At 37.1% G+C, this 144,179-nt stretch overlaps 3 protein-coding genes and 1 long non-coding RNA gene across 4 annotated transcripts; 1 reads left to right on the top strand and 3 right to left on the bottom strand.

Annotated features, from left to right (window-relative positions):
- Positions 1-32,909: 32,909 nt before the first annotated feature.
- On the bottom strand, positions 32,910-48,664 carry LOC126649784 (dolichyl-phosphate beta-glucosyltransferase-like). Its single transcript, XM_050334203.1, has 10 exons — positions 48,545-48,664; positions 47,330-47,501; positions 46,449-46,495; positions 45,709-45,777; positions 44,397-44,489; positions 42,740-42,853; positions 41,397-41,456; positions 39,000-39,151; positions 35,658-35,743; positions 32,910-34,186 (listed from the first exon to the last, which is right to left on the bottom strand). The coding sequence occupies exons 1-10, from the start codon at positions 48,644-48,646 to the stop codon at positions 34,074-34,076; spliced, it is 1,008 nt and encodes a 335-aa protein (XP_050190160.1). The 5' UTR covers positions 48,647-48,664; the 3' UTR covers positions 32,910-34,073.
- A 1,241-nt stretch (positions 48,665-49,905) lies between these two features.
- LOC126649786 (uncharacterized) lies at positions 49,906-51,973 on the top strand. The gene is made up of 3 exons (XR_007631171.1): positions 49,906-50,418; positions 51,291-51,397; positions 51,758-51,973. It is a non-coding gene; the product is annotated as an uncharacterized LOC126649786 (long non-coding RNA).
- A 282-nt stretch (positions 51,974-52,255) lies between these two features.
- On the bottom strand, positions 52,256-82,355 carry LOC126649785 (transcription factor SPT20 homolog). The gene is given in 25 exon segments (XM_050334204.1): positions 52,256-52,424; positions 54,161-54,266; positions 56,344-56,441; positions 57,590-57,605; positions 57,780-57,835; positions 60,015-60,141; positions 60,143-60,170; positions 61,154-61,466; positions 63,178-63,336; positions 63,558-63,666; positions 65,964-66,081; positions 67,641-67,673; positions 69,683-69,840; positions 70,792-70,863; positions 71,829-71,885; positions 71,972-72,128; positions 73,332-73,468; positions 74,360-74,416; positions 74,552-74,668; positions 75,168-75,271; positions 75,912-76,038; positions 79,263-79,329; positions 79,413-79,471; positions 80,609-80,644; positions 81,277-82,355. Coding segments are annotated over 25 exon segments (2,415 nt in total). The 5' UTR covers positions 81,280-82,355; the 3' UTR covers positions 52,256-52,323.
- Positions 82,356-82,385: 30 nt separating this feature from the next.
- On the bottom strand, positions 82,386-89,018 carry LOC126648737 (uncharacterized). The gene is made up of 4 exons (XM_050332166.1): positions 88,648-89,018; positions 88,198-88,295; positions 82,621-82,742; positions 82,386-82,543 (listed from the first exon to the last, which is right to left on the bottom strand). The coding sequence occupies exons 1-4, from the start codon at positions 89,016-89,018 to the stop codon at positions 82,493-82,495; spliced, it is 642 nt and encodes a 213-aa protein (XP_050188123.1). The 3' UTR covers positions 82,386-82,492.
- Positions 89,019-144,179: the final 55,161 nt, after the last annotated feature.

Consider the following 144,179-nt stretch of genomic DNA (forward strand, 5'->3'; position numbering starts at 1 on the left):
GTGTTTGTTGATGAAATAGTTAAGAGAAACATAATCTAATAAAATACAAGCACATAAGTTGATTTTATTAATAACCTTTACACTAAGGCTGTACATCACTGACTACATATTAATATTGTAATATGCTGAGCATGATGCCATATGGTATGGAATATCCCTTCAGCCATCCGGGGTCAGCTGTCCTGTCTGTGTTCCCTTTCAACTTCTTGTGCACTCCCAGCTTGCTTGATGGTGGTGTGGGGTGTCAAGCAAAACATGCCTCGACTCTGTGTAAGCACTGTTTAACAGTAACAAAACCATCCCTTTGTTATCAACACTGTTTCCAGCAGAAAACCAAAACATAGCCCCATACCAGCTACTACGAGGAGAATTAACCCAGTCAAAATCGGCACAGCACTTAAACCGTGTTGTAGCTGAGCTGGGTCCTACAGTCTTAACAGTGTATTTAAACCACATTCCTACCAACTTATTTCTTCTGGTCCTGCCTGATCACCTCTCTAGGCACGCAGAGCTGTTTCCCATCCCCAGTTCGACAGGGTGCTCTTCTCCATACGTTCTGTTACTGATGTGGTGTCCTTCTCTCTGCCCGGCACAGCAGGCTCTGCCCTGCACGGCTCTGTCCTGTGTCTCTGCCGGGGATGCGTGGTACCGCAGTGCCACCCAGGGGAAAGGAGACAGGCTGGCATCGCGCAGTGCGTGCTTGTGTTCAATCCGAGGCAAGGTCTGGCAGCAGAAAGCACATTGCTCTCACCAGAAATGGCAGGGTAATGACTGAGCGACAGCTCCTTTGGAGGATTTGGGAGCTGCCTGAAAATACAGCTGTGCCTGTTAGAAAAGGCAGGTGTAATAAATTTCAGATAAAAGGCATTACCTGTGAACTTCGTGTTGAAATGATGCTTGCCTGTCACCAAGTTTTTCTAAACTGTAGCAGGATTAATTTTTGGGGGGAGTGACTATATTTCATATGGGCTTTTTGTTGGCTTTTTGTTTGTTTGTTTGTTTGCTTGTTTGATTGGGGGCTTTTAAGAATAAAAATTCATACTTAAAATTACATACTTAATTGTTTCTCAGAAAAATTTGAAAACTTTAAGAAGCACTTACCTTGCTACCTCTTCTCATTTCATCTCAATGTGTCTGATATGGTGGCCCTTCTTTTCAGTCCCCAAAGCCTCTACTCAAAATAGCCAAAACAAAATGATTTGTACAGAAAAAAAGAAAATCTTTGTTAGGAATATTGGGGGGGGGGGGGGGGGAATCAAAACAAAAGCAGAAAAACAAACACCTAAAAAACCCAAATCAAAACAAAAAACCCAACCCCAAACTAACAAAACTGAAACCAAAACACAAAACAAAACAAAAATATTTTCAACTCTCTAAACCTTCTTCAGCATTTTTTCTTTCCCTCTGAATTAATCCACCTAACTTTTAAGTTCTTTTTGTTCATTATCAGGTTTGGTACACTTCCACGAGTCTTTCTGCAGGAATGTGCGATGACAGCCTACTTCTTGCTTATAAACTTAGTGCCTAGTCATGCTACTAAGGGCCTCAATTTGCACAGCAAATATTGTGAAGGGAAATTCATTACTGTCTATATTTTAAAGCACAGCACACGAGCTAGTTTCTATTCTTGGGCTCACTCATGGTGCGGCTTGGCTGCCATTCTGTGGAGCTTGTCTCTGCTCTACTTTGCCCATTTTTCTAGTCTATTCAATGGAAATAGCTCCTGGACTGGACTTTTCATACCTTAGTGGTATCTAGGACGTTGCCACTGTACACTCTGTCAGTGAGAAGTTCAAGAGTTTCAACAAGCACATCTGGGCATATGTCTAGTGACTCCCTCTTGAGAAGGAATGTGACATACGGAAACATCTGGCAGCCTGACCAACTTGATCACTTTCTACAACAAAGTAGGATTTTCTGTGAATATGGGGTGTCGCTGTTTTCCAGTATTTAAAGGGTGGCTACAGAGAGGACAGTTTCTGTGTTTTAAGGATTCACACAACAAGGATAAGAAGCAATGGATGAAAGTTAGACCAGGAGAAGTTTCAGAAAAATCAGTCACTGGAACAATCTCCCCAGGGACGTGGCGGGGTCTCAATCCCTAGAGCTTTTCAAAACAAGACCGGACATTGTGTTAAATAACCTCATTTAAGTTCCCATTTCCATAAAATTTTTGGACCAGATGACCTTTCAAGGTCCCATCCAGCCTGGGCTGTTCTATGATTCCATGATTCTGGGATCTGAAGGATTATACCCTACCTTGGAATGCAAGAGAGGATGCTCCAGAGGAGATGATAAGACTTCAGGGTATAAAAAGGGGAACACTAGAGAAGTTACTGGAGGGGATAGAGTCTGCACCTCAAGAAGAGACTGTGTGACCAGTGGGGGACAGAGAGGATGCAACAAATTGTCTGGCCATGAGGAGAGTAAGGAGGAACATCCCAGATACTGAAAGCAACAAACCTCAGATTGCTACAAGAGAAACACCATTAACTAAACCAAAACCAGATCAAACAAAACCAAAAAGCAAAACCCAAAAGACCATGTTGACAGAAACTGAGACTGTAAATAAAGAGGTCATAGAGGAGAGAGGGAGAGTTGATGGTTACTTCCTTAACTTAATCATAAGCAATCCCACTAAGCTTTCTCTACAAAGGGGGAAAAGAAACCCCAAACCTCTCATTGTTACACTGTAAAAAATTGTAAATTGTAAAACATATGTTTCTGATACTTCATGTCTCTCTGTGTCTGGTGGTTCTTTTTGAGGCACGTACATGCACATACAGACTGAAATGCATGACAGCTGCTGGGATTTCCAGATTGCTGGTTATGTCCATTCTGTTTCATATCTGACCCCAGCCAATGGCTCAGCAGGAAAGATTGTGAAGCAAAGAGCAAAGTCCTCTGGGTGGATTTGGTTTATAATGTTCCTTTTGGCCCTGTTCAGAGGAAAAATGTACCATTTTGAAGTATGACAGTTACTGTATTCATTGTAAATAAAACACCAAATGGATTAGAACATGTGTCTAACAATATGTGAGACATGCATTAATCCAGTCTCCGGGGGAGAAGAGGGAGGGGGAAGAAAATAATAAATAAGTCTAAAGTTCTCTGGGCAAGTAGAAGAAGCTCAAGAGGTGCTATGAAAAGCATTATCTCCTCGTGACTAGTAAAAGTTTGTACAAAATCTCTCATGAGACAGCTAAGATAAAGTGTATGTCCATAGGGGGTTTTTGCTGCTTGTAAATGAGAGGCTATCTTGGTTTGGTCCAGAAATAAAAATTGTACATCAAGTTTTATTATCACGACTTAGAAATAGAAAAATAGTAAATAAACGTCTATGAAATATCAACTATTCCATATTAACTTCTATAGTTACTAATTTATGTTCCTGATTTGTATGTTCCAGTGCCAGTGAATTTGAACAATACTCCTTTTGCCTGTACTGAATTAATTTACTTTGTAATATCAGTAAACTCTCTAATTTTTCTATGCCATGAAATAAAACAGGTATCTATATTCCATATATGATTTATAATTTTGTATGTCTTTCTTCTCATTTGTTTTCACAAATACTTTTGTTCAGTAAAATGCAATTTAAATTTCTGGTGAAATTTATTTATAATCTAGTTATTAGCATTCTACTTTCACTCTGGTTTTCTTTTCCTTATTCTCATATGGACAAACTGGTATTAACCAGAAATGAAGAGATGATGGTGAACAATTCACACGAAAATACTAATGAGAAAATGCAATGGCTATTCTTCAAACATCTATATGCTTGATTTTCTATTTAAACCACACAGCTGGCAGAAATAGTTATGAAATTGATTATGGTGATAAAACTTTTTTTAAATTGTTAATTAATTAAAGAATAATCATAATATTCTTCTGCTCAGCAGAAAATTAATTATTTTTCATCTTTCTCATATTTCAGCTAGACTGCAATCTCTACTATTCACCTTTCACTATATGATTTAGCTTTAAGGGATCTTTTCATTGGGTTACTCTATCTATAATTTTTTGAAAGTCTTATGCTATTCATTTCTCTTTTATCTATGGCTTTATTGTGAAGTGAATATAAAAGGTATGCTAAAAAAATTCTAAGATATTAGCAGGCTACAATCTCCTTTTGAAATGCTGTTGGTGCATGTATAATCCTACTGTTTTACCAGTTTGAAATTTCAACTGTTTTTCCAATTCACACATAAACCCCAGTTTACCTTATATGTAACCTTTTATTGTTTTACCTCTTAATTCTCTAGTGTAATAACTATGTTTGGAGAAGAGAGCAAATCTTTGATAACATCTCATTTGAAAAGTTTTCAGAATTGTATGGTGGTCAGCCAAGAATTATAAAAATGGTTTTTTATATGAAGGCCACTTTGAGACATTTAAGTTCCACTGTAATTCTGTGCCACAAAGTTCCATAAAGAATTTCTAGTAAAACCCAGTCTCTTTAGATTTGTACTGACTTTTGGATTTATCATACAAGTTGAGTTCACCAGGCTGGTACATACATGACTAAACCTCATTTAAAAAGCAAAAATTTGACACTCAGAAATGCTGTGTTATAGCATCAGAAGTAGCACTTCTGCGTAAAAATCGCTGGAGCTGCACGAAAAGTATCTGAATTGAAAGTAAAAACTAATGACTACACTTATTTCAGTAAATTAAGTAGTTCTTCAACACTTTCCTTAGAACAAGTAACTAATTTATTTCACAGTCCCTGTCATGGCTTCATTCTGAGGCAACTGGCCCCTTTTGAAGACTATCTGAGAACAGCTGAGGAGTCAGTATGAGCAAAACAAGGTTCCCTTAAGTCTTTTTGGAGACACCTATTCTGGGATTGTTTCTCTACCACAATTGTACAGACAGAACTTGTGGATTATTTGCTTATGTGAATGCATTTCTTCTTCAAAAGTTAGATTTAGGAAACAGGTATATAAAGAATAAAATCATATTACTAAGTGAAAACAATATTTAAAAAAAAACCCTTACAAAACCCCCAGGTTTTATGCATGCATTGGATAAATCATATGTGTTTTCTTCTTCAAAATAGCAGTGCATCTAATAGCAGATTTTATCACAGACTAATAAATAATATATTTACAGGCTATAGGAATTTCAGTAAATAATTAAAAAATGCCAAAGTTATCCTAGAGGAGGGCAATTAAACAGGTTGGTTTGTCTGTTTTCTTGCTGAATTATCCATTTTAAAATCCTCTATAAGCTTATATAAAAACTCTTCACACCCAAAGGTCAGAAATTTGAAAAAAAACAAACCTTATACAGAATAAGCACGCTAGAGAGAATTTATAGAAAAATATTTTCATCTGATTTCTCCAAACTCTAGTTTTCTAAGAGCTGCACTGAAAAGCTCATAAAAAACCCAGTAAGTTTCCAAAAGAGAGTTGAACATCTACTGCAAAAGTCAAATGTTGCCTGACAATGAAAAATATTATGAAGGAAAACTAAAACCAGCAGTAGAAGTTACAAGGATTCATAGGGATTTTCACAATTTAAGATACCTTTTATCCTCCTAAGTGCAAGTTTTCAGAGATTTGCCTTTTGCAAAATTACTCAATCACAGAATTGTTGAGGCTGGCAGATACCTCTGGAGAACATCTGGTCCAAAACCCCTGCACGAGGAGGGTGCTCGGATTTGGGTTCCTCAGGACCATGTCCAGACAGCTTTTGAGTATCTCCAAAGACAGAGACTCCACAACCTCTCTGGGCAATGTGTGCCAATGTTCAGTCACCCACAGAATAAAAAAGTTTATCCTCCTACTATTAAGAGCATGATTATGTTGTTCCAAGTTGTAGTCATGAAATTTTATGATGAAGTGGAAGGAGTTAATTGATACGAAAACCACTGAATTAAACGAAAAAGAATATTTTCCTGTTGTCAGTTTTCCAGTGAGCAAAATTTTGTTTGTAAAACACAGAAGTAAATATTACCTTATTGTTTTAGATTTATAAATCTCAGAATCTGAAAATTTTATTTAGTATAGACTTTGATAAATAGGAAACATGGATATACTCTTTAGCTATATGACACAGAATACCTGGAGTTTAACAAAGTAACGACACACATAAGATTTTAAATCCAAATAATTATCTTTTTTTTTCTTCCTTTCCCATCTCCCTCACAAAATTACAGAAAGAAGTTAGAATTACTTCCCCTTATTACTGTGAGAAAAGTTTGACAGTTCCTGCGTTATCTGCTCTATATCTGCCAAGCACAAATAAGAATGTTTTCTTATATAATTTGATAAATCAGAGAGAATTAATGAAGTTCTATCAGCATCTGCTTTAAGGAACAGTGTATTGCTATCTTTAAAAATACTCTTGTTGGCTTATGGTACAGCCAGAGAACACAGTTTGCTACCGTTGGGTTTTTTTGTTTGTTTCTTTAATTCTTATTTCTTTGTATTATAAAAATAACCTTGATTATATTTGTAATTTATTTTTAATAAAGTTAATTATAGTGTTATGTGTTGTCCAATTAACCACCAAGTGGAGCTCTAACCTAGAAAAAGAATGAATCATTTTATAACCAGTGCAGATATCAGCAGTGTTTGTTCATTAAATAAGCTGAATTAAAAAAAAAAAAAAAAAAAAAATGTCAGCTGCACCCTGTGCCAATTACACCTGTGCCAATTCATGTCTTTAGGATCTGTTTTGTCTGTATTTCACAGTTCCAGTCAAGTGGTGTAAAAATAAAACTCTTTGTGGGCAAAGCAGGACAGTGATTCAAATTAAAGTGGAATTATACTGCAATAGACTGAAGATTTTACTTCAAAGAAATTACAGTTAATGAAAATGATGCTCAATCCCTCAAGTGCTCTGTGTTCAAGGGTCCAAGTTACAGATAAAAGAAACTGACTTATAAATTGTACAATGATTAGAAGAACTGAATAAACCCTTAGTAATACACATTTAATTGCCCTGATTACATTGAGAGAATTCTACTTACATTTGAAAGTTGAATGACCTATTTAGAAGACCATCTAATGTTTAAATAAATGAGGCCGAATAATAATGATTGACATTTATATAAAAAATTGTTTTGTGTCAATTAGTTGGTTGACTGTCTTTATAATATAGACTTGTGATTATTTAAAATTGTATTTGGAACAGAATTCCTGACAATGCAATACAGTAGATTGCATTTGAATTGCTGTTGTTTTTTGGATTCTTCATATGCTCTTTTTCCAGAAAAGTTATGCTTATTTACCTGATTTCTTTTACTTTATATTCTTTTAGTTATATTCTTTCTGTTAGTTATATTCTTTTAGTTCTACTCTGTTGCACTTGTTCTATACACAAGTGAGGAGAAGACTCAGGAGAGCTTTGGAATTCCAATGTCAATTTGAGTAATTTCTGACAACATGTGTGTACATTCACTCCCATCTCTTCCTCTTACCTTCTGCTAACATACTGACTACTCTCTGAAGGCAGTCCTGAACTCATGTCTCACAGAAAGCCATGGTTCTACAGGTATCCCAATGTGTACAGGTGGGAGACTGTGACTGAGGACATTGAACAGAACAAACCTGTTTTGCAGGGTGTGTGCATATTGCACAGGTCCATATGGATATGCATGTGTGTGATTCCTAGAGACCATTCACCCAGACTTCTCTGCAAACAGCCTGGGAGGAAGGCATCAAGGAGGTTGTAAGTCTGTGCCAGATACTTGTGTGTGACCGGAGTGTCTACAAATCACCTATTGAAGGGACCAGAAGATCCAAGTATTGTGGAGCTTGGGGGGTCGACTGAGAGACCCATCTGCATGTGCTGTCTGTGTGTAAAGCAGCCAGAGCTGAGAGGTTCCAAGGGCCAGCTGCTGAATGGATTGAATGTCTAAGTATGTGTGTGTGTGTTCAAGAAGGTCGAAACACCTGCAGCAGCAGAGGGGCTGTGGTCCCCAAATACTCATCCCCCAGGTGCCAGCAACGGGGGAAACCAGGCAACCAGGGCCAGCTGCCAGATACAAACACTGAGAATATTTTGAGCAATTCTTTTTGTATTCTGAACCCATTATCTTACAACAAATAGGAACAAAGCTGTTCCCAATTTAACTTTGCTGATTTCAGTGGCTTCATACATATGAATGATTTATTATAAGCTTTTATATATCTTGTAACATATTGCTCCCAAGTAAATTCAAGTGCTTAATATTCACCATGGCAAATCTGTTAAACGAACTCAATAACAACTAACTGTTGCATTAGGAATCATCTAAGAAGCAACAAAACTAAGACTCCTCCCTCTCCGTAGTCTGAATATCAACCTGAGCAAGGTCTGAGTACTTTATACCAATTAAACAGAGAAATTACATTGTAACATTAATTTTTAAAATGTTGCTTCTACCTAAATTGACTTTATAGAAGACAACAAATAGCTGAACTTCTCCTTCCATGTGCTCTAAGGTGGAGACAAGCCCTGCACATCCAAACATGATGGCCTGCTTTAGTTCACAGCTTTGAAAACTGACATTAGATAGATGGTGTGAGATACAAAGACAGAATAAATGGAAGCAATTTTATTAATCAAAGTTTTAGCTCAGACTACACCTTATCCTAGGAAGAGTATAAATTGTAAAATGTTTTGATGATTATGCTAATAACCTTCACTTAACGGTATGTTCTCTTGGACTATTGTCAGAGATTTTTGGAACACTGCTTTCAGTTTCCTAATGACTTCTGGGAAAATACTTCAAGCAAGATATTATAGTCTTTGGGAAGCAACACTTTTTATTAAAATTCTCTTTCATCATGTTTCTCCAAATAGCTGTATTTGGTAGATCTTCACTTTCTCTCTGTCCTCCATCAGGATATTATTTCCAATCACTTTTGATGGGTAGATTGAAATCAGATTTTTTTTTTTAAAATCTCTGGGTTAGCTTTTTAGTCCTGTATGGACTCATAGGCACTTATATGTATCGTAGCTAAAGGCAGTTTAAATTAACTGATGCCATCACAAACAGAGACAATTTCAATGGCACAAAGTCCTATTACTTTCCTATTTTGTTTAGCCTGAAAAAGGCAATGGCTGAGACTGGTGGTTATGAAGCTCTGTTACAGATCCCAGATAGATGTAAAGGTAGGAGATGACACTTCAAAGAGATTTCAAGGAAGTGAGGGAATTTTTGAAGGATGTCCTGAACCAATTTATATCCAGGAGATGCTGCAAACATCAGATTATATTATAATACTACAAGCCAGATTGTGCCATGCATCATCACATCAAGTAATACTCCCTGATGTCTTTGCCTCTAAATTGCTGTGTAATCATGCATTTTTCAGAAGAAATTATCAGCATAAGTTCTAAATAGCTCCTATAAATACTAAAATTATTCTATTCTGTGACTGAGTGCAAATGATGTTACTGTGTATTGCCATCAGCACTCATGAAATGTTACTCCATGGGCTATAAAGGGATAGACAGGAGTTCTGTGTGACAGACTCAACGTACCTGCATCTTTCCAATGATATTGCGTTTCAAAGTGATTTCCAAATTTTTATCTTCCAGAGGTGCAGCAGCTCAATGGTTTCATGGCTGTTACTTCTCCTTCTGCAGAACACATGACCTCCCCAAAATAAATCAATAGAATTTGTATGTTGCTAATTTAAAATTAAATGACTACACATTGCAAATTAACCTACGAGGAAAAGGACTGATTAAAAAAAACAAACTTTCCCCATTAAATATTAGATCCTCTTAAAAAAAAAAAAAGGCAATTACTTTTAAGCAAATATGTTCAAATAATTGATGGTATTGGAACACAGAGAAAATAACCTTGGAGTTAACTTTCTTTCTCTGCAGCCTAGTTCCTATTATGGATCTATTAACTCCAAATCAGTGTTAGTGTTATTCTTTATACCTTTTTTCTTCCGAGTTTTAACTTTGGTGTCTTTTAATATCTTTCTGCCAATCTATGGTCTAGCACCAATTATTCCCCTACTCATACTATTTCCATTTGAAACCACAATATTTGCTCAAAGCTTTACAAAATGTGTTAAGGCCTACAACAGCTCCATTAAGTACAACAGAGAATGGGAAGTGGAAAATCTTCTTTCAAAGTTTCACTAGCATTGAAAAATAGTATGTTATTCAGATTTTGGAAGTAATGCAGTATTCACATCTGTCTGTACTTTTTTCAGTTCTCAATCAAAGCTTCAAGCCTTTCTTTTCTTGGAAAATTTGTAATCAGGATTTCAATCTACTTTATTGTTGTCAAGGTGTAGTAGGAAGCTATGATAAAATGCTAAAGTATTAAATACTCTGAAATATGGCACCTTAATCCTTTCACTAGAGACCAGCCTGTTTAATCACTTGAACTCTTCTCTTAGACACTATATACTATTCCTAGTAGATTCCATAGATCTACTGTAGATCTATTATTCTAGTAGATATGGCCCTGAGCAAGGACATGCTTTGTAAACTCACTCAGCTGTAGAAATACTGTGAGAGACATTTTATCTGACTGTGCTGTGTTTGACTGCCCTTGAGAGCAGATTCAGTGCTTGTCCAGTCAGCAAGCCAGCAGGTACAGATGAAGGTCATTCCTAAAATAGGTGGGGTTCTATATGCCTTGGTGTTTTTACCATGTTCACAAACCATGTTCACTTTGCAGGCATGTGCTAGGAGAGTGTCCACAAGGCTGCTCACAAAGTCATGGGTCCTCATGAATAGTATTGACAAAACAATTTTGTCGTCTTCCTCCCTTGCATCTTGCAAGGTTACGCATTAGTGCTAATGCTTTTCTCTGCTGCCTCTCCTCATTACCCTCTGCTACTTTACTTTCTCTGGCAAGTGTAGAAGTGTGTGTAGAAGGCAGATTCATAGGGACTTTTTATTTCTAGAGACGAGTTATTTCAGAGAATAAAGTAACTCTGTTTATGGGGTTACATACCCCATATTTATACCTGAAATTTACTTAACTTCATAATGATGCTTTATCAGTGAGGAGAGAGGCACTTCAAGCTACTACATTCCTTCCTTCATAACAAAAAAAAAAAAAAAAAAAACCAAGACAACTTTTATGATCCAGTCATTAAAATTATTAGAAATGCCTCTGCCTGAACTAGGGTACCAGCAAGACCAAATGCCAAAGCCAAGAGTATGAGTTTTATTTTACGGTAAATGTGAGACAGAGAAAGAGAGAAAGAAAAAGGGAAAAGAGAGCAGGTGGGGTGTAGAAGAAAAAGTGACAGAGAGAGATTAATATGAAAAAGTATCACCACTCCATGTAACCTGGCAGCATCCCATCAGTCCAGTTCTTCTGGTCTTCTTAGTGGTAATAGTTTCCCAAAAACACAGAGTCCAATGGATTAATATACGTTCAGGAGGAAATGCCTGGCACCTCCCATTGGGAGGGGGAAACTTTGCAGTCTCTTGTAACAGGTTTGTTGCCTCACTTAGATCATGTTCAGTCCTTTGGTGGCAGAAGGCCTCAGAAATGAGTGGTGGGGGAGGCGCTTTGGGTGTTTTGGTGGTTTATGAACTCTTCTCAGCTGCCTCTTACGTGAATGTCCTGTATGTATGTGGTCTTCCCAGAGAAGGGGGAAGACTTTCTTCAGTTTGGTGTGGAGAAATTTCACTATCACATACCCAAAACTCTTCTTCCCTACCTCTCCCTGAGCCCAGCTAGGGCTGATTCTTAACACAGATACATTCTTTCCTGAGCCTTGTTACTTCTCCTCAGATTTGAGGTGATTAGACAATAAATAATCTTATCTCAAGTCCCCATCCACAGTCCAAACTCCAGTCAGAGACACTGAGAGGAGGGGGGTGCTTTTGTGGCCACAGACTGTTGCTTCCTTGTGGTTTGACAAATGATTTTGACAATGTTTAAGACATTACCGATGTTTCTGTGCATCAAAACAATAAATGACCACTGAAACCTCCCTCCCCCAAATATGACCTCAATCTTGGACTGCATGTTAAGCCACCACAGCAAGAACTTGAGATAAGATAAAGGTAGTACTACTGTACAGGTGTTATCTCAGACCTGGGGGGAGTTTAACAGAGTTTGGGATAAGAATGTATCACTGATAGTGGACACAAAGAATGCAGAATGTATGGGCCACAAGGAAAGCCAACTCAGCAATTGTGCAGAAATCAGCTCTATCTGGGTAAAAGGGAATTCCGGCAGGGAGAGGTGCATTTGATAAATGGACCACACAGTGGATAAAGAGTTGGCTGGATGGCTGCACTCAAAGAATTGTAGTCAATTGTTCAATGTCAATGTGGAAAGCAGTGACAAGTGGCATTCCTCAAGGGTTGGTACTGGGACCAGGACCTTTTAACACTTTTTTAAGAAATATGGACAGTGAGATTGTGTGCACCTTCACTGAGTTTGCTGGCAACACCAAGCTCTTGGTGCGGTCAACACACTGGAGGGAAGGAATGGCATCCAGAGAAGCCTTGAAACACTGCAGAGGTGGGTGGGCCTCTGCAAATTCAACAAGGCCAAGTGCAAGGTCCTGCACCTGGATTTGGATAATCCCAAACTCATACAGACTGGGAGAGAATGGACTGAGGCTAGCCCTGGAAAGAAAGACTTGGGAGAGTTTTGGGACAAAAAGCTCAACGTGACTCAGCAATGTGCGCTTGCAGCTAAGAAGGCCAACCCCATTCTGGACTGCGTCAAAAGAGGCAGTGACCTTCCCTGGAGTACTGCATCCAGCTCCTGGGGTCCCCAGCACAAGAAAGTGTGGACCTGCTGGATTGAGTCCAGAGGAGACCCACTAAGTTGATCACAAGCTGGAGCACCTCTCCTATGAAGACAGGCTGTGAAAGTTGGAGCTGCTCAGCCTGGAGAAGAGAAGGCTTCATGAAGACTTTACAGCAGCCTTCCAGTACATAAAGGGCCTACAAGAAGGCTGGAGAAGAGCTTGTAGGAATAGGACAAGGGGTAATGGCCTTAAAATGAAGGAGATTAGGTTTAGATTAGAAATTGGGAAGAAATTCTTTACTGTGAGAATGGTGAGGCACTGGAACAGGTTTCCCAGAAAAGTTGTGGATGTCCCATCCCTGGAGGTTTTCAAGATCAGGTTGGATGTGGCTCTGAGTAATCTGGTGTAGTGGAATGTTCCCTGCCCATGGCAGAGGGCTTGGAGCTAGGTGATCTTTAAGGTCCCTTCCAACCACAATCATTCCACAACTCTATATCAGCATGTTATAAACTCTGCAAATTACAAGAGATGTTGTTTATTTTCAAATAGGTATTCTAGCCTCTGAATGCCATATGGTTTCATTTGAAAGTGTAGTGTGAAGTATGGATAGGTGTGTATAAGTAATCCATTACGTTAATAATAAGACCTTCTGAAGTCCTCAAAAGTGCCAGAAATGTATTTGAAATACACTGCAGCTTTTTAAGGAAAGTAGCAGTGAATTATATAGAAAGAAAGTATATTTCTTTAAAATTATAATATACGCACACAGAAACTTTAAAACTGCTTATTAAATTGAAGAAAAAATAATAGTGAAAGGCATGTAATGAATTGCTGTTGTTGTTCTGCAAGCTTTCTCTTAAATAATAAAAACACCATTACATAATCTGTATCTCTTTTGTCCTGGGTAATTGGTAACATGTTTAAATTAAAACTTAAGAGAAATAGTGACAAAAAACGAAGCCCCTCCGGAGCAACTGAAAGCCCTGTTTTCATTTCATTCTTTAAAACAGTAAGACTAACTGTCAAGACCTGTTTTAAATATTAAAAGTGCTGAGTGGTGCAGACTGAGCTCATGCTTTCATCTGAGGGAAAAAAAAGGACGTATTCTTCAGGGCTTTTCACTCTTTTTCACCTTTCATGCATGATTAATGTTATCTCCAAATAAAATACGTAGTCTTACTGAAAGATGCTAAATTAATGGCAATAAAAAAGAAACTGATCATAACACACTTGAATCATGTAATTCTTTCTCATTCCTTCTTTCCTATATTTTTGTTTGCTTGCAAAGTATTTTTATGAGAACAGTTATATCCTATACAGGATATACCAAAGATAATTAAACACTGTTTTGCTTTCTAGAATAAAACTTTAAACAACCATTTTTTCGTAACTAGTTCCCTTCAGAAGTCGAAATAAAATTTCTGTGTGTGCTACAAGAACTGTTGTACAGTGTTTATTTGGCAGTGATGTTAAACTTTGGTGCAAAACTGGAGAGTTGAAATTCCAGAGTTAATCAGAACATGCGAAACTACTTAGTGAAGAGACAATAATGCTTTACCACAAAATATGATGTCTGACTAGATAGGTTCATAAACATTTTATGAACCTATGAATTTTAGAGGATACTATTCTGAAAATCATCAACTTTCCCAAGAAGACAAAGAAATAAGTCCTCGGCATTTACTTTCACTTAATGAAGTGACAATGCTGTCAAAAATACAGGCTAAATTTAAAACCTACATCTTCAATAGCATTACCTGTTCTTAGGATTAGCACTGCTGTGGGATTAGAAGTTTGTAAATATATTAGCAAACAGGAAGAAAGCATTTTGTGTCAGTGATCCTTTTCAAGTCTTCCTTTCATCTTGGTAAAATGCGGAGGGCGACAAGTCAAGGGTCTACTTTCTGTCTGCGGGATCTAGGATTTAAAATTTGTTTCAGCCCTCCAAACTTAACTTTTTATTAACACATAATGTTGAAAGTCTGTTTCAGGATGCTTCCTTTCTGAGGGAAAGGAGTTGTCTGAATGGCAAACAGCTGCACAGGTTTTACCACCTCTGTGTCATAAGAAAATTTTCAAAAGTACTGCAAACTCACTATCGACTGCCAAATAGGACTTAAGTAGTTCCCTGTGAGGGAAAGAAATCAGCTATAAGAGCTGTAGAAGTGCAAACAATTTCCCACTCAACCAGTTCATTTGTATTTGACTTTGTCTGAAAAATAGCTTTCTTGGAAACTATGTAAATAAATGCATTTTTTATATTTTTATTGAGTTTATTAAGTCACTTCTATTAATGTAAAAAGGCATATGCCTAGGCAAATGTAACTAGAATAAGGTCATTAAGAAATCCTCCTGAATACTCTTCCAGCATCCAAAAATGTCATGCCTGAAAAATACCTAAAGAAGAACTTGCATTTATGTATTGAACTCTAAAGTACTAGTTTCTTTTGAACTCTGTATTTTGTTTGGGCTTGCGTGGCAAGATTTTGGTAGTGGAGAAGGAGCCACAGGGGTACCAGAAGCTTCACCTACGTCCGACAGAGGCAATGCCAGACAGCTCCCAAACGGATCTGCCACTGCAGACACCCAGATCAGGGAAGAAGGAGGGGGAGGTGGTGCTCCAGGCACTGGAGCAGAGATTCCCCAGTAGCTGTGGAGAGGACCACAGTGAGGCAGCCTGTTCTGCAGCCTGTGGAGGTGCACAGTTGAGCAGAGAGACACCTGCAGCCCATCTCACCCAAGAGCAGGTGGATGCCCAAAAGGGGCTGTGACTCCTATGGGATGTCTGCACTGGAGCAGACTTCTGGCAGGACTGGTGACCCCATGGAAGGTACCCACACTGGAGCAGTTCATGAAGAACTGTAGCTCATAGGAAGGATTCACAGTGGAGAAGTTAATGGAGGACTGTCTTCCATGGGAGGGAGCTGATGCTGGAGCAGGGGAAGAGCATGAGGAATCATTCCCCAGAGATGGAAGAAGCAGAAGAGATGAGTGACAAACTGACCACAACCCCCATTCTCTGCCCCACTGTGCCACTGGGGGAAGGAGGTGGAGAAAATTGAGAGTGAAATTGAACCCAGGAGGAAGGAATGGGTAGAGAGAAGGTGTTCTAAGATTTAGCTTCATTTCTCATTATCCTGCTCTGAATTGATTTGAAATAAATTAAACTGGTTTCCCCAAGCTGAGTCTGTTTTGCCCTCGACAAAAACAGTGTTGATGAGACACAATGTTTTAGAACTTGTCCAACAGTGTTCATACAACATCAAGGCCTATTCTGTTTCTCATGCTGCTCTCCCTCCCACCAAAGGAAAGTAGACTTGGGTTGCTCAAGAGAGTGGGAGGGGACAGTGTCAGGACTGACCCCAGCCGACCAAAGGGATATCCCATACCATATGCTCAGCAGTAAAAGCTGGGCTACAGTTTTCCCATAGGTACAATTTTTCAGAAAGTAACTAGGCATGAGTTTGCTGGTGGTGAACTACTGCATTTGCATTACTTTCTTAAATTGTTTTTATCTTCCCCATCTTGGTGTGTGGCTTAGCTCATATCTCAATTAATTCATAGTAGTGAATCACTTATTTCCATTACCTTTAATCTGTCATTTTGTTGAACTTTATCAGCACTAAGTCTAAATATAATCTATTTAAACCTGATCCAAGAATGCCAGACTGTGTATTGAGAGTTTAACTAATAATTATCATTTATGCTTCTTTGCAATTAATTATTTTCTTAGAGACATTATAACTATTCTCAAATCTCTTAGATTTTTATCTAAGCTTTGCTTCCAGTAGAAAAAAACCTAAAATTTCAGATATCCTTCTTCACGGCAAACTTACCTTTATGTCATTACTGATAAATGAGTCCACTACATAGACAAAAGCACTCGGTGTACACAATGAAGGTCTGTGGTATCACTGCAGCACTGTCTTGAACACTTTGACCAATTTTGTACCTGAATACACAAAAACTTCTGGTTATGAAGTCACGTGTTGAAAGAAGTTTTGATTAATTTGCTTTTCTTTAGTATTACAACAGCTCTGCCTCCAGAGTTTTGCTTAAAAGAGATATAGATTCTTCAATCCCATTCACAAGCACCATTAAACAAACACAAAAGTCTCTAACTTTTTTCCCTGGTAGAAAAAAATCATCAAAGCATCACTAGTTAAAAAAAAGGTGATTTTGAAAATTCTCACAAAAGATAGATTTTGGCTGGGAATTTATCTGGAAACAATAGAAACATTTACAAAGAATCAGGGAATGTAGGAAGAAATGCAGGAAGAATGTAGGAAGAAATGCAGGAAATAATTTATTTGTTCTCTTTATTCAAGTCACAAGTGGACTTGAAAGTGAAATATTCACTTATTTTCTATGTGGTAGAATCATGGAATAGTTCGATTTGGAAGGGGCACTGAAGATCATTGAGTTCATGGACAGAGACATCTTGAACTAGACAAGGTTATTTGGGACACCATCCAACTTGGCCTTGAACGCTTCCAGAGATGGGGCATTTATCACCTCTCTGGACAATCTGTTGCAGTATCTCACCACCCTCATCCGAAGAAATGTCTTCCTTATATTCAATATACATCTATCCTCTTTCAGTTTCAAACTGCCTCCTTTATATACTGAAAGGTCACAATCAGGTTTCCCCAGAACCTTCTTCTTCAGGCTGAAAAAACCCTACTCTCTCAGCCTGTCTTCATATCCAACTTTTTATGCAGTCCAGGGTATGATTTTGTTTTACAGACCCCAATAAAAGCATATACAACAACAATTGCTGGGATATTTTAAAGTGAAAACTGGATCAAAAGTCAGAATATGGTGACTTGGAAGCTGAAGTCATTAATTCCATGAATTAATTCATGAGAAGATAAATGGATATCAGCTCTATTGACCTGAATCTGGACAGGTCTTTCATACTACCTTTGTCAGTGCTTCTGACGTATAAAACAAAGATTTGGGATGAGCCTTAGGAATCCTATATCCAAGATTGATGGATACTGCCAAACACCTCTTTTGCAGCTTGGTCAGTAGACAGTCTACCTTTTGGCAGTGGCAGAATACACAGAATCACAAAATATCCTGGAAAGATTAATTGATTAACTTTCAGTACCTCCTAACCTTTCCGTTGCTCTTTACTCAGCTGTAAGGCACCTGACTCCTCCATTTGCCCTGTAAAACAGAAATGCTTCCTCCATTCCAATACATCTCCTCTTTTCCTTCCCCTTGGTAAAAGCTTAACAGGACTTGAACTCAGCAAGTTGGTAATTAATTAAATAAATTAAAAGCATAACCCCTGAGGTTTGACCTGAGAGCGGAAATTGCTCTGGCCGCTCAGTGACACGGAATGTGATTGCTGAAAGATTAACAATGGGAAAGACAGCTGAAGAAACCACCTGAATAGATAGTCACAAGATGCCTTTCCACTCTGTTAGACCAGGAGCCATGCAGCTGGACCTTAACAGATGGCCTCAGTCTCTTGTAAAATATTTAAGTATGCCTTAATTCTAAGGTTTCTAGTCTTAGGATTTCTACAGAAGAAAGAGCCTCAATTTATTGTATTTTTACTGCTGACAGCAATAGTCCATTGAAGTGGCAGTGAAAGCACAGGGAGACACTGGGGCTACTCTGTCCTTCTGGCTGGCTGCCCACAGAGGCAAGGAAGTCCCTACTATTGTAATGCAGATGACAGAAAACAAAGCACACACTGCAGCTGAATTAATTGAAAGAAATCAACTGCACAGCAAAACATAATTTAAGTATTAAAAATAAATCATGGCATAATCATTAGCATCACATATTTCATGAAACATCCTCACTCAACTGAATTATTAAGTTGTCCAGAACAGAAGTGAAGTGTTTTAAAACAATCAGAAAGAATTTTATGCAATAGGCAATTTGGAAAACATAGGGGTTTGCGTTTTTTTTTGTTTTGGTTTAATTTGGGGGGTTTTTTGTTGTTTTGTTTTGGTTTTTATTGTGAGGGGGGAGGTGAGAAGGAAGGGGGAGGTTAGAAGGAGTAAATAAGGAAATATCAATCACCTTTGCATTTTCTCAGCTCTAGTTCCAAACAGCACTGTGTGACCAAAGGACTTCCCAAAATAAATGGACTACAATGATTTAGATATGAAATCCACTTAATGACATGACCTGAGACTCTTAACTGCATGAACTTTATGGAAAATAAGCTTACTGACTTCAGAGGAAATATTCTTTTTTTGCATCAGCTTAACAGAAAACAGAATTGCACCAAAATTATGCTAAAATAAGAATATAGAGTTTTGAAAAATGAACTGTTTTCAGCCCTTAGACTATTTTCTCATGATATTCTAATATCTCTTTGTAAAAAAAAAAAGGTTTATTTAAGAAAAGTACAAGTAAAATTGTTATAGGAAAAGCATAGACAATCTATTTCATTCCCACACAACTAGCTTTGTCATCTTTTAAACACTGAAGCTCTTTAATCTTGGACAGTGGACTACTGGACACAGTGACTTCAATCTGTATCTGTGTTTTGGTGACAAATACTATTAAATTCCTTTTTTTTTTTTTCTCTGTAAGGCACATAATGCCTCCTAGTGTCCTTTTGTCACTCTCGCTTCCATTATTAATAAAACCCTGAGGGACTTCAGGGACACGAGGAGCTCACAGATGCATGTTGGTTGCAAAGATTCATTTCAGCATATACACTGGTGAAAAAAGTGAATAGAGAGGTCTGTAGTTCAGAAATATGTATCTATATTAAGAAAACTGTTACACTTAAGGTAACTCCCACCTGCATTTTGAATAGAATTTTGGGAGTCTGCATTTTCTGATGTAAACTGTGATGACATCCGTTATATTTCTCCATCGAATGACATGTCGTGGTATTACAAAGATTTAAGGCATTAAATACAATAGGGAAATTTATGCAATGATCTGTCTTTCACTGAAAAGGATCAAACAAAAAATAAAATAGAAATTAGCCTTCCACATCAAATAAAAAGAATAAATATGGTGCACCACACCTGAAGTTTGCAGTCAGAATTTGAACTGCAGTTGTTCATCCACAGCTGGCTAGAAGCAAGAGATTACAAGACTGTTGTTATACTTGGATGTTTCCTCCTGAGGGAGGAAATGCTAGTGTACAGAGAATGAGTTTTTCAGTTGGTTACTTGATAATCTGGAGTTTGCCACAAACTCAGTAATCACAGGATAGGTTGTAAAGGACCTCTGGAGATCACCTGGAGTAACATCCTATTCAAAGCAGGGCCAAATAGAGAAGGGTTATTCAGGTCATGTTGAGCTGAGCCCTGATGATCTCTAGGGATGGAGACTCCACAGCCTTTCTGGGAAACCTCTTCTTCCCATGTTAGACCTCCCTCACAGTTGTTCTAATGTCTAATTCAAATGTCCAGCTTTTCTAACTTGTGCCTCACTTCTTATCCTTCCTCTATCCATGACCCTGTAACAGAAAGGTGATGTGGAGCAAGGGCAGTCAAAGGCAAGTCAAGGATAGAGAGACAAGTGCTGAGGGTTAGGGCAAGGCAGACTCACCAAGAGTGAGAGCAGGGCTGGGATGGGGATGATGAGTGGGGTCAGCTGTGAGACCACCAATATCCAGGCAAATCCAGAGTAACCAGGAAAGTCTGAGGCCAAGCTGGCAAGTCAAGGCTGACACCAACAAAGCAGATGTGCACATCCAGCAAGCTTGGCATGCAGCTCAGGTAGAGACCAGATAGGAGTGCTTGTGCTCAAACACAGGTCCCAAGGTGAGTGGTGCCCTGGTGAGCCTACCAGCTCTTCCTTACTCTGCTCCTCACCTGGTCAGCTATTCTCACCCTACCTGTGCTGGCCTGGGGGCACTAAAGTTGAACTTGAAGGTGGGTGTTCTGCAGAGCCCATCAGCACTCACAGCCTTTACAGACAGCTTCTGTGGCATCCATGAGCTTCTAGTGGGCAACGTGTATGCTTTATGTGGGAAAAGTGTGGAATGTGTACTTTTTCATTCTGAGTAATAGGACACTACAGAGAGAAATGCAGTACCAAATTAAATATTACCTAAATTATGTTACTACATGGGAGGTCTGTCAAACCTATCTTATATTTCCTAATCATAACTCATGTTTTAAATACAAGTTTTTCTCCTTCTGATATTTTTGTGTTTAATATGCCTGGTTTTTTTTCCTAATTCTTCAGTCGTGTATATGATAATATTGCTAATAAGGAGTGTAGAGCAAATTTTTCACTGTACAAGACTCCTTGTCATTAGAAATGATTTAAATACTACCTGAGACTTAAAAGGTCTCTTATTATAGTTAAAATATTTACACATAGGGAATAGGAAAAACCTACCTCTAAATGGAGATTTAGATTTTGCAATCTTAAGACTTCTTCAGCCTCTGAATATCAAGATCAAATCTTTGTCCAATGAATGAATGATTAATGGCATCATCCTACATTGACTTTTCAGGTGAAGGCCTTGATCCAAAAGAAAAAAGGCGAAAGAAATTTGCTTTTTTTTTTTTTCTAAACAACCTTCTTTATGGAATAACTTTCCACAGGAGTCGATACACTAGTTTCTACTTCAAATCCTTCCCTGGCTTCCCCTTTTTCTTGGCATCACCATAGATAAACAATGTTTCAGAGGGAGTCAGTATAAATTATTTTATTTTATAATTATTTTGTGAACAATATTCACATATTTAAAAAAAAAATCTCAGAACCTTCAGCTGTATACCACTTCAGTTTATCTAATAAAATGATTTCTGCTACTATTTTTTTTTGCCATTTTTACTTACTTTAATTCAAATTTGACTGTAGACTTCTCAGGGCAGTTCTGTTCCATTGTGAAACTGCTAATCACAGGTATTATCATACTTCACATTCTATTAGGTGAATTTTATTTACAGTTCTTCTGAAGGTTTGTAACAATAAATAAAGAACATCTTATTGTATATTATGAATAAAGCTGGTAAAGAAGGTTTGGTGCAAGCATGAAAAGAATTTATCTCATCTGGTTTTGGAAATAAAGAACAGGAAAAACTAATAAAACAGATAAAGTATTTGTGCCAAAAACCTACACTTAAATGCTGGTGAAATAAACCATCAGAAATTCCCATTACATTAATTCTGTCTTGCTCTCCTTTGAATTCCAGTCTCATTCTGCTGGTGAATACTGCAACTACCAGCGCATAAGCTTTGCAATTTTGAAAGCCTGTTGATCATATTAAGACTCCACAGATAACACCACATACATAATTATTATCTTCCCTTACCTATTCAGCAGAAAAATCTGTTCATCACTGTGAGAATTAAAAACCATATCACAATCATATCAAAACTCATTACCCTCTCAAAATTCTGATTCTGTTCTTCAATCTAAACTCATAAAACCTTGTGCACTGACATAAAGAAAGCACACCTTTCCATCTCCACCCTTTCAATAATTAAAAGAGACTATAAGGAGAACATAAGGAAGAATTTTTTTACAGTGAGGATGGTGAGACACTGGAACAGGTTTCCCAGGGAAGCTGTGGCTGCCCATCCCTGGAGGTGTTCAAAACCAGGTTGGATGGGGCTTTGAGCAATCTGGCCTAGTGGAAGGTGTCCCTGCCTGCAAGCAGGGGACTTGGAATTGGATGAATTTTAAAGGTACTTTCCAAAAAAACCATTTTATCCTTCTATGATTGTCATTGCCTCATTGAAAAATAGAAGAAGAAAAAAAGAATAAAATAAAAAAGCATAAATGTATGAAAATTGTGACCTATATGATTTATTGTATTTGTAAACCCCATTTATTTTATTATTGTGAAAGGCTCAATACAAAATGACGAATTTCAATCAATATCACCTAAAAGCTTGTATTCACAAATAATGGCTATTTGTGAAAATGAAGAGAATGTATATTATATGAAAATTATATTGAAGAAAACATAAAATAATCTATGAAATTCTGTGAATTCTGTGACAATGACAGTGAATAACTAAAAGTTTCTTTGATATATGTTTTCATTAAATATTTGTCTCATGCTATTTGGCTTTTTCTTTTTCTTCTTTACACAAAATTGAATGCCTTACTAGTCATTTGCAAACAAAATCGACCAAAACCATTAAGAAACTATATTCTTTAATGCTGCCAATGTTTGGATGATCTACAGTGACATACTTCTTCAAAGTTATGAGCTTTTGAGAACAGCCCAGGAAAAAGAAAAGCTTTGTAAAATTATGTAAACATAATTGAATGGAAGCACATTGATGCTATAGCCAACAATCTATTTACAGTTATGTTCCTCTGTAATGTTTGTCTATGGATCCTCTGCTCAACCGTTGATCCAAATCAGCTCCCTGATCATGTCATTTTCTTAATGAATTATTAAAACAAACTGAATTAAAAGTTTTAAAAATCTCTACAACATTAACTTTTAAAAAATTCAATTAAAAAAAAGTATACCCCCAAATGAATATTAAATACTCAACTGATTTCCAGGAATTTATTCTAGTTGATAGTTGTAGCCACTTGTATCTTTCAGGTAAAATTTATATAATCATAACAAACAATTTTCTTGGGGGAGGAAAAACTTGGATATTAAATGTCAGAATTTTATTTCTAGAAAAGCATTTCTCACGTTTTGCCAGCAGATGGCAGCAAATATCCAGTGAACAGCAGACTTTTCCACAGTATACATTAAATTGCATGTTACTACATCATACCTATGGGAAGATCAAGGTAACTATCATAAATTTTTCTAATAAAATCATTAAAATATTTAGATAATACTAAAATATGCATCCTAAAGTATTAATTGAATGAGTTTAATGTGTTTGTCTGAGTCCAATAAGTAGACATCCTATGTAAGATGGAGTTCCATAGCTATGGAGTTTCAAGTAGTAAAATAGGTAGGATTTGACTTGAAGTAAGAAATTGAAAATGCAGCACTTAAGGTTATCAACTGATTAAATTTCTTGTTCTGGGAAAATCTGAGTGTTTGGGTTCAAGGGTTTGTTCAGTTTGTTTCTTCTTCTAGTGGTCTATTATCACTTGTGAAAGCATTGATGTATTCAGATGGTCAAAAACCTTTTATCAACTGTATAAGCATTTATGACTTTATATTACATGCCTCCTGAAATGCGTGAAGCAGAAAGCTTACAAATCTACCGACACTTTTTGGAAAAGATTAGGGATGGGATTCCTCCTCTCTCGTCCTTCAGAAGATGATACCTAATACTAGAAAGAGATATGTACTTTTACTTGGTCAGTTGTCTTCATGCCAGAAGCTTTAAACTATCTGTAAAGTGATGAAGGAGCAACAGGAAATGTTTAACCAGATCCTATCACACACTCTCCAAATAAATGTAATTCTGTTTTTGAGACTAATGTTGCCAACTAGACACAAATACTCACAACTAGATTTCATAATCATGACAAGTAAACTGTAATTGAAGTGCACAAGGAAGATGGAATTTCTGGGTAGTTTTCTTTTCTTCTTTTTCTCAGAAGGATGCTCCTTCTGGCCATTACTGTTTGGTATAGCAATGTATACATAAGCAGTGAAGTTGATGCTTGAAGAACACATTAGACCTTCCCAAAACAAGACTTAGATGGAGGAACATATGCCATAAATCAATATGTTCTGTGTGCCTTGGACCTCCTATACTGAGCACAAAGACCATGCCTTGTACGACATATGGATCCCAACAAGACTAATTAATCTCAGCAGACCAAATTGCTACTGGTATCAAAAAATGCTTCAATATATTCTGACCAAATATTATTAAAAGTGGTGCTAGCACTTCTCTCCTTGACTAAAAAGCTGCATCTGCTGCTCCAGCAGTTATTTACTCTGAACCAGATGAGATCAGCTTTTCAGTTCCATCTTCTAACTGTGCCTTCTAACCCAATTTAACTTACATTAACCAGTGTTTACTCTTAAAAAATAGAAAGACATCTCAAAAGCATTGGTGAGATAGCATAAATAATATATGCATGAAGTTTTGAAAATGCTGCAGTTGAAAAGCACGTCAAACTTAATTGAATACAAACACAAGAAATTAAGATGCTGTCAGAAAACAAACAAACAAAATTCCCCTTCATGTTGAAAAGGAGAGTAGAAACAAAAGGGATAATGCATGGACTGAATCTATTTGAAATGGAAGAAAGAAGTCCACAAAGCTCTTGAAGAATGTGAAGGTTGGCAAATATTATTCAAGGTTGTTGACAATAGAAATGTCATTCCTCTATGACAAGCTTATCAGGGTGACAGTACAGAATAAATAAGAATTAATAAATAATATATAACTAATATTCATATGTCCTATTCTACAATTATAGTGAGAAGATTTCTTTTCCTAAAACTTAAACATTATAATATAAAAAGAATCTCATAAACTTATATTTGCTTCAAGCAATATAGTCAAGCAATGCATCATTTTACCACCGGTTTGCTTTAAAACAAGTTGGGTACTGACTGAATATTTTGGTTAGGAGTTCCAAGAAGGAGACCATTACACTCCAATCCACTTCTTGCAAATATATTAACAGCAGTTGTCTTGGAGATCATGAAGTTATTACTGCTCCATATGACTAGTAGCAAAGGGAGATGCATTTGGTAATTTATAGCCTGATTTAAATTTGACTGCAGTTCATAGGAAGTAGCACCATTTTCATTAAGTTAAAGATCAAGCAGTTATTAAGTAAGGATTGTAAGGCCAAGCATGTGATAAATTCACTCCCCTAGGAATCACCTGGCAACAAATACCAGGCTTCAAATTTAATCAAGTTATCAGTGAAACTGAGACACATGAAGATCTGTTTTACTGAATATCTGTTCAAATCATTAGCGTCCAAAATGTAGAAATCTTAATATTTTTATACTTACAAACATCTTTAAACCACTCGGTGCCTAGGATGAAATACTTTGAGATAGTGCATTAGTCTTATAGTCTTCTAGTCTTATCATAAAAAAAACCAAAACCAAACCAAAACAGAAAAAGGGCGAGAAGAAGCTATTTCTTATGGAGAAAAATAGACAAACATTTAAAGATATGCCACTAAAACATACCTGTAGGTATATCACTATATAAATTTCAGGTAGGAAAGTATTTATTCCTTAAGTCATAAAGCAGCTACTTATTTTCTAGTCTTATCACATTTGCATTGCAGAGATATACAGCGATATACTGTTGCCTTTTCATGCCTCTTCATCTTTTTCCACCCTCCAGACCCTATTTCAGAAAGATTTCCTCATTCCTTCCACAGAGACATCTGCCCAACTGTTAAATGGACCTTTTTTGTTGTTTTGTGCCTTCCAAAATTTTACTTCCCTCCATCACAAGACTTAAAGGCACCATATTCTACAATCAAACACGTTTAGATTCAGTGAAACTCTATGTTGCTGTATACTAATGTAATAATGAGAAATGGAATTAAAGTCACTACTTTAAAAAGAACTTAATTAGTAAATAATTAGAAAGCACAGATGCTGAATAAACCCATCATTTAGCTATAGACTTCAGCAGAGCAATTACTGTATGAAAAAATCAAAAGACTCAAAAGAAAAATAAAACTAGGTTGGTGGCAAGTATTTAAACTGTGTATAGAAGTACCACAATTCTGCACAAATTATTAGGTTTTCTTCATAAAGGGCAAGAAACTACTCTGAGTCATCGCTCCATATTTTGTACACAAATAAGACTGGATGGCAATTGAAAGCCTCAGAGAAGTCAGTCCCTGGCAACAGGATGAGAGAGTTTCAGCAAACTGGCCCTTGGCACTTTGTGTCTCAAACTGGGACATTAAACTAAATAATTAGTTAAATAATTAAACATAAACCAGTCTCTTCCATAGGAGGCACTAACAAGCACAGGAAAATAAAGAAGAAAATGAGTGATTTCTTTTTTTCTGCTTAAGGCTTGCAAAAGCTGGAGCACAATATTACTTGTTTATTCCAAAGACTTAAACACTCAGTGCAAGGGTTCATGTTTTCACAGTCCAGGTGGAAATGACTCAGTACGATAAAAAGAAAAAAAAAAGGGCAGGCTGTCCTGTTATAATTCACATAATTAAAATATTTTGCCTACATGCGTTACATCTCCCCACACACATCAAAGGCTTGTGTTTCTTCAAACTCTCCATTTACATTTAGGGAAGCCAGAGTTCTTAAGCTCTTACGAGAGAGAAAATAAGATGTGGTCTGGGCATCTCTGCCTTGGTGTGGATAACAAATCACAACATTGTGTAAAATACCAGGTCCCAGGTAAAGATGCCTTGTATTTAATATATACTGCAACACCATCACTGCTCTGTTACCCTTTGCTGCATTAATGGCTGTATGTCTAATTCAGTTTGTACATCAGCTTGTACTGATGTGCCTGCATTAGGGCCTCTAATGATGCTCCAGTAGCCCAGGTGTGTAGGAAAACTGGGTTGCAGGTGTTAAAAGAATCGGCTGGAATTTATGTCCTAGCTGGTATGTTTTTCAAAGATTTTTTTGGGGATGAATGATTTTTGGTTTACTTGTTTTTGAAGGTTTTGTGGGGATGTTCAAGGAAGTAGAGGGTTGCCTAGAAGAGTGGCAGTACTAATGTGAATGGGGCAAGGGCCTGCTGTGCTGTGTATTTCAATTGGCATTTAGATGGGGCTGCCCTTTTCTTCTGTGTCTTCAGATAAAAATGATGAAGCTTTTTTTCACCAGACTGTGTGAGATATTTGCTGTCTTGCCTGGTAGACTCCAGGTGATGGAGAATGAAGATTGAGAGGCTGCATTCTTTAGGGAAATAAGGACTCAGAGATGTGGGAAGAGCAGCAGCAGCCTTAGCTGTGTGCTTTGGGCCAGTAATAAGAGTGACAGTCATTGCAGAGGTCTACTGAAAGCAATGAGGAGCCAGTAGTAATTCTTGTCCGGGCTGCTTGCACTGTGAATAACCAGTACTGGGGCGAGTGCAGCCTTGTGGGGCTTTTCTGGGAAGAGAGATGGACAGGGAAGATGAGGGACAGCCATTTAGTGCTTATTGTACCCTCTCATATCACATCCAGGAGGCCAAATGATATGAGCAGGAATGACTAAAAGCTTTAGAAGAAAAGGTGGATGTTATTTTCCCTTTATTGCCCAACTGAGCCTACAACTGAGATAGTATCAAGTCAAGGATGCTAAGAACATGAAAAGAGTGAGGGTAGGGGTCAAGGTGTGGCGGTGTTACCTCCTCCCCGCCATCTCTAGATGTCAGGTTGAATCTTTGCCTTGCGTTAGGGGGCTGTGTTCTGGCTGACCAAGTGATGGACTGTGTCAGGACTCTGCTGATGGGGGCAGCCACTCCACCTGAGAAGTCATTGAATGAAATGCCTGCGCAGCACTGGAAACAAGATGGAGGACCCCTTTCCCAAGAGGCTATTTAAACTTTTACATTGGAAAAGATTTAAACTTGCCATTGGATATATTTTGTCAGCAATGATTTTATTACTCGGTGGCTGTTAATCATGTGCCTTACTGTGGGCATTTGTATTTCAAGCCATTATCCTTTTATTTTCTGACAAATATGTAGTAGATCTTTAAGAGTGACTGTTCCCTGCTGTTGAGAAAGCCATGGCATCATAAAACTTGAGAAGTCTTGCACTAATGTATTAAATTTATTAATGACAGCTATATTTGAAATATTGTGTGCATGTATAATTCCTCACAATAGAAAATAAAACACTCGTAGCACTACTTCTGTTCTGGCTCTAATCCAGCATTTGCTGAGTTTTTTGTATGAAACTACTTCTATGCTGCAAACCCTTTTACTTGAAGGGCTGTTCCCTCAGACTTAGTGGCACTTACCAAACACAAATGGTGAGTAGCCACATAATATTTTGATGTCAGGTTTGCATTCTTAGCAAAATGCCAGCTACATTTTTTTTTTTAAATTACGTTATCTCTCTGATATGAAAGGTTTGCCCCTGACTTTACCTCTGGTAAATGCTTCCCTTAAACTTTTTTGCTGTGTTAAGCAAAGCCCTGGGAAATGTAAGCCCATTTATTTTGAAGTTCTTTAGTGTGGTATTGACTACAAAGGCAACAGCCATCTTAGGTGCACTGTTCACTTTAGCCTATCCTCTTCTTCGAGAATGAAGAATTTATCTCTAAAGTCCCATCTAGAAGGACTGTATGGGATTCAACCCTGAGTGAATATAAATGCAGATTAAACTGGGGGCAAAATGTTGACAACTCTGCAGCAGAAACATGGAAAGAATAAACCTTTCGCAGAGCTGGAATGTGAGTTTCCTAAGAAAGTTTTAGAGTCCTCATAAATTACTACCTAGACACAGCTGAGAATAGCAGTCTACGTTCCAGCTGAATTTTCCTAGTTCTTAAATATCTGAAGTGAGTGCAGTAGAGGTTTTACAAATGACCATTCTGCAAATGGTTTCCCCAAACATTTTGATTGATGGGAAAATAAAAGCTCTTGCATGTTGCTCAAACTTGTACAGGGATATTATGCATTACATCTGCACTTAGTAGCAAACATGGTATTCTCCCCAAAGTAATCACTGTGCATAATAAAGCTTCTTTAAAGCAGGGAATGTAATTGCTTGGTGTTAACTGCACACCTACAAAACCATAATGCTTACTGCTTACACTAACAGAAAACGTCTTAGGAGGAGAGAAGCTAAACACCAGGATTTTTAGTGCAGCCTGCACACAGGATAACTGGGGTCCCAGGTAATCAACAACATTATGTCATATCCCCTGAGAATGTTTGCTGTTCATAGTGAGGAGCTTCTATTCTAACATGTTAAAATCTTTTGTCTTACCACTGGAAAATTCAGTAGAGGTTTTTGAGAGTTAATAAATTATCATGTCCATCTTCCAGATTAGGACTAGAATGATGTACTATATAATCTAGAGTCAGGAGTATACAGGAATAGAAAGAATGCTTATTTTACAACCCAGAGAAATCATTACATGTGAAATTAGATTCCTGTAACCATGCAGGTCTCTTCAAGCCACTCCAGAAATTCCTTCATGATGGTGGAAGGGACACAGCAAGATAATATTCCCTTGCTACTTTCTCCAAAACCTTTCCATATGGGAGATAGAGCATCCATGGTTTCAGGGAATGGAGTGGGCCTTACATTGAATTTTTCTTCTTCAGTCTTCTCAGCATAAGATGCAACCACATTCTCTCTCCTTTAAATGACTGTTCAGGTGTAACTAATTTCTGAGGTACCTGAGCAGTGATCCTGTTTTGGGGACTGTACAATGATTCTCTTCTATTTTCTGGGGAAGGTAATGTCCAGGATATGAAGTTAGCTCTTCCTTGGTTATCATGAGGCTTAGGAAGGCAATGGTAAGTATGTGAAAGACAAACATCACACATGTAGACAAAATGGCAAGTAACATCTCCATTCTGCATTCTGGAGAATCTGACAAATCACAGCATTCCTTATTCTTTGCTTAATACTCACAAATGAATGGGCCTATTAAGTTGTCTAGCTGCATTTACTCATTTCAGTAAACAGACTTTTCCATTATTTAACTAATTTTATAAGTGAACTGAAAAGGTCCAGATTTCTTCTGCCACAGGGTCACTATATGCAGGTCTGAGTGTGAGTGTAAGAATTTCAGAGGTATCATGGAAGTGGAGGCAATGTATGAAAACATGAATAAAGCATGCAGCAGTTACTTAAAACTAACATATTTTTGTGCAGTCAACCACTAGTTTTTTTCAGCATTATGACTGTGAACTCAAGGAACACTTGGACAATAGATACTAAATAATTATGGAAAGGTGTACAGAGTCTTAAACATTAGCAGAGAATTCAAGTTAAATACTGTCTGGGACTATTTAATGGTTTGGAAATGTTGCTGTGCTTATACATATTGATATAATTTAATTTCCCATGGTGAAAAAACTAACCTGGACATTGGCAGTGGTGGAATGGACTGCACAGACGATTTGAGAGTTGCAAATTGATGTATTACTGAACACAATTCTGCAGAATTGGAGAACTGGAGCCATCTACATTTGTCTGCTTAGACTTCACAACAGTGACCTCTGAGAACTCTACATAGATTAAAACTGATTAAAGCTGTTTATTACTCATTTAAGAGTTACCCTGCCTTGTGATAATGCTGCAGTGTTGCTGAAACCTGTTCGAGATATTAACTGCTAGAGTTGTCACAGAAAACATACTGTACATCTGCAGACATGCCTGAGAGTAAAAAGAGAGATTTTTACTGTTTTTCCAATCAATATTTAAACTATGAGTTAAAAAAATAGCTTGTAAGGATAAGAGCTAAGTGTGTATCAACAGATATTGCATTGCTATTACTTTGGGTTGTGATAAAAAATTATAACAGTGAAGAAAACTTGTGTAAACTCCTGAAGCTTCTTCAGTAACTTGCTTTTTCTGCATGCGTTTTTCAAAGACTACTGTTTGGATATGAAGTCACCTCTCGAAAAAGTCTCCTATGAAGTATTAGTCAAAGGGTGTAGAAAAGGTTTGTACACAGAGATACAAAAATACTTTTTAAAAACCTGAAATCTGTATTTATGAATGTACTAACTATGCAGACACTGATGCTGGGAAGAATGTTGCAAAATTATCATGTAGATTTTCTCTGTTTGTTTTTATTTCCTTTTCAAAGTCTGTGAGAACATTTTGATGTGTCTTTGGAGGGCTGGGTCATGCAGGACAGTAACACAGAAGACTTCCACCTCCCTGGGTCATCCCTGCCAACGCAAGGGTAGGAAGAAATAGTAAAGGTTAAGAGTCCACTGAATACTGAGTCTAAACTTCTGTTAGAGCATGTGCTTGGTGGTGTCCTGGTCACCTGAGGCAGTCCATGTGTCTTGTATATCATAATCTGCAAATACTAGGTAGGACCTGGGTATGTTACCCAGAAGACTTCTCATCAGTCAGTACATGAGTGACAGAAGGTGAAGCCAACCATCCTCTTCTCAGGTGAAGTAAGTCTTTCATGTCACTCTCCTCCTTTCAATCTTAGCCTCCTTTTCTACTTCTCCCCATTCCCCTTCTGTCCCAATTTACTCCTTTTTAAATTTCAGCTCAGCTTTTATCCCCACTGCAGTGGAATGCGTCAGGCCACACCTATAGAAGCAAACCACACTGTAGCAGGTATCCCACAGCTGTCTATCTCTGCTCCCAAAGTACTTCTAGGAACAGTGAGGCAGTCAGTGCAGGTCAAGGACTACCCCTGGCAGTTTAGAAGCAGCAAGCCAGCTTTGAATGGCAGCTGAGAAGAGACATGTAGGCATACAAATGTGACCAGTGCCATGTCTGTCCACCTCAGAGTCAGAGAGCAGACTCTACAGACTATGGAGACACGTAGTGACCTTTATCCATGGCTCAAATCCACTGAAAGAATAAGAGAATTCCCTGCCAACAAGTTCTACCATCAAACTCCACAAAGCTCGTAGACTGTAAATACGGCCTTACTTCTACATCTCTAAGGTGGAAGGAATCAAGTAATTTGTTGGTGAGATATATGCACAGTTGCTAAAGGAGACTGCTCAATGAGAAGAGAGTTTATCTACAAAATGTTGAAAATGTTTGAAAAATGTGCGTAAAATATGTACAAATGGCCATAAAATAAACACAAGAAGTTCTACCTCAACATGTGGAAGAACTTCTTTACACTGAGGGTGGCAGAGCACTGGAACAGGCTGCCCAGGGAGGCCACCCAGTCTCTGGAGACATTCAAAAACCACCTGGACGCATTCCTGTATAATATGCTGTAGCTAACCCTGCACTGGCAGGGTCATTGGACCAGATGATCTCCAGAGGTTCCTTCCCGAGGTCCCTATCCTGTGATTCTGTGAAATTAATTTAAAAAATATAATAAATTTAGAACCCTCCTTCCAACCTCTGGCATACAATTCAAAAGCAGAATTTCTTTAGAGAGATCACCAGATGTTTACTTATCGTGCAAAAAATAATGCATGGCCTAAGCCTCATAATTTGAAAGAGGTGAGCTACTTTCATTAAAATTTTAAACATGTTCAATTCTAAGGTGAGATGTAAGGAAAATTTTGGGAATCTGCTTCTGAAAACTGGTGGGCAACTTCAATTATGAGCAGAGCTACTACTGTTCAGGCTTTGATCACAGAAATTCACTTTACAAAAACTGAGAAGTTCTTATTTTATTCTAGTAATGGCACTGAGGAGTTGTGATTGATTCTGCAGAAGTGACAGAGACGTATCTGGACAAGGCAAGAGAATAAAGCCTGCAAAATCAAACTAGATATAGTTGTTGAGAATTTATTCCAGCACTTCATAGAAAACTGAGGTAACCCTAACAGGAGCAAAACTCAAGTTCAATATTACAGAAAGAGTAAGAAAAATCACCAGTGAATTTATATGTGAAAGTACAACCATATACCATTCATTCGTTACCTCTGTTCAAATTTGAACATGTTTCTGAAAGACAGATTGGCTTAGATTGTTGGCAATCCACAAGTATTTTGAAAGCACAAATGAAACTATGTTACAGTACTGTAACACAGTATGACATTGCTATGAAAGACTCAAGGCCCCTCCCTCCCTCTCTGATCTCATTTGAAGCGTGAAAACATCAGATTGGCACTGGTAACACACAGCCCCCTCATGTATACTGGGTCTCATTTTAGCATGCTCTGGACTAGCTTTCCACACCCTCTTTACTTCAGACCTGTAGATGTTATGGACCCCTAGCCTTGAGCAGGCAGGAATAATGAGTACACACGAACAAAACACATTTATAAAAGACAACATTTTAAAACTAAATGTGCTTGCTCTTGGACCTTCTACAGTCTGTACATGATCTGTAAGTTTGATCTCAGGAAAACTATTTCAGCTTCAGACAAAAACATTTGGAATGTCAAGAGACTACTGAAGTCCTGAGAACAACCTTACGAACATCATTGCTGTAACTCAGTAAAATCCATTAATGTTTCCCGTAACACTGAATCTAAACATGCATTAGCACAAACCATGAATGATAATTCCAAATTGCAATATGGCCTAAAATTTCCAGATATCACAGAAACAAATGGGTGTGGTCATTCACAACACAACATTGCACAATGTACAATAGAGTGCCTGTTTTTAATATGTATATGGAAATTCCAAAAGTGTGATGAGACAAAAGCAGATATATTTATTTGAATTAATTTATAAGACATGTCAAAGTTACTATCTAATAAAATAAAAACCTGATTACCAGGTAAGAATATCTTTTCTTAAATGCTTTCTCTTTTCAAAATGTACAAATTCCCTGCTGGCAATTTTACAAAATACATATATGCTGCAAAAATGAAATACAGGAGGAGCAATGAAGAATTACCTCAGCTTTCATCACCACTTCACTTGATTGACACTGTTCTCATGTTCCATTAAGTATAATAATATATTTGGAAAATGTAAATAACCTAATTACATTTTCTTCTTTCAAGCTGCCAGGCACCAGTCATATATCGCAGTCGTATAAAAAGAAGATCCCTGCCCATCTGCAGCCAGCTCCAAAAGGGAACTAACTTAGAACCTGTGATTAATGAAGAAGAAAATCAGAAGGACATTGTTAGAAAAAAAATGAGCATTGACAAGACACACACTTAAGCAGTCTTGAAACTCTACATTCTCAGCACACTCAGCAATAACATTATTGCTTTATAATAATTTCACTATTCCATAGGTGGGAGACTAGTTTGCAAGCAGCACAGTAATTCCATTTTTGTGACAAGACGCACAGTATTCTCCATGGCAAGGCTTTATTCAAGTAAAGAGGAACCTGAACACCAATAATTAGGTAAATGATATTCTAGAAAAGAAAACCACCACCTTGTCTTACAGCAGTAATATGAACGTGCCAATTGTCAGGCAAGTAAGGAACCCACACCATGAAACCAAGCCTTCTTCCATATTTGCCAACATCTGAGATAGTGCAATGCACAAGTGGAACTGCACTAAAAGGAAGCATTTCTTTTCTAGCAAAGCTGGCTCAGGATGTTCTCTACTTGCACCCTTCATCATCACTGCAGTTCATTGTACTATCTGTTCTTCAGGAGTTGTGTTGAGGGGAAGAGATTCAATTAAGAATAGACAAAAACATGAGAAGGGTAAAAAAAAATGGAGGAACTGCCTTTGATGGGAGGGAAGTGAGCTGGAGCAAGCAGTACCTCTTAAGCTGGCTCTGCTATGATGAAATATGCATGGAGCTATACTTTCCAGTATACCCAGTGCCAGAGATCTCCCTACAGGTCTGAAAGAACATCACATCTTAACAAGAGATGGTGCCTTAGAGGAGGCCTAAATAGTAGAGAATTTTGGAAGGCAAGACACAGTGAAATGGAGTTGAATCAATAAGCGATGATGGTCAGACTTCCTGCACAGTGTTTTGTGGTGGAGCCCAGCTGGTTCTGGGCTCTCTGTGAGCTGAGCTAATGAAGATGGAACTCCTACACCTGGTAGAGGGTCAGTTACGGACAATAAGGACTGTAACACAGAATGGGTATCCTGTCAGGAATGCTGACCTATCTTGTTCGGACATGTGTGGCTATGTCCAATCATAAGTTGTTATGTTAGTGGTAAACCAATAGTGCATGTACATGTGTCACCTAGAACGGTATAAAATAACTACACTGTTGTAATAAAGTGAGCTGGTATCCTGAAGCCATGTCATGTACCACCCCAACACATACAGTGTTTTATAATTGCTCTATTTTTAATTAACACATTACAGCAAGAGGACATGCCAAAGTAGTGTTTTGTCCTAGCAGTATAACTACCTACTTTTGCCTCCAGTGGGAGTGCAGAGTTTCTCTCTCTTGTTACCCCTTCGCCTACTCTTCCTGTACCAAGCCACAGAGAAGGCTGGCAAAGAGGGGAAATTCAAAATATGTGTGGAAAAAAGGCTGTGTATTATCAAAACTGAGTAAAATACAGGCAGACCCTTGGATACTTCATTCTGGATTGACATGTAAGGAACCTTACAAGAATATAAACAATTTGCCTACCTTCTATTTCAGTCCAGTTGACAGCAACTTCTGCTATAGGTATTTTCAAGCGCTGGGCTATATAAAGAAGTTCCACATCAAACGCCCTGAAGAAGAACAGGTAATAGAAAATACAGTCACACTTATTTCCAGAAGAAAGACAGTGGCAATGTTAATGAAATCCCTTGCCTGATTTAATTGGTATCAAGTGCATAACTGAACTAATTTTTCAGTTATGCAGTTGATACCAGTGCTCTACAGATCAGATGCACATGGAAGGGAAATTTATATCCCTGACTGAACATCTCAGAACACAGACAATATACAATATTACAACAGTAACAACAACCCTTCACTGCATCCTGTTTTTGAAGTATAAGGTCATGCTGTGTTCAGACCACTGCTTGCTTTTCATTCTGGCCACTATCATGACTTAAACATTTTTAAAAAACATGAAGACCAAGCAGTCAAACATACAGCATCACTCCACATCTCTAGGAGTTTCATCAAAGGGGACAACAACCCGCTGCGGCTTTACACTTATCTGATGGTTTCTCCTTGTACTTTCTAAGTCAAGAAACTCAAGGCAGCGGCACAGAAGTGAGAAATGATCTAAGTTACTGTGCATAACAGAACCTGAACAACAGTTTTACTTTATCCAGTGACCATTTAAAGAACAACACAGAAATTGTGCCATTCGCTGGCACAATTTTTTGCAGGTTGTGCAGCAAAATGAACTGGGGAAGTGATCCTGCTCTGAGTCAGCTACCCTTTTCTGCTCACTTTGTCCAAAATATATACTCAATCTGTAATGCGCAGTTCTCTGCACAGAGGATTGTCTTGAGCATTTCATTCTTGAAACCGCATGCTCAAATGGGCCTTGTGGCCCTGAAGCTTTTAATGTTAGACAAGTAGTTTGGCAGCTTGTAATGCTCATGTAAAAATCAGCATATAAAACTGCCAGTAGCTACTATTGACAAGCGTGAATGCAAATCACAATGATGAAGATTCTGGTGACTTTCTTAGATTTCAGATTGCTAGGTTGTTTTTTTTTCCTCTCTGTAGTCTTCAAATGTCACTAGGGACATTCTTGTGGTATATACAGAACCTCTATGGCACAGTATCTAACCAGATGTGTTTAAAATAAAAGCTTTCCACTACTGGGATATTTCTGGTTCTTACATAATTACATACAAAAGAATCTAATGGCAGTTCTATGGGATGACTATTTGATACCCCTATATAATTTCCAACTGCAATTATCCCACTTCTTTGTACAACACTGACAATTCACTTAGGACTATCGTTTCCTTTAATTTACCCACTCTCCCCATATACCTATACCTCCCCATGTCCAGTTTATTTCCAGATCTTATACATATTAACTGGGAAAGGAACAGTACTCTGTTTTGTGCACTGACAAGTTATCTTCCAGTTACATGTGTGAAATGACTGACTAGCTGTGAAGCTGGTAAATAACTTTTGAGTCCTTCTTGTAGTTTGTTTTTTTTTTCTTCAGCAGTGGATTTCTCTCCTCTAAGAGGGTTTCAGTTTCCACAAAACTAGCCAAAGCTTTTGATCTTGAAATCTCTACTGTTCTGTTAGATTTGGTTTAAATTAGTCAATAAATATGAAAATGAAGGCAGGGAAACACAGAGTCTGTTGATGGACAGATGAAGATAAAAACAGGCAATATATTTCCTGTTTTAGCGGAAAATTAAACCAAACTAAAAAACCCAAAGCAACTCTTGTTGGTTTAGGCAAATTTGTGACTTGGAATTATCTGAAGAGCTTCTTTATTGGAAGAATTTGAGTTATTCTTTCCTTGACAAACAAAACAAACGTTCTTCATCACTAACCAATATATTTTTGATAAATAAAACGTACAGGGGATTAGTTTTTGGATTACTGTAAATAACAGAGCTAGAATAGAAGGCCAATTTTATAACAGTACATACAAGGCACAATGGATCAAGATATGAAGATCTGGTGTGTTACACATCAACAATATAATTACTACAAAATAAGTTAGCAATATCCTTTTTCATTGCCTCTATTCCCAGACAATGGGGTACAGCACAATTATTTAATTATTTTACTCTTTCATTCCTTTGGTGTTAGACAATTGAAGCAGTAGAAGAAAGTTTATTAAGATTTTTTTCTGTATAAAACACTTTATTTAACCAGTAAGCGCAATCACAATTAGAATCTTCAGTTTAAAAAAGAATAAAATTTAAGATTGCATTTTTACAGTTTAGACTGATTATCCTCATTATTTCTTACAGTTTTCTTCTTGAAGACCTTAATTTATTAAAGTGAAGTTAAAGAGGAAAATTTTGGGATGCGCACTTCTGGACCTCACGTATGTGTTTAACCACGTATTTAGAAAATTCCTCTATGTGAAATTTACAGAATGTTACAGATCGAGTTTGGGTTTGGAGGTAGCAGCACAAATCATACTTCTGCCTCAGCTATAGTCTCCTTTACAGCAATAAGCGAACCACTCCGGTAGAAAAGTGATTTTCTGAACATTGACTGCTCACAGTTACAGATTCCGTACAACAGAAGGTCTGTGTTTCACACTTGTGGGCCCAAACACTACCTTTGCAATTTCATTCTGGAGGAGCAGTGTAGCTCAACTATCACTGCCAAACCTCAACTTAAAGCTAGATGTATTGAAATTGACTAGGTACGGTACTGTAGGGTTGCATACATTTTTGTACAGGAACACTGTTCAGTAATTCTGTTCCCTGTCAGCAAGCAGTAGCCCACAAGAGATTTTCTTGAATGAAGACAACAGTTTGAAAATATTTGATTATACTTAATTAAACTATCCTTTCTGGAAACTACAGCACTTGTGGGCAAACAGTGTTTTAGTCCCATAACAGTACTCATGACTGTATCACTCTCAAAAGGGAACTGTTTTAGCTAAATTACAACAAAAGGAGTTCTAAAGTAATTCAAAGACTATGAATCATCTTCTATTGTCTCAGATTAATAATATCTACCAGTAGTCCTCTCATCAAATATTTTAGCAAGAAAATAAGTAAAGAATAAGCATTTGCTTTCACTTTCAGTCTTGAGCAATCACAAACATCAGATATTGATTCTAGGTAAAATGTTTTGTTTAAGTAGTACTGAATTGTAAGAAACATAGAATTTCTAGCACTTACTAGGATATTTGAATATGAACAAGAAATCTAAGCTGCCATGCAAGCAGTACTATAACTGGTTAAACTGCGCAACTAGGATTTATACACAGACACGACATGCTTCATAGTAGCTGCAATACTAAATACTTTTTCAAAACTACGTTCAATTATTAAAAAAAAAATCAACAACAACAAAAAAGGAACAATTTACCAGCGTTCTATATGAAGAGTTGAGAAAGTCCGCAAGGCAGCTTCTCTGGTTAGAAGTTTAAATCCGCACTGTGTGTCCCTGATCTCTTTGACACAGAGAAACCAAACAAGGAAGTGGAACCCATACATAAGAAGAGTTCGAAAGTAAGAGCGCTGTGGACAAAAGGAAGTAAGTTAGATGGTTTTATTTAAGTGATGAGTGAAGTGGTTGAATAGAGCTGTCTTACAGGACAGTAATCCTGTTTTGTGACAGCTTTCAAAGTTTGTAAACTGTTTTTGGTTTGCACTGGAACAAAAATAGAACCTATCAATTGTTACAGTAAAACAAGGAGAAAGACTTGCCAGTCAAGCACCCTCTAGGATAGAAGTCCAAGTTCCTTTTTTTTGCTTTCCCTGATTCACAGCAGCTTTTCACTTGGAATAATGCTTTATTAAGTAAAGCAGGAACCTGGACTTCAAACAACGAGTGGGACAGCCACAGTATCTTCTGTATTATTCTTTGGGAATTCCCCAAGGAAAAGTACAGTGAAGAAGGAAGAGGATGGCATGTTACACGCTCTACTCCACTGGACACTTATAAGCTATTTTTCCCCTCTGTCTAGTCCTCTTGTTTTTCTAAAAATTGATTGCACAGATGCAACAAATTCAGAAGTTACCAGGACAGATAATGGACAATAAGCCATAAGGACTCCATAAAGTGCTCTTGTTAAGAATACACATTTAAACTAAACAGATTCCAGCTGCTAATCCATCATGAAAACTGAAGGGTTTTTTTTATTAAAAAATCCAAATAGGAGCATCTCGTTATTTGCCACCCACTTCTTTCATTCAAGACTGAACGATCTCCAGAGCTTGCACACACCATGTTAAGGCACTTAAGAGAATGCAGCTGCAGAATCCACCTTTTTGCACCACACAATGGACCAAGTAAAAACCAAATATAAAGTAAAGGTTACTGTGCAAGATAATATTTAATTTTATATTTCCAGCAATGTTACACAGTCATCTCTTTTGTTCTTTTGCTTTCACAGATATATTTTATGGTCCTGGTAAATGTTCTCCTAGCCTACTCTTTGGTTACACTTTTGTTCTTGATGAAATAATCACACAGATAAGTTTCTCCATGGACTCCAGAGGCTGGAGTCTGGATTTGCAGAGGTCGCTCTTAGTCTTTTATCCAAGACAGTTTCTAAACAACTAGAGCTCTGATCTACAAATCACTTCTGAACTCACTGCTGGTCTTAAGCTCAATTTAAGTGATTGTATTTTCTTCCCACTGTAGGAGACTTTCTGTTCCAGACTAGGGACAGCTGGATGACAAAACGAAATGGGCTACATATTTTAAACAAATCAGTACTACCTAACCAGTTGGCGATTCCTTCACTAAAGTCAGAAATACAGGGAGAAATAGGAAGAAAAGGATGGACGCATCCTAAAAATTGTACTTCTGTTTTAAAAGCTAAAAGTCCTATTCCACTTCCTCTCCCCATGTAGCAAGACCTTCAAAGATGAAAAAAAATATGAATGCACTGAAGAAAGTTTATTGACACTCAGCACCTGACCATTTAATGAAGCATTTTTTCTGGGCTCAAATTTCTTAGCATTACCAGCGTAACTTGTTTGGAACTTTTGTAACTATTTTAGTAGTTGTAGATATATTTTAGAATTATTTCCAGTATTAAACATCAGTACAAACAAAGCTTACTCTTGAAAACATTCAACATGAGGAGCACATCAAATGATGCTGAAAAAAAGAGCCCAGCAATGTGTCTATTGCAATAGAAGTCCCAAATCTGTACTTCGTCAACTACTCTCTGCCAAGACACCAGAAAACCAGATGCAAGATAAGGTCGTTTACCTATGCATCACTCTTTATTCCACAAGAGCCACACATAGAACAGTACTGTCTGTGTGTTCAAAGTCAAAAATTTTACAGTGAGTAATACAGAAAAATTACATCACTTTCCCATGAATTGAGATACTCTTCAGTTGGCTGCTAAGCATCATTAACTCACTTTAAACAGGTTTCAAGATCTGCAGGTCAAGGTCTTGCACTGGAAGGGAATCACTAATAATGAACTCATCAGTTTCCTTCCACCCTAGCCCCAGTACTGGTTACTAGTTACAAATTTTGTCAGGGTTTAAAAGCTCTGCTCGTGACATGCTCTCAACTCAAAAAATTAAATCTGTAAATTGGAACACTAACTGACACCAGTACAAAGTGCCTGAAATATCCTCTCTATATGACAGAGAACATCCAACACTTACAACAATATTTTCCTCATTTTTAGCTTCCATTCTTTTACAAATATTGATTATTTAATTGCAAAATCTGTAGAGCAGAAACAAATAATGGAAGTATTTGGTTTATAGTATGCAGCAGGAAATTGAAACAAACCTTTGCTACTGAATCCTTCTCCAGATGAGCTCTAGAACCACAGGAAATAGCCATCTGGTTCTGTACAGGAATATAAAATAAAGAGTTATTATTTAAACTAGTATTTTCAGAATCAGTGGAATCTTGTGTTGAGAACCATGTAATAAAAAACCTTAAAAACAGTATATTTTTCTGCTTCCTCTAGCTGCACTTTTTCTACTGCTAAATTCTGAGCCTAAATCAGTTTTTTCTACAGTTAACAGATAATCTAAAGTTTATTACAATTTGCATATAGTGCATAGGAATTGCTTCAATTTATTCAGGTTTGGTTTAGCTTACATTGTTTACTGTACGCATACAGTTTATGTGCTTAATAACACAGATAAGCATGCAGCATTCCTAGGAACTGAATGTTTTCCTTAAATATTGTGCAATAGAAGGGTAACAGAATAAAGTACTTGTTGCACTGATGTACCTTCAAACAAATAAAATGCCATGGTGTTAGCCAAAAATATAACCTCAAATTAAATCAAGGCGATGAAAACAAAAGGTTTAGCATTATTCTCATGCTACTATTTCTCAGATGAAATCTCTCAAATATACTATATTTGAGAGTGTGGGCCTGATGCTGGAGAAGCAGCTGCCCTGACAGCAAAGACCATCAGGTTCACACTGGTGCCTGTTAGCTCCTGCACTTGTGCTTCTGCACTCACAAGACCATGACCCTTTCCACAGGCACATCCCTTGCAGCGCTGGCTGGAAGGCTGCATATCACTTCTGGCCTTTGGGAAACTAGCTACAAGTGCCTCACTCACCTGTGTTTAAGCAGAAAATAAATCTCAGTTCTTTCAAGTCAAGCTCCCAAAAGAGAATGACTATGCAGGGAGGTGTTCTTGTTCCACAGGTTTTTGAACTTTTATTTACAATAAAAGCTCTTCCAAATACTGTCATTTAACCAAGGACCCTGAGAAAAGAAAACCTCTCTAAAAGAGTGTGAAATTAAGATGCATCCTAAAGATATATAGGATGACATCAGATAAAATGGAAATACAAAACAGTTAACAAAGAAAACTAAGTAGGCAACACATGGTATTTATATAGAACAGAACAGCTTCAAAGAAGTTAAAAGAAGGATAAAGAAAACATTCTGTACTGCACCGAAGTAGGCACAGTGGATGCAAAGGATGTTAAGAACTCTGTGGAAGCTCTTTCTGACAGCCCATTCTTGAGGCTTCTAAGTTTACATGTAGGTCTTTAGACTTAACATCTTCAACTGGATCTCAAAAAACTCAAGTTGAAGAGAATTACAAAGATCAATCTCTGTGCATGTGTATTAAACTAAAACCATGAGAATTTATACTCACAGGCCATGGCTGGAGATTTTTTAGTCCTTCTTCTACTTTTTCAATATCTGCAAATTTTGTAGCTCCATCTGCATCAGCCATAAGAATTTTCTTCCCCCGAGAACTAAACACACCCTGCAACGAAAACAGTCCATAAAAATCAACACTTTTGAAATCACTAGTTGTCATAAACTAGATGCAAAAGATCCAAAAACCTAATTATAGTAACAAGAACAGTGATATCTCACAGATTCAACACAACAAGTGAGTCTTAATATTCTGCTACTAACAACAATATAACAATTTATATTATAATAACATCTAGAGACTTCACACACTGCATGGTGTCCCACAGTGACAGACAGTGCGTGAACACAAAAGGCTAACAGTCCCTCTGAAGAGAAGGTTGCAAAATAAAAGCTTTACAAACCAAAACCTGAAAGTCAACAATTTGCTACAGTCAGCTGCAGAGGGGAGTACAAGAAGCAGTGATTAGCAGCTGCCACTGCACTGGATGGCTTTTCTTTGTCATTTGAGCTATGGAAAGGAGGATGCAGTGCTAGTTTTTCTCAACACTGTTTCAAGAGAACTCAAGAGCTATTTCTCAAAACGAATTTAAGATTCAGTTTTAAGTTACAGTATCACTGCAAAACATTTGTGATGCACAGGTTTCACAGCCTGTTTTGCCATATTCTTGGTCAGACAAATTTCACCATTTTTGAAGAGGTCCAGATAGGAAAACAGTTAGCAGTGGGTTTGACTGAAGTACTGTCGCAACCAAGTATGTGGTGAGTTTGGAAAACCCTGTCAAGGAAATATTGTATACACATCCACTGTACACTCTGCACTGCAAGAGTGTATCACACAGAGAATTTTCTCCTTCTCTTGAAATAACTTCAGAAGTATATAGCTTACAAAAGTTCCATATGTCCTAATATAATGTTCTCTCCATTTTTTATATTTATTCATTGAAAAAAAAGAATTGACATATTAGAGCTTAAAATACAGATAAAGATAAGTCAGTGGTAACCCACGGACTTACAGTGGTAACCCAACCTTTTTCATAAAAGTAATCTCAGGAAAAAATATTCCTTCTAAATGTGTAACAACTATTTTATTTTTAGGACATGACGATTTCAGGATAATGTTTATGTGAAAGCATGAATTGTGCTGTTTCTGCTATCGAGTCTGGGTGATAACAGTGGGTTTCAGTAAACACAAAATTTGCTGGATGAGAATGATTCTTCATAAGCCATTTTAAAAAACACATCTATGACCTGGAGAGCAAAGTTTGCAAATTTGGCTCTATTTTGTCTACAAAACCTTAACTTTTATCTATAACAGTCTGGTTGTGTGGTTTTTTTGGTTGGTTTTTATAAACACAAGCCTATTTCCAAGTGGAACTAGCATCAATATGAAATCAAAGTATTTTTTTCCCTTTAAAATCTCATATAAAAATTTGTCTTTACTACTGATCTTCCTGGCAAGAAAATACTGTTTACAAGATCTCAAATAAACTTATTTTGAAAAACAGTTTTTGCTTTAATTTATAGAATCTGTACGCAGTTTTCTCATAATCATTTTGTTAATGCATTGAATTCAAACTGTCAATCAGCACAGCCCCATCTTCTACATATTTGGCAGTTCAAACAGAGAAGGAGATCAAAGTATGAATTACCATCCTGACTGCTCCTCCTTTCCCTCGATTTTTTACCAAAGAAAGCACTCGCACTTTGTCGCTTCCATATTTCTTGCAGTACTCCATTGCAACCTGATAGACACACAAAAAACCAGCATAAAGCAAACCCAGGAATCAAGGTAGAAGTTTACATTTGCTCACCCTTTAAAAGAAAATAAATTAACAGCACAGAGCTATAACCACTTCAGTCGGCACAAACACATTGCCAGTGTTCGCTGGAGTCTGTTCGGAAAAATAAAAACCAGTTCACAGTCAAAACAAGAAGACTGAAGAAACTAGTCATGTTCAAAAGAACAGGATACTCCAAACACCATCCTCCCACCTCCAAAAAACTCAATCCTAATTTAACTTATACTACTACAGACTTTTCATATTAACACCAGTAGTTAATAAAAGAAATAAAATTTTCTATTACAGACACTTATTTATCACTTGTTTTGCTGCTATTTGTGGTTTTAAACAAAAATTCACATTGATCTAAAATCCCACTCACACTGCAAGGATTTGCAGCTTTTGTTCCATGCTGTGAGGAAGAGAAAGCATGAGTTTTCTCCTCTTAATTTTTTCTAGGTTGTCTTGAGTCCTTGTAAGTTCAGAGGCCAAAACAGCCATTGTATGCTCAGCTAAAGGAGATGCCAGAAGGAACGTACAGTAGTCAAAAATTGAGCAATCCTTAATGGACAAGCTTAAGGAAAGTAAATCAAAAAGCAGCATGCATTTTAGTAGCTATCTCAAACATCTTCCAAGCAGTAGAAAAAAAAGGCCTCAAGTTAGTGAGCCTTCCTTTCCAGTGATGTATATCAAAGTCAAACCAGAAGAATACAGAAGTATTTTGAAAATAGTATTACTGGCACAGGGATTTTTAAATAAACAGTGCCATGAAGGGTGTGAGGAAGAACTATGTCAGATGTTCTGTCAACCACAGTATGAACTGGGACTTTTTAGCTTCCCCAAGTTCATATTCACATCATCACTATGTATATACAGAGTATTTCATAAGAAATTTCTCCATGTTAGGATTAGAATTCTGAGAATCTCAGTTGCAGGAAAATAGCTGTCACAGTCACCAATCAAGAAAAGTAGAATTTGAAAAGGAATTATATGTGTGTTCATATGCATATGTGACATCCATGACAGACATAGAACAACGACAGAAAGCATTCAGAAATATGAACTTCAGTTGTCAACTATTTTAAGTACTAAAATATAAATACAAAAGACTGTATATTCCACAAATGTAGTAAAAACCCCACACCCCTGATTGCATGGGAAGACACTTTGTTTTTCTTACCTTTGTAGTTTGATCTTTACTACCATCATTAACCACTATCACTTCATAAGTGAATGAAGGATCTCGTTTCTTGAAAATAAGAACAGAAATAATACATTTAACCCAATTTCTTAAGTAAGCAGTGGGTCTTGCAAACATTATTCTTTTCTCCCTAGCAGGTTTTAAATCATTCATGGTTGCCAACAGACAGTAGTATGATATAGTAAATTTGTTCACATGGCATAATTAAAGAATTTTGCCACATCTGATGAACATACCATTACACTGGGTTGTCATGCTACCATCCAGAACTGAAAAATCAATTCACTCGTAAAAGATGAACGTTCAGAATATCATCACTGTTAAGAAAACCCAAACAGAACAACATCCACAAACTTTCACAATGGGCTTCTTACCCAGAGAACAAATAAAAATGAAGAACAGGTACTTAAGAAACTTGTTGGAACAAACTACGGTTTATTTAGAAAGTTAAATGTATGGCTAATTCTTAGCTTTGTCTTGGAAAGGTAACATTCACATGAAGCTTTTTTCATCCCATAGCAATATATTAAAGTTTTACTTAATTTAAAAATACCTTTTGGCACTTGATCTAAAATAACTGATAAGAGACCAAAGTGTTACTTCTAAGTGGCCAAGTATTAGTGTTTAATGTACACCAACATAACAAAGTGACTAGATCACTGACTTATTATACATAATACACCAAAGCATAAAGAACATTGAATGAAAAAAGAAAATACCTGTCTTTTTTCTAGATAATCCATAGCTTCATCCATCATAAGAGGTACTAGAGAAAAAGTGGAGGAGGTCAGGTTAGTAGATTATAACAGGCAAAGCATCAAAAGCACTTGCACAAGCGAGCTGAGAACAACCACAAAGCAAAGCTGAGCAAATCAATTCTTTCATACAACACTACCTTCACCAAACAAGCTTAGCAGCTGCAACTCTAAGTGCTGTCCTTTCTGAATGCAAAGAGAACACTGAAGAAAATCATATACATGATAAAAGACAGGATAAAAACATTTCTTCTGAGGAACCAACTTTTCACTTTGAAATTTATAATTCTCTATACAAGATTAAAAGAAAAAGAAATCATTCTTCATGACTGACCCTGAAACCCAGCACTGACTTTATTTATTTAAGCAAGCTGACAGCTTGTGTACTACCAGGTTTGATTATTTCTATCACATCTGAAAGCCTTCCCTCAGCATCAGGTACTCATATCTATTGCCAAGTCAAACACGAACGTGTGAGATCATCCTTTTTTCTGCTCATCTGAAGCTGCTGCTGTGGGAAGCTCTCAAATCAGTTTTAAAAGTCTTTTTTTTACTTCTTGCCTTGTAGCATTTACAGGGGCAATGAACAACCATTCTTCTGGGGTTCATTAAAATGGAGAGGATTCTTACAAGTGCCCCATGCTATTTTTTAGCAGCAGAAATCAAGTTACACAATGCCTTAATTTTGAAATTCAATGTACTTGGACTGTTTTCTGGAAACTGTGTCCAGAATCTGATACATAATCTGGCCTGCCAGAATCTATCCCAAACATAACTGACCTCTGCATTATTACAGTAACAACAGACAGATTTTCTTCTTTTCCTCAAAACAAGAAAAATCTTACACCGGTCTTCCTCATTGTATGAAGGCACAACAACAGAGAGTTCCCTTGTAGGGGGATCATGTATACTTGGTACAGGTTCTTTCCTGCCTTCAGCACTTATGAAGAATTTCTCTTCTTCGTGTCGGTGAAGGGTTGGCATTTTTTTGGCAGTTACATGAGCAATTGCACAAATCTGTGGTGAAAAAGAAGTAAGAAAAACTGTTGAGCATTCTATTAGAAATTGACCTAGCTCTTGAATATGCTACAAAGGGCAACCAACTGTATTTCAATAATGAGGTAGGACTTCATCCCCTGACTGAATTGCAGAAGATCAAAATCCTCTCATGCCGTTTGGTTACTCCTAGTCTGACCACTGTCAGCATCATTGGCTTATTGCTATTTTCGACTGCAAAGCATGCAGATGCCTCCAAAGTCGTGGTCCAAGCTCCCACTGCCCCTTCTCCAAGTAATCGCAAGCACACAAGCCGGCGCTGCTCCTGATTCCACCCCGTGCCACTGCAATCAATGGCATGGCTCATGACCAGCCAGCCCCATATGCTTGCAAAACAGAGGCTCTGATGGCCTTATGAAAGGCTAAAATAAAACCATGGAACTCGGGGTTTGAAGCACTAAGTTTGGTGACACCACAGACAGAATCACAGAATCAATTAGGTTGGAAAAGACCTCTGAGATCACCAAGTCCAACATCGACACCGAACACCACCATGTTAATCAGACCACGGCACTCAGTGCCACGTCCATTCTTTCCCTAAACACCTCCAGGGACGGTGGCTCCACCACCTCCCCGGGCAGGAGGCATACGTGGCACTGCGGACAGGCAGCAGAATTCCGCCTTGCAGGGTGTCCAACTTCTGCAACTTGCCGGCTATTTCAGCCACGCAGAGGCACGGCGACTTCCCAAATGGTCACCGCGAACGGGCGTTACCAGGACATTTCCCAAGGAGTCTTTATCCCCTCCGCAGGTCCCCGGACGCCTTGCCCGCACCAAGCCCCGCACCAGCGCAGCCCCGCCGGCTGCTGCCCGCACGGATCCCGGTGCCACCCGCGCTGCCTCCGGCCTGGGCCCTGCCCAGGCCCCGGGACCCCCCGGCAGAGCCGGGACCCGCGGGTATCCCTCCCGCTCCGCACCGCGGGGCCGGGCACGGGGCGGCCCCGCGCACCGCCCTCGCCACGCAGCCCCCCGGGCCCGCCGTGACCGCGGCGGGCGGCTCTCACCAGGACGAGGAGGAGGGCGGCGAGGGCCACCAGCGCCGCCGCGACCGCGGGCAGGGACAGGGGCAGGGACAGGGACAGGGACAGGGGCGGCGGCAGCGCCATCGCCCGCGGCGGCGCGCGGAGCCCGCTCGCGCGGCGACAGCGAGGCGGAAGCGGCCCCGCCGGGAGCCGCTGCCGCCGGGAGCCGCCGGCGCCCCCCCGCGGCCGGGCCCCGCCAGCGCCGCCGCCCGCACCGCCGCCGCCAGAGCCGGTCCGCCCGCAGAGCCCGCCGGGCGCGCCCGCCGCCAGGGGGCGCTACAGCCGGGGCGGCGCCGGTGCTGGCAGGGCGGCCGCGTCAGGGTGAGCGCCTGGCCGGGCTGCCGCGGTCCCGCCCGCCCCGCTCCGAGGGTCCCACCCGATCGCGGTAGCGCCGCCCGGCCCCCCCTCTCCCCCCCTCCTCCGCGGCACCGCGAGCGCGAGACGAGCGGGCTCGGCGCGGCTCCCGGGATGGGGTCGGTGCTGAGGGGGCTGCGTGGCCCCGACGTGTGCGGGGGGACTGAGCGAGCGAGGGGAGTCCAGCCGAGAAAAGGCCCGGCAAAGCGCGGAGCTCGGTGTGGGGTGTGGCCCGGAGCTACCTGGTGTTACAGAATCGCGGAGTATCCCGAGTTGGATCCACAGGAATCACCGAGTCCAAGTCTTGGCACACTACGTGTGACGTCTCACATCTGAGAGCCTTGTCCAAACCTTCTGGGACTCTGTCAGGCTTGGTGCTGTGACCACTTCCCTGGGAAGCCTCTTCCAGCACCCAGCCACCCTCTGGGTGAAGAACCTTGTCCTGATATCCACCCTAAACCTCCCCTGACACAGCTGATAGCATTACAAGGAGGTGTAAAATTGCCCCCCTCTGTAGGGCATTCAGTGGCTTCCCATTTATAACTTCTCGTTTTAGAATAGTAAAATGGATTGGGTCAGAGGGAATCTTCAGAGATCATTTCATTCCAACCCCGCTGCCATAGGCAGGGATACCTTCCAGTAGACCAAGTTGCTCAGAGCCCCATCTAACCTGTCTTAAATGCATGAAGCAAGTGCTTTTACATGAATTGGAAGAGAACAGGCCTTGTGCTGGGCTTCAGAAAACCCAGGAGCCAACAGGAGCTAATTCTTGCTTGCCATTATGTTTGTGATATCTCTATGTTAGTTTGCATTTGGAAAACTTGCTCTTCCCATTTATCTTTGCTTTTTCCTCCAAAAGCACTATTTTAACAAAATGTGAATTCTTTAAGTATTAACAACAGTTTTATAAAAAGTGGGGATTTTTATATTAATAATCCCTGCTTAAAATACACAAACATTGTTAGTATGTAATTAATGAGTGTTAATTATTTCTCACCTGAAGCATATTTTATAATTTTATATTTTCTCAAAGATTCTAAGAAAAACTGTAGCATTTAAAATTGTTTTATACCATTCTGTCCATCTGAATGCGGTCCTTGAACTAACAGGTATTTCAGACAGTTACAAAATTATGCATCGTGCATTTCTTGAAAACCATTTTACACCCTTCTGTCAGTAAACAATTCTTATGATTTATAACTAATATAATTGATGTGAAAGCTAGTAGTTTTTGTTAGGTATATGTGCAGGCAGGTTCTTTTTAAGGAGGAGGATTTTGGAACTGAATGTAGGAAAAAAATCTTAGATCAGAGTTTCCTCATCTTCCTGTAACCATATTGCTAAGCAGCTTTGCCAGGCGTCTTGATTCTTAAATTATTTGTTGTGGGTTAGTGCTTGCTTATCTTTTTTTGCTATCTCTTGCCTACTCAAGAGCTTGCATGTGAACTTCTCTTTCTGTTTGTTTTAGAACTCTTAAACCACTGGAATATTACAGGTTTTTGGTGAGTAAAACGAGATGCCTGTATATCAGGTTATAACAGTGAACTTAATGACTTGCTAATTGGTTTTCTTGGTTCTTGCTTTGAAACAAGGAAGAGAAAGGGTTTTTATTTACTGTTTCAGCAAGCATGAAAGAGAATGCATGGTACAGTAATATACTTTAATACTGTTTTCGGTCCTGATCCTGGGCTGATGTGCACAGTGTAATTACTCAGATCTGCTCCTCTCTGGGTATGTGCAGCAGAATTTAGGTGGTTGTGGAATCTTGTCTCTGTCTAAGGTCGGCAGCATCAAGGCATATGCTGAACAGCACAAAACTGATGCCCAAGCATCTTGGGAGGGACACTGAGTCCTGGCTTCTGCTGCGTTCTGAGCTTGGTGTGCAACTGCCTCGAGCAGAGGCAAAATGAGCCAGCAATGTGCCCTTGCTGCAAAGCAGCCAATGTTCTCCTGGGCTCCATTAGGCACAGCATTGCCAGCAGGTCAAGGGAGGTGATCCTGCTCCCTGCTCAGCACTGGTGAGGCCACACCTGGAGTATTGTGTCCGATGCCAGGCAGTCTATACAAATACCTACATTCAAATGTCAGTTTAGTGGCATTTTCCTGCAATACATGGATGTCACAAATCCAGGAAACTTCAGGCATAAATCTGTGTTTTCAACAGACATATACATTTGGTTATGTGGAATCTCCCATTTTTTGACTTTTTAATTTTTTTAAATTGGTTCTCTTTAGTAAGAAAACAGGTAAGCCTGGGCACTAAATCCATCTACAAGTATTTTTTAAGACAATAAAAATTAATGTTATGTGTACTTTACAGTAATGGTAATGGAGCAATATGTACAAACATGTCTGCATGCCTTTCTTTCACAAGCACATTACTCATTGTTGATCCTACTGCTGAGGAAGATGATTTAGCAACTGGAACAGTAACCACTGTCACTGATGAAGAAGGCAGACTATGTTCTGTCCATAAACCAGGTACTTCCAAATTTATTACAAAGAAACCTATGGAGATGACAACGTTTAGGTCAAGAAAAGACTATGTACCTGCTTTCTTTTGTAAGATTTGGGTGCTTTATAGTAATGGAGCATCTGCTCAATTAAATTACTTGCTCTTGAAATTAGTTTTTAAGATGGTGGCATCACTGAAATTCAAAAAATCGTCACAGCTTGACCTGCATACAGCAAAGGACAGATTTTGAGCATATTTCCTGTTGCAGCTCTGATTTGTTTCCACTGTCTTTGCCTGAGGCTGGAGCTGGGAAAGTTGCATGCTCCCCAGGTGAAAAGTGTTGATCATGAGAAGTAGAAAATCAAATTGTTCCCTTTAATTTTTAGGTGGAAGTCTTCTTACAGAAGCCAAGCTTCAGGACTGTATCACCAGAGCAATTACAAGACACAAAGAAGTAAAGAAGGTGATTGACAAAGTAATAAGTATAATGCCCGAGTGAACAAAAGGAGAGATCTTTTAAAAAATGGATTTGTAAAAATGTATTTGTTACAGTGTTCACAAACCTTTTATACTAAATAAACAAATACCAATACAACCTTTACAAAGTTCATTTTTTCTAAAATATTTTTCACCCTTATTCTATGTACAGCGCTTTTGCGTGGTAAAAAATACAAGTTAAAACATTCTGTTAAAAAATTAAGTGACGTAAGGAAACCAGATCCTAGCTGCTTTATAGGTGAAATTGCTACGTTCTGTAGGTTTGGCTTCCAAAATCAGTTCATTTTTTTTTAGTGTAATGTCAAAAGTTAATTTTCCCATCAGTAATAAAAAGCACTATTTTAACTTTAAGCTTTCTCGTTATTAATCTGAAAAAAATCCCCTTTGAAGAATTTGGGTTTTGGGGGGAGCCATGTCTCATGATTTTGGAGGGGCTGGTGTGCCTCTTGTCCCTTTACTTTTTGAGTGGCTGCCTGAATGCTGTTGATGGTGCAGGTGAGCTGCTTGTGCTGCTGCCGCTGCCATAGCCATTTGATGCTGCAAGAATCGCAACTGCTGCCATGAAGGAGAAGGGGGAGAAAAAGCTTGTTAGTGTTGACTATAAAGCTTTCATGTCAGGAAGAATGAGAGGAAGGTGGGGGGGAGGGGGAAGGTAGAAAAATGAGGAAACACCAGGTTGACAGAAGAAACACATCATGTACTGGGGCAATGGGTAGAGTCAAGCAGCACCAGTGGCACAGAAGCCGAGAGAATGCTTAACATTTATGTGTATGTGCCCACCTTTGTTTCTTTGCCCTTTCCCTCCATTGCAATAACTGCAGTAACTCAGCAACTTCTGTGAATGTTTGTGTTACATAGTACATTTTTAACATAATACCTTCTCAGTGTAAGCATTGCTTGTAATTTCTGTATATATTACAAAGAGGGGACTGTGTGCTGAAAAAATATTAAAATATTTTCATAAAGCATCTGGATGACAGAGGGGTAAAAGGAATGCTTTGCAGAGCTGTTGCTTCCATGTACTGACTGTAGCAGTGCTACCTTTGAACTTGCAGGTGCTTACATTCACGCCAGTTTAAAATCTATTGGCACCTGGCACAGCTGATTTAGATACGTGCCACAAGCACCCCTTGAATGTTTGAAAATCAGGAAGGTGGGTGGCTTAAATGAATGAAAATAAATTCAGTGCTCCAAGCTAAGACAACCACAGATAATAAACCTTGCATGATAGTTTGCTAAATTCATGTTTGTTTGTTTGTAAGCTGTGAGACCATAGTGACATTAGTTAAAGAAGTCAAAAGGGCAAGATTTTTGATTTTGCAGCCACAAATTGTATTTTTAGTTTGTTGGTTTGGTTTTTTGTGGTGGGTTTTTTTTGTTTTTAGTTTGGTTTGGGGTTTTTGTTTTGTTGGGTTTGTTGTTTGTTTTTGGAGGGGTTTGTGTTTTGTTTTTTGCTTGTTTTGTTTTTTTCAAACACAGAGTGAAGTTGCTGGATTACTTGTAGCTGTTGCAGCTGCAAGGCTTGTTGTTGCTGTTGCAGGGCAGAAGAGAGCTGGAGTCTCTGCTGAGGAAGGCTTTGCCCAGGTCTGTTCAAGGCAGAGCCAAGCTGAGACAACACTGAGAAGGGAGAATGGGAAAGCAGGCAGGTCAAAGAGGTCAGGCTGAGTTTGTCAGGGTTGAGGAAGGAAGACATGGGAATACAGTGTAACATAGGAATACAGGAAAGGGGGATCAATAGAATTAGTTTCAGAATTAAATTGGAAATAGTGCAGAATAAGGTATACATGATATACATACTCTGTTATTTAGAACATAAATAACATAAACTTCATTAGCTAATGAAGTGCTTGTGGAGACACAAAGAGGTTTCTCACACTGGATGTTAAGCACAGAGTTAAAGAAATATTCCTCAATGAAGTCTGGCATGGAAGTTGCCTGCATTTTCTTTTTGTATTAAGTGTAGCTTATTTTCACCTGATACAATCAACTGAACTTAACTGCCAAACAGAGAAGTGTGTGCATTAAAAGTCCAGTATTTCTCACGTAATTCACAAGCTAATAATCAGTAAATTTGCAACTGGACTTGTCTATCTCACATTGGCCTTTTTAGCCATCAGCGCGCTTGTAGCAAGCGTGGGTAGAGCCCTTCTCAAATCTTCGTTCATGAAGCCTAGCCATGATGAATCAGTAAATTGTTCTAACATATGACTTCTTTATGACCAAACTTCATTTCAGTGTGAATTTATCAATATACACACTTAACTACAAAAGGAAGCTCAGCAAGCACATACCTGTGGCTTGAGGCTGCATAAAATTCCCTACTCCAGTCAGGTTAATTACAGCAGCTTGTTGGGCAGATAATGCCTGATCTTGATTGGATGGACCTTGGTCAGACTCCTAGCAAAAATGAAAAGCTTGATCCTTATTACCAAACTTTGGTATCAATGAATAAGCAAACAACGTGTGAAGGCAAGCTTTTGAAGTGCCATTTGAAAACATTTAATGCTATGTCATCCAGTGCATGTAGATACAAGCTATAATGCAATCACTACAAGTAGGACAGATGCTGAATGCCCCAAAACAACTTTGTTCTGGCAGAAATGGCATCGCACCTGTTAACCTACAGAAGTCGCATGTAGTTGTCAACTTCCCTGCAGTCTAGTAGAGACCGCATTTTATGGCTGAAATCTTATGACTGTTTCCTGTCCCACTCCCAGCCCTGAGTCTTCAGGTGACCCTGAAACCATCCATGTGCAAAGGTCCTAATCAATCAAAGTGTGCAAAGCCCAACACTTTACTTTCCCATGTTCATATTGTGCCACACACTCCTTAATTTCATAAAAAAATACAAACCCTGCTTTTAAAATTATATTTTCAGAACAGAGTAGTTCTCAAATAATCACTCAAATGGAGTAAGTGGAGTCTGACAGTATCTCCTCAAGTCAAAGGGTGCTGAATTATGACCTCTCCTAGAACTTACATTATGCATTGATTTATAACATAGGGAAATAAAGCATTATATTCACAATCCAAGCAAACTGCATGGCTTATCAGTCAGATAAAGAGCTGGTGTACTCCAGGAGCTGTGATGCTTCTTTAGCATAACCATATGATATAATGCCCCTAAGATCTAAGTAAACCAGACCAAAAGATTGCACATCAAGAAGACATCACCACCTCAATGATGACTAAGACTTACAGAGTCAGAACCACCCTGTGGGGAAAACCATAAGAAGGAGATGAGAATGTATATATTGTGTTGGTAGCCAAGAAAACTGTTGGTCTTTTTGGGCTTAGTTTCTTTCCACTAAGCACTGTGAGCACCGTGTCCTTATGAAAGGTGAGTGATCTACTGTTTATAATAGCTCATTTTAGGTAATGACCCCCTAGTCTTCCTCTATGATGCACAGTAAGAGAGAAGTGCCTTAGGGCAATTTAGCCAACACAGAGATTGATTTCCTCCAGAAGAACTTTCTGCCACAAGAAGGACTAAGCTTACATCAGCCTTGTCGTAAATGCCCTTGATGTTCTATGTCTAGACAATGACAGGATGAGTTAGCATGAATTTTTTTACAGTAATTCAACTAGTAACTGACATTCAGACATTTGGATGCTGTGAACAAATCTGCAAGTTTCCCATTAAACTGTCCCACATTCCAGAACAAGGCCTGTGACACAGGAGACTAAACATCATAAAACATTTGAGAAAGGCATCTTGTTTATGAAAGGTCTACAGTAGCACAAGCGAAATTATTATGACAAACTTCAGTATCCAGTAGAGACTACACGGTAAGCAGAAGTCTTGCATGTCTGGGAAGATGAACACAAATGCAGAGCAGCTTGTTTTCCCAAACTGCTGCATCAGGTTGGTAAAGATTTATAAGTGCAGGTAGACTAACCACTCAAAATTTATCATTTTGAGAACAGGTCTCGATCAAGACTTTAGACTTTTTCAGTGCTTAAAACTTTTAACACCAGTCACAAGCAGCAGTAGAGCAAATGTCTTAAGATTACAGCCTTAAAGCCAATTTATACTTCTTCTGGTGCAAAGAAAATTCTGTTGAACTACAGCAATGAGGATCGTAAGCCAGCTCACAGCAGTGTAAGTAGGAATTTTTAGTTAACTCTGTAATCGTGACATCATTCTTTTCTCAGTTTATCTGATGTATCTGCTAGTTATGATAAAGCTGATTTTACACCACTCATACAGTCAGCTAGCTCTCTTCATGATAGAGTTAGACAATGCTCAGCCAGTTGTTTTGTTTCAGCTCTTCTACACAGGATACAAATAAAGAAGTATAACCCAGTTCCAGCCATAGCAACAGAGCCCCTGCAGTCTTTGCTGTTTGAGAAGATTTAGAAGGCTGTCCTCCACCTCTGCTACAGATCTGTTGGGTAAAGGCTCATTTACTTGTGAAGATGGGGAGAAACTGTTTCATCCATGCACCCCAGACTGAGGGCTGTTAGCACACACCTGCTCTCCCTGTTGCTGAGGACTACAGGCTGTGGGCTGCTGAGGTTGTTGCTGTGGAGAAAACTGTGACAGCTGCTGCTGGAGTGGGTTAAAAATAAGTAACCACCTGGAAGCTGTTAAAGATTAAAAACAAAAGGCATAATTCAATCAAACTGCTGAGCACCCCACTGTTCTAGGATGAATATAACATTGATAATGACATACTCCCTAGAGGTTTGGGTTTGGTTTTTTTTTTAATACCTTTAAAATCAGTAAGTTTACAGTTGCTGCTGTTTGTGAAAAAGTCTTATGTTCTGAAAACAAACCTGTGTGAAATTATAGTGAGACATGTCCACAGAAAAATACATTTTAATTATTCTAACTAAAACATTAGATATTGTACTAATACTGAAAATGTAAATGTTAGCCTTCAAAAGCCCTGCATATTATTTCCACTTTCAGAATATTCCATTGGATTTTAATACATAGTGAGATGGCCTTGATTTCTCTCCCTTATTCCAGCTTTAATTGCACTGATTTCAGCCAAATATTCTTGGTGTATATGAGTGGCAGAGCTAGCTTGAAAGGATGTACTTCAATGTGGAATCACAAATATAAGCACTTAGATCTACAGAAGAGCTCTACTCTGGCATAATTGCCTCCTGTGCCTCACTTTTCCATTTTTCTGGAGTGTGTACAGGAGTGGGAGGAGGAAGTGGCAAAGTTACAGCTGTTCTTTTACTGGTAGTAACTTCTTGAAGTGTGGTGCAACACACATGGAACACTGATAGCTGCAACTCTGCACCAGTAACTGGCAGCTGAATTCAAGATCCAGGAACTCCACCCAGTTCCACAAACAGTCCCTGTTCTGCTTTTAAATGCAACTCTGACAGAATAAGCAATATTCTGCTCGTGATTATATTTGTATCTATACTTAGTGGAAAGAAAGCATTTACAGACCTTCTAAACTCCCTATCTTACATGAGCTTCTATTTCCCTTACCAGAAGCTCTTTAAACCTATTACTGTACCTACCTGGCCATGCTGAGCTCAGCTTTTAGGCATTCTGTGTGTAACCCCTGAGTGATGCTACTGTACTGTTTGGTACAGTATAATCATAATTTCAGTATAGAGAATGATTTGCAATAAAAGCTTAGGCAAATCCTGAAAATAGAAGATTGTATTTTAGCATTAATCTTTTGAAGTAAAATGTCAGTATTTTTAGATTGTTACTGAAAATTACCTGCTTTGTTCTACGCTAGAAATATAATTTCCACCTGGTATCTCCGTGGAAGTAGGTTTTTCTCTTATTCTAAGCATTTTAAATAAGCCATTAAAATTTGCAGTAAATGGTCTGACCAACTGGCTCCAAAGATGTGTGCAGGGCAATGCAGTAAAAAGGTTTGTATAGAAAGATAAGAAATTATCATTCTTATTGTGTCCAAGAATATCAATTACCTGTAGAAGATTTAAGGGCCGAAGATTTGATGTATTTTTCAAACCAAAGGGGCTGCCTGTTAAAGAGAACATCTTTTCATTAGTAGGGAGTCTTTACTCAGTTATATTTGTGTATTGCAATACAGCTTTCCACAGGGGCTATTTCTAAACATTTGGAAGTTGGAAAACTGTCAAGTGTAAATTTTATACTTAATACAATGCTGCATTTTCCATAATGTTAATTTCATAGTTATTCAGACTCAAAGTACAAGAGAGCTGTATTGCTACTGAACAGTGTACCCTGTAACCTGTAACTTGCTAATGCATTCACATAAAGGTGAAAGGAGAACACCTCAGCAGTTACTCTTCAGTGATTCTTCTGCCTTTAAAAACTTGTACTGTTTGTACAGTAAATCCAAAAAAGTCCACAGTCTCAATGAAGTAACACACTCTAAGTTCATCAGTCTTTAACAGGAAACAATCCCACACAAAATCTGAGCAACTCTCCAGTAAGCCAGCAGCTATCAAGCAGAAGCCCTGGAGGTCTCACACAGACCTGGCTCAGTTCACTACTCCCATCTGTTGTGTGGGTGACAGCACAGCATAGAAAAATCTGTGACACCAAACCGGTAAAGGCTGGTAGTGCTTGAAAGGACAGAATTAGACTAAAAGTGATCCTAGTGAATTGAACAAATGGTCCAAGATTCAATAACATTGAATTTAAAAAAGACAAATGAACAAGTACAAAATCGTAACTAGCTTTGTGTCTATACAGCAAGAAAGGACATGAGAAGAAGCTACAGTAAGTCACAAACATATCCAAATCATCCATATAACAAACTACAGAGCACACAAAAGAACATCTTCAGAGATTTTACATTTATAAAATTCACTGTCACAAGATGCTGTAGGTTCCAGAAATATAAATGGGTTCAAAAACCAATTAGATAAATCCACAGACCAGAAATCTAGCATGGGATATTAGAGCACAAAGATCCATGTGGATATTCTTCAGTTTAAAAAGTCCTCAAAGCTGTATATTGCCAGAAGAGGTACAGTTGTAGAGAGGGGATGTTTTACTTCACACTTTTGCCATCTTAAACTCTTTCCTCAGTATCCTCTAATGACAACTGTCAGAGACAGAATATAAACTGGATGGATTTTTGGCCTAAACCAGTAAAGCCATTCTTACATTACATTGTTAATGTAATGCTGTTGCAAAAAATACAGATAAAAAATAGGCAGACCTCATCTGGGGAAATGTAAACAGGAATGTTGTGAAAGAGATGAGATGCATTTATTCTGCTGTGCTCCACAATGGTAAATCAGCCAAGCTCAGGCTTGTGTCCAGTTTTGGTTATCACATTTTAAGAAGGATGTAAGCAAATTGGACAGTCTAGAAGAGAGTGACAGGATTATGACAGGTTTGAAAAATATGACCTATCAGAAAGAGAAGACAAATGTGGGACATGACAGCGTGTTTCATATTTAGAAGGTAAAGAGAAAGGGTGAACAACCCGTTTTCATGTCTGAAAGGCACAGGAAAAAAAAAATCTTGCAATTAAGGAGATGCACTGTAACTAGAAGCAAACATTTTGCACGGATAATAAACTACTCCAAACAGCTACTGAGGAAGATTGGAATCTTCTTTAGTAAAGGTATTTAAAGACAACTTAGATAAAGATTGGTTCCGTATGGTTAGACAGATTTGGCTGTCTTAGCATAAGGGATGGATATCTTGAAGTCTCCTGTCATTCTCATTCTATAATCATACATTAGGGGTTTTTTCTTTATTATATGTTCAGAAAAAATAAACTGAGAATTTAAAGTGGGCTTTTAAGATTTATACAGTCACATTTAAAGGCAAAAAGGAATTACTTAATTGTTGTACTAGAAGAAAGGAGTCCCAGGGACAGAATAAAATGCCTCACACATTTAAAAAGTGAGTCCTCCTTCTAAGTTCAGTCATGCCCTCTTTCTGGCAGTCATCATTATCAAAGTTGCATTTGAGTTCGGAGTTTCTGTCAAACTTCCTACTGAGCATAACAAACAATCCAGGTTTTGAGTCGAGCTCACCAAAAATCAACTTCAAACAATCTCCAACATAGTTTATACTTTGAATGCAAAAACACATACGTTATTCCTGAGCTCCAGCCATCAAATACACAATCTATTTTGTTCATTTTTCTCACAAAAAGTTCTCATGCTGTCCCTATCTGAAGGGTGGGTCACACCTTTCAACTCAGTCACACTGACCTGCTTGAGAGGCAGACTGCATTGCAGCGGGCAGCGCACTTGGTACCAGACCTCCTGATGGTAAAATGCCACTCAGATTTATACCTGCAGGGGCTATGGCACCAGTGTTGCACCCCAGCATAGGGCTTTGAACCACTCATCAGTGACTGTGCTCCACTGCAGAAAAGGAAAGACATCACATCAAATCCAAGTGGCACGAGTGAATCTGAGTAACTACATTTTTTCCCTCCGTCTCACAGCAAGTAAATCAATTGTTTGTTGTAAATGGGATTAGGGATAAAGCATCAATGCAGCATAAAAAAAAATTGTTTTGCCTAGAGCATAACATGTATGCTCCATATTCTCCGCATATACAGGTTTTTTAATCCTATGGTATCGGCTAAGGAAAATAAACCACAAGCAGTACTTTTATTCTAGAAATACTAAAAGATCAACAGTAATCAAAATGGTTGTACTACCATAAAAGGAACAGGTTTGCATTTTCTTTTTGCCATATAAAAAATATCCCCAATTTATCAACAGTGATCAACTGCTGAACACCTTAGATGAATAATTCAAGTGTCTTGATGCTTGCACTGGACTACGCTATGTGTCTCGCACTGACTATCTTGTTTGCAGAATTTCTTTTAGTCTAAAAAGTAGTTCGTGTTATACCACACAATCAGCATTTATTATTTTCTTTAAACCACAAATGAGTTTTAGGGATCAAAGAATGTTTAACCTCAATATTTTTTTAAATTGATTGAAACAAACCTGTTTCCATTTTTCATTTAAATTGGTCTGCATACGGTATTCTACCTCCTCTCTGATTAATAAAAGTTTTCAAACTTTTAGAGCAAAACCTCAGACAGAAACCAACTAATTGAGATTAAGCCTTAAGAAATTGACTTATGTGACTCCAAAAAGATTAAAGTAATAAAGGCCTTCCTTAATAGACCTTTTCAATATTCCAGTAGTAGGTGCCTTCTATTTGAGAAATACAAACAGTTTCTAGTGGCTCTTCACTTTATAATTACAGATTCTATTGCAGATCCTGAAATGTATCTACCCTAATGGACGGTGGACAGTCCTGGGCCACTCTCCCCCTCCCACCAGTCAACCCATGGCAAATTAAGAAACCATCATAACAGAAGACTTACCACACTGAGCCCACTACATTGATGAAGTTAAGTCCTGTAGGGTTTTCCATGACCTGGGTGGAGGTTGTTCCTGTTGTAATGGATGTTACCATGGTGGAAAGAGGAATGGTCATTACGGGCAGTGCCTGGCTCAGAGACATTTGCTGCTGAGCAAATGGGGTTAACAAAGTGGGCTGAGGGGTGAAGCCTGAATCCTGGGGAGGAGGGGTGGCAGAAGGGGTAATAGGAGTTGAGCTCTGAGCATCAGGAGGGTGTGGGGTCGATGAAGGGGTGTTGGTTGGAGTAGGAGTAGATGGTTTAGGAGTTCCAGACCCTGCTCATTGAGAAAAATAAAAAGTGCTAGTTTGTTATAAAAGGCCAATCCTTTTTGTATAATAAGATTAATGGAATCTTACTTAGCACTGACAACTTGTTCTGTTTTTTAGACTGCAGGTGTTAATTTCTACATGGCACAAGTGTTGCAGCACACACTTGTTGTTCAGGATGCAGTATAATCACAAAGAAAGCCCATTCTCCATGCTTCAATCCTTATGGCATACACCGATTTGTATCCTCCTTTAAGGCTTCCATAATTTATTGTACATTAAGTCATAAGTCCATTCAGGAACACTTACAAGAATTTCTTAGTGACCACTTTAACCTAATTAATGTTTTTGTCCTAAACTGTTAAACAAATACTATATATGCACTGTTTCCACAATAGCATAGTATTAAAAACATATCATGGAAAACAGAGTCAACAAAGAACATGTAGTATTTCAATCATCATAGGACTGATCTAAATTTCATTAGATAGCTAAATTGCCATTTGCCAAATTTTGATCAACTAAATAGCAATTATTTAAGAACCAAAGGATAATACTGCATCTTTAAAAGCTACTGTGTGATTCCTTCTGCTTAAATGTAGCAAATACAGATGTATTTGTTGTGGAGGCAGTAGCCAAAGTTTATCAATAGAAAACCCAAAAACTTGAGCTGGTTTTTTTTGTTTTCTTTTTTTCTTTTTTAGCTTTCATGTCCTGCAGAAAGAAAGGAAATAAATTGAATGGTGACCAGAGCCTTAACGTAACAACTGTGTGCAGCAGATTTACACAATTCATAGCACTAACATAAAACCAGAGTCAATATGTTAGAAGAAAACTTTTGTAAGTTTTCTTCTTTTTTATTTTGTACAAAACAAGAAGGCAGAAAAGTTACACCTTTTGACCTACCCAGTTTTTAAATTATTTAATGCAAAAAGCATATTATAATACTGTGCAGAATACTGGAACCTACAGTGTAGTTATTCATAAGAAAACTGAGAAACTGCAGCTATGGTCTCCTTTTTGTAAAATCTGTTCATGAAATGGCTCAAGATAAATACATATTTTTAAAAAAATTATGATCTATAGCTATGATTACAATGAACCTGTCAGTGTTAATGAAAATACTTAAACTAAAACATCACTTCTGATTGAAATTCGCATTTTAACACCTGAGCATTTGGTGCTAGCAGCAGCAGCATCACCACCACACTTGCAGTCAGCAATGATTTGTAAAACAGTGTAGGAGTGTTTTTAAAAAATCACCTTATTGTTTATTGTATCATCACCTTGGGAGTGATCGGATTATATACATACATAGATACACAACTGCACCAGCTCCTATAACATTTAATAAACTAAATGCTTAAGCTAAGGCAAACTGATCTAACATACTGTTTTTACATTGGAGGAAAAAAAATCTACACTTTAGAATTTTATCTCATCACATCATCTACCAGCCTTTCATATATGAAGAGATCATGCTAATTGCGTGAAATGTATTAAAATGTATACACAGAGGGTGCATACATATATACACAGAAAACAAACACAGTTACAATAAACAGAAAATACATACAGTGAACAAGAGACCTGCCTAAAGCTGCACAACTTACACAATTTGGGGTACACTGTTCATCATTCCACAGGTTAAGAAGTTTATCTAGGGAAGCATTTATGCAAAAGCCTAAGATTTAATGGAGAACTTACGTCATGACTCACTTTGTGAAGAGTTCACAGGAGACATGACAGCTGTAGAGAGCATGCTAACTTGATTAAGATCCATAGATTGTTTCCGAGAAAGACCAGGAGGCTTAGAAGGAGGAGGAGGAGTTGGGGATTTTAGATGGCCACTTGACTGTTGTGAACTAAAAATATTACCTGAAAAAGCATAATTAAAATACATTATTGTTCTGTGAGTACAGATTAACTCAAATATTTGTTAGGTTACAATTTTGTAACCAATATAATCAGAAATCAAAAAAAATTATGCTCTTCTCACAGATAAGATACTAGTATTTTTTTATTAAATCTTTACTAAAGGGATATCCTGCCTTTACAGAACATGTAAAAAGGAAATGCTTGAGTTAATAAATAATTACCTGAAGAGCTACTTCCTGAACTTGAAGGTAATTTGATAGGAGGAGGTCGGTGTTTTACACCTTTCCCCAGCACTGAAGACTGAACAGAGCCTGATATACTTTCTGGCTGCTGGGAAGAAAGAGGAATTAACACTACCACAGCAATGATGTCAGCTTCCACACAGATGACAGACAATTCAAGTAATTTGTATTAAGACACCTCAAAACTATGCCAAAATTCCCTTCAAAACATTTCAAATTTTTACGTATTTATTTAAAAAAACATAACCTATGACCAACTCCCTTTAGATAAAGTGTTTACCATCGAGCAGCAGCATGAAAGTGCTGGTAAAAATTTAAACTGTGCAAAAAATAATCAAAGTAATTAAAGAGTTTCACTTTTCTCCATAATTCTGAAATCCTTCTTAGTACTTTTCACAAATGCAAGCATGACAAATACTCTTGAAGTAAAAGAACACTTTGGTTTTACTTGAAAAGTTGCATAATTTCATTCATTCACTTTGTATTTACTTGACATTTCCAACCAAGACAGATTTAAAGAATAGGACTGGAATTCCTGATTCTAGGAGTAGGATTTTAAATGCATTCAGCAAAATCCTGAATGCACAGAAAACAAGATACATTTCCCCATTGGCTTCAGTGGCATAAAAACTTCATTAATGTTTTTAGAGGGAAGATGCTCCCTTTTTATTTATTCCTAAAATCTACTTATCAGGCTGTCTGAACATAAATTGACTTCAGCTACTTGAGTCTGTAGTTTGCATTCCGTCACAACAGACCCTAGATCCATAATTCCAATAGCTGACACTGTCAAAAGACTCAAGAATGAAACATATTTACAGTTATATATAGTCTATGTATTTTTACCTATACATTTTTACCTATAAAATGTTTACCTATATGTATTTTCCATAAATGAAAGTAATGCCTAAACAAACATACAGCCCACAAACTGCTGAAACTAGAACATGAGGCTGTTGATATGATGAATGGAATATTTCAATGCTGGAGTCTAAATTACATGTGCATGAATTGAGAAATCAGATGATTCTGCATTGTGCAGAATCACCCTTTTTGGCAAGCTTAGCTTCCATTGATTCTCAGTAATGACAGAGTCCCTCTACGTGTTTCTAATTACTTGATTATGAAAAAGCATTTTTTGAAAAAAATTTTGAGGACTACCTTTCTCTTCTTCTACTAAAATCTGCTTGCTTGATTTTGAAAATAAAGACTAATGCCCCATTCCAAAGGTGACTAGAACATCGAATACAGTAACCTGAGTAATTTTGGTCCAGATTTTGGTGGGGGCTTGCACAGGCAGACAAGATGACTTCTGCAAGTACCCTCCCACCCCAAGTTATTATATGATTTTAGTGCATATATACACATGTGCAAGTACATGCCTGTATGTGTATATACATTAACTTTCACATCCCTTTCTGCAGCTGCTGGCCTTGAAATGCTGCTGGTCTAGATGACACCAAGAACTACCTCTTTGACAGCAATGTCGTTGGAGTTTAAAACTAGGTGTTTAGGGGAGAGATGTCACTAGGAAAATAGCCGAACAGATACAAATGTAATTTACTACTTGGAGCCTAAATACAGCTCACTGCTAAAGTACTGAATCTGACCAACAAAGCCAGAAGCAGCACAAAACACAAGGCAATGCTAACAGACAGGAAAATCTAGGAATTCAAGAATTTATACTGGAAATGTTGAAGCATGTGTGGATGCAAATATACACACTTGAAAGTTGTTTGGGGAATGGTGGTTTGTTATTTTTTTTGTTTGGGGTTTTTTGTTTTTTCCTTTGTTTTAGGTTTTCCACTTCAAATTAAAAAGAAAATAATTTTAATTCCTAAAGGTAAAAGAAGTTTAGGTACTCCATCTCCTTCTGTGTTTACTGACCTGAAAAATAAAACATATAGCTGCATTTTATTAGACTGCTCTTTGAAAGGTTCATCTGAACAGGGGAACATGCTAAAACAAAACCCTGGAGCTAACTACACTATACACAGCCAAAAAAAACCCCAAAACATCAAAAAGATAACATTTCAACACAGAAAACATAAATGCTTTCCTTTAACTTTTCCAATATAGTCACACTGAATGATCATGACTACAATACATTAAAAAATTCATTCAGGATGACATGGTTATGTTATTTTACTTCTAAATATGGATAGCAAAAATTATCTTGAGATTTGCTCAGTTGGTTAGAGCACATGCAAATAATGCAAAGGTCATGGCATTCGATCCCCATATGGACCATTCACTTAAGAGTTGATGATCCTTGCAGGTCCCTTCCAACTCAAAATACCCTTTGAAACAAACAAAGCAATCTTTGAAATTGTAATAATTAAATAATCAGGGGAAAATAAAAAATGTGTGGCTCAATCAACTCACTTCCATTTCCTTCCCTGGAGAAAGATGACTTAGATTGACTGATCCACTTGAATTATGAAATATTTTCACAGGACATTTGGCTTCACTTTGTACTAACTCCTGATACTGGTTCACCACCCTGAAACAAACAATGAGGACATAAAAAGATTAACAACTTTTAACTTCTAAAGTAGATACATATATATAAACACATAATTGTATATGCTATGGTCATATATTTTATATATTATGTAAGCATAATTCTATATACAATAGATATGCACATTTATAAAAAGTATTTACATCTCTATGTGTCTTTCTACATTATGCTCCTGGGCTCTTAGGTTTATTCCATTCTAATGTTTAATCCTTGTCTTTTGGAGGAACATGGAAAACAGTAGGTAGAACAGATCCCTTTCTGAAAAGCAACTGCAGGTCTTTGGGATGTCAGTCAATGGGGATCCCACTCCCTTCATAGAAGCCCAGAATCTTTTTATAAAAGGTATCTCTTCTGCTTATGCTCCCTGTGGAGCAGTCAACCCCTCCTTTAACTTGAGGCCTATGTCAGATGAGGAGTCTAAATACAAGGGATGAACAATCACTCCTCTTTGAGCATCATGACAGACACTTGATTAAGCACCAATAGCACCAGGCAAAAAAATTTAAAATACTGTTCTATCAAACGAAATACTACATCTCTACTAATCTAAGACAACCAAGTTGAGGTAAAACTGTTTCACAAACATAAGCAGAATATACAAAGTGACCTTGGAGACTTGAAAAATCAAGCTGAAGTGCTGTTCTAACTAACACTCTGGCAGACTCAATGAAAAACTGCTGGAATATTTCTATTACTTTACACCTAAACGTGATGAACAACATTTTATTTTGGTATAGCACTGATTCTGTAATATGCTGTTACTTGACTAATGCAGACCTAAGCAAGGGCCTCAAGATACACGAGAGAGGAATGGGTGCAGTGTACTTTTTTCAGCAATTAGATTTCAGACTGAATTAAAATTACAGTGGAATTAAGAGCAGTAAAGTGCCATGTACTCAAAAGGTGGTCCTGCCCTCCTCTATTGTTGCATCTTGTCCTAGTCCCTGAAACCCAATTGCTTATTCTGATAGAAGGACTTGCTTTTTAAAGGTTCTGTGCTCATATGCACAGGTATCTAATGTGATGCACACTGACAAACATTTGAAAAAACATTTATTTTGGTGCCTGTTATCCCTGAATTGCTACTCCTACTCATTCTATGACTAAAATATACTGAAAAACTGTCTTATTAGTTGCTTCTCTGGAAAAGCCAAATTAAGTAATGCACAACACACAAAAGTAAGTTGTAAAGTAAACCTTAAGTCCTAGATTATGCTTCAAATGACAAGTTCAAATGAACCATTTCCATGAAGGCTAATTTACCATACAAAATGTCAGGATGGAATTCCTGCTAAGTGCTCTCAAAGTTCAGGTAGCACAACAAACTGTAATCACATATTTGATTTCCTCTATTATTCCTTGCTTCTTAAATACAGAAACTACACACTATATTCTACTTCCTATTACGATGATTAATTCCTCTTATTTCTCCTTCTCTGTTCTGCATCTGTTTCTATAACCATAACAAAATGGGTAAAAGGAACAAAATTCATTATTTGGCACCAAACCAAATGGCTTTACATACTATATTAAATTACCTTTCAGCATCAGTCTTCGAACCAATAAGGAACCTAAAATGTAAAATACATTTTCAGTCATGAATTGGACTAAAAGACCATATTTTTATAATCACAAGACTTCAAACAAATGTCAGTGCTTCCTTTTTTTCAGACCTGCTCAACATACAGATGATTATGTATCCATTCAATGGACTGGTTATTATTCAGTACTTGAAATATATACTTGAATTCCTAACTATATATAAGATATACACACGTGGTCTAATGTGGTCTCCTTTAGGAGTAAATTACCTACAAAGCGGAAGGCAGAATATGGAAGTTTTGGATTTTATATTTTCAAAGAAATAGACATAACTGCTACAGAATTGTTACTGTAAAAAGTACAAAGTTATGTATAAATGAACAACATATCAATATGCTCACACTGAAATATAACTGTCCTAAGGGTATGTCAAAAGCAGCCCTACCCATTAATATTTTAGCAAATATTTAGCTTCCATTATTTGATTTCACTTATGCAAATTCCAATTCCCTATGATTTTCCAGCCCTCCTAAATAAGTATTTCTCTTCTGCATAGCACTTACGGCTTGCCAACTTATTACTGCAGTGATTTTTTTTAAAACACCTTTTTTCTCTTTCTCCAGCTCCAAGAATTAAAATAAAAATTAAAAACATTGTTTTATTTCACTGAACAACAAAAATGTTTACTTCACCTTTTATTTTGTATGACAGTTTGCTAATGAAGAATTATCTGAGTTTTTATGAACTTTAATTGGCAGTATCTTAGCAATGAACTCCACCCCACCACCACCACCCCAGGCACCTAATACCTCTAAATGATTTGATTCCCAACCTTATTACACAACTCTAAGCTAGCACTGCTGTTCTAGGAAGATAAATTAGTATGTGTGCTGGGTTTGGCTGGGTTAGAGTTAATTTCTCCATAGTAGCTGATATAGGGCTGTGCTTTGGATTTGTGCTGAAAACAATGTTAATAATACATGGGTATTTTAAGTATTCCTGAGCAGTACCTACAAAGTTCTTTTTTGCCTCTCACCAGCAAGTGGGCTTGAGGTGCACAAGAAGTTGGGAAGTGATACTGCAAGGACAGCTGACCCCAAGTGACCAAAGAAAGGGTATTCCACACTATATGGCATCATCAGCATATAAAGCCAGTGGTAAAAGGAAGGAAAGGTGGGGGAGTGTAATTAGGGTGATGGCTTTGTCTTTCCAAGTAACCTTTAGGCATGATGGGGCCCTGCTCTCCCTGAGACAGATTAACACCTACCTGCCCAAGGGAAGTGGTTAATTAATTTCTTGCTTTTGCTTTGCTTACGTGTGTGGGTTTTCCTTTGCTTATTAAATGGCCTTTATCTCAACCAACAAGTTTCCCCACTTTTACCCTTCCAATTCTTTCCCCCATCCCAGCAGGGAAGCAGGGGAAGAGGGGCAGAGCAAGTCTCTGCATGGTGCTTAGTTGCCAGCTGGGGTTAAACCACAACAGTATGGAAACAAACTATTCAAGTCTATGGATAAAATATTCTTAATACTCAAGATGTTTTAAGATTTGGATAAAAAATAAGAGAAGAATTACACACTAGACAGTAAAAATAATTCTCATTAGCAGAATTAAAAAGTTTGCTCAGGCTCACTGCTCCTTGCCTTACTGAAATTTATAGGTTCTACTCTGCTGTTCAGGTTCCTCCACATAAATAATCTGGTACATACAACAAAAAGAGCCAAGAACAGAAAATCTTTGTAGAAACACAGCCAAAACCAGTATATTCAAACCAATTAAAAATTAAAAAGCTTCTTAGAAGCTTATGTTTTCCTTCATTTATTTAGCTTAAATTTCTCTGTCTAAGGGTAAACAGAATATAGTCAAGTCTCAAGCTTTCACAGCATCAGGGAGATTTTAAGAACACTAAAAAAGCATGCAGCAATGTCTCATGGTGTCTCCAGAATTTTTGTGGATTGTGTTTCTTGGTGGTTGTTTTTACATTGTTGTATTTCTTCATCTATCAGGTCACAGCACAGTTTAAAAATGCATGTAACTTACTGTGATGGAGTTAATAGGTTGTCATTTTCCTCATCACCTTTGAGTGTCTGAATTTTACCATAGTACAAGGGATTGCCAAGAGACTGGAAAATGGTCAGCTTTGTTTTTTGAAGCTGAGTACCAACTTCACATTCAAATATATAATCATCTTTTATTTCCTAAAAAGACAGAAGAAAATAACCTAGTAACAACTTGAACAACTGTTAGCAGAACCAGTGAGTAAAACAGACCAGCTGTATATACAGTATAGTAATAAACATTCTGTAAGTAACTCTGTGAGTAAGTAAAACTCTACAGGAAGGAGTGCATTATCTGAAATGAAAGTGATTTGAAAGTTATCTAAAGGGATGAAAGGAAAAAGAGTTTATCACCTCTTGAAAACACAAATATATTGAAAAACCTAAACAATCATTAGACATGGAAAGGCAGACCGGGTAAACATATATAAGAACAGTTTTATAGAAATTATGACAATGCAAAAAAATGTTCAGAGCAAAACACTGGGAGTAAAGATTAAGTTCTATGGGAAAGTATTACTTTTTTCCAATATGAAACTACAAAGACATCATGATACATGCTGTTAATAAAGATAGTATCTTGCCTCTAAAATTATAAAAAATAATCAATTATCTATGGCTGATTACATTTAATTACTACTTCTTATCAAATAATGTAATTTGTGCCAAAAATCTTAAAGTTCAACTTGCATATTGCAGAAAGAGCTTTTTGTAAGAGGCGTTTAATACTAATTTCTTTCAAAATTTAACATTTTGATTTTAACTGAAGCTCTTTTCCATCATCCTTTGAGTGTCTGAGTAAAGAAAGCAGTTTGTTGAGCAGAGTGCTGCTCCTTGTAAATTATTATGCTTTCTTCACTGCAAGCTGCTCTTCCTTGTATTTCTGGAAAATCTGAGGAAATTACAAGGTATCCTTGCTGTACTGTAGAAAATTACAAGTATCTCTGGTAATCTTCCTGTGTCTATGTAACACATGGAAGATTAATTCCATTGGGACAGAGAAGATTATTCCTAGATTATTTTGATTTTGTTGAAATAAGAGGCATTTTAACTAAAGACAGCAAAGTTTGGCCAAAGGTCTAAACTACTCACATGTGCTGGCCAGACAGTTGGTTGTGAGTCATCAGGCTTGATAGACTTTTCCACTTTGGCATATTTTTCCACCTTAAAGAAAACAGAGAGATCAGAAAAGAAAGAATCCCATTTTATGCATTCAGAAAAACTGAACTGGAGAATTTTCAGAACTTGACATTTACAGTGTTACACCGTATTTGCTATGTTAAACAAAAGAGTGAAGGAGGTGATTGTCCCACTCTGCTCTGCACTGGTGTGGCCTCTCTTCTTTGTGGTGACAAGTGACAGGACCCAAGGGAATGGCCTGAAGTTGTGTCGGGGAGGTTTAGGATGGATATTAGGAAAAATTGATTCACCCAGAGGGTGGTCAGGTACTGGAACAGGCTCCCCAGGGAAGTGTTCACAGTACCAAGCCTGATGGAGTTCAAGTGTTTGAACAAGACACTTGGTGTGATTTTTGGGGATTTCCTGTCCTGCAGGAGATGATCATTGTAGGTGCCTGCCAACTTAGGATATTCTATGATTCTATGAGTCCCTTCTGTACACTGGTAGTATGTGTTTCAGCAGTGCCAGAAACTAAGAACATGAATGTCCCTGAGAAAAGAATGCACACAGGGTGATCAAAAGAACTCTCAACTAGAATTCTCTGTATAAAAATCAAAACTTCTCAAAATCATAATGTGCCATAGTATCATAACACATCAAAGAGAGGAATTTCTACCAAGATGAGAAGTGACTCATTTTTAAATAATCTACAAACCTAATTTGTTCTTCTGGTTTTTATATTGTCAAACAACTTCAAACAGACATTTGCTCACTGAACCCACAGAAGAAAAATAGTAACAGTTGTACTGTTTACTTCATACAAACTATTCTATTACAATTGCGGTGTGGTTTCACTTGTGTTTATAACTTATAGTACAGAAAAGTAATTGTAAATGGTAAAGTTACCCCATTTTTATTTTCTGATACTGGATACTCTTTAGTCACTTCTTCATATAATACAATGTTCAATACAATTGCTAATAATTGCTAATGGTAACAACTGGTCTTACGTCTACTTCAGAAGGTGCAGTCAAGTAACAAGGGTTCTGTTTCCACATATCTACGCACTGGAAAATGAAAAAGCAGGATTAATATATTACATGCTTTAATTAAACAGTTAGAAGCATATGAAATTACTTCTCAGAACACTTACGTTTCCAGCTTTAGAAATTTTGAGGTCATACTGCTGGGCTGCTTTCCTCTCCTTCCTTTTCTGTAAGTAGTCAAGTAGTCTGAGCTGAGGTGGAGTTGAGTAGTGAGCTACTTCCTGCTGTCTGTTCAGAGAGGACCTTGAGTACCTTTTGAAGCACCTATGGCAAAATGACACAAGCTTGTAAAACCATCAATATTAAATTCTCCACTGCCTGTGTATGAACACAAAGATATGCAGAGAACATCCTACTTACATTGAGACTAACAGGTTTTTAAAATATTAATTTAAATTTGCTGTTCTGGATTATACTGTACAACTCTTTTTACTTCATATTTATAAAATATACTAGTATTCTGTTCATGAGTTTCAACACTAAGAACCAGGTTATTTTTTAAATGCATAATTAAAATACATTATCAAAAGGAGTAATTAAGAAGTTGCTAAACTTAAAATTCTATGATTCTATGATTTGTATATTATCACAGATTTCAGTTCCATCAAAAGATCTTTGTACTGCTTATGTAACTACAAACACAGTAAATGCTCTCTATTTGTTTCATGACAAACTCGTTGCTATAGTAATGCTGTTCCAGACATTCATTTAACACCTTTGTCTATTTTTCTAGTGGAATGTTTGTTGACCACCAAGCTCACATTTCAAGGACAGCTTGATCAATTTCACTATTTTAGACATTGCCACTAGTTTTGCATTAGCACAGTATTACAATACAGATCTAATTTTAAATATTTCAGTAATTTCAACAGACCATTAGTACATTTCCCTTCTACAGAGTGAAAGAAATTCTTGTAGCAGAACAAATATGAACCATTTCAAGCTTTTGTGGGAAAAAAGTGAACAACCATGCAGAAAAGTGAAATAATTCCAACTTTTTCAAGATTCTGATATGCCTACACTTCTGTTTAGCCTGATCATCAAACATACAAATAATTCCCTTGACTTCTTCATTCAGAATTAAGCTTATACATAGCTTTTAACAGATCAGAGACCAATATGCAACATATCCATTTATATATTTTACAATACTGATCTGCCATCTGACTCAGCCTCCACATAAATTATGAAAAAAAAGAAAGACTAAACTCAAACTGCAATATAACAGATTATGTTGAGAAAATATATATAGACTTTCCTTTGATATACAAAAATAAGCATACTATAGTATCTACTACTAACTGAAATACAGAGCACTTAAATTGAGCACTTAAAAATAAGATATCATTTCTTGCGTGTTTCTCACACAATCCTAATATTTCAGTAAGTATTTCATATGAGTAGCTAAATTTTCACATAAAGCGTTATTTATATTTTTCTTTGAAAATGTTTCAAACTGAAAACTACCGTTTCATGGGGCGAGTGTTCATCTTCTGCTTGTTGTACAGGAGTCTGTTTGTAGTACACATCACTGCTATCGAAGGATCAAGACACAAAGGCTCTGCTGTAGCCAAAATAAGTTGGCTCTCAAGTAGGAGTTTGTCCTCCTGTAATATACACAGCTGTTTAAAATGTTAAATTATGAAAACGTTTACACTAATTAAGCTCTTATATACCTATGGAGATGGAAATCATCTTAGAGAAAACAGAAAAAATTGCGTGTGGACAGTCAACAAAAGAAACTATTCAACAATTAAGTATCCCTAACCATTATTATCAGTTACAGAGCTTGGGTAGGGTTTCCAATACGAAAAAAACCCACGAAATCTGCTGAAAAGTACAGGTCATGTTCTGGGGTTTTTTTTGTGTGGGTTTTGTTTGCTTGCTTTAAACATACCAGTGAAATCCATTTTCTGTCAGTGATTTATATTGATGTACTGGCAATCAGTGCCATAAAGATGATCTACTTTAGATTACAATTTGAAATAGATTTGAGCATGACTGTGGCTCTCACATACAATCACATTGAGTACACCACGCTGTTCAACAATTCACTAACTGTAACTGTACAACTGTAGTTACTTTGGATTCTCTTTACTTTAAAAGTATCAATAGTAAAATAAAGGCGGAGGAGCAATTGTTTCATTAGATTGCCAGTGCTTTTCTGGGGCTGCACATTGCAATGAATGAAGTAGGATAAACTAGTTAGAGTCACTCCAAGGCTGTCATTTTGCACTTCCAAAAATTAAGGTATGATTCTACAAAACCTTCAGCAAATCCTATTGTATTCTATGGCATCTTGTGGAAAGATGCTATTAAGTTAATTTGGCAGCTCTCTGAAGCGTGACCCATGCAAAAGTATACACACTGACAGTTTGAATTAATAAAAAAAGAGCAATTTCTATATTTATGAAAAACAAATAGAAAACTTTAAGTAACTTAACTTTATCATGTATTTATGACATCATTGTAAAGTTTTAAAATAACCTCTAAACCAACTGTGTCCATTTGTAGTTGTCACTTGTTATAGAATGCACATCACAAATTAAAGTCTGAGGAAGAAGAAAGACATAATGGTAATAAGCTTTCAATTGAGTGATAAGATTTCTTAATATATGTTCTGTAATAGTACATATCCAGTCTAGGAACTATGGTAATACTGAGAAATTACTTAAGCCACTTCTTACTTGCATTGTAGGATGCAAAAGAATGTGCTTGCTTTGGTATGTTGGAGATTTCATGTTACCAGACTGCCTATAGTGACGTATTTCTGCTATGACACATCCACAATGAAAAATATTAACCTAGTTGAAAGAAAGAAAAACAACTTTTAAATAAACAAATATTTACCAATTCACCCCACCTCTAAATAGAAGTTTTTTATATAGCATATAAAATTCAGTGAAACTATAAATAAAACTAATCACTAATTTTTTCAGACCAATGCTCTTTACAACATACGAAGACATACCTAAAATACAAGCTTAAAACATACTGTTTCATATGCCAGCAATGTAGTTTCAAGAAATTCCCATGCCAAGCATTGTCGTTACAATAAAGAACAAAGGGCATTTTGCTACATCACAGAGTTGAAGCTGTTTTACAGCTATAACCATAGCAATTTTTATCTCTTTCTCCTCAGTATTTTTTTTCCTGAATAACAATAATATTACAGTTTCAAATGCACAAGTGTCTTTTGATTAGAAACACCTGTGCAAAGCATTCAAAAAAATCAAGGTCTATCTGGGTCCAAAACATTAAGTTCTTTTTGAAAAAAACCCAAAACACAAAAAACTTTCAAACCTGAGATTTTTCCAGAAGATCAACCAAAATAGGTGGTAGTTCCTCTGCATCCAAATATTCAAGCAGCTCTCCTTCCTCATAAGGCAGACGAATGGTCTCAGAATCTGAATTTAAACTAAACATATTACTTTTCTTTTGCCTGACAAGTTCCAACTTTAACAATGAGAAATCTAAAGCAAACTTGCTACAGGGAAAAGCAGGGTTGGCAGAAACTATCCAAACAGACCATTTTTTTTGCACAGTGTTAGTTTTCACATCCCTTTCTGTTCCCAGGGCTTTATTTTGCTCTTATGGTGCTAATAGACAGAATTTTTGCTCGCAGGTGACATACTCTATGCTCTTATTGCATGTCACAGTACCAACAGCAAGGAGATACAACCAAACCAGAACACAAATGCCTTTAGACAGACCTAGAAATGCCTTTAGACAGATACAGAAAACAATCTGACAGAAACAATCTGACAGAAGGAACCTGATGTAAGAGAAACTTAGATATGCAACTCCAGAAACTAAGTGGAAATAAGAGAATGAAAGGCTATTAAAAAGGCTCGTATCTACAGATTTGCACTGCACCTCACAGCTTTATGTAAATTTTTAATTCAAGTACAGTTGTTTGTTCTCCCTTGACCCCTTGTCCCCAGAATGATCCTAGAAGTGGAACAGTTAAATGTGAGCAACAATATATTCCAACTATTTACATAGCATTCTGAGTATTTTTTAAAAATTAAAGAGTAAAAATATTACCTGAACCATTTTTTCCCCTGAGCATAAGTGAATAACCCTCATTTCCCGGATAGAGGTTCACTACCAAACATGACAACGTCTCCTGCATAACCAGCTTCTCAAGTAAATTCACATTTCTCCTCAGCTTCTGCTTTAAAAGTAAACATTGCTCATGAACATAGTACAATGAAATAATTAGTAGAAAGAGAAACAATTGCTAGAATATGACTATTATTTAGATTAATGATAAAGTATACATCTAAACAAGCCCAGTTAAATTTAATTGTGCTATATTCAACAGAGTAAATATATTATGTATTATCACACATAATTATATACACAGGTTTTTTGAATAAAAACCACTCATATAAATTAAAAACCCTAGAACTGGAAGTCCAGAGACAACAGTTAATAAGAATGATGCTATGCTATGATATTATAAATCTACAGTGGCTCTATTTATTTGTATAATTTCTACAAACATAATTTATCCACTACACATTGTTTGATAAAAACAGTAAAATATTTAGTACTTTCAAATATTCCCAACAGAAGCAGATATTTATCTCCAGGATTAAAATACTGAATTACAGTATTTGGAAGCTTTAATTACATTTTCTTGTCTGTATTTGCTGAAATCTGATCCAGCAGCTGCAGACTATTCTGCACACTATTCCCTTATTTAACTATACGAATGATCTTTTCCACGTATAACAGATTTTTAAAATTACTTGATGTGTTTCAGTGACCCCATATATATCCTACCAACTGAAACATTTAAAGACCCCTTAGAAGGGCTTTAAGCAACAAATTAAGACAACCTCAGATTTTTACACCTTCTGGCTGGAGGCCAGAGTTCATCTCTGAATATCAGCTCAGGGAGTTTAACCTGAGTGCTCTACTAACTCTGCCAAGCTACTTATTTCGCATACACCCAAGTAAGTAGTAGTGGGCTATCTTTTTTTTTTTTTTCCAAATTCATCTTTCCATATATATTGAAAAGAGAGAAAGCAGGATTATAACTTACAGGGGAACAAACTTAGAGAAAAAGGACTTGAAACAAAATTAGAATTAATGGGAAAAGAACTGGAGGCGGGTGGGACAATGGGGAATGTATGTCACAGCAACAACAGAGGTAAGAGTGCTCATGAAAGCCAATTTCTCATACAGGATGCTGGAGGTGTATCATCTTAAGCAAAACATTCTTCAGCTAGAACTCCTATTAACCCCTCCACCATTCACCAAACACCAGGAGGCTGCAGGTGCAGTGCTTCAATTTTCAGACACATGCTTGAGTAGGGGATATAGCTATCGGGCTTTCATTTAGACACAGTAGGAAGCAGCCTGAGGTACAGTAAATGCCATTTGAGAGCAAAGTCAGCACTCAAATACTCTGACATCCTCTCTTTTAAAACTGAAAAGCTTTTGAGTATGTTCCCCTGTGTTGGATAAGTTAATTTTTTCATATTTAGCTATGTACTAGCATTAGGACAGAAAGAAATATGAGAATTCTGTAAGTTATGTGAAAGAGATTAGGAAGAAATTAATTACATTAAAGTTATATTTAAAAATAACAAATAAAACAATAAAAAACAATTCAATTTTCCTATCATTGGAATAGAACCAATACAACTTGTAGAAGCTCCTACTGATAATACTGTTAACAGTTCTAATCCAATTTTATTATTTTCAAGAGCTGCAGAAAAAGGATCATTCAATTAAGGGCACTATTCCATCTAAAATATGGGCACAGAATAATTTATACTTACTAGTAACCACTCATGGAATTTCTAAATAAACAATATCTTTTTCCTAAAAATTTGTCTACGTATGCAAAAAATAGCCATGATATTTATTTATGGAAGGCCCCTGCTCTTGTACACTAAAACCTTTAAGCTACATCCAAGTCACTGATTAAATTCTAGTCAGAACTTAGCTCAGTTTTGCTGTAGCAATTAAGAGACACACAATCCTATGCTTGTGGATGAAGTCTGACAATAGTGAAACAGTCTCTTTTAACCTTTGTAACGTGATCTTTGATTTTTCATTTTCAGTTATTACAATCCATAATACAAGAGCAAGATATGTATTAACCATCCACATCTTAGTTCAGTGAATAAGGGCTCTACATACAAATTTGCCTATCATAAGCTTCCAATTCCTTAATAAAGAACTTAATTTTTTATTCAAATCTAGATCAGCAACAACTTCTTTCACCTACGGTGATATTATAACTCTGTTCACTACTTCAATTTTATTGAAGTTGGGTAAGTTTGCCCAGTGCCTTCTAATTTAGCAAGACCTATTGCATTAAAATGCCAGGGTTTTTCCCAGATTCCAGTCTAGCAGGGCTGATCTTCCTGCTGCTCAAATATTTTATTACCCACTCACTATTGATGTTTCAACCTTTTCAAGCCTATAATTTGCTTAAAACCTCACATCTGTGATTTGAATCAGGATCATATGCTAAATATAATTAACCCTACCAGAATCACTGAAAGGAATTACAGATGATTGGTAATTAATATCTCACGTCCGTTTATCTTCTCATTTGTTTTTATTTCCTTGTAAGCAGCAATACAGCTTGTTCTTCTTGTTCCATTTGACATTCACAGTTTAGCAAGGTAACTTGTGCCTTATATTTAGCACTGCTAAGTCTGCTTGAGCTTCTTTGCTAATGCTATGAAAAAATTTCACAAACTTCAGAGTTGACCAACTGTTCAAGAAATAAATTTGAATTTACAACAAAGCACAGAGTCAAAAATTATCCACAGTTTTTCCCATGGAAGTCATTCTAAGCAATTGATTCTGAAACAGTGATACTGACAACAATGCATGCAGCATTGACAGTGGCCCTGAACTTGACCTCAACTGACTTCTGTGACACGGGATTAAGACAGAATGAACAGGTCGCTCAAGACAGTCTAGGCCTTACTGTTCACATTATATCATTCAGTTACTTTAATAGTAATATTCTCTAATTAACTTGTTAGATATATCTGTCCATTCCAGACCATTCTTTTGAAATTCTCTCTTTCCATATAGAGAAAAGCATCTCAAGAGTACACTACATATAATCCTCAGCAAGCATTCTACTTTATTACAGATTTAGGGTTACCAGGTAGTCATTAACTCTCCCATTACCTTGTTTTTATTTCAAACTGAACTAAGATGATGCTATTAAATTACACAGTTTAGTCCACAAAAGTCATAATAATGGTTTCTCCTGCAGTTTTAGCCTTTGGTAACTACAAAAGAAGGAAGAGTTTATTCTTCTTTTAACAAAGAAATTAAGTGAAATAAAAGAAAATGTATTTTCTGAACTTGGCTGTTTAGACAGCAATGAAAAGCTTCTCAGCAATTTCCACTTACCTTTATCTCCGGCTCTTTTTCACGTTCTTGTGTATATAAATCATAGAGTTTTTGAAACACAGATCTTCTGCAATTAAAAAAGCTTAATATGTAACCAAAATTAAATCAAAGAAATGCTATTTAAAAACTGAATACTGAAACTCTTAGTACCTTCCACTGGATAAATATTTTCTTTTGGGAGGTCTGTGATGGGCACTTTCAATGATATACTACAAGAGAAAAGTAAACAAAAAAATAACATACATTATAAAGAAATTTAATTCTATTTACCACACAACTTTACATCATTACCAGACAGTGTTCCATGAATATAGAAAATAATTAACAGCTATGATACATGATTGTTCCAAAAGAGTACTGAACACGATCTGGTCTGTGTTATAGTCATCAACAAGAACACAGCTCAGTTTAGTTGTCAAAAGTAGCATTTCATGGCCATGGCTCTCGCTGCACACAAAGGCTTGATTTTGCATTTGTCTTTTTTAATTACAGTAGTCATTAACAATACTGTACTTAGCTGTTACTGAAGTTCACATAGTTAACACACTGACATTAATGTGGTGAACATGCTAATATACAACCAAATTTATGCATGCTGGCTTGACAACAACTACGATCAAGTTCTCCTCAACAAAACTAATTTCAGGAAGTTTAGTTTTCCCCTTGTGTTTTGCATTTACATTTGTTTTCTCTATAGAGCTGTGCATTATAAAAACAATTCATGTACATTAAATATTCAAATTAAAAAAGAATATGAGAGATATCATCCTACATTAAATATGATTTATATTCTAATAAGGTTTTTCCTAATCTCTATTGTTTGTCTGAAGTATTTTGACTAACAGCTTAGTTCAGAATGTCAGTGAAGAGAGGTTCTCCCACAGAAACACGCATTTCCCATAACAGAGTTCAAGGTAACTGTTGTATCACATCAGCATGAAAGAACACGAATGTGAAGGCACTTGCCTCTTTGTTCTAACTGGGCCACCCTTAAAGAGGATTTTACCATACATTTCTGCCAGCTGTCTCTGTAGAGCTCTGCCTATTTCACAGCACAAAGATACGCTGGTTTAAAAGGGGAAAACTGAAGTCCTGCATAGTCTATCACCATTGCACTTGCTGATATTTGCAGTACAATGGGTAAGAGACAAATACATGACAGCAATTTGAGGGAGAATTTTGTAAACTCAGTGTTATGTGTATGAGTGATTATTTATACACATACACATAATTACATAACATGCTTTTACACTGCTTTTCAGAAAAGATAAAAAAATTACTGTTGTATTTTTATAACTGTGAGACCAATATATTATGTACAAGCAAATAATTTAGCTGCTTCTTACCTCGGCACGATCCAATGCCACTTCCAAAGCTTGTTGCTGCAAGAATCGCAACAGTGTTTTTAGATATTACATGAGTTGTTTAAACATCCTCATACATAAAAACACCACAAAATCTCTATGAATGATATGGACTTATAATTAGAAGATAGGCTCAAACATTCTTTGGCACATACTAAACAGCTGAGACCTCATGTAACTGTATCACAAGGTTTGGCTAAATTATGTAGCCTTAGAAAAATGAAAGGCAATTGGAATTAAAAATAGGAATAGAAATTACACATAATAAAAGCAGTGACAAATATTAACCAAAACAGTTAGCGATGACAATTAGAAAACCTGCTCTCCTTTGTTAAGCTGGTCACTAATTCAACAGAAAGGCTAGGCCAAAGTGTCCCTGAACAGTTGTCCAGGAAGAAAACAGTTTAACTTCTAGGTACCGGTGCCCAACTATTAATACATAAAATTGAAACGATGACCTTGTGCTCAGAACGTTACTTCAGCACACAATACAATTTGCGAAGAGTTTCTTATGACATAAGAAATGGTGGCTAAGAAACAAAACCAGTGTCCACTCCAGATTTTCTCCAAGGCAGGCTAAGAAGTCTGGCCAAAACACAGCAAAATCAGGAAAAGCTGCTCTCTACCCCATTGCGTAGTATACTCAATACCATTTCCTTTAATGAATTTAGCTCCTCTGGAATGTCTTTCACTTCAGTATACCTGCAGCTGATATTCCTGTATTTCAAGAAGAGCAAAAAGAATAATGAGTTCTTTAACAAGTATTTCAAACCAGAATAAACAAAAAAAGAAAGTCTTCCTTGGCTCCTAACTTTCCTCCTCTGGCATTCACTTTAGCTCTGATGCCTCCTTTGTCCAGCAATAATGTGCAGCTGCTAAATGCACCAAACAATGAAACTGATTCAGGGCAGGGAGGAGATAGAGGACAATACTAAGAACCAAAGTCTTGTAGGAGAATGCTTGGGACTTGATTCAGCTCCAGGAAAGTCCAGAGAAGCAATGCATTAATTTCAGGGGCAGGTGGGTAAAGCCCCTAGGAATGTATTGTAATAAGCTCTAATATTCAGTAAAGCTTAGAAACATTTGTAATAGATACCTCTTCCCACAAAGATATTTGTGTTATTTCCTCAGTTTAAACCATCCCTATCAGTTGTTCGTGAAAGCAAATACCTTTATTTGAACATCAAGGAACAGAAGGCACATGAGCCACGTCCACTCCAAGGTAGCACCAGTTATTTCATAGATAGTGAATATTTCATATTTCATTATAATAGAATTCAGGGAAGAAAAACTTGACACAACAACAACAAAGAAATATACAACAAAACCACTCAGGCTTTTCACCATTCATCTACAATGTACCTAACACAAAGTTCTTACCTGTTCATGAAAAAAGCCAGCTACTTAAAGTGCTATTGTTTGTTAGAATCTACCACTACAGAATATGGAGAATATTGCGAGAGAATGGCTGTGTAACCGAGGACATGATTATCAAGAGACCTTGCAGCTGCTGGAAAGCACCGATGAGAAAATGCGAGGGAGCAAAGTAAAACTACCCTGGTAGAAGATCAAAGGAAAGTTAAAGAAAGGACTCTCTCTTGTTAAGAAGATGTTTCTGTCTTAGTGCTGACATTTATGGCCTAAGTGATATATTGCAAGTCCTGTTCTCAAACCCTGTTTTTACTGATAAGGTTTAGCTGAATATTCTCTGTATCTATAGCGAATTAGAATACAGTAAACAACCTAAAAATGTGTCTCTATATCTATAGCAAATTAGAACAAAGTAAGCAACCTATAATCATAGTTTTGTCCAATACGAATATCGCATGCTGTTCGTAAAATATTATAAAAACCTTTGTAAAATCTTCAATAAATGAGACTTAAAGCAACTTCTCCTGCTCGTGTCTCCCAGCGTTCCTGCAACAAATGGTGCCCGAAACAGGGACCGCGTAAGTCCCGAGCCTGCACAGAACGGGACGTTGAAGGGGTCAGACCTCTCTCGCAGCGGAGGTGATCATAAGGACATTGCCCGCAACGTGTCCCGGATCCCTGGTGTCGTATAGACGAGCCTGGCTGTTACGTGCTGCCGATTCCTTGAAGAGCTGCAAAGGCGCGCCTAGATAAGGTATGGAGAGGGAAGCAGCATATCAATTGTTTGGGGATTTCTTAAAAAAGAAAGGGTTAGCAGATATTGACTATAAGAAGGAATTACTTTTTTTATTAGATTACGGTCACTCATTAGGGTTTTTTGTTAATCCCCATACTGTTCATTCTTTAACAGAGTGGAGGAAATTTGGAGATGATTTATGGACGAGGGTTATTGATGAGGATAAAACAGCGAAAAAATATGCTAAGCTGTGGCGCAGTGTGTATAATACTTTGCTACAACATGAGGCTGAAAAGCGGGCAGTAGAAAAAGCTGTAATGGTAAAGGAGGAAAATAAGTCTTTTGGGGAAACCTGGTTTTCTGAATCTACAACACCTCTACCCCCTTCGGTTTCTGTAATGCATGTACCTAGTACTCCTACACACCGCAATGAGTCTTCAGGGGTAGAAGTTATTACAGAAAATAATGCCGCTGTACCATCGGCGCTGCCGCCACCCCCCCTTTCCACGAATGCTATTCCTACGCCTAGCTGTATGCCTGTCCCTGGGGCTGACAGTGACCTTGCGGGGGCTATGGCACGAGAACGTAGAGAAGCATGGGCTGCATTTGCTCGGCAATGCATGCGAGATGGGGATATGGAGGGTTTGGCTGCTGTAGATCTGGCATGTCCCGTAACATATACCCCGGGACCCCCTGATGCTCAAGGCAATCCTCAAACTGCAATCACAATGACAGCTTTAGATTGGAAATTACTTAGTCAACTTCGTAGCACTGTTAGTCAATATGGGGCGACTGGGGAACCCACTCGCCAGATTCTTGATTACATTTGGAGTACTCAGCTTCTTTTGCCTGCCGACTGTCGCACTATAGCCAAATTGTTGTTCTCTCCCCATCAAATGCATTAAACAATGCACATTGGCAAGCACAAGTACAACAATCTGTTGCCACACAGAGGGGACCAGGTGACCCTCTGCAAGGAGTCACTATGGAAGAATTATTAGGTTTAGGTGCTTGGTTAAGAGTTGAAGCACAAATGCTCCTTGGGGCTGATAAGATTAGAGAGGTGATGCGCTGTGCTCGTAATGCAATCGACCGTGTTAAGGATCCTGGGGGAACTCCTTTATATATGAGCATAAAGCAGGGAAAAGACGAACACTTTGGAACTTTTATTGATAAAGTAGCTGATGCAATAACAAAAGCGGGTGTACCTGATTATCTTAAAGGAGCAATCTTAAAGCAATGTGCTTTACAAAATTCCAATCAGGCTACCAAAACAATTATCAATACTCTTGGGGCAGACTGGTCTATTGAGGAAGCATTAGAAAGAATGGCTCGAACCCCTACGGGTACACAAGCCTTTTTAATTGAAGCTTTAAATAACTTAGGGGAAGGCTTGAAAAAACAAGCGGAGAGTAGTCAGACACAAATCTTGGCTGCCCTTGCGCCTCTTCAAGTGATGACAGCAAAGCCACAAAAAACAAATACTTCTCGATTAAAATGTTACCGTTATGGAGGATCAGGACACATGAGAAAATATTGCTCAGCTACAGGAGTGTGGTGCCAAAACTGTAAATCTCCATCGCATAACACTAATGCCTGCCGTGCGGGAAACGGGAGACAAAGCGCGAACAACAAGAGCCGCGCTACGACACAAGTAGCTCTCCCCACAACAGCAGCGTTCTGCGCTCAGCCCCCACCCTCCAACCCGCAACAAGCGGCAGCCTTGGATTGGACTTGGCAGCAGCAATAGATACTATTCTTTTTACTACCAAACCTCAAGCGATCCCCACAGGCATTCAAGGACCATTAGTAATTGACAATAAATCCATGGGAGCTTTATTAGTAGGACGCTCCTCACTTTCACTGGCAGGCTTGTTTGTACTACCGGGAATAATTGATGCTGACTATACTGGAGAGATTAAAATTATGTTATACACCCTTTTTCCACCAGTAAAAATAACTCAAGGTCAACGTATAGCACAGTTAATTCCTTTGCCTCAGTTTACTTCTGAAATGTGTCCTATTACAAAAAATGATTGTGGAGAAAAAGGATTTGGCTCTACCGGGCATAATGTACTACTGACTTTAGATCTTTCTGACCGACCCAAACAACCGATTACTTTGCAATGGGAAAATGAACATTATTGTCTTGATGCTTTACTGGACACAGGAGCTGATACAAGCATTATTTCACCTGACTATTGACCAAATCATTGGCCCCTTTTTCCAACAAATGCAAGCCATGGGTGCATTACAACCTGGCATACCAAATCCAGCTTTAATCCCACAAGATTGGCATATTCTAGTCATTGATTTAAAAGACTGTTTTTTCACTATCCCGTTACATCCTCGAGACACCCAGCGTTTTGCCTTTACCCTGTCGGCTCTCAACAGAGCATCTCCAGATTCCAGATACGAGTGGGTTGTTTTTTCACAAGGCATGAAAAATAGTCCTACGTTGTGTCAACTCTACGTTGCAACTGCTCTACAACCCATCCGTAAAAAATTTCCTACCTGGATTATCTACCATTACATGGATGACCTTTTATTCGCCGCAAAGGACCCCTTTCAACCGAATGATACCCTCGAAATTCTCAGAGTGTTACAAGAGCACCACCTTGTGGTCTCGATCGAAAAAACCCAACACACCTGCCCTTGGAAATATTTAGGATGGACTTTGACCAACAGAGTCATTCGACCACAAAAACTAATGTTACAATCATCCATAAAAACTCTCAATGACATGCAAAAATTTATGGGAGATTTGCAATGGTTACGTCCCATCGTAGGCATTCCTACTGAATTGATATATAAACTACGTCACCTTTTACATGGCACAGATCCAGCAGCACCAATTCATTTAAACTCTGACGATTACTCTGTTATTAATACTATTTGTGATCTTGTTTTGCAGGGTTTGATCTCTCGAAGGATCCCTGATGTACCCCTATGTTTGTGTTGTTGGATGGGTGATCCTTTTGCTATGGGAGCCATTGTCCAGCAAGTGCCACCAGATACCTCTCTTAAAAAAGAAGGGGGAGTACTACGTGAAGTAATAGTCTTAGAATGGGTCACAGTAGGTACTCACCTAGCCAAAACAATCGTTCAAAAAATCGAAATGCTTGCAACAATCATCATGAAAGGGAGAGAGCGAATACGAACTGTGGACGGCACTGAACCAAATATCATCTGGCTGCCAATGAAAAAAGATACCTTGGAATGGTACCTTCTTAATAATGTTGCTCTGCAAAATGCTCTTTTAAATTGTCCTAGTGATGTTAGTACCACAACTTTTAAACAAATTCCTTTTACTTGGCAACAGAAATTACATTGGCTTGAAGTTCCCAAATTTAGTTCTATTCCGCTGTCTTCCGCTCTCACCGTTTACACAGATGCAGGAAAAAAGTCACACACTGCTGCTGTTACCTGGCTCACTAATGGGCAATGGCACCATAACCTTATTAAAGGTGAAAAGTCAGATAACCTACAAACTCTAGAATTAGCAGCAGTACGTTTCACATTAGATCGTCTTAAAAAGGACTGCAATTACGCTTGGCACAAAAACTTATTGATTCACGATGTGGCCTCTTCCAACCACCTGTACACTCTTCTGGGCAATACTTTTTGTAATTTCTAATAACTCTGCTGATGCTACTTGGTCCATTGACTCCAGAGAGAATATCTGGGTAACCTGGGCACAACAAATCAATCAGACCGATCTTTGCCTCTCACTTATGGCACTGAAGAAGTCACCACCTTAGGTAACTTTCGATTTCCTCCGGGATACTTCCTCATTTGTGGTGATAGAGCCTGGCCAGGTATCCCAGAAAATTCATGGGGAGGACCATGCTATGTTGGTAAGCTAACAATGTTTACTCCTACATACAGAAACCTAATCACTAATGCTTACAATCGCACCCGTTTCAAACGCACCATTCACGGTATTGGTCCTGATTGTAACTCACGTGTAGAAATCTCATCAATAGGTGCTGCAGTTGCCATGTCCTTCTTTGTTCCAGGCATAATGGCTGCCCATAATTGGTGTAACATCAAAAATCTCGCTTGTTTCGCAGTCCAAGAGTTCAATGTTACCTCTAACATCTTAGATGCATTACTACATGATATAGATAGCGTCAGACATGCAGTCCTACAAAATCGTGCTGCTATTGATTTTCTTTTACTCGCTCAAGGCCATGGTTGTAGGGAATTTGAAGGAATGTGCTGTTTAAATCTTTCTGATCACAGTGACAATATTCATGCTCAAATTCAGAAGCTTTGCAATCGCTTTAATGATATCACTGTTGGTAATAGTTGGTTAGATAAATGGCTCACTAACTGGGGAATCTCTGGCTGGCTTTCAGACTTGATTAAGCAAGGTATTATAATCTTTCTAGTCATTGTATTACTCTTGTTATTTCTCCCTTGTTTTCTACAATTTCTACAATCTAGGATCTCAGAAATGTTAAAGACAACAAATTCCTCTCTTGTCGTCGTTAAAAAAGAAGGGGGAAATATGGAGAATATTGCGAGAGAATGGCTGTGTAACCGAGGACATGATTATCAAGAGACCTTACAGCTGCTGGAAAGCACCGATGAGAAAATGCGAGGGAGCAAAGTAAAACTACCCTGGTAGAAGATCAAAGGAAAGTTAAAGAAAGGACTCTCTCTTGTTAAGAAGATGTTTCTGTCTTAGTGCTGACATTTATGGCCTAAGTGATATATTGCAAGTCCTGTTCTCAAACCCTGTTTTTACTGATAAGGTTTAGCTGAATATTCTCTGTATCTATAACAAATTAGAATACAGTAAACAACCTAAAAATGTGTCTCTATATCTATAGCAAATTAGAACAAAGTAAGCAACCTATAATCATAGTTTTGTCCAATACGAATATCGCATGCTGTTCGTAAAATATTATAAAAACCTTTGTAAAATCTTTAATAAATGAGACTTAAAGCAACTTCTCCTGCTCGTGTCTCCCAGCGTTCCTGCAACAACAGAACATGTAAATTTTCAAGTGTCTAGGTGTTTTTATGAAAATATCTAACACTCACGCTTCCTAATTAAGTCTAGTGGATAACTGCATGATTTCAGATATTCAATTCACTGACTGCTTAACATTAGGTAACAATTCAAAACAATATTAGCACCAGTGAACAGAATACTAAGCGGAAGTAGGATTTATATGCACCCAATTGTTTACCATCAGTTGTGACTGAAAAACCACCACTAGCTTCATAAAACAATTCCTATGATGCACTGGCCAGTGACTAAGTGTTTAGAAGCATTCACAGGCTATGAAGGAACACATCCCTGAAAAAAGGAATGTCAAAGCTCAGAAATGACATGCAAAATTATTTTTTTTTAAGAAAATGTGAAACACTGATGGCATTCTCCTCATCAGCCAGACAGCTAGCAGGCTAGAGCAAAAGAAACTGAAAATATATTATCCGAATCATAACCTACCATTGTAGTTGAAGCCAAGTGACCAAATGGCAAAAGAAGTACTTAAGGAGTTTGGTGCAGCAGGCAAAGAATCATATTTTATGGTCACACTCGGGGTACTGGGAAAAAAAAAAATCATGAAGTATCATTAAGAAATTAAATGGGTATTTTATTTAAATACAACATTTTTGGTAGCTAATTGTACTTAAATCTCATTTGCATAGTATCCTTTTCTCCAAAAGCAGAAACAAAAGAGTTCCATTCACCACTAATGCAGAGGTTCTCATTCTAATGACTACTCTTCATAATCATTTTACATATTATATTATATAGTAAAGTAGTAAGCATTTAAGTGAGCCTACATAGCCAAGCACTCTTCTCTATTGCAGCAGTCTGCCGAGACATCCCAAATATCGCATCCTCAGATGCACTGAAGGCTAAAACATTTAATGACAACTTAGCACACCCCACCAGTTCTTTTGTTTTGCTTTCGAGCAGGTGTTATTCCCAGCCAGCACCTCCGCTAGCGGTGTCTTCCAGCGCTGTTCTGCGATGTCAGTTTCACACTGACTCGCAGGAAGCGCCTGCCGGGGCGGAGTGACCGAGGGCAGCAGCCGGACAGGAACGGCCGGGCCGGCCCAAGCCGAGGGCGCAGGACGGGCCCCTGTCCGCCCCCTCCCCGGCGCGGTCGGGGAGCGCCGTGCCCGGGGCAGTCCCACGGCCCGCCGAGCGCCGACACCTGCCGGCCTGTCCCGCGGAGCCCCCGGCAACCCCACCATCCGACCATCCGCTCCCGCCCCGCCGCTTCCCAGCCGCTCCGGAAGGGGCGGCAGCGGCGCCATGGAGACCGGGCGGGCAGGGCGGTGGGTGAGGAGAGAGTGTCGGCGCTGCTGCGGGCGGGGGCGGCGGGAGTGCGGAAGGTTCAGTGCTAAAAAAAGAGGCGGTAGGGGTAGGTGTCCGTGTGTCTCAGCGGTGCTGTTAAAGATATTTGAAGGCTTTTGGTGTTTGACCCCCGGCCAGCAGCATGTTGCGGAAACTGTTTTGAGAGAGAGAAGATTCAGAGTATCCCGAGTTGGAAGGGACCCACCGGTATCATCAAGTCAAGTTCCTGGCCCTGCGCAGGACAACCCCCCAAAATCACACCACTGTCCAGACGCTTATTCAACTCTCTCAGGCTTAGTGCTATACCCTTTCTTTGGGGAGCCTGTTCCAGTGCCTGATCACCCTGTGGATAATCATCATGGCTAGGCTTCGCGAACGAAGATTTGAAAAGGGCTCTACCCACGCTTGCTCCAAGCGTGCTGATGGCTAAAGAGGCCAATGCGAGATAGACAAGTCTGGTTGCAGAAGGCACAGCAGAAAGACTCCCTAGGAGATATCGACGAGACGCGATTCTTTCTGCGTTGTCTTTTCTCCTCGAGAGCGATCCTACGTGTGTTCTCAAAAGCAGCAGCAGCATTATAGGTGGATCACCCTCTGGGTAAAGAACCTTACCATAAAATCCAACCTAAAACTCCTGTGACACAGCTTCATGCCATTGCTTTGGGTCCTCTCACTAGTCACTTGAGAGAAGTCCATTTCCCCTCACAAGGAGGTTGTAGACTGCAATAAGGTCTCCCCACAGTCTCCTCCAGGCTGAATAGACCAAGTGACCTAAGCTGCTCTTCATAGGGCTTCCCCTCAAGGCTCTTTACCATCTTCTTGTCCCTCCTTTAGACGATCTCTAAAAGCTTAATGTCTTTCTTATGTTGTAGCACCCAAGACTGCATGCAGGACTCTTAAGTGAGGCCACACCAGTGCAGAGCAGAATGGGACAATTCCCTTTGTCGACTGGCTGGCAATGATTTGCCTGATGGCCCCCAGGACATGGTTGTCCCTCGTGGCTGCCAGGGCACTGCTGACTAATATTCAGCTTGCCATTGACCAGGACCCTCAGGTCCCTTTCTGCAGGAAAAGTTTCCTTGTGAGTGGTGTGATAGCAATTCAGGAGCAGAGAGGGATAACCTGGGAAAGGTATGGTGGACACTTGGCTGGGGCAACTTTACTTAGTAAAAACTCAGTGATTGTAAAGTTTACTCAGTCTTAATGCTCTGTATTTTCATAATTCCCATTTGAGGTACACAGAATTATTCTACAGGATGATACTGGGGACGTTTAAACCTCTTTTATCTCTAATGAATTATTGTGTTTTAAGCATCTGGGCAACTTGCTAGAGCTGCTGGGTGCTTCATCAGATCATTATGTAAACATGCCATCAATTTGAAGTAATAAAAGCTAATTTTAAAATTTAATTAAAAGCCTGCTGTTTGTAAAGTGAAAAAAATGTGACTGCCTGGTTTTGCAGGTTGTTTTTTTTTCTTTTTCCAGAATGTTCAATTTTCTGTAAAATCAGACAAAATAGATAAAGCAGAACTGCACAGGAGATTTGATATGTTCATGTATGTATTGAAAATTTGTTTGATTTATGTAGTAAATAGCTAAGGGATTAGAAGCAACTTGAGAAGAAATTTACTGTGCCCTCTCCTCCCAGAGAGGTTAAATAATGCCTGTACTGTCTTCAGAAGATAGTTGTCTAACAGTGATCAGATCTGTCTGCAAGCAAAGTTAAATAATGTTGTTGTTGGATTTGTAACAACACATATGTTGTTACAGATTAAACATCAGTATTGCTTGATAAAATGCCTTTGTAATAAAGGATTGAAACATCATCATGTTAGGAAAAAGGTTGATTTATTATTTGTATTCCTAAAAAATAAGAACTGGGGAAAAAATATTTTAAGTTCACCTTCCCACAGGATCACATGAGATGCCTACAGTGCTGTGTTAGGTCACTTCTAAGGGCATCCATACTCTATTTCCAAGCTCTCCTAGGCACATCTCCACTGTACATGGCACACACTGATCCTGGGTAGAGCACTTATCTGACTATATTACTCCCAGGCCTTTCTAGCACTTCTGGCTGAGTCATAATTTATTTTCTCACAGCAACAAGTGAATGTTCTACCCTGTGATCCAGCAGCCAGTCCTATAGGAGAATACGCACCTAAGGCTCCCTTTCAATGGCTTTGTTAACCTTGCAGTGCGGACTTGTCCTAACGAGGAGTGACTTGAAATCTCAAGAAAGTTTAAACACTGTGAGCTCCAGGTAGCTCTGGACAGAGTGAAGTAGTTCCTGTAGGACTATCCAGGTACTTTGTCCTGGTGCTGATGCTATTTTGGTTTCAGCACTGGATTTTTTATAGCTCTTCCGCATCTCACAGCAGAGCCAAAATGTTTTGAATCATCATTACTGATGGTGCCTAGAGTCTCTCAGAGGTTCTCAGTACATAGAATAAAAACCTCTGATGAAATTGGTGTTCCTCAACTGTGGGCATAAACAAGTTGGACACCTAATTTCAGCAGTTGAGAAGCTCCTTTATTGGTTTGTTAGGAGCCCATGTTGTTCTTGAATATCAAAGAAAAGATAATCAGGATCCCATCCTGGTCCAGGAGCAGGTAGCAGTTCTTCCTCGGCTCATCCAGGCACTTAAGAGATGTATGGTACAGCAGTTCTGCAGCTGCATTTGATCCAACTTTGAAGCTGGCTCACCTCTGAGCATGCAGTTGTGCTGCCTTTTAACCTAAATTTTTCTAATCTTCTGTGCTATATGCCATCTTCTTCAAATTGCCCAGTGACTATAAAAGTTGTGAGAACATAATTGTCATTATGAAAACCACTTTTTGGTCAATTTTATCGTGAACTGAAGAACACTAGTAATGTGACAGTGCTAAACTGTTAGCTGGATTTTGATTTGAAAGTATTAATTATATATTTTTTTTATTTCTGTTTGAGCCTGTAACTTCCTGTATTTTAATGGGATTAAAAAGTTGAACATGGCAAAATACAAGCATAAATTAAATCTCATTTCATCTCAGCTTCATCTGATGCTCGGAGCAACATTGTGGAGCACTGGCTTACCACAAGAGTTGCAATCTGCAGAAAGTTCTTATGTGTCTAAACTCTGTCATGTTTCACTTGGATTAGACAGGCTACCTCTCTCTACCCAGCAACATCCTCACCCCCTTTGAGGGATCTACACATTAACATGTTCTTGTTGCCATGGTCTAGCTTGGTGACCATGACGCCAACTCTTAGTTGACTGCACAGTCTGTTACTGCTCAGTGCCCATCTGATCAGATCTTCTGTTGGCTCATGTTGTGCTGCTTTGGGAGCAGCTCTTTGCCAGTGTGCCAAATGACAGAAAATCCCACAGGCATTCACTGCAGAGAAATGGTGACCTGAGTAGCTGCAGAAGTTTCATAAGGCCTCCTATCCAAAGGCTTAGTTAATATACCCAATGTCACATATTCCGGTCCATTCCTCTAGAAAGATTATTGTTATGTGGAAAAAATTATCTACTGTTAACTATTCACTGTCTGGCTATAAAATGAAAGATGAGCACTTGAGCTTTGTTCTTAGCCTGAACCAGGGTTCATGTTTTGAGTGCCTTTTTTCTCCACTCCAGTTTAGGTTGGAATCAGGAGATCTAACCTCTCAAGAGTGGTGTAATGCATAGTCATGATGTGCCTGAAGACTCTCCAAAATACCTGGTATCCAAGCCAGAAATGTTTTCTTAGACTTCAGCAGTAACCTGTGTTATGTTTGGTTTCCTGGAGGGTGTACAACCTCCTTCTGGAGCTGCCTCCAACTTGGGATATGTCTGGGCTGGAGAATCTGGCCAAAATCTACCTATTGGTGCGTGTTTCAGTTTATCTAACACAACACTGACATGGGTGAGAACAGCATACTGCTGTAACAGCAGTGTGAGGCTTTGTTTACAAAGGCATCTCAATGTTGGATCTGGAAATGGGCTTTCTTCCCAAAACAGGAACTAGATGTCTTAGAATCTCAGATGGTTTTGCAAATTCTCTAAATATGTTGTCTCTTTATGCCCTCTTTGTCCTCTCATCAGAAACTAATTAATATGTATTCCTTAGTGTGCACAGCTGGAATAAATGATGATCATATGGCCAACTTTTACACAATGATGGACAGTATTATAGTTATGCTCTTGTGAATGCTTATCGTTATCTGTTCTATTATGGTCATTCTATCTTCTGCTACACTTGATATATATATTAGTCATATGTATTTTACTGAAAATTAGTCTTTTCGCTGCAGATAGTTTGTCACTGGAGCTAACTAGCTAAAAATCACTTACATGACAGTAATAAATCTAGGATCATTAAAACTAGAGGTATAAAATATCAGTGTAAATCAATTACTTTATAGTTCTACTAAAAATATGCAGCAAGAGATTTTTGGGAGGTTCTATCTATGTCCTTATCCTCCTGCAAAGACTGTAGGATTTTTTATGATGGATTTAATACAGGAAAGATTGGTGATTGGGGTTCAAATACTGTAATACATTTCTGAATTTTGTTATATTTGCTCAAAATAGGAGGCTTCAAACGCTGGTTTCAAACCCTAGTCTGGAGTAGCTGGGTTTCCATTGCTATATATATGTTCAGAAAAATTAACATCTGGTAATGAGTTGTGCAATCTGACCATTAAAACATAAACAGAGCTATTCTAAAATCTTTGTTTCAGTGACATAATTCCTATAAATTTCAGGGTTTCTGAAAAAGGATTAGCACTTTATTGTTATTATGGAAATAATTTACAACCCTAGTTTACCAAGACCATTTCATCATTTAATAAATTCTTCTGCCAACCTGTCACCTTTAAATTCATATAATTTCTTCTAGAGTTTTAAGGCTCAGATTTAAATTGGAACAAGCCATAACTTTTTATCTCATAATGTTTTAATATTCATCCTGCACTGGAAAGCATTATTACTCACTGGTGTACAGCTACAATACATGACTGTCTGAGTGAAGGCATTTTCGTCACAGTATTCTCTCCTTGAAGAGTGACTACCATGAAATATTATTGTTTTGCTTGGTGTATGACGATTCAGAGATTAGACAGATCAGAGTACAGCTGTTTTATTTCTGTCAAATAAACTAAAATGTAATTCTGTTGATGACAAACTCAGGCATTTTCTACCCCCTAGTGAAAGTATAATTTTTAGGTTTTATATAGTATTTGTGTATAAACTATTTTTCTTTTTGACCCCAAACCAAAGAAATACAAATCAAGGAAAAAAGAAAAAAATTTAATTGTTACCTGTATTATAAAAGCTTCTTTCCAAAAGACATTTGCCAAAAATAATTTTAGCACAGGTACAGCCTCATTTTCTAGGCTGTAAGTAAATTTAAAAATATGCCATAAAAAAAAATTACAGCCTCAAGCCTTATTTTTTTAATTTAGTTAATTTAGAAGCCAAATCTTTACATGATTTCAGCATGAAACATCATTTCCCTTTTGCATTTTCATGGAGGTATCTCCAACAGAACTACTGCAGAAGGGGGGAGCAGTTTATGCATTAATATACTCACCTAGGATGGAAGGAAACCCAAAAGTGAAGGAAAATCTTTCTGATTCAGAGATAAGGCAGGTTTCACACCAGTTAGATAAATTTTGTGTAGTCTGTCACTGAGACTTTGCAGGAGTGGTGCTGAATCAGGTGCAGCTGCCATGAACTCCTGATAAAAGCATTTTTCCTTACCCTCTTCATAGCCTTTCTTTTAAATCCTTAATGTACCATCCATCCTTTGTTTCTCCCTAAGGAAATGAGGCAGTTGTAAAAATAAGGGTACTCTTTTTTTTTTTCCCTAATATAGGAAGGTCTTTTAAAGAATTTATTTATTGCCAGTTGCCCCTTGCAGAATTATACCTATTGTTGCCAAGACAATGTTTGTTATGGAAGCAGATGCAGAAATGTTATTTTATAGTTGTGAAGCTGGAGTGAGTATCAAGAACACTCATGACACAAGAATCAGTCTAAACAAAAAGTAGAAAAAGCAGCACAATTTTTCCCATAGGTAATAGTGGGTGAAACAGATCATGGATAAGCTAAAAGTACATTCTTAGAAATAAATTGTAGACATTCTTTTGTATTTATATATATATTTAGTTAGTGGCTTTATTTTAGATCATGATGTGCTTAAGAACAGCAAGAGAAATCATTGCAAACAATACAAATATTATCAGATGTGGTGAGATAATACATTTTATAGCCTGAATTACAATTATTTTGGTCCAAGTACTCCTCATCCTCTAAAAATATTCAGTAGTCTGGGCATCATATAAGAAATAACAGGTAGAAGCAGAAGTTTAAATACTAAGAATTTTAATACTTTTGTTTTCTTTTTTTTTTTAATCCAGACTTTCTCGTGTCAATTGTTGGCTATAATGAGCTCAGGTTGTGAGTTATTGAGGATATAATTTTAAAAATATCTTTTGCAAAATATCTAATGGATATGCAATATGTTGCCAGAAGACATGGGAGTTTGAAACAGAAGGGCAGGGCACAGCTGGCAGCCTGGAGTATTTCCCGATGAGTTGATAGCAGCATAAACTTTAGCACCTGATCTTTTGGCCACAATGGCATGCTGGTTTTTTTTTTTTTTTAATTGTGTTTTAGATCATAGATCACTCCTCTTTCACAGTTTTACTACGCTGTGCAATACCATTTTAAGAGAATAATGTAGCAAAGAAGAACAGCTGCTGCAAAAAATTACGTTTTGCATTACGTTTTGCATTACATTTTACATTACATTACATTTTAATCCTAATCAATTAGGATTACATTGAAAGAAAATACATCTAATAGTGGCATCTGTTCTCATCTCATACTAAGGTGTTTTGTTGTTGTTATTAATAAAATAATACAGAATTAATTATTTGTAAGTAAACGTTAAACAGGTATAAGGTTTTGGATGTTTTTCAGAGTTAAGTTTAACACCTAATCTGGGATTGTTTCTCTATCACAATTGTACAGGCAGAACTTATAGGCTTTTTACTTATATAGATGTATTTCTTCTTTAAAGGTTTAAGAGAAAGCTATATAAAGAATAAAATTGTATGCATTACTAAGTGAAGGCAACATTTTAAAAAAGCCTTATAAAATAGCAGGGTTTATGCATGCATTGGATAAATCATATGTGTTTTCTTCTTCAAAATAGCAGTGTATCAAATCACAGAACTTATCACAGGCTAATAAATAGTATATTTAGAGGCTATAGGAATTTCAGTAAATAATTAAAAAAAATGCTATAGTTATCCTAGAGGATGGCAATTAAACAGGTTTGTTTGTTTGTTTGTTTTCTTTCTGAGTTATCCATTTTAAAATCCTCTATAAGTTCATATAAAAACTCTTCACACCCAAGGGTCATAAATTAAAAAAAAAATAAATCTTGTATATAATAAGCATGCTAGAGAGAATTTATAGGAAAATATTTTTATCTGATTTCTCCCATCTCTGGTTTTCTAAGATCTGCACTGAAAAGCTCATAAAAAACCCAGTAAGTTTCCAAAAGAGAGTTGAACAGCTATTGCAACAGTCAAATGTTGCCTGAGAATGAAAAATATTATGAAGAAAAGCTAAAACCAGCAGTAGAAGTTACAAGGATTCATAGGGATTTTCACAATTTAAGATACCTTTTATTCTCAGAAGGGCAAGTTTTCAGAGATTTTAAGCAAAATTACTGAATCACAGAATTGTTGAGGTTGCCAGATACCTCTGGCAAACATCTGGTCCAACATCCTGCAAGAGTGGAGTGGTTAGATCTGGCCAGATGTAGTATCTCCAAAGACAGAGACTCCACAACCTCTTTGGGCAACGTGTGCCAATGTTCAGTCACCCACAGAATAAAAAAGTTTTTCCTCCTGTGTTTCAGTTTGTGCCCATTGCCTGTTTATAACAGATGAACAAAGCACTGTGGACATGATTTGTTTATGTATCTTCTTCATTTAGAAGCTATTCAGACATGGAGGTTGCTGGAGAGTGTCAGGAGACACGCTATTAAGAGCATGATTATGTTGTTCCAAGTTGTAGTCATGAAAGTTTGTGATGAAGTGGAAGGAGTTGATACAAAACCACTGAATTAAATGAAAAAGAATATTTTCCCATTGTCAGTTTTCCAGTGAGCAAAATTTTGTTTGTAAACCAGAGAAGTAAATAATACCTTCTTGGTTTAGATTATAGATCTCAGAATCTGAAAATTTTACTTAGTAATAGATTTTGATAGATGGGAAATATGGATATACTCTTTAGCTATATGACACAGAATACCTGGACTTTAACAAATTAACAGCACATAAAATTTTAAATCCAGATAATTATCTTTTTCTTTTCTTCGCATCTCACTTACAAAATCTCAGAAAAAAGTTAGAATCGCTGCTTATTACTGTGAGAAAAGTGTGGCAGTTCCTGTGTCATCTGTTCTATATCTGCCAAGTACAAATAAGAATGTTTTCTTATATAATTATATATTAATATTTATTATTATATTTATATTATTATATATTATATTTATATTATTATATTATTATTTATTAATATATTTATTATAATTATATTAATATATAATTAATGATGTTCTGTCAGTAACTGCTTTACAGAACAGTGTATTCCTATCTTTAAAAATACTCTTGTTGGGTATTGTACAGGCAGAGAACACATTTTGCTGCCATTGGGTTTTTTTGTTTGTTTCATTAATTCTTACTTCTTTATACTATAAAAATAATCTTGAGTATACTTGTAATTCTTTTTTAATGAAGTTAATTACAGTGTTATGTATTGTCCAATTAACCAGCAAGTGGAGCTCTAACCTAGAAAAAGAATGAATCATTTTATAACCAGTGCAAATACCAGCAATGTTTGTTCATAAAACAAGCTAAATTAAAAAAAAAAAAAAAAAGGAAAAAAAGAAGTCAGCTACACCTGTACCAGTTCATGTCTTTAGGATCTGTTTTGTCTGTATTTCACAGTTCCAGTCAAGTGCTGTAAAAATAAAGCTCATTGCAGGCAAAGCAGGACAGTGATTCAAATTAACGTGGAATTATACTGCAATAGACTGAAGATTTTACTTCAAAGAAATTACAGTTAATAAAAATGATGCTCGATCCCTCAAGTGCTCTGTGTTCAAGGATCTAAGTTACACATAAAAGAAACTGTAAATTGTACAATGATTAAAAGAACTGAATAAACCCTTAATAATACACATTTAATTGCCCCAATTACATAGAGAGAATTCTACTTACATTTGAAAGTTGAATGACCTATTTAGAAGACCATCTAATGTTTAAACAAATGTTGCCAAATATTAATGATTGACATTTATTTGAAAAATTGTTTTGTGTCAATTAGTTGGTTGACTGTCTTTATAATATGGTCCTGTGATTATTTAAAATGGTACTTGGAACAGAATTTTTCAGAAGAAATTATCAGCATAAGTTCTAAATAGCTCCTATAAATACTAAAATTATTCTATTCTGTGACTGAGTGCAAATGATGTTACTGTGTATTGCCATCAGCACTCATGAAATGTTACTCCATGGGCTATAAAGGGATAGACAGGAGTTCTGTGTGACAGACTCAACGTACCTGCATCTTTCCAATGATATTGCGTTTCAAAGTGATTTCCAAATTTTTTATCTTCCAGAGGTGCAGCAGCTCAATCGTTTCATGGCTGTTACTTCTCCTTCTGCAGAACATTACTCACATGACCTCCCAAAAGTAAATCAATAGGATTTGGTTTTTGCTAATTTAAAATTAGATGAGTACACATTGCAAATTAACCTGGAAAGAAAAGGACTGATTAAAAAAAACCTTCAAATTTTCCCCATTAAATATTAGGTCTTATTACAAAAAAAAAAAAAAAAGGCAATTACTTTTAAGCAAAGAAGATGTTCAAATAATTGATGGTATTGGAACACAGAGAAAATAACCTTGGAGTTAACTTTGTTTCTCTGCAGCCTAGTTCCTATTATGGATCTTTGTTCATTATCCAAACTCAAAATCAGTGTTATTCTTTATACCTTTTTTCTTCAGAGTTTTAACTTTGGTGTCTTTTAATATCTTTCTGCCAGTCTATGGTCTAGCACCAATTATTCCCCTACTCATACTATTTCCATTTGAAACCACAATATTTGCTCAAAGCTTTACAAAATGTGTTAAGGCCTACAACAACTCCATTAAGTACAACAGAGAATGGGAAGTGGAAAATCTTTCAAAGTTTCACAAGCAGTGAAAAATAGTATGTTATTCAGATTTTGGAAGTAATGCAGTATTCACATCTGTCTGTACTTTTTTCAGTTCTCAATCAAAGCGTCAAGCTTTCTTTTCTTAGAAAATTTGTAATCATGATTTACTTTAATAAATAATAATTATATAAATAATTAATAATCTACTTTATGGTTGTCAAGGTGTAGTAGGAAGCTATGATAAAATGCTAAAGTATTAAATACTCTGAAATATGGCACCTTAATCCTTTCACTAGAGACCAGCCTGTTTAATCACTTGAACTCTTCTCTTAGACACTATATATTATTCCTAGTGGATTCCATAGATCTACTGTAGATCTATTATTCTAGTAGATATGGCCCTGAGCAAGGACATGCTTTGTAAACTCACTCAGCTGTAGAAATACTGTGAGAGACATTTTATCTGACTGTGCTGTGTTTGACTGCCCTTGAGAGTAGATTCAGTGCTTGTCCAGTCAGCAAGCCAGCAGGTACAGATGAAGGTCATTCCTAAAATAGGGGGGTTCTATATGCCTTGGTGTTTTTACCATGTTCACAAACCATGTTCACTTTGCAGGCATGTGCTGGGAGAGGGCCCACAAGGCTGCTCATAAAGACATGTTTTTATATTAGCATGTTATAAACCCTGCAAATTACAAGAGATGTTGCTTATTTTCAAATAGGTATTCTAGCCTCTGAATGCCATATGGCTTCATTTGAAAGTGTAGTGTGAAGTATGGATAGGTGTGTATAAGTATTTCTACATTAATAATAAGACCTTCTGAAGTCCTCAAAAGTGCCAAAAATGTATTTGAAATACACTGCAGCTTTCTAAGGAAAGTAGCAGTGAATTATATAAACAGAAACTATATTTCTTTAAAATTATATCATGAACACATACACAAAAATTTTGAAACAGCTTATTAAATTGAAGAAAAAACTAATAGTGAAAGGCATATAATGAGTTTCTGTTGTTGTTCTGCAAGCTTTCTCTTAAATAATAAAAACACCATTACATAATCTTTATCTCTTTTGTCCTGGGTAATTGGTAACTATTGCTTTCATGTTTAAATTAAAACTTAAAGAATAGTGACAAAAAAGCAGCTGCCCCTTGTCCCCTCCTTCTCCCCTGAGCAACTGAAAGCCCTGTTTTCCATTTCATTCTTTAAAACAGTAAGACTAACTGCCAAGACCTGTTTTAAATATTAAAGGTGCAGAGTGGTATGGACTGAGTTCTTGCTTTCATCTGGAAAAAAAAAAAAAGATATATTCTTCAGGGCTTTTCACTCTTTTTCACCTATTGTGCATGATTGATGTTATCTCCAAATAAAATATGTAGTCTTGCTGAAAGATGATAAATTAATGGCAAAAAACGGAAATTGGTTAAAACACACTTGAATCATATAATTCTTTCGCATTCCTTCTTTCCTATTTTTTTTGTTTGCTTGCAAAGTATTTTTATGAGAGCAGTTATTGATATCCATACATGATATATCAAAGATAATTAAACATTGTTTTACTTTCTAGAAAAAACTTTAAACAACCACTTTTTTTGTACCTACTTCCCTTCGGAAGTAGAAATAAAATTTCTGTGTGTGCTTACAAGAACTGTTGTACAGTGTTTATTTAGCAATGCTGTGCTGAGGGAAAGCAGCTGTTTGAATGGCAAGCAGCTGCACAGGCTTTACTACCTCTGTGTCGTAAAAAACTTCAAAAGTACTGCAAACTCACTATCAGCTGCCAAACAGGAGCAGTTCCTTGTGAGGGAAAGAAATCAGCTATAAATTCTGCAGAAGTGCAAACAATTTCCCACTCAATTTATTTGTATTTAACCAGTTCATTTGTATTTGACCTTGTTTGAAAAATACCTTTCTTGGAAACTATGTCAATAAATGCATTTTTTATATTTTTATTGAGTTTATTAAGTCACTTCTATTAATATAAAAAGTTATATGCCTAGGCAAATGTAACTAGAATAAGGTCATTAGGAGATCCTCCTGAATACTCTTCCAGCACCCAAAAATGTCATGCCTGAAAAATACCTAAAGAAGAACTTCCATTTATGTATTGAACTCTAAACTATTAGTTTCTTTTGAACTCTGTATTGTGTTTGGGTTTGCGTGGCAAGATTTTGGTAGTGAAGAAGGGGCCACAGGGGTCCCAGAAGCTTCCCCTCTGTCGGACAGAGGCAATGCCAGACAGCTCCCAAATGGCCCTGCCACTGGCCAAGGCTGGTGAATTAGAGATGGTGGTAGTGCCTCTGGGGTCACAGATTTAAGAAGGGGGGAAAAACTGCAGCCAAAGAGAGGAATGAGAATATGTGGGAGAAACAGCTCTGGAGACACCCAGATCAGGGAAGAAGGAGGGGGAGGTGGTGCTCCAGGCTCAGAGATTCCTCAGTAGCCTGTGGAGAGGACCACAGTGAGGCAGCCTGTCCTGCAGCCTGTGGAGGTGCACAGTTGAGCAGAGAGACACCTGCAGCCCATCTCACCCAAGAGCAGATGGATGCCCAAAAGGGGCTGTTACCCTATGGGATGTCTGCACTGGAGCAGACTTCTGGCAGGGCTGGTGACCCCATGGAAGATACCCACATTGGAGCAGTTCATGAAGAACTGTAGCTCATAGGAAGGATTCACAGTGGAGAAGTTAATGGAGGACTGTCTTCCATGGGAGGGAGCCGATGCTGGAGCAGGGGAAGAGCATGAGGAATCAGTCGTCCCCCAGAGATGGAAAGAGCAGAAGAGACGAGTGACAAACTGACCACAACCCCCATTCTCTGCCCCTCTGTGCCACTGGGGGAAGGAGGTAGAGAAAATTGAGAGTGAAATTGAACCCAGAAGGAAGGAATGGATAGAGAGAAGGTGTTCTAAGATTTCGCTTCATTTCTCATTATCCTGCTCTGAATTGATTTGAAATAAATTAAACTGGTTTCCCCAAGCTGAGTCTGTTTTGCCCTTGACAAAAACAGTGTTGATGAGACACAAATGTTTTAGAACTTGTCCAACAGTGTTCATACAACATCAAGGCCTTTTCTGTTTCTCATGCTGCTCTCCCTCCCACCAAAGGAAAGTAGACTTGGGTTGCTCAAGAGAGTGGGAGGGGACAGTGTCAGGACTGACCCCAGCCGACCAAAGGGATATCCCATACCATACGCTCAGCAGTAAAAGCTGGGCTACAGTTTTCCCATAGGTACAATTTTTCAGGAAGTAACTAGGCATGAGTTTGCAGGTGGTGAACTACTGCATTTGCATTAGTTTATTTTTTTTTATTTTTTTCTTTTTTTTTTCTTTTTTATTTCTTCTTTTTCTTATTTTTCTTTTGCTTATTAAATTATTTTTATCTTCCCCATCCTGGTGTTTGGCAATGAGTGGGCACTTAATTCATATCCAATTAATCCATAGTAGTGCATCACTTAATTTTATTTCCATTGCCTTTAATCTGTCATTTTATTGAACTTCATCAGCACTAAGTCTAAATATAATCTTTTTAAACCTGATCCAAAAATGCCAGACTGTGTATTGAGAGTTTAACTATTAATTATCATTTATGCTTCTTTGCAATTAATTACTTTCTTAGAGACTTTCTAACTATTCTCAAAGATCTGATTTTTATCTAAGCTTTTCTTCCAGTAGAAAAAAAAATTTTTCAGATATCCTTCTTCACGGTAAACTTACCTTTATGTCATTACTGATAAATGAGAGTCCCCTACATAGACAAAAGCACTCGGTGTACACAATGAAGGTCTGTGGTATCACTGCAGCACCGTCCTGAACACTTTGACCAATTCTGTACCCGAATACACAAAAACTTCTGGTTATGAAGTCACGTGTTGAGAGAAGTTTTGATTAGTTTGCTTTTCTTTAGTATTACAACAGCTCTGCCTCCAGAGATTTGCTTGAAAGATATAGACTCTTCAATACTACTCTCAAGGCCAATTAAACAAACATAAATGTCTAACTTTTTACCCCCGTAGAAAAAGAATCAACAAAGCAGCACCAATTACGAAAAAAATATAAAAAAGAGATTTTGAAAACTCTCTAAGAAGATATATTCTGTCTGTGAATTCATCTGGAAACAATAGAAACATTTACAAAGAATCAGGGACTGTAGGAAGAAATGCGGGAAATGATTTATTTGTTCACTTTATTCAAGGCAGGAGTGGACTTTAAAGTGACATAATTCACTTACTTTCACGGAATGATGCTAACTGATAAATGCCAAGAAGCTGGGCCTCTTAATGTTTAAAATTTCAATATTGAATAAATTGATTTAAAACATGAGGGAATATTTTAAAATAAAATATGGCTTTGACTTCACAATTTAATTCAATATTTGATAACCATCCCACTGTAACTGCCAGATAGCTGTAAAGCTGGATATAGAGAGCAATTAGGAAAATCATTTGGGAAACTAGATTAAATATATAAGGGACAGATCCTCAGTCTGTGCAAATTCTCACTGTTTTTAATGAATGTGTGTTTCATGATCATTGCTTATCATTTAACCCTAAGAACTTATCGGCTCATGAATTCAAAAGAAAACCTTGGCTGCCACAAGTAATCATGTATTATAGCTCTAGATTTTTACCAGAATTGGAATGATTTTTGAAATCAGAGTATGTATTTATCATATGAATGCAGACAAAAATTTTAAAAACTCAAAAGAAGAAAAGCAGATTCATTGCAGGAATAGGTTCATGGCATTCTGAAGTTTATATTATACCATGGGGCAAAATGAAGAATCTCTGAACATGATTAAAAGATTATCAAGGACTTTAACTGATATGGAAAAAGTCAAAGATGAGCATGTCTTATTCTGACTGGTTAATCAGAGCAAACTCGGCCTCCTCCTACTTTGGTGTTTAAGTTCTTATCTATCCAGAATACAAATAAACTCATTGACTTCTAAATTAAAATTTGCCCATTAATTTATGAATATTATTATTATTGTTATTATTATTATTACTATTATTTCCTTGCTGAATCAAGATTTTGTTAGGAATTAACTCAGTTCTCAATGCAGTTAAATTCTGAGTGTTTTGATCAGAAAGCAATGAAAGGATGATCACAGAAGGATTCTCCAGCAATAAGAGTACTAAACCAGCCATATTCTTATTCCCAAATAATGCCTTGAAAAGGACAATAGCATTAGTTGAAACTGAGAACAACATACTGACAGGAATATAGTTTCTTTTAGCCTCCATTTAGGACACAAAACTATTACAAAACTATTCTGTTCTCCAACACAGTTCAGAGCCAATGTAATTTCTTTTTCTGTGACCTTTGACATATAATTTAAGAAACATAAATTTGTCATGTAGTGATTTCATCATCCAGTTCATCCAGATGATACATTAAAAGTCATTAGGAGAGATAATGGAGAGTTCAATTTAATTTGAAAAATATTAAATTCAATCAAAATTCCATTTATGAAGTAGTCTCTGACATTAACTTCCAAAATTGTTCCTGGAATGTACTGGGCACTAGTTAAGTGATTCTGAAATACCTCTAAAGTAAAGGAGACAAGATTAGAACAGTGACCCTGAAGTCAAATAACTCAAATCCAGTTTTTACCTGTCACCTGACTGTCTGCAAATAATTTGGGTTCTTTAATTCTTCTCACTAGTTTTATAATTTCTTTGGATTTATTAAACTCTCTTTGACAGGAAATGTCCCTTACTATGTGTGAATTTCAGGCTTACAGTATTGTCCAGAATGCTTTAAAACATCTTTCTTATATATACGCCTAATTATTAAGTACCTGAACACTAAAAAACTATGGATTTTTCAAATAAGGGGGTCTTATAGTTCTGTGAAATTATTTTCTACCAGTAAATTTCAAAACAGATTTAAACAATCACAGATTTGCTGGAGTTTGTGATTATGAAGTTCTGAACATTTAGTAGCTGAATTCTGCTTTTAATTGCTATAGAATACAGACTGTCCATTTAACTAAAATTAGTAGATCTGGTCTTCAATCAGATTTATATTAGTTACATCACCTCAGCTGGGTCAATAAATATATATGTCACATTGATCAGTTGAGAAAATAAACCAAAACTGCACTGAACAAACACAAAAGAAATTGAGACAAAACACTTATGAAGATGCATGTGTTCAGCTTCTGGCAAAATCTAGGGAAAAACTACGTGCAGAATATTTGTGTGGATTTGACAGTTCATGTTTAAAACAAAAGGCATAAACAGGAAAAAAAAAGATACAAAACCCCTTTGTTATATAGAGTCTTTGTGATGTATGAGAACACAACCCCCCCTTGACATTATGTCTAGGACATTATTACCTTTCTTAGAGGAACACAGAATGATTGAGTGAGGCATTACTTACCCATCCTCCTAAGTGCTCATCCAGATGACCTAGCTTTTAACATTGTCTTTTATATCTAGTTTGACTTACACAAAATGTTTTATCTGTTTGAGACTGTACACTAATCTTTAGATTTTTCAAAAGCTATTCAGTTTTATTCCAGCTACAGAGGAAGAAGAAATTACAAGCAATTTGTTCTTTTTCCATCTGAGTGGAGGATTTACTGAAAGTGAAAAAGAAAATCACTAAAACTAGAAATTGTGATGAAGTTGCAAATGATTTGTCACTTTTTTAAAAGAAAAAGCTTACACATTCAAGGTATAAAAACTCATATGAAAGACTATACCTCTGTGTCATCTGAAATAAGGTATGTAATGATATAATGAGTACAACACTTAGATATAATGCTATGTATTATTTCAGTTCTGTCAATTTTCATATCTGCTTCTTTTAAAGAAAGGTTGATACACAACTTTCTCTGTCCCTCCAAATGTGAAAAATTAGTTACTAATCCATTCTATCAAGTTCCCTTTTTAAAGTTTCAACAGAAGAATATCAGCAAGGAAAGTTACCTTAAGTATAGGGATTTTATGTTTTGAGGGTTTTTAAAAAAAAAAAAACAGCAACAAAAAAATTGTAAGGTTGTCTCTATTTCTGTGTAGAACTCTTCTCTAAATGCATCTCACATGGAGAAATCATGAAGTAGTTTGATTTGGAAGGGGCCTTAAAGATCATCAAGTTCACAGACAGAGACATCTTGCGCTAGACAAGGTCGTTCGGGACCTCATCCGACTTGGCCTTGAACGCTTCAAGGAATGGGGCATCTACCACTTCTCTGGACAACCCGCTGCAGTGTCTCACCACTCTCATCCTAAAAAATGTCTTCCTTATTTCCAGTCTAAAACTAACCCTTCCAGTTCCAAACTGCCTCCTTTATATATTGAAAGGCCACAACCCAGAACCTTCTTCTCCAGGCTGAAAAAACCCTACTCTCTCAGCCTGTCTTCATATCCAACTTTTTATGCAGTTCAGGATACAATTTTGTTTTACAGACCCCAATAAAAGTATACAACAACAATTGCTGGGATATTTTAGTATGAAAACTGGGTTAAAAGTCAGAATATGGTGACTTGAAAGCTGGAAGAGACCATAATGATCACACATATGAAGTCAGTCAGTACAAAGCAGAATTTCACTCAGTCATTAATTCCCGGAGTTAATTCATGAGAAACTAAATGCCCACCAGGATATCAACTCTATTGACCTGACTCTGGACAGGTCTTTCATACTACCTTTGTCAGTGCTTCTGATGTGTAAAACAAAGATTTGGGATGAGCCTTATGAATCCTATATCCAAGATTGATGGATACTGCCAAACACCTCTTTTCCAGCTTGGTCAATAGACAGTCTACCTTTTGGCAGTGGCAGAATACACAGAATCACAAAATATCCTGGAAAGATTAATTGATTAACTTTCAGTACCTCCTAACCTTTCTGTTGCTCTTTACTCAGCTGTAAGGCACCTGACTCCTCCATTTGCCCTGTAAAACAGAAATGCTTCCTCCATTCCAATACATCTCCTCTTTTCCTTCCCCTTGGTTAAAGCTTAACAGGACTCAAACTCAGCAAGTTGGTAATTAATTAAATAAATTAAAAGCATAACCCCTGAGGTTTGACCTGAGAGCGGAAATTGCTCTGGCCGCTCAGTGACACGGAATGTGATTGCTGAAAGATTAACAATGGGAAAGACAGCTGAAGAAACCACCTGAATAGATAGTCACAAGATGCCTTTCCACTCTGTTAGACCAGGAGCCATGCAGCTGGACCTTAACAGATGGCCTCAGTCTCTTGTAAAATATTTAAGTATGCCTTAATTCTAGGTTTCTAGTCTTAAGGTTTCTACAGAAGAAAGAGCCTCAATTTATTGTATTTTTACTGCTGACAGCAATAGTCCATTGAAAGCACAGGGAGACACTGGGGCTACTCTGTCCTTCTGGCTGGCTGCCCACAGAGGCAAGGAAGTCCCTACTATTGTAATGCAGATGACAGAAAACAAAGCACACACTGCAGCTGAATTAATTGAAAGAAATCAACTGCACAGCAAAACATAATTTAAGTGTTAAAAATAAATCATGGCATAATCATTAGCATCACATATTTCAGGAAACATCCTCACTCAACTGAATTATTAAGCTGTGCAGAACAGAAGTGAAGTGTTACAAAACAATCAGAAAGATTTTTATGCACTAGGCAATTTGGAAATCATGGGAGTTTGGTTTTGACTTTTTTTGGTTTTGGTTTGTTTTGGTTTTGGTTTGGTTTGTTTGGTTTTTTTTTTTTTTTTGTGAGGGGGGAGGTGAGAGGGAAGGGGGAGGGTAGAAGGAGTAAATAAGGAAATATTAATCACCTTTGTATTTTCTCAACTCTAGTTCCAAACAGCACTGTGTGACAAGAGGACTTCCCAAAATAAATGGAATACAATGCTTTAGATATGAAATCCACTTAATGACATGACCTGAGACTCTTAACTGCATGAACTTTATGGAAAATAAGTTTACTGACTTCAGAGGAAATATTCTTTATTTGCATCAGCCTAACAGAAAACAGAATTGCACCAAAATTATGCTAAAATAAGAATACTAGAGTTTTGAAAAATGAACTGTTTTCAGCCCTTAGACTATTTTCTCATAGTATTCTAATATTTCCTTGTAAAACAAAGGTTTACTTTAAAAAAAAATACAAGTAAAATTTTTATTGGAAAAGCATAGACAATCTCTCTATTCCACTCCCATAAAACTACCTTTGTCATCTTTTAAAGACTGAAGCCCATTAATCTTGGACAGTGGACTACTGGACTCAGTGACTTCAATCTGTGTGTGTGTTTTGCTGACAAATACTATTAAATTCCATTTGTGGGTTTTGGTGTTTGGTTGTTTTTGTTTTGTTTTGTTTTTTTTTTTTTTTCTCTGTAAGGCACATAATGCCTCCTAGTGTCTTTTTGTCTCTCTCCCTTCCTTATTAATAAAACCCTGAGTGACTTCAGGGACACCAGGAGCTCACAGATGCATGTTGGTTGCAAAGATTCATTTCAGCATATACACTGGTAAAAAAAGTGAATAGAGAAGTGTGTAGTTCAGAAATATGTATCTATATTAAGAAAACTGTTACACTTAAGGTAACTCCCACCAGCATTTTGAATAGAATTTTGGGAGTCTGCATTTTCTGACGTAAACGATGAAAACATCCGTTATATTTCTCAATCAAATAATATATGGTATTACAAAGGTTTAAGGCATTAAATACAATAGGGAAATCTATGCAATGATCTGTCTTTCACTGAAAAGGATCAAACAAAAAATAAAATAGAATTTAGCCTTCCACATCAAATAAAAAGAATAAATATGGTGCACCACACCTGAAGTTTGCAGTCAGAATTTGAACTGCAGTTGTTCATCCACAGCTGGCTAGAAGCAAGAGATTACAAGACACTGTTGTTATACTTGGATGTTTCCTCCTGAGGGAGGAAATGCTAGTGTACAGAGAATGAGTTTTTCAGTTGGTTACTTGATAATCAGGAGTTTGCCACAAACTCAGTAATCACAGGATAGGTTGTAAAGGACCTCTGGAGATCACCTGGAGTAACATCCTATTCAAAGCAGGGCCAAATAGAGAAGGGTTATTCAGGTCATGTTGAGCTGAGCCCTGATGATCTCTAGGGATGGAGACTCCACAGCCTTTCTGGGAAACGTCTTCTTCCCATGTTAGACCTACCTCAGAGTTGTTCTAATGTCTAATTCAAATGTCCAGCTTTTCTAACTTGTGCCTCACTTCTTATCCTTCCTCTATCCATGAACACTGTAAGGGAATGGTGATGTGGAACAAGGGCAGTCAAAGGCAAGTCAAGGGTAGAGAGACAAGTGCTGAGGATTAGGGCAAGGCAGACTCACTCACCAAGGGATGCAGCCACACGGTATCAGGCCAAGAGAGCAGGGCTGGGATGGGGATGATGACTGGGGTCAGCTGGGAGACCACCAATATCCAGGTAAATCCAGAATGATCAGGAAAGTCTGAGGCCAAGCTGGCAAGTCAAGGCTGACACCAACAAAGCAGATGTGCAGATCCAGCAGGCTTTGCATGCTTGGCATGCAGCTCAGGCAGGGACCAGGTAGGAGTCAGTAGAAGTTATTTTATTCTATAATTATTTTGTGAACAAAATTCACATATTTTAAAGAAATATCTCAGAACCTTCAGCTGTATACCAGTTGAGTTTACCTAATAAAATGATTTCTGCTGCTATTATTTTGCCATTTTTACTTACTTTAATTCAAATTTGACTGTAGACTTCTCAGGGCAAGACAAATGTTCTGTTCCATTGTTAAACTGTTAATACACAGGTATTGTCATACTTCATATTGCATTAGGTGAAGTTTTTTTACAGTTCTCCTGAAGGCTATTAACAATAAATACAGAACATCATAAAATGTCAGGTCAAACCAAAAATGTTCAGAAATACATTATTGTATATTATGAATAAAGCTGGTAAAGAAGGTTTGGTGCAAGCATGAAAAGAATTTATCTTATCTGGTTTTGGAAATAAAGAACAGGAAAAACTGATAAAACAGATAAAGTATTTGTGCCAAAAACCTAGACTTAAATGCTGGTGAAATAAACCATCAGAAATTCCCATTATATTAATTCTGTCTTGCTCTCCTTTGAATTCCAGTCTCATTCTACTGGTGAATACTGCAACTACCAGTGCATAAGCTTTGCAATTTTGAAAGCCTGTTGATCATATTAAGACTCCACAGATAATTCTACATATAGAATTAATTATCTTCCCTTACCTATTCAGGAGACAAATCTGTTCATCACTGTGAGAATTAAAAACCATATCACAATCATATCAAAAACCATTACCCTCTCAGAATTTTGATTCTGTTCTTCAATCTAAACTCATAGAACCTTGTACACTGACATAAAAATGCAGACTCTTTCTTCCGTCTCCACCCTTTCAATAATTAAAAGAGACTATAAGGGGAACATAAGGAAGAATTTTTTTACAATGAAGATAGGGAGGCACTGCAATAGGTTTCCCAGAGAAGCTGTGGCTGCCCATCCCTGGAGGTGTTCAAAACCAGGTGGGATGAGCAACCAGGTCTGGTGGAAGGTGTCCCTGCCTGCAGGAGGGGACTTGGAACTGGATGAATTTTAAAGGTACTTTCCAAAAAAAACCATTTTGTCATCATATGATTGTCATTGCCTCATTGAAAAATAGAAGAAGAAAAAAAGAATAAAATAAAAAAGCACAAATGTATGATAATTGTGACCTATGTGATCTATTGTATTTGTAAAACCCCTTTATTTTATTATTGTGAAAGGCTTTACACAAAATGAAGAATTTCAATCAATATGACCTAAAAGCTTGTATTCACAAATAATGGTTATTTGTGAAAATGAACAGAGTGTATATTATATGAAAATTATATTGGAGAAAATATAAAATAATCTATGAAATTCTGTGACAATGACAGTGAATAACTAAAAGTTTCTTTGATATATGTTTTCATTAAATATTTGCCTCATGCTGTTTGACTTTTTTTTTTTTACACAAAATTGAATGCCTTACTAGTCATTTGCAAACAAAATTGACCAAAACTACTAAGAAGCTATATTCTTTTATGCTGCCCATGCTTGGATGATCTACAGTGACATACTTCTTCAAAGTTATGAGCTTTTGAGAACAGCCCAGGAAAAAGAAAAGCTTTGTGTAATTATGTAAACATAATTGAATGGAAGCACATTGACACTATAGTCAATAATCTACCTACAGTTATGTCCCTCTGTAATGTTTGTCTATAGATCCTCTGCTCAACTGTTGATCTAAATCAGCCCCCTGACTGTGTCATTTTTTTAAAATGAATGTCTATGGCTTACTTTAAGTATTATGGATAAAATTATTGCATAAAATTTCATCTCATTCTCTACAAGGAAATAATCTCTAGGTCCCTTATAAATGATAATATCTTTTAAAAGAGAATTTGAGATAAAAGGTACATCAACTAACCAATTCTTGAGGAATTAGGCTATCAGCAGATCATCTGAGACCAGTTCTCCAAAGCTAAAAGCCATAGAAGAAAAAAAAAAAAAAGAGAGTCCATAGTCCTTGCCCTTGAAAACTATACAAAGACAGCAAGTCTTGTCCTTTGCAATTGGAAATTGTAAGAAATCGGTATTACTAAAATTTGCTGATCCAATCAAATTCAAGGCTTACCTTTCAAAGGACACTAATTTCTGTTACAGAAACCTTGTATAAAATTTTGTTATGTTAAAAAAAATTAAAAATGCTCTGCAATTATTAAAACAAGTCAAATTAAAAGCTTTAAAAATCTATACAACATTAACTTTTAAAAAATCCAATTAAAAACAAAACCCAAAAATGAATATTAAATACTCAGCTGATTTCCCAGGAATTTATTCTAATTGATAGTTGTAGCCACTTGTATCTTTCAGGTAAAATTTATATAATCATAACAAACAAGTTTAGTTAGGGACGGAAAAACTTGAATATTAAAGGTCAGAATTTTATTTCTAGAAAAGCATTTCTCACGTTCAGTCAGCAGATGGCAGCAAATATCCAGTGAACAACAGACTTTTCCACAGTACACATTAAATTGCATGTTACTACATCATACCTATGGGAAGATCAAGGTAACTGTCACACATTTTATTAATAAAATTATAAAAATATTTAGATAATATTAAAAATATGCATCCTAAAGTATTAATTGAATGAATTTAATGTGGTTTTCTGAGTCAAATAAGTAGACATCATATGTAAGATGGAATTCCATAGCTATGGAGTTTCAAGCAGTAAAATAGGTAGAATTTGACTTGAAGTGAGAAATTGAAAATGCAGCACTTAAGGTTATCAACTGATTAAATTTCTTGTGTCATAGGTGCCAGTATTTCTTATATATGCTTTTTATATTGTTCTTATATTTAGAAATCCCCCTTGTTCACAAATCCCTTCTAACAGATACCATACTGGTGGATTCACCGTCCCTGGAGGTTTTTAAGATGAGACTGGATGTGGCACTCAGTGCCATGGTGCAGTAACCATGGCAGTGTTGGATCAAGGGTTGGACTTGATGATCTTGGAGGTCTTTTCCAATGCAGTTGATTCTATGATTCTATGAATGTGCACTTGTGGCCCAGAAAGCCAGTCGTAATCTGGGCTGCATCAAAACCAGAGTGGCCAGCAAGTCGAGGGATGTTATTCCACCCCTCTACTCCACTCTCATGAGGTTCCTAGTCCAGGCAGGACCTTGACCTGTTGGAGCAAATCCAGAGGAGGGCCACCAAGATGATTAGAGGGATGGAATACCTCTAAGGAAAGGCTAAGAGAACTGGGATTGTTCAGTTTGGAAAAGAGAAAGCTTTGGGGTGACCTAATTGTGGCCTTCCAGTACCCAAGGAGAACTTAGAGGAAAGATTGGGCAAGACTATTTGCAAGAACATATAGTGACAGAACAAGGGGAATCAGCTAGAATTGAATATTGTGTATGCTGAGCCTTAGTTGATATTGCTAGTTCCCTTGCAGTAGCATGCAATCATAAGTTCATACAATTCTCATGTGACACTGATTTGGATTTAAGTTTTATTTTTCTTTTGAGAAATCTGTATTTCTGATGCGATACTGTACATCTAATTCATAAATAGTGATGTTTGCCAATAGATTTTTTTCCAAAGCTGATTAGTAATAAAATCAGAGGGGGGAAAAAATGGCTGGCATATATGATTCTCTTATAATGAGCACAGTGAAAGTGATTGCAGACAATTAGAACATCACTGCCTGAACAGCTCTGCATATTAATACTGCAATTCTAAGCAAACAAAAAAATTCCTTTGGGTAGCTACCAGCTAATCCTGGAAATACTTAAACTTCTTACATCTTTCCCCATTGAATTAGAAGTTCCCTGATTCTCTAGGCAATTCCACCTCTGACCATGCCTGAGTTTGGCTAAGCTTGGGCATCTTGACACCTCTCTCATCCTCTAATTCCAATTTGAATACAGCTGTAAGTATTTCTCTGCTTAGGTGCCCTAACCTAATTTACATTATAGCAAGGGAACCTGTCTTAAAAGAATTCCCATCTGCAATATTTACATCTGTCAATAAAACTTCCTCCTGTAGCAACTTTTTCGATCGTTATTATGAGGCTCTGGGAGAGAAGTATGTGTGTGTGTGTGAGGTGAAAAGAAACTTCATAAGGGATTAGTTGGAAACTACCTCCAGCTAACCATACTGTTGTTTATAAGGAGATGTTTGTCCAGAAGTCAGTTGATCGGGATGATAAATTACCTGATATGAATAATCCAAGGAAAGAGTGTTTGTCACTCAGGAGAGAAGTAGGTTAGCTTGCTCAAGCTGAAGTTAGGTTTTGTGCTATCTGTTTCTAACCTGAAAGACACTGTGTCTTTTACTAATCTGGCCACTGAGTAATTAGGACGCTTAGAAAAACCATAGATTGGATTCCAGGTGTCAAATTTAAAAAACAATTCAGGTATCTAAATAATAAGTATACACATAAAGTAATATAGTGAAAAACAAACAAACAAAAAAGCCCACAGGATTTTCAGATTTTTATCTGAGCCTTCAGGCCAGTAAAGTCGGCTCTAAGCACATTTGTGATTTATATATCACAAATACCAAGAATATTTTAAACATTATCCTTCTTGCTAGCAGCCCTTAAAAATACAGGGTTTTAATTCTAACAAAAATGTATGAAGCAAGAGAAGCTTTACTTATGACAATTGTTTGTTTTTTCCCCTCCATAAAATAACAGAAATCATTAAAGCAAATGCATTTATTCACTTGCCTAGGAGGCTTCTTGAGACACTTTTTTTCCACTTGGAGAATTTTCTTTTCAATTTGATTAGGTCTGCAGCTGTGCTGCTTTTCAATTGCTGCACATATATCCAAAGACTCAACTATTAGAAAATTAAAGAAAATTAACCTATCATAGGAGCTTCCTGTTAATCCTACAATGCTCTGTGGAGCCTATATGTCATGCAAGTTGTTGTGAATGATGAATTCAAACATCATGATTCTGGAACATAGGTAATAAAAACGTTGACAGTCTTCTCATGTGAATTAAAGAACTTTTTTGTCATGTTTGTGTACTTAAACTCTCTCAATGCAGACCAATCTTTATAAGATTTACTCACACCATAGAAGTGCTTGTTTCATATTGACTTTCACTGCGGATTCAATTATATAGTATTTTATTTTACAGGAGGGTTTGGCATTACGTAAAGAAAATATCCTGAACTTCTAAAAATTAATGTTGAATAATAAACATAAAGCTTACAGAGATATAAAGAGTATGCTTATGGCATGATGATAATTGTGTAGAATACCAAAAACCTTGTGTAACAGAAAAATAAGAAACTAACATGCTTTGGGGCAGGAGTAGCAATACCGTGAAGGTGCATAAATTAGTTCTTCATTACCTAATCCCTATTACAGAAGAGTATAATCCATTACATGCCAAAAAACTTAAAGAGGTCAAGGATTGATGGTTCACTTTGTTCATGGGAAAAATAATCACAGAATTTCTTCACCAAAAAACCCCACCCTTCTACCATGGTCCCCTGAGTAAAGCATTTTATTTGTTTGCTTTCCAATGGAAAGTCACTTAGTTATGCTATCTTACTGTAAAAACCCAAGGCCATTTCAATATTTTATAGTATAAAAGGAAGAAATAGGGGCAAACAATGGTATTTTTTCTTCCCTTTCTATCACTGATTATATTCAACAATAAAATTTCCACTATTTCATCCCAGTCTATTTGATAAAGATCTCAAACTTTCTTGTATTCTGTTCAAACCTCTCCATCATATTTTGTGTGTGTGTGTGTTATGTTGTGGCTTTTTCCTTATTCAATTTCATCTTTGCTTTCAATGTTTCTATATATGAACTTATAACCATTTTTATTTTGACATTTATTGATCTGGGGATTTCGTAAACTGCTTCAGTTTAGTATAATATGCATCTAGTAAGACACATGGCACATTATAGTAGATATTAAAGGAGATTTATACCTATCCTGAACTCCTTTTCAATTTTTCAATTTATTGAGATTCTCATTTTAACATTTGATCCAGAAATCCCCTCAACAGGCTATACCAAATAAGCTTATCATAGTTCTGCCCTGACATCTAAAGTCTGTGGGCGTAGCACTATATGTTTCAGAGTTTTAATAGGTTTTCTTGTCATATCTTTTTACAAATTCCTCTTTACATATCAGATTTTGATTCCTAGTAATTTGTCCTTGATTTTCCCTTGGCTTCAGGAAATGGCAAGAAAGCCATGGGAGAGAACAGTTCTTATCCTGGACACCAAGGATATTTGTGCTTTCCTGCAGTGCTGCTGATAGGTGCTATTTGCATAGTCATGTGCATTCCTTGAACATTAATCCATTAACCCTTCTTTGCCCATTCCAGCAGCTATCAAAGCTGGCTCCTTAATATTTCTTTATAGTATTGAAAGTAGGGGGACAGGTCTGGCATAGACCTTTCCTATACTGGTGTTCCTCTACTGGAACTGTACAGTGTTCCCTGATGAAACACTGCCCTCTCAGTATGTAAGAAGTACGGAGAAAAACTTTGATAAACAGAAACATACTCAAGGGAAACATAAAGCCTGATAGTAAGAGAGATGGAAAATATTTCTACAATAGTTTTTCTAACCAGATTAATATTAATTAACTAATATTAATTAATTAACTACTCACAACTAGATTTCATAATCGTGACAAGTAAACTGTAATTTAAGTGTACAAGGAAGACGAAATTTCTGGGTGGTTTTCTTTTCTTTTTTTTTTTCTCAGACAGATGCTCCTTAAAATTCTATACAGAAGAATATTGAAAGAGTAACATAGTCTCTGAGTAAGGCTGACATACAATATCTTTTTCTACTCATGAAATCTTATCTGCTCTGGGTTTCTAATTCATCTGAAGGAGTGTGTACTTTTCATAATATCTGCTTTAACTAGGTTCATCATTAAAGACTGAACCTAGATCATAGACTTAGGCCTCTGTATTTGCACAGGAAGAACAAACAAAGTAAATCTAATGTTTTGTCCATTCAAAGCAGGAGACAAAGAAAGTATTAAATATGTAACTCAGATCCCCTTAAGGAAAGTTTGCCCCATACACCACAAAATTAAATTTACCAAAATCTCCATTAAAATTATTTTCTAAGATATCCATTACAAATGACTGGTCACAATCAAATTTTTGAGATCAGAAGTGCAGTCCTGTAATACTTCAAGAAAATCTTATTTCATATTCCTCTGGCTGATTAGTTACTATCCACTGTATCAGAACATTTCAAGGGTAATGTAATACAGAGACAGACAAAGCTTGGGACTGACCGGGAAGAAGAAAGAATCTCTGCAATCAAATATCAGTCACCCTGAACAATACAGCAGGTATTGACCACAGAAAGCTTTAATATTCCTATAACTAGATGGCCTTAATTGTACAGACATAAGTGCCTGTGACCATATAGAGTACATGACACGTTTATAATGCTAAATAAAAAAGTTTGAGGGAGTGAGCTCAAGCAATGTTGCTTGATGATCCACATTGTTTAACTGTAAGCCCACTTTATCACTCACTTCTACCTGCTGCTGCTAGCTCTCTCCCAAGCAAATGTGTTATAAAAGGAGATGCCTCAAAAACAAACACAAAAATACAAACAAACAAACAAAACCCACAAAACCCCCAAATCCCCATGTAACAAAGCCTCAAACAAACAAACAAACCCCATAGTTAAAAATGAACCCCCAGTGGTGTCTGTTGACCCTGAGTAAGGAGAGGACTGGCCATTCATCTTTGGTATAGCAATGTATACATAAGCAGAGAAGCTGATGCTTGAAGGACACATCAGACCTTCCCCAAACAAGACTTAGATGGAGGAACATTTGCCATAAATCAGTGTGTTCTGTGTGCCTTGGACCTCCTATACTGAGCACAAAGACCATGCCTTGTACAACATATGGATCCCAACAAGACTAATTAATCTCAGCAGACCAAATTTCTACTGGCATTAAAAAATGTTTCAATATATTCTGACCAAATATTATTAAAAGTGGTGCTAGCACTTCTCTCCTTGACTAAAAAGCTGCATCTGCTGCTCCAGCAGTTATTTATTCAGTCTGAACCAGATGAGATCAGCTTTTCAGTTCCATCTTCTAACTGTGCCTTCTAACCCAATTTAACTTACATTAACCAGTGTTTACTCTTAAAAAATAGAAAGACATCTCAAAAGCATTGGTGAGATAGCATAAATAATATATGCATGAAGTTTTGAAAATGCTGCAGTTGAAAAGCACGTCAAACTTAATTGAATACAAACACAAGAAATTAAGATGCTGTCAGAAAACAAACAAACAAAATTCCCCTTCATGTTGAAAAGGAGAGTAGAAACAAAAGGGATAATGCATGGACTGAATCTATTTGAAATGGAAGAAAGAAGTCCACAAAGCTCTTGAAGAATGTGAAGGTTGGCAAATATTATTCAAGGTTGTTGACAATAGAAATATCATTCCTCTATGACAAGCTTATCAGGGTGACAGTACAGAATAAATAAGAATTAATAAATAATATATAACTAATATTCATATGTCCTCTTCTTCAATAATAGTGAGAAGGTTTTTTTTCCTAAAACTTTAACAAATTTTTCTGAGAAATGTGTGCTATTAACATAAGGTCCTGTTTAAGTGTTTTAAGTAATTTTATATATATAATGAACATTTCAACATATAAGTTTACCTCACGGGTAAGTGAACATCAAATAAGGAGAAACCAAGAAACTTTTTACTTGACTTTCATAATCTGTAGATTAAATAATTGAAATGAAATCTATATAAGGTCATGCTCAGAGGTCCTTCCTGAAAAAGGAAGAACCATCTGAAAGTCACTAAAATGGGTATTAACATACATTCCTGTATTTATTATAACCTAAGATTAATTGGGTTTTCAGCAGAGGGCTGAAATTTGCTCTTAGTGTAAATTGTTTAAAAATTGAACTATGTGCTTTATTGACATTACCCTCTGAGAATTGCAAAATCTTGATTCTCTTCAACAAATGAACAAATGTTTATTTTACTGTGATAATTGTGGACACTCAGCTGAAACTAATTATAATTTTTAAAAAGCATGAAGTGTTTAAGTCGTGCATTTTTAAAGCCTGCTTTATGCTTAATGAAGAACTAATGCTCATGAGGCTACGTTGATTTTTAAAGACATTATTTTGCTGCAGATCGTAAGGAGAATGGAATGTATATAAGGTACCAAAGCATGGATTTCAAATACATGTACATCAGAGATGTACTTCACGATGTGGTGCAGAGGAGCACAGGTATTTTGCATGGCCAGTCTTCGCGAGCGAAGATCCGGGGAAGGTCTTTACACCTTCCAGCCTGCGCATTGGATTTTTTAGGTGAGACACAGTGTGCGCGGAACTGAGCCCACCCTTTAATCCTAAGGTTCATCTGCCGGGGCCAAGCAACCTTGGACAGTGGCAGCGAGGTCCTTAGGACGTAGATGGATTGCCTTATAGGGCTAACGAGCTCCATCTGCCCGGGAGTGTCCCTGACCGGGAATCGAACCCGGACCTCGGCGGTGACAGTGCCGCGCCCTTTCCACTAGACCACCAGGGGCTCCCTGCACAGGTATGGGGTGGTGATAAAAGATGGAGCACAGGCTTGGCACTGGAGACATAAAAAGTGTAAGGAATTCATCCATGTTCTGTTCAAGAAATGCTGACCTGGGGCTGATAAAAAGTGGTTTCAGGAGTTAAAAAGTAACATATGTCTGTCATATGTAAAAGACATTAGAAGTTGTTAATTTGGATAACAAGGAGCTGCAGACTAGTGATGAAAAACCAAGGCACAAATGCGTATTAAAGAGAGGAAGAACAACCCCTAGTGAATCATAGATTGAGAAAGAAGAAACTGACATGACCAGCATGTTTCCCCAGGTGAAAGACTGCAGCTGCTAAATGTTATCCTTTCCCCTCCCTCCCCACGTACATGAGAATGAAACCACCAGCCTCAGGATCCAGAAGAGCAGGGAAGGCTGAGCCTAGCAGTAGGAGCAGGGATAGTAACCAAGTGTGGGTAAAACAATTTTAAGTGCACTTTTGTTTTGTTTTGTTTGTGTGCTTGTGTGTGTGTGTTTAGTGATTAGCTTTGAACTAAAAAGCGTTAGCATCCATATTCCTGAATTGAAAAAAAAATAGATGTTTTGCAGTAAGCATATTTTAAATTATAAAAAACAATAAAGGTGGGAGGTGGCTATTATTGCCTATCTTTCTTTAATTACTTTGCTCTACAAAACACTTGGCTCAAAGAACAGTAGAAACCTGTAAGGAATCATAATCACTTAAAATTTTTCAATATTCATTATGAACTCAAACAAAAAGGGAAAGGATTTAGCTGCCTTTCACATATATATTTTTTTATTGGTAAAAATTGCATTTATCATAGATTTAAGTAAAATTACTCACAGTAATCAAACCAAAAGTATATACGTAATATTAATTTTAGTAAATGTTATTAAATTAATGTAATTAATGCAATTAATTTAATAAATTTCTGCCTCAGAAACCTACTAAACCCCTCTAATAAATAATCAGTGTGTGGGGTTAGATAAGTTAAGCTATATTAAGATATATTGACTTTAAGAAGCACAAGTATTCTATATTCTTTTTATTTACATTTTTGTTTAGCAATGGAATGTACTTGGCAATACAAACAATTCCTTGTATCTAATATAATGCTTTTTGTTATCCAGGTGATAAGTACTAAGTATCTACTATAAGAAACAGAAATCTTGGGACTTTTATATACTCTGAAATTCACTGTTTTGGTTTTTTTTTACTATATGACTTATCAGCTACAATGTGCGTTCCCCCTCTGGCAGCTCTATCTCTATTCTGTTCCGCCCTCTGTTTATCCCCCCTTAGCATGTACGGTGTGTAGGAAGTCAGGCATGCTGACTGCATCCCATCCAGGGAGTAACAACTGCATTTCATCTTTTAATTTCTGTACTGTTATAACTTCTGTTAGAATGCCAATGAAACCTCCTATTTTTCTCTAATTTTCCCACAAAACTTAAACATTCATGAGGCCTACTTGTCAGTTGTCTTTTCTTCAAATATCTTTGCTATTGGATGAATCATTATTAGAGAAAATATTACTTAATTTAATGCTCAAATATTATTCTACTGCTCATAAACAATAGATACAGGAAATTTTGAAGGAAAGTGACTGAAGAAAAAAAAACCAACCAAACATTAGGTGTAGTTATAATCTACATGAATGAAGAAGCTTTCTTGGACTAGATGACCTTTTTGGATGAAGGTGACTTTCTCAACTACATATGCTTGAATCTCCAATAACAATTCAAAGTCTTTATAAACTCCCTGTGGGGCTTTTAGGATTCTACCACAAAATCTTTTGTGATCCTTTATTTCAAATATTTAATTATGTGCAGAAGGTCACCCACTTCCTAAAGCCCAAGAATGTCATATATGTTGCCTTATCACAGTTCACAAGAAAACCCCAAAGAATGTAGCTTATCTCAGGCACTAGAGGGGCTTACAATTAATTGAAATTAATTCAGCCAAAATTCATGACTTCAGTCATGAAGCCTGAGCAGCATATTTGAACAAGTCATTATGCTATGGTGTTCCAATAACTACTAATTGTCTCAGGTAGTCTACACAGAAAAAAACCTGCTTTAAAAAAAGGTAATGATAATGGTGGTGGAAGGGTTTTTAATTATTTATTTATTATTTCTAGTCTTTAAATAGCTTAGGGTTGTCTGTTTGTTTGTTTGATGGGAAACTATTGTAATATGAATGAAAAAATAATGTAAGAGAGAACTTACCCCAGCTGGAAAAGACACAGTAAGAATGGTTTCCCATTATGAGTCCCCCAGTGTTGTTGCTCTGTCCTTACATAATGTGTTCCAAAATAACTTCAGAAGTTCGCTGTGATAATTTTACATGCTGAGAATATCAAGATTAACTCAGTTGTTTAGAGCATGGTGCTAATCATGCCAAGGTTGTGGGTTTAATCCCCATACAGGCCATTCACTTAAGAGTTGGACTCAATGATGCTTGTGGATCCCTTCCAACTCAAAATATTCTGTGATTCTGTGAATATCAACATGCTTGATTTCTTTCTTATTTAAGATGTGGCACTCCCATCTTCACCTAGCCATATGTTTTACAGGTAATGTTGCCTGCCACTATATTTCTGTAGAACCAGAATCTCTGATTATTTGCAGAACATGCCTATTAGACCAAGCTGTGTAGGACAATTAGGCATAGGACTGCATCATTTCTCTAGACCATTCTCAGGGATATTTGGGAGATAGGTGCCAAGACCCTGTCAAAATTGAAGTGCTTCTGAGAAGGCATAAAGACAGCATTTCAGTGTTTGTGGAACACAGTTAAAAACTAAGACATGTAAAAGTGAGGTGCTGCCTGAGTAGGCTTGTTTGAAACTAAGTTTCACATTATCCTTGTGTTAGGTAGCTATGACTACAAACTGAAAAAATAATGATGAATTAGCTAGTCCTCAGTAAGGTAGACTGGGTATTATATTTAGCCTCGGTATTGTAGCATGTCATTTTACCTTAGTTTTTGCACAAATGTGTGAGTCTTCCTTTAAATTCCTTCTTCTGACTGAGGAAATTCAAACCTGTACCTGCTATCTTCCAACTTACAGTGTCATTGTATTTTACAAAAGAATGTTACTACAAGAAATATGAGCGAACGTGTGTCCATTTCACTATATGTACTAAAGCCCGAGGAAGAGAACGATGCAGCAGAATAGAAACATCGAAGATTCTTTGCAGAACAGAAGAACAAGAAAGCGAGAGCCAGCAAAGCACTCTATTGAGTAACCTGTCAGCACGTCTTAACGAGTTGTATTCTTTTTTACAGTGTATTTTTTCTTGTAGCAGATATGTTTACAATATTTTGATGTCTGGATATTACATTTAGTGTAACAGGGACGTAAACAAAGGTACTACATTAAGAATTAATGTAGGATTTTAGATTATTATTTTCAATGTATTTAAGAAGAGAAACAGTGGCAGAAATTCCTACCCATTTGTACGTCTGATGATCTCAGAGGTCCTTTCCAACCTGGCTGATTCTATGATTGTTATTGCAGAAACACTAAATCCAGGAACTTCAGCACAATGCCAGTGTGTTACCATTGAATCGTGGAATGGTTTGGGTTAGAAGGGACCTCAATGTTCATCAAGTTCCAATACCCCCATCATGGCAAGGGACCCCTTCCAGTAGAACAGGTTCCTCAAAGCCCATCCAACCTGTCCTTGAACTCTTCCAGGAATGGGGCATTTGCAAGTTCTCTGGGCAACCTGTTCCAGTGCCTCACCACCATCGCAGTAAAGAATTTCTTCCTAATATCCAGTCTAAACCTACGCTCTTTCAGTTTAGACCCATTTCTCCACTTGTTCTATCACTACATGCCATTGTAAAAAGTCGCTCTCTGGATTTCTCGTAGACCCCTTTTAGGGAAGCTGCTATAAGATCTCCCTGCTATAAGGTCTACCTGAAGCCTTCTCTTCTTGAGACTGAACAGCCCCAGTCCCCTTAACCTGTCTTTACAGGAGAGGTGTTCCATCCTGCTGACCATATTCATGGCTCTCCTCTGGACTTGCTCCAACAGGCCAATGTCCTTCCTATGTTTGTTTGGGCCCCCAGAGCTGAACACAGTACTCCAAGTGGGGTCTCATGAGAGCAGAGGGATAGAATGATAGAATCACCTTCCTCAACCTGCTGGCCACGCTTCTTTTGGTGCAGCCCAGGATACAATTGGCTTTCTAGGCTGCAAGTGCACATTGCTGGCTCATGTCCAGCCTCTCATCACCAACACTCCCAAGTCCATTTCTTCACGGCTGTTTTCAACCCCTTTCAATCCCTATCCTGTGTTTGTGCTTGGGATTGCCCTGACTCAGGTGCAGGACCTTATTTTTCGTCTTGTTAAACTACAGACAACTACCTGTACCTTAAGAGTGAACATCCCTGTGGTTTTCATAGTATGATTTAGGGACAGCATGTGAGAATACAATTCTTGTGCACATGTAACAGCAGAACTTTCTCAGATGGCAGCTAAGAACAATACACTTATGCACTTTACTGTCAGGAAAGGGATTAACTAGATGTCCTCTAATGCAATTTCTAAATAAAATTTCCATTATTTATCACCTTTCCTCACCTCACTACCTCCAGGAAACAGCTTGCTTTCCCCAGGGCACATTAATTAAATGCATCAGACTCCCACAGCACAAACAGGTCAGCTGCAACACATGCAACATAATCACATTCACCAAGTTACCACTTCAGAGAAACTGAGTTGCAGAGTATTCAAAAGCATAAAAACCTGGCTCTAAGTGGCAGCCATGTGATGTATTCAAGGCTATAGTTCAAAGTAAACTTTTTTTTTGCTAGAGTTTTGAATTCATCTTTTTACTGAATGTGCTCCTTCCCTAAAACTGCAGGTTATTTTCTGCTGGAGATTATAATGACCACTTGATGGTAATTACAAATGATAGGTTTAGGAAGGCACAAAAATTAGTATGCATAAATATGCATAATAATTCCCTCCATGCAACCTGGACAACAATGTTCTATGCATTTACAGGTTTTACCTGTGAGAGATATGATTTTGGGGGATTTTTTATACAACTTTTTACACTCTCCCCCACCCTCCCCCCATTCCTCCAGTAAATGCATTCTTGGCAAATATAGAAACTGGTTAACAAAATTCATGGCTTACAGTACTGGATGAAAATTACATATATTATTTACTCTCACTTCAGTCTTCCCATTTTGGAAAGCCCTTCAGCTGTATTCACATTCTTAATAACTCAAATATATGTACTCACACCCACACAAATTACTCTTTTACACAATGAGAAAGATATGGAAAAACAAAACAAAGCATTAACATCATCTTCATTAACTTCACTAACTATCATCTTCACTCCAACACTTGGGAATTCTCAGTAAGAGAAAGTCCCAGATCCACATTCTTTTTTCAGCACTCAATACCCTGAGTCCTCAAACCGTGACAATAAGAAAAAGCTTCTTCAGCTTCTAGTTCTCTCAAGCTGTATGTACTAATTTCTGTTGTAACTATAATGATTCAGAAAACAGGATTATTGAAAGGTACATGTTGCTGGATCTTGTATTTTTAAGAAAATAAGGCAAAGAAATGACAATATAGGAAAATATTCCAAAATAAAAATTGTTCTATACTCTCAAAGGTGCAACATCCTAGAAAGCTAAAAAATCATATTTATGTTAGCTTGAGAAGTTTTAGCACTTTTGTCATGTGTGTAGATACAATAATAAAGCTCTTAATTGTATAATCACAAATTATTCTTACCAACCTACCTTCTCACAAAGGCATTTCTTCATTAAGTGCTCAAACTACCAGAAGTCTGCTATTTCCCTGTATTATAGAAACTTATTTTAGAGTTTTGATATTTCTTCTGTTTTTGTATCTGACCTCTGGATCTGGAAAGGTAAGAGCTAAAGGTAAACATTATCGTACTATAACTTGTTTCTTTAACCCATTTGAAAAAAAAATGCAAGTCATGAAATGCTATTAACATTTATATGCTTCAATTATATTGAATAACGCTTCAATTTATATTAAAGACAGTATTCTCCCAGTATTTGTGTAACTTACCCAAGTATGCTCACTTCAGTAAACTCTTTTTACTTGCAAATTAGCCCAAAGCAGTTTCTTCCACTGCCATAGAATATCACTTTCTGCAGGTTGGTGCAGCATTTTCAAATACAAGGCCCCCTTTTTTTTTTCCATACATGACTAATAAAAGTAGAAGTGCAAAATACAGAAAGCACTTTCTTCTTTCTTTCTCTTGTTTTAGTCTCCTCTTCATAATTTTCTTTCCCAACATGTCTGTACTGTTGCTTAAATTCACTACCATTTCTGACACGTTCCTGATCACAATATCATTAATTAAATAAGAGCTCAGCTTTAAATTCATGTCCCACTCATCCTTAGAACCCCGCCAATATGACATTATGATTCCGCTGCTTCAGATGTCTAATAGTGATTGAAGAACAGCCTTTTACATGGTTGGAAGTGAAATCTATCTAAAATATTGCTTATTAGTATAAAAGAAAAAGATGGGATAAAGAAGTAAGTGGGTTTTTTTGGGGGGGGGAGAGGAATTCAGGATTTCTGTAAAAAAAAAAAAGAAACCCACATATTCTTTAGCAGTCTTGAAATTATAAAATTAACAACACGGCTATTCACCTTAAATCATCAGGGGAAAGAAGTAAAGGAATGTTTTACAATAAATAAAATAAATCCATTCTAAAATGCAAATAAATGCAACCCTATAGCAGCTTGAGCTGCTAAATGCTAATACCTATGGCCGACAGCAACCCCATAAAGTTTAACTTTCAAGATCGTTATTTAAGCAAGTGAGCACGTGTGCTTCTGTTACTTCCTCATGAAAGTTTCTCTAGGTGGAGCTCCAGGTCAAACATCCTTGCAGTTACCTTGAATACCTCATCGTGCTAATTTTGGAGATTTGTTTAAATAACCTCAGTTCACCACATCTGTTGCTGTAAAATGAGGTGCAGAAACTGCATTGACTCTATTTTTTTTTTAATTTTATATTCACTGTTTATGTAAAAGCACAATTATCATGAAAGATGAGAGGATTAAATAGAAAATCACAGAAGCTGTCAACCCAACAGGACTGCTGCTGCAATTTAATGGCATATACAGACATATCAGATTTGTCATGGTTCACATTTTTCTTAGCTGTGCCATAATGTTTCTGCAGTGATGTCTTATTAAATAATAATTCACAAAGCTCATAAAAATTCAGTTCTTCAGGACATATTCAAATTATTGATCTGCTTTAATTGTGCATAACAGATGACCTGATAGACTATAAAAAAATACAGATTGCAAATGGCAAACTCAATTTTTTTTTAGTTAACATATAAATACAAAACCATGGCATACAGTGCTTTTTCAGGAAACGTTGATAACGTCAATGTCTTTTTAAATGTATAAGTCTTCAAAGTAATAGTCAGGAATCAAACAATAAATAGTTTATTTGGGTTTTTTGTTGATCGGTTTGGGTTTTTTCCGCTCTCTCCCCTCAGAAAATGCTTGGTATAATAACAGATTTTTCTTAAAGTTTAAAAAGCTCTCTTTTTGGTTTTGGGATACTACTGATTTTTTTGCATTTTGTTTTGTCTCATGGAGAACTCCTAGATCCTGAAAATTAAAAGTAAATAAATAAAAGTTATGTGATCATTCTGTATATTTTTTATAGGGGTTAACACAGCTATGAACTAGTTTTACATTCAGAAGAACATTAACCACTATATTTTTGGTAAGTTTCTGTAGCAACAATGCAAGGGAAAATAAGATTATCACAGATATACAGCTACCATTGAAACAAAAGTTTTCCAAACACTCTGCTCCACAGAAGAGAAAGGGTGGGAAGGAAAGTGAAGGGCAGTATTGTACTAGCCATGGTGCATAAATATCAGTAAACTCACATGACTATTGGGTCACATTTTCTTCTATTAATGTCATCTTTTTATTGATTCTTGAAATTTGGCTTCTTAGAACAACTTCCTTCCCTAACTTTTTAGTTCAAGTTGTTGGGTAAAGACGCTTGCTGGATCTCTTGTATTTGCTTCTCTTTTGTATCTCTGAGAGAGGAGGGAAATGAGAGAGAATGAAAAACGCTTTGCTTTAAAAACCAATCATTTCACTACTATGTAAAATTGAGTCCTTGCTGAGTCCTTAGCCTACCTGTTACATAATGTCTTTCTACCACACGAACCTTAGAAAAAAATAAGTAACTTATTCCTATATTCCTGGAACATGACTCTTTGCAAAGTAATAAGAGTCTCTATCCCATACAGATCTTTTTAATATCTCCTCCCAACCTTATTTTCCTGTGCAAGAATGCATGGTACCCAAGGACATGCATGTTCATGGGCATAGGAAGAAAAGGGTTAAAGAATCAAGATTCCATTATCTACCTGTTCAGTCAGATGACAATTTTCATGTACAAGTATAATAGTTGGTAGGAAAGAAAAAACAAAATTAAAAATGTCAGTTATACCAACAGATATTTTGCTGAATGGTGTGAATTTGCTTTGTCTCCTGTAAGCTAGACAAACATAAACCATATTAGTAAAAACACAGCACTATGCTTGTGTATTTTAGTGAGAGATCAGTTATATTAGATTAAGCTCAGAGATGGGTTATGTAGCTATTCAGCTTCTGGTCAGCTTACTTAAATAAAGGTTTAAATACTTACCTACCATGTGTTCTGTCTGGATGGGAAGTTATTCCTCCGTATCTCCTATTGACTGTTTTCCAAGACTAAACGAATAAGAGCAAATACAACTCAATAAAAACTAAACCTATATCCAGCAAATGCAGAAGGCAACTGGGACAGATATACAAAACCAGGAGTACTTATTCTCAAATGAACATCTTACTCACTTGGATATGAAGGCATACTTGTCCTCTGCTTTTATGGATCTTGACTTCTTCCACGCAGTATCACAGCTTTACCAGGACCAGTGGAGAGTAGCATTCTCAAGCGTGAGTTCTGTGCTTTCAGGGACAAAAAGCATTAATCTTTCTTTCACCACTTTTTGTCTGAGCTTTAAATTGGAAAGAATATACAAAGAGTGTAGGTTTAAAAATTTACTGAAATTTTTGGTTTAATCTTAATTTTTTAATTGTATTCTACACGTGAGGAGAGAACTAACAGCGTACAGAAACTTTTCAATTCCTGCTATTATTCAGAGAAAGCAAGACTGATACTTTTTTGAAGGTGAACTCAAGTGCTATTTTGGATTGTAAACTGAACAAGGCTCTGAATAATTAAGTCACCAGAGGAACTGGGAACAGGTGAAGGATGTGAAAGCATAGCGTGAAAAAAATTACATCTGTAATAGATTAAAACTTCTAAAATAAGAGCAACTTAGATTTTTTTTTTTACTTGATCTCCTGCAAATTGATGATACTCAACACAAAATTCTTTGTCCTTTAAGTGCACCTCTTTAATAAAAATCACAATGCTCTGGCTGGGATTCAATTTGTCTTCTCAGGTACAAAACCACATGAGTTAAGTACACAGTAAATGGGACATAGTAAACACACCAGCTGGAATGCCACTTACAAAAGTCAGTAACTGACTGAAATTTAGACACACTTCAAAGGAACAACAGTGACAACAATAAAAATACGTAGATACTCTAAACCATCAATGAGCAATAGACTTCCATTTGTACTATTCACATATGAAGTTTTGTTGTGCTGACTTTAATAGACTTAAAGTAAAGTTCATGTTTGAAATCTAGCTTGGCGGTCAAATTAGAAATTTGAATTTTTACCAGCATTACAGAAGTTTGCATGGCCACTGATTTTCAGCTAGGTGTTCAATAGCACTGTAATTCTCAAGCAAAACAAAGTATGGATAAAACACCAGATGTGTGTTCTAAGGTGAAATTCTCTCTAATATGGTCTTGGTAGCCACTGACAAGACAGATAGATTCAATGGTACCAGGATTAATGAAAATTTTGGCAATATACGGAGGCAGATGATTTTCTAACTCATGTTCTGAAGATTTGAACTTTCATGTAATGACATATATTTTTGGTATAGAAGAATAAAAATAGAATCAGAACTCTTTAAAGGGACCATTAGTCAATTACTTAAGTATAAAACTAGAAATCTGGTGTGAGGTAGCTGCCAAGGCTTGTGCTACTAAACATAGATTAGCATTCTGCTAGCATTTATCTGACCCAAAGGACAATGGCAGCAATTAATTGGATACAGGAGGGAATTGCTATCTGCTTGTGACTGAGATACTGATTTTTGGATTAACTATGAAATGGACAACTTCAAAACTAATCAGATTGAAAGAAAAATCTGTCTCGAAAGTAGGATATAATTTTTCAAATCAGTTTTTTAACTGACTGGGAAGTGTTGTAGTAAGAGAATATGAGGGCATCTGTTTCAATCCTATAACTCTGTAATGCTTTCAACTACATATGAAAGGTCACAGACTAAGTATATCATAAAGTAATAGAATTATCCACATTTTATTTTATACAGGCTTATCTTAAACTATCCTGCTTATTTAGATACCTTTTTAAATATTTCTCTTAGATTTCCAACAGAAATTACCACAAAGAAATAAAATTTCAAGGATTATTTATAATTTTTTGGTCTCCAAATGGAATAATTGAGTGCATAAGTAAATATATAGAGATATTAAGACAAGACACATTTAATAATACTGCTTGTGTAGTGGATTTTTTTCTCCCTCCCCCCACCCTGCTTTCCTGTAAAGTATCTAGACTTAATCAACACATGGTTTCTTTGTCTGACATTATAGATTTGAACCAAATGAAATAAAGCAATCAAGAAGAGAGTCCACAAACCCCATAAACCTAAGCACAAAGTAGTAATTCATTTAACGTCCTGTGATTCATAGTGGTTAAAGATATTTGTCCTTCCTAAAGGGCAGTTCAAAATCAATATGAGCCTTAGCAACTTACATTTTTTTTTTCTGCTAAAATAGTGGATTGTTTTCAATCACAGAACAGTTGAGGTCCAAAGGGACCTCTGGAGGTCATCTATTTCAAACCCCCTGGTCATAGCAAGGTCACCTAGAGCAGGTTTCTCTGGGCCATGTCCAGTTGTGATTTGAATATTTCTAAATATAGAAACTCCATAACCTCTCCATGAAATCTATTCCATTTTTCAAACATTCTCACAGTAAAGAAGGGCTTTTTATGTTTAGGTGGGATTTATATTTGTGCCCACTGCCTCTCATCCTGTTACTGGATACTCCTGAGAAGAGTATGGGTTTTTCTTTATTCCACTCATCAAAAGTTAACACACTTTGATAAGCTTTCCCCATAGCCTTTTCTTCTCCATCCCTAGCAGTTCCAGTGCCCTCAGCCTCTCCTTGTTTGACAGATGCTCCATGTTCTTTTTCTGGACTTTCTCCAATATCTCCAAGTCTGCCTTGTATCACGTAGCTCAGAAATGGTCGTGTATCAACAGTGCTGAGTAGAGAAGGTTTACCTCCCTTGACTGGTTGTCTAATGCAGTCCAAGGTGATTTTGTTCAACTTGGTGTCCACCAGTACATCCAGATCCTGCAAAACTTCTTTCCAAGCAGTCAATCTCCAGTCTGTACCAGGTCACGGGACTACTTCTTCTCATATTCAGGTCTTCACATTTGCCTTTGTTGAACCTCATGACCTTTCCACCTATTGTACCATCCTGTTGAGGTCTGTATCAGATCATACCCACTCCTCAAGTCCAAGGCTGTGATCCTATTATTTTCCTTGTCCTCCTGCTTCAGAATCCTGAACTCCACCATAGATGGTAATTACCAGTAAGTTGCCCCCAACTTTCAAATCTCCAAACAATTTCTTCCTTGTAGGTATGAATTAATCAGTTTCAGCAGAGCTCCTCCCTTTGCTGGCTCCTGCATCACATGTGCCAGGAATTCTCTTCCAATACGTTCCAGAAGGCTCCTGATTGCTTGTGCTCTTCTGTGTTGCCCTTCCAGCAGGCACCAGATTGATCATAGTCCCTGTTGTCTGACAAAGGCCTCATCTACTTCTTGCAGATCAAGCAGTCTGCAGTAGTCACCCACTGCAACTTCACCCATATTGGTCTACCTGTTAATCCTAACCCATAAAGTCTTAACTGGCTCATCACCTCTCTCCACACAGAGCTCCATGCATTTCCAACATTGTACCACAAAAAGTACAATCACTTTCCTTGCCTTCCCACTCTGTTTCCGTTCATCACAGCACTTCAGCAGCATGATGAACTATCTCACCACATGTCTGTGATCCTAATGAGATTATATGCCTGCAGCTTCACACAGGCAACTATGATTTCCTCTGATTATATCCTGTAGTGTGTACATTACTGTATGGTCATTACACAGAAACACCCACCATACTGATTTCTCAGAAAAGGTGATAGATATTTCTCCAAAATGTTGTCCTGTAGAAAATTCCTTATTTGTGTGCATTAAGGTGGGTTTTCTTCAGCCCTGTTTTGTTGTTTTCAAGGGCTCTTGCAGCTTGCACCCTTCACCTTCCAATTCCCTTGAGAATTTGTCTTACAGGTAGTTGGATTTCTTAACTTTATTCTTAGTGTTGGCTTAGGATAACATTACAGAAAATTTTCATTAGTCTAAGAAATTAGGATTGCTCATAAATCTTACCTAGGCACACTGTTGAAATATACAATATAGTAAAATTTACAGGTTTGTAAACAACTACTTTGTCTCTTTCTGAGTAGACCTACTTACACTGTTAAAGCTCTTTCTACACCATTATTTTAATTTTTTTCTTCAATACTTAAATTACATGTAATAATGATTTTTTTCCTCAAAACTAAGTGGATGATTTCTGAGATAGAGTATTCTTGACAAATTAATGCAGTTTTATATGTTTGACTCTGAATGTTTTATGTGTTTAGACTTTTAAGACTTTCAGCTAAAATAGGTTTGGGTTTACATGTCAAGGTAGTTGAAAGAAAGGAAAAACAAGTAAACTAATGGGCAGTACTGTCAGGCTACAGAAAAAGTAACAAACAGTTTTAGAAATAAACTTGACACAATTCACAGATATTTTAGCCTGAAGTATGTGTTATGCAGACAACTGAAATTTCTTAGGAATATATTTAAAAACCCAACCAACCAAATTGGAAGTCAGAAACATCCTGTTTGCATTTCTCAGCTTTTTAAAATTTGCGGGGCTCTAAAATTTGTCTTGTCTTTTAGTAAGAGTTTCCTCTACAATCAAAGTTTCCCACTGAACAAATAAGAACAGATTGTTCTACGAGTCACTATTAGTTTAACCAGTTATTGACTATGGAAGTTCGTTTTGCTTCCTGATTTTCATTCTAGTGAGTTTTCATGAATTTAATTAATTTTCATTCTAATATGTAAACTCAAAAAATGTACAATCTTATTTCAACAACACCTTTTAAATCCCTTTCATCCTCACCTGCTGGTGCAGTCATCTGTGTATCTCATTCCATTGAATACATACAAAGAAGCATATCAGTATTTAAGTAGATATAGACAGTCCCATAATAACTGAACAGTTTTCAGATATTTACAAATGTACATTGTTATCCCTAGCTAGTGCTATACTGAGGCTCAGTGAAACATTCAGTGATTTCCTTATGTTTTTGTAGCATAAGACATATACAGGAAAGAACTATGTTTTTCTGATTTCTGGTTCAGTGTTTTGGCCATGAGCACATACAATTGTGTGGTCCAACCATGCAGACAGTTTAGACTGCAGAATATTTCAGCTGCAACTTATTTAGTTTTGGATGAACTAGTCTTAAGAAAGACACAGACTAGTTTGGGCTGTTTCTCAGGTTATCACAGCCTGACCTACTGTTTTATCTAGACAGCAGTTACTATTTTATGTTATTTTCAAAACACTCAGGTAATTTTCCTCTGTTATTGTACTATCCAGTGCACACAATCCTAAGGAATCAGCTGGAAAAGTTAGAAGAACATATGTAGAAATCTATTCTACAAACTAAACTCTAACTTTATGGACACGATTGTTTTGTCTTTGTTTCCTTTCCTTCATAGTTAGGGCAGAAAAAAAGCCATAGCATATTTCCCTCAAGTCTTCCCCATGCCATTCCTTCTTCATACTGTTCTCTTGCCTGCTGCAGCCTGAACTACCTGTATGTTTTCTGGCAACAGATTTTCAGGCAAACAGATTTATGGACTAAATCACTGAAGTCTTATATTCTAGGCATCTTTGGACACAAGCTACTTGTTCTCAGCAATGTACAAATGTGACAAAAGTGGATGGTAACTACAACTATATAAATAATCATAATAATAAGCACTGGGACTGACTATGATAAAGAATGTATAAATTTGTGTCAATTAGAAATTAAATTTTTTGCTTTTAATAGTAGATTTCAGAACTTCTCCTCTAGTCCTGTTTTCAAATTGTAAATTATGATACCCGAGAGGGTCACAGGAGGATTCAAAGAGATTACAAAGTGTTTATACTAATTGGATAGCATTAATTACCCAGCTGTTTCCAGCAATTAAAGGCAGTTAGCTGTTCCCAGGCTAATGGTACACTTGTAGACAATAATTAGAATAGCTTCTTGAAGCACCTAAACAGGAGCCCTATGGTTTGAGAGGGAAAAGAGCAAGAGATTTCATCTAAAGGATTTGTCTTCAAAAATAGAAGAAACTTTAAAAAACTTGTGTTAGCAAAATACATATAGGAAATGCTGATTTCCTGCTGTGAAAAGTAATAATAGTGAAATTACCTTTTCTAAAAATATGTATTTAGATGTGAAACTCTAGGCTGGCTTAGGTCACACAACTAATTTAAAGTAGACTGTAATAGCAGTTTTCTTTGTACAAGCACATTCGTGTCCAGGTCACAAGAGCTTTCTCTTTTTCATTTCTCCTTTTAGAAAATACTTTATGTTAAGTTTATCCTGAAATCTATTCCAACTTCTGTAAAATAAATCAAACACTAAGTCTTACCACAAAACCAAGTCCACTGCAACTGTTTATAAAGTATAATTAAATGAAACAGATATAATTTAGCTTTCTTTTTCATCTTGATAATACAATCTCTTGTGTCATTTAAATAGTATTTGCTACTTACAGGACTTTATATTATGTAAAAATCTGATATCCAATCTCCAATATTTTGTGGAATCTTTCAGTAATTAATAATTTCCTTTCAAATGCCAGTTACAGCAACAGCAAATAAATACCAAGTACAGTGACTGTTGCTGAGATGCAACAAAGGATTTAAGTAGTATTTGTGTTATTCTGCTGTCCTGGAAGGTTGTATTCTTGAAACCTGTTAGATATTCAAGCCTCTGAAGAATGACAGGAACTCTCTATGGTTGCAATTCTCATCCTGTGCGAGATAATAGTATTGAATTCACCACATCATAGGCCTAAATAAATGCTCTTTCACTCTTTACACACAGTAATTTAAAAAATGCTTAATACAATGCCAATAACAGATACAAGCAATTTCACTTATAATGGGGTTAATGCTGTACAGGTTTTACACAGTAAGATACTCGTATATGGTGCCTAGGTTCAGTTTTCCCTTCATTCTCTACTGCCAGTGACACGTGCATGTCCTAACTACCTGCCTGAAGGCATTCTCTGTACTCTTTCAGTTACTTTGATTGAACAATTGAAGACTCATTAATTTTATAGCCCAATAACTGGACCGTTTACTTTGAAAGCAGGAGTCTCAAGTTCTGCTCCTTTTCCTTCCTCTCTTTCAGCTTCTGAATTAGTATCTCAACTCCAGCCATATAAAACCAATAGTTATGTACAAGGTATAGAGTACCACCATTTTGAGCAAAACAAACTAACAAGCAAACAGAAGCAAATATAAAACACTGACCAAAAAAACCAAAAAAAACCACCAAAAAGCCAAACAACAACAAAAACAACCAAACAAAAAACCCCACCACTCTTTTAAAATTGAAGAAAGAATCTGTAATTTAAATCCAGGAGAGGATTAGAGGCTGTAATCTCAGTTTCTGAAAGTGATCTGTTCCATCTTTCCAGGTATTACATTCCTAATAAATGGTAAACACCATCTTCTATTTACTGACTAGATGAAGCACCCTTTTTCTCACCAAGTCTACTATTAAAAAGATGGTAAAGTGATTTGATGAAAATATCAAATGTTTCAGGAGACTGACTGCTGAATCATATAGATTCAGAAAAGGCTGTTCCCAGAAGTTAGAGTTTCCTTGGAATTCACTAGACTTCTATCCTGTGTCCATTCCGGAGGCCTTTTGCAAGTTCTACTAATATTACAACCATCTCTCCTTTGGCAGATCTAGGGAGGATCCTGAGAAAACCTTCTTGCACATTTGCAAAGGTCCTTTGAGCACTTCCCATCTCGTACCACAGGCAGCTGCTGCATCCTTCCACGATTAGCTGTGCTGGGAACTCTGTTAGAACAAAACCAGACCAGATCAAACCCCCTGTGTTTGTTGCCCTGTGTCTATGCCTTTGATAGGTACTAAGGCAAATATCAAGTCTGTGTGCATACCACAAGGTGACCAAGTCAAAGTTGGTGTGACAAATGCTTTGAGTCCTACTCTTCTAGTCTACATATGTCTTCACCAGAGCATTCAGTTCTTCTCTTTCCAAATAAGGGACACTGCTGTTCCATTCTCCCCTCAAAATTAAACTTAGCACTTTTAGCAGAGGATCCTCTCAGTAACCCCACAGGGAGGACTCAGTGGGTTACCTAGGACCCAGGGTGTTATTATTGCCATCATTTGGGACACAATAAAGTGGGCAGCCCTTAAAAGAGATCACCATTCTTTTTGCACAAGAAGGGAATTTAACTCTCCAGAAACAGAAAACATAAAGAAGGCCCAGACATCAAATAGACTAGTCTGAAAGGATTGAATGAGGTTGACAGACTGGTGCTGAGTGTAGGAGACATGTCTTCTCTGTTGTCAGTGTGCCTCTGGCAGGGATGGGTACATCAGTGCCAGAATGAGAAGGATGCTTTTCTCTCAAATAGCTTTACCTTGGTCTGATATATGAACACGCCTACTGGGTGGTTATAACTCTGTGCAGTGTGATGACCTTCACAAGAATGGGCTGATGTTTGATTTCTGCATGAAGTATTTGCTGCTGGCATTGACCGATAATGGTCTGACTGACGTGGCACTGGTCAGTGGATGTCTTGGCATCATTGTACAGAACTTGCAAACTTTTTATGAAATAAATGTGAATTAGACAAAACTGAAGACAAATACTGTAAAAAATTAGAATTCTAGTGTCATGAAAATATTTTTCTTTTTCCCCACGAGGGTGAAAAAACAATTTTTAGATGGACTTCTTTTAAGAGAAAGTGAGAATAGTTCTAAAGCCATACACATATATGGAGCTAAAAATTATGGCAATTTTATTAAAACCACAAAGGACTGACATATTATGATGAGCTACCAAAACCTCCAGTTTCTGAGACTTGGAATTCAATTTTCCCTAAAAATTTAAAGAGTAAATAAATGGCAATTACTGAAAAATAAAGCCTAGGTGGAATACTGATTCCAAAGTGATGGAAGAATTTTTAGGGTCAGGTTTTACTTAAGCCTTGGAGGTGTTTTTTTCTCACAAGAATGGTGGAGTCACAAGGTGATTTTACTGAAGACTGGTGAGGATTGAACCTAGAGAACAAAATCTGTGTTAATTACAGCCAAAGCAAAAACAGTCTTCCAGAGGAGTTATATGGAAATTTTATGAAGCAAACTAATAGCAGGTAGGCAACAAATTCTGAAAGAAAATTATTTTTTCATTGAGAACAATGCTTGTCTTTTATTCATTTATTTTTACTGCAGTGCTCAGACCTACCCAAAAAAGGCCATTCCAGTGTTTCATCATTCCTAAGGTCAGCAAGTCTAATACTGCCTGAATCTATTCCCAATGTCTTGTAATGCTCAAACCGTATCTGTCAATTTTATTCAAGAAAAAGGATTTCAGCAACATGATACTAACACCACACCTATTCCTTAGGGAACAAGAGTGTCTATGGATTTCATATCATGTTAGCATTAGTCTATTGGACAGGTTCTTTTCTCTTTCATTCTTTATAAGCAGCAGCAAGACTTCTATTTGTCCTGGGACTACTAAATGAAATGAAAATAAACATGCATCAGATGTTTAAAACCAGGAAGTAGTGTTAAGTCAGAAAATATTAATACCAATTTGCTATCTGAGGCATCATTCAGGAAAAAAAGAAAAGCAAACAACAAAATACTTTAGATCCAGATTTTCTAATATACTCCAAACATATTCCATTTTGGCTGGCTTTATGTCCTTTAGAGACCTTTCCTTTGGAAGCAATAATAACAAACCTTCTAACACATTGTTTGCTAATGTAAAAAATTAATCTCTATTCCAGTTTTCTAGCTCTTCTAGCACTCTGGCTTAAGTAGATAGAGTGGCATGCCATGTTTTTGATGGAAATGTATTACAATCAGATGCATATTTTATATCAAGAATAGATACTTTATTACTGATAAGATTTAAAATATTATCTTGAGGGATGTAAAAATCTGTATGTGGACTTTCTTAATAAAATATGCAATCAATAAAACTCTAAAAATAGGAATATAGAGAGTGGTTCCTCACCACTGCTGAGATCAACTATCAGCAGACTCTCTTCAAGCAATATTTTTGAGTTACTTTTAAAACAATGGTAATTTGCATATAATTTTGATCAGCTATATGTATCCCGTTTTGCCATGGTAAGACAATAAAAGGAATTTCGCGACAATGCTATTGTTATTGGGTATGCCTTCTGTTCACTGCACAGGAAAGGAGAGGTAAAGAACAACATCCATGCTTGGCCATGTTAGGCATATAATCTTTGAGGTTTTGCCATCAAAGGGAACATACCAACCAGTCATGGTTTTTGGATCAAAATGACATACTTTATTATGTTATTCATAATCAAGTTTCTCAATTGAAAGTCTTTATTAGGTTACAAGAAGAAATTTAAAAGTAGGCTCTTCAGTGAGACAATCCTTTAAAAGTGAAATTTTCAAAATTTTCATAATTTAGGAACATCATTTCTGCTGATGAATAATAGAAAAATTTCATAGGAAGATCCAGAATGATTAGGTTACAAACAGTTCTCCTATTTATGATATGAACTGGACAGTTCTGTCCGACCATAATGGAATAGTTTGTTCCATGGACAACTGCAACAGAGACTGGCTGGCAGCTTATATCCTTCATATTTTCATATTCCACTTTTGTGCAACACACTTAACATTAATGCAGTTCACATACAAACTGTGTTCCAAACTAATCAGAAATAATGTTTACACTATAACTCTTATACGCACATACTGGATGAGGAAATACTGTTTTAGTGATTCCAAAACTCAAAATGACTGCCTTTTAGTCACTTACTGACAGTGTCTAAGAAACATTTTGAAGAAAGTATATCCCTATAGAAATTAAATCTAATGAAGATTGCTGTAATCTCCCAAATAGTTGATTGTTACCTGTGACAGCTAAATTTTCAGAATAAGCCCAAATAAACATGACTAAAAGAAGATTCTTTTCTAGTTGTCTCGATCAGTAAAATTCTTCTAACATGAATAGGGGAATCAGGATCTCTTTCATTTTTCTACTGTTGAGGAACAGAATGGAAATATTAATCTAAGTGGTTCAGTGATCTAAATTACCCAACAAACCATGGAGAAAAGATAGGCACAATTAGGGTTTTGGGTTAAAAAAACTCCTGAAGTTCTAAAAGGCTCTGCTATTGCATTTATGCCAAAAATAGGGAAAAAAAATTATAATTCATCTGAAAAAAGAAATATTAGTATGTAAAAATAATTGTTGAAAATCCAAGCTTTAACAATTATTCTGCTATTGGAAAAATAAACAAGATGAAAAAATCTTCAGGAAAACATAGTACATTTCTTTTATGTGTTAACATTTTAATTTGATTTTCCTGTACTTCTTTTTTCCAGGATAATTGTATTATTCCAGTAATTGCTTATAGTTGCAAGACTACAGAGACTTTATTATTATACAAATTATAACTCTTTTTTTTTAACTGAGGTATAAAACCACTTCAAAAATAAAAAAAACACCCACATTTACTTTGAAATATTTCATGCTGCTGTTCCCATCGTAGAGAAATGTAAAAAGTTTATTTAAATTTCTCAGCAGTGTCATAAGATTGCAAAGACAGATTTGTTTAACAAGGCATAAGCTTATATGAAGAGGGTAAGGTGAACTATGCTATATGTGCTACACTAAGATTCCATGTGGCTAAAAATTAATTTAACTCATTACTAAAAAAATCAGAGTAGAATAATGAAAAATTACAACAAATCTTAAGAACATCTTTTCCTCTTGACTCCTACATGGTCTCAACCTCTCTTCTGATTTCTCTAGCTCTTCCCCCAAACAGCACCTGGGAATGGAGACTGGGGATTAGGGTCAGTTGATCACACATTGACTGTGCCAATCCTTCCTCCTCACACTCTTCCCCTGCTCCAGCATGGGGTCCAACCCATGGGAGAAAGTCCTTTATCAGCTTCTCTAGTGTGGGTCCCGGTCCCTTCCATGGGGTGCAGAACCTTCTGGAACATTCTGTTCCAGCATGGGTCCCCCACAGGCTCACAAGTCCTGCCAAAAAACCTGCTCCACTGTGGGCTCCTCTCTCCCTGGGTCCACAGACACTGGCCAGGCACCTGCACCAGCATGGACTTCCCATGAAGTCACAGCCTCCTTTGGACACCTCCCCTTGCTCCAGCATGGGGTCCTCCATGGACTGTGGGTGAGTATCTGCTCCAACAGACTTCCCTGTAAGTCCCATAAGTCAGTACTGCACTCCACCACTTCAGTGCAGAATGCACCAACAGCAGCAGAAGAGCAAGTTCTAGAAACGTGATGAAAAGTTATTTCATAAACTATTTTACATGGAAAATTAGGGCCGTTATCTAGTCTTTACTGCTTGATTTCTAGGTGGTAGCTGTAACTTTGAAATTTAGCAAATGTAATAAAATTTTTTATCAATGCTTTGTCACCTTGAATTACCTTCACACACTTTTTTTCCAAAGGTGTTAAAAGCATTCAGTGTTGTTCATATCTTGAAATGCTTTCATGGTAGCTCTTTGCAAAATGATGATATTTATAATTTTACAAAAGAACATAAAGATGTTACAAAAAACCAGCCCAAACCAGACTGAGTTGCACTATTTCTCTTTAAATATGATGATAAATTTTTGTGTGTTGCAATTGCTTTATACTGTAGGCTATAGAATTGTTGTGCTTCCTTGGACTGCCACATGATTTATGATCCAGATCTTTCAAGATTATAAAAAGAACCTGTCTCACTGATGATTTTAGTCCTAACAAAAGCTGAGTGGGAACAAGGTACAAGGTGTAGTTCAACTACTGCACAGGCTATCAGAGGAATCTATAAAAACTGATACAGACAGCTCTATATGTAATGGTCTGTATGTGAAGGAAGTTATAAACTTAGTTTAAAGAGTTGATGAAAAATCAGAAAGATTTTCTTCCTTTTTTTTCTTTTTCCTTTGAGATAACTCAGGGTTTTTTACCAGGTACAGCTACAATTACCTGTCTAAAAAGGTGTAGAATACTGTCCCTCCAAATGCCAACCCAGAAGTCTGAAATACCTTTGATGTCCATACTAAAATACTGTATCAACCTTTAAAGTATGAAGTCATGAAACATTATGTCAAACTAATCCAAAACACTCATGAAATTTATATGTAAACTGAAAATAGAAACCTGATTTTAGCCCATGAAGAATATCCATAAATATGAAGAAAACACTTCTATTGTTATTGCATTTAGTAGTGGTAGTGACACTTAAAGCATAATTTTTTTAAAGCAGAATTTGCAATGGTCTTGTTTGGTTTTTGTTGGGTTTATGTTTTGGTTTTGGTTTTTGTTTCATAATATTCAGTGGAAGGAAGAGAGGAAAGGAAGAAGGTCAGTAAGATTAAATATTAATCATACTAAACATGGAGAATTTATGCTGGAAGGAAGACTTATTGAGATCTTTGAGCATGTAAAAATGCTGCATCTTAAAAGAAAGACCTGGTATAATTACATTTAAAAATTATTGTCTGTCTATCACTCCTGTGCAAGCCCTTCCAAATTTGCAGTTATCTCACTCATCCATTTAAAAAGATATTTTTTCAATATGATTTGGGGCATATATAATTTCTGTGATTTTAAAAAGTCATCTACAATATACAACAGAAGGTTCTTTATCTTGAGAACAGCGACATGATGCAACACATGAAAAGAAAGAAACGGTAGATCAATTAAATCTTGATTATTCAAAAGTAATGCTGGAGTTTGGCATTATAAAATCTTGAATGATGTGTCATCAAGAGCTTTTTTAATGGGAGAATGGCATTTCCCATGTCTATGATGATCCATATTGCCAGTCTTCTATGAAATAAGGATGCCAGCTGTTCCATGACATTTGGTACAATTTCGTTGTGATCTTACTTGAAACACCTTTAAAAAGCAAAGATCTAAAACGCTGTAATAAAAGTAATTTAAAAAATTAAAATTACCAAGAATCTTTAAATTCTCTGCCTTAATCACATTAAACTGAGTGTGCTTAATCCAAAGTGGACTTTGTAATAAGAAAAGAGTGAAAAAAACTAATTGTAAGATAGGTATTATGCAAAGAAAGAGGCATCCTTGTCATCCAGTTCAGCTCAACAGCTTTCTTCTCACACAAGTAAGTATGGTACAAACGTGTTTTCTTACTAGACCCATCTGTGCTAAGTGAGCATAGCTTCTTCAGATGGTTTAAGCTGCATTTGCTAGCTTCTTATGGATTTCAGAGACACTATACCCACCTGTGAGAGCAATCCTTGGACGGAACTTTTCTTTCACTAAAATGAGTCATGACATTTTGTTTGACTCAAGTAGGACAAGGATTTGCACATGTATGGGGGTCCCTTTCATTTCATATAGCCTGCCCCTGAGTCTAGTGTCCTGACTTTTGGGTCGGGTTTTGTTTTTTGGTTTTTTTTTTTTTTGGCAGGGAAGAATAAGAGAATTATGGCTGCTTATAACAAGTTTTTTAGGGTTCCTGACTTTTGCGAGGATATGACTAGGACTCAGTTGCAAACACATAAGGAAAAGGAGTCTGAGTATATAAACGTGTACCTGAACTGGCTCTCATGTTCCAGCATTGCATTCTTCCAAGCCATACTGCTGTGCTAAAGCTTCTATTTATTCTGCTACTGTTTCCAAAGCTGGCTTTCATGAAATCAGAATTTATTTTTTTCCCCAATCCTCTCCCCCCTCCCATTGCCAGAGGGTCAGAGTGAGTAAATGGCTGTGTGGTGTTTAGCTGCCTGATGGATTAAACCACAATAGCCCCTTTTACCACCCAACATAGGGCATGAATCCATGAGCCTGAGATTAAAAGTGCCATGCTCTACAAACTGAGCTAGCCAAGCATTTTAAAACAGTTTTATCAAAAAAATGTTCTTTGTTAATCTGGGTGATTTTGTTATTGTAATACCATTAGGTATAGGGCAACTATAGTGATATAGAACTGGACAAGCACACTGGTGGTGGAACAAGAACTGGCTTCAGCATACACCAATCCAATACCACAGACCATCTCTCCTGACTTTAATGACCCAGAGTCATGGACTAAATGAAGTCAACATTTCAAAGGGTTGGCCCATAGGGTAAGGGAATAATATCTGTGTGTATATATCAAAAGACAGGAAAGATGGTGATGATTTGGGATATACTGATAAGTATATGACGTGAAGGAGCCCCTGGTGGTCTAGTGGTAAAGGTGCGGCGCTATCACCGCGGAGACCCGGGTTCGATTCCCGGTCAGGGCCACTCCCGGGCAGGTGGAGCTCGTTAGCCCTTAAAGGCAACCCACCTACGTCCTAAGGACCTCGCTGCCACCGTCCAAGCTCGCTTGGCCCCGGCAGATGAACCTTAGGATTAAAGGGTGGGCTCAGTTCCGCGCACACTGTGTCTCACCTAAAAAATCCAATGCGCAGGCTGGAAGGTGTAAAGACCTTCCCCGGATCTTCACTCGTGAAGACTGACCATTATTATATGACGTGAATGGTATAGAGTAAGGGTTGGATGTGTTATACAAAACAAGTGATGCACAGTGCAATAGTTTACCGCCTGCTGACTGGCACCCAGCCACTTCCTGAGCAGTGGACCCCAGACAGCTTTCCCCTCAGTTTTTATACACAGTATGAAATAATATGATATGGAATATCCCTTTGGCCAGTTTGAATCAGCTGTCCTGGCTGAGAGTTGGAACCTCCAACTTAGTTTCGCTGAAAACAGCTCCTGTTCAACCTGACAATTTTGTGGATTTGTTTTTGGAAATACTAATTTACCTAGTTAGTTCCCTCCTGTGCCATTAAGGATAAGAAGACTTAACTCAGGACCGTGTTTGCATGATATTTTTGCATAAATGCTTGAACTAAAGTCTAAGTCCTTCAGTGAGATCTCATTAAGGATTCAGCACTTCTAAATATGTTGCTTGAAAAGTACAGAGAAGTAAAAAGTGCCAAAATACTGTAATAGTATGTGATATTTAATTTTTAATATCTGTGTAAAATGACCCAAGTATTTTTGACACATCCAGTTCTTTAGAGAGGAGAAAAACTATGCAGTTCACTTGTTACCTTTCCTAATTTTAAACTTTCATAATATATATGCCTTTTTCTCAAATTTACACTAATATTTAAACCGTAATATTTGTGTGAGTTTTGTAGGAATAAAACATATGATATCACTGCTGCAACCTATAACATA

This window comes from Myiozetetes cayanensis, unplaced genomic scaffold (assembly GCF_022539395.1).
Source record: "Myiozetetes cayanensis isolate MyiCay16 unplaced genomic scaffold, myiCay2020 scf5-8, whole genome shotgun sequence".
In the NCBI taxonomy this organism is placed as follows: domain Eukaryota; kingdom Metazoa; phylum Chordata; class Aves; order Passeriformes; family Tyrannidae; genus Myiozetetes; species Myiozetetes cayanensis.

Coding starts and splice junctions, on each gene's coding strand:
- LOC126649784 (XM_050334203.1), bottom strand. CDS start 48,646: ATGGCGCTGCCGCCGCCCCTGTCCCTGTCCCTGTCCCTGCCCCTGTCC. Junction 47,502..48,544: donor CCGCCCTCCTCCTCGTCCTG/GTGAGAGCCGCC, acceptor TTTTCACCACAG/ATTTGTGCAATTGCTCATGT. Junction 41,457..42,739: donor AAAATCTCCAGCCATGGCCT/GTGAGTATAAAT, acceptor ATTCCTGTACAG/AACCAGATGGCTATTTCCTG.
- LOC126648737 (XM_050332166.1), bottom strand. CDS start 89,018: ATGGCGCCGCTGCCGCCCCTTCCGGAGCGGCTGGGAAGCGGCGGGGCG. Junction 88,296..88,647: donor AAAGCAAAACAAAAGAACTG/GTGGGGTGTGCT, acceptor TTTTTTTCCCAG/TACCCCGAGTGTGACCATAA. Junction 82,544..82,620: donor TCACCTCCGCTGCGAGAGAG/GTCTGACCCCTT, acceptor CATTTGTTGCAG/GAACGCTGGGAGACACGAGC.